We start from the raw sequence: 144179 nt of genomic DNA, 5'->3' as shown, positions 1-144179 counted from the left end.
AGCATGCAGCGCGGTTCAGACTGTGCCCTATTTGAATCAGTGGAGCCCAGTGCGCAGGCGCAGTAGTGACTCATTATCGGGCAGTGTGTCCTGAGCATGCGCGGCCAGTCGAGGCTGCGGGAGGAGCGCGTTCGGTGCAGGTCAGAGGATCGGAGCAAGAGGCTCAATAAACCCCGGGGCCCGGGTCCGGGCTCAGGCCCAGGCTCAGGCTTTACAAACCCCGAGTGCGGCCCCAGACCCGAATATAAAACAGTGAACATTATCCCCCCCTCACTACCCGCCGGGAAATGAAGGGGAAATGGGGATCGGTCAGGGAGCGTCTGTAAATGAAGGAGAAATGGTGATCGGTCAGGGAGCGTCTGTAAATGAAGGAGAAATGGTGATCGGTCAGGGAGCGTCTGTAAATGAAGGAGAAATGGTGATCGGTCAGGGAGCGTCTGTAAATGAAGGAGAAATGGTGATCGGTCAGGGAGCGTCTGTAAATGAAGGAGAAATGGTGATCAGTCAGGGAGCGTCTGTAAATGAAGGAGAAATGGTGATCGGTCAGGGAGCGTCTGTAAATGAAGGAGAAATGGTGATCGGTCAGGGAGCGTCTGTAAATGAAGGAGAAATGGTGATCTGCCAGAGAGCGTCTGTAAATGAAGGAGAAATGGAGATCGGTCAGGGAGCGTCTGTAAATGAAGGGGAAATGGTGATCGGTTGGGGAGCGACTTATGGTTCAGGGCTACTGAAAAATGATGCAATGGGTTTGGATTTCAGCACAGGGAGGAGGGAGAGTGTGTGGGACGGGGGATTTTCAGGTTTGAGTAATGAGAGAGGAAATAATGTTCCATAGAAAGTAGAGTTATCTGATCTGAATTTCTATCTTGTAATTACAGTGATAACTTTTATAAACTCCATTTACAGGGGAGGATTTGCAGAAGGAAACTCAAACCAAAGATCTCGTCAAGATCTGACAGAGTCACTCGATTCATCAGGACCTGAATATCATCGACCTTTGAATGTGGAAGGAGAAACTTTTGTCTGTTCTATCTGTGGGAGAAGATTTCAAACATCAGTGTGAGTGGAAAAGCACCGAGACACACACACCCGAGTGAGAGTGTTCCAGTGCACTGACTGTGGAAAGAGCTTTCCCCAATTCCACAGCCAGAAAAAATATCGCACCATTCACAGCGGGGAGAAACCATACACGTGTTCTGTGTGTGGACGAGGCTTCAACTGATCGTCCAACCTGGAGACACACAAGGACACCCGGACCATGGAGAAACCGTGGAAATGTGGGGACTGTGGGAAGGGATTCAATTCCCCTTCAGAGCTGGAAACTCATCGACGCAGTCACACTGGGGAGAGGCCGTTCACCTGCTCCGTGTGTCGGAAGGGATTCACTCGGTCATCCCACCTCCTGACACACCTGCGAGCTCACTCTGATGAGAGACCTTTTAAATGTTCTGACTGTGAGAAGAGGTTTAAAAGCAACAGTAATCTGCTGTCACACCAACGCACTCACACTGGGGAGAGGCCGTTCACCTGCTCTGTGTGTGGGAAGGGATTCACTCGGTCATCCACCCTGTTGACACACCAGCGAGTTCACACTGGGGAGAGACCTTTTGAATGTTCTGACTGTGAGAAAAGGTTTAAATGCAAAAGGAATCTGCTGACACACCAATGTACCCACACTGGGGAGAGGCCGTTCACCTGCTCCGTGTGTGGGAAGGGATTCACTCAGTCATCCGCCCTGTTGACACACCAGCGAGTTCACACTGGGGAGAGCCCGTTCACCTGCTCTGTGTGTGGGAAGGGATTCACTCGGTCATCTGAGCTTCTGACACACCAGCGAGTTCACACTGATGAGAGACCTTTGAAATGTTCTGACTGTGAGAAGAGGTTTAAAAGCAAAATTGAACTGCTGAAACACCAACGCACTCACACTGGGAATAGGCCGTTCATCTGCTCTGTGTGTGAGAAAGGATTCACTCGGTCATCTCACCTCCTGACACACCAGCGAGTTCACACTGATGTGAGACCTTTTAAATGTTCTGACTGTGAGAAGAGGTTTAAAAGCAAAATTGAACTGCTGAAACACCAACGCACTCACACTGGGAATAGGCCGTTCATCTGCTCTGTGTGTGGGAAAGGATTCACTCGGTCATCTCACCTCCTGACACACCAGCGAGTTCACACTGATGTGAGACCTTTTAAATGTTCTGACTGTGAGAAGAGGTTTAAAAGCAAAATTGAACTGCTAAAACACCAACGCACTCACACTGGGGAGAGGCCATTCACCTGCTCCGTGTGTGGGAAGGGATTCACTCGGTCATCTCACCTCCTGACACACCAGCAAGTTCACTCCGATGAGAGACCTTTTAAATGTTCTGACTGTGGGAAGAGGTATAAAAGCAAAATTAATCTGCTGACACACCAATGCACCCACACTGGGGAGAGGCCGTTCTCCTGCTCCGTGTGTAAGAAGAGATTCACTCGGTCATCCACCCTGCTGAAACACCAGCAAGTTCACACTGAGAGACCTTTAAATGTTCTGACTGTGGGAAGAGATTTAAAATCACAAACAAACTGCTGAGACATCGACGCACTCACACAGGGGAGAGACTTTTCACCTGCTCCGTGTGTGGGAAGGGATTCACTCAGTCATCACACGTGCTGAGACACCAGCGAGTTCACGAAATGAGCAGGTCCAACGAGCCGGTCTGTAACACAGGCCAATGACTCAGTGCAGCTCGTTACCCAGTCACTGGGCTCCGTTATAGCCTCTCCTGCCAGTAACACACAAAGAGAAATTGTAAATCTGAAACAGAAAGAGATAATGTATAACACTTCATATCAACCACCAGTTTTTCCCTCTTTCCGGCTTTTAAAACAATCTGTTTCACAGTTTGTCAAACCCGAAACAGCCTCTGGGATTTGCAGATTGAGAATTTCAGTGGAAATTGGGACCGTCATTAAGTATCGGAACAAATATCCCCGCTGAGGTTTCGGGATTGTTACTGGTTTATTTATATCAGTGAGTGGCCAATTTTAAACTAGGTGAGGGTCTAAACCGAAGGTAAGAGCCTGGGATAGACAAGAGATTCTTCAATGTCTCAAGTTAAATTACACTGATTCCACCAACACTGGACATCACATCCCTCAAACATTGTTACCTGTTACTGTATAAAACTGGTGAGGGTGGAAATGGGAAATAACTGAAAAAAACTTCATTGTATCAAAGTTAATTCTGATCATTATTATTATACAAACATTCTACAGCCGGTCCCTTAAAAAGGACCCAATATCAAACCAGTCCCCAGTCCTTGGGCCTGTGCCTATGTTGTGATTTGCACCCGCTTCTGACTGACTTGGTATCAGACGCACTCCCGTCAACAGTAAACGGATGGAGCCGGATCCATAAGAGAAAAATGAGGACCGAGCTCCGCGGTTCTCCCAGAGTGCGGGAGGCGGAGTAACAGCAGCAGACAGAGAGATCTCTCTAAACCAGCCGCTGCCGCCGGAGAGAAGCGAGTCCCGTTCCGAGCCGTGTCTGTCAGGCGCCCGCTGACCCTCTCTTCACTGAAGGGGACCGATTCAGCACCAACTCACACACCCACCATTGGATCATTGAATCACCTTCAACACCTGAATTACATCACCACTTAATCCTCTATACACGAGGAAATACAAACCTTGTCCATGCAACCTGTCCTCATAATGTAACCATTTTAGCCCCGGTATCATTCTGGTCTTTCTGCGCTGCACCTCCTGCAAGGCCAATATATCCTTCCTGAGGTCTGGTGCCCAGGACTGAATGCCGTACTCTAAATGTGGCCTTTGCAGAGTTTATAGAATTCTAACATAACTTCCACCCTTTTGAATTCCAGTTCCCTTGAGATAAAGGCCGATATTCCATTAGCCATTTTAATTATTTTTTGCACCTGTCTGCCAACTCTTCCTGATTTCCCGAAGGATCTCTGCTCACCCACTGTTCCTGGCTTCTCACCATTTTGAAAATACTCTGATTTATCTTGCTGAGGGCCAAAGTGGATGGCCTCACACTTCCCCAGATTGAAACTTTGAACAGTCTGGGGCTCTTTTGTCGAGAAAAGAGAAGGCTCAGGGTGACCTGATACAGGGCTTTAAGATTATGCAAGGGTTTGATCGGTCAGATGTAGATAAGGTGTTTGTACTTTTGGGAGTGGGGACGTCAGAACTTAGGGCCATGAATATAATAGTCATCAATAAATCCAATCTGGCATTCAAGAGAAACATATTTATCCAGAGAGTCGTTAGAATGTGCAGCTCACTCCCACAAGGAGTAGTTAAGGCGAATATCATGGATGCATTTACAGTGAAGTGAGATAAACACATGGAGGAGAAAGGAATATTCGGGTTTGCTCATAGGGTTAGATGAAGAGGGGTTGGAGGAGGCTCGTCTGCAGCATAAACACCGGTATAGTCTAGTTGGGCCGAATTGCCTGTTTCTGTGATGTACATTCTATGTAATTCTATGTAAGCTCCATCTGACACAGTTTTACCAACTCACTGAATCTATCAATTTCCTTTTACAACTTTATGCTCCCATCCACACTGCTCACTGTGCACCCAAACTTGGTGTCGTCAACAAACCTGGATATACCGCTCTCTATTCCTTTATCTGCCTCATTTATACAGATCCCTGGGGGACACCACTAATCAAATCCTGTCAATTTGAGTACATACCCATTAACCCTACTCTCTGTCTCCTACCTCCAAACCAACTCCCTCCCCATGTCAATGGGTTGCTTTGAATTCCACATGTTCTCATTTCTGTTAACAGTCTCTGATGTTAAACCTTATCGAATCCCTCTGGAAGTCAATATACACATAACCCCCATAGACACTCCATTATTTACCACGTTAGTTACATCTTCAAAAAGTTCAACTATTTTCGTTAGACTTGACTTACACTTTACAAATCCATGCTGACTCTCTCTGATCAATTCATGTTTATCCAAGTGCTCAGTCATTCTTTCCCCAATAACAGATTCTGGTAACTTCCCCACAACAGACGTCAGACTAATAGGTCTATAATTTCCTGTTTTATCTCTCCTACCCTTCCTATATAATGGAATGATATTTGAATTTTTTCAATCCATGGAACAATTCCTGAATCAAGAGAGTTTTGAACGATCATGACTAAAGCATGTACAATTTCCTCACCTATTCCCCTTCGTCCCCTGGGATGGTCACCATCAGGTCCTGGAGATTTGTCTATCTTTAGTCTGATTATTTTCTCCATTACCATTATTTTACTTACACTGAATCCCCTTGATTTATTTTCAGTTTTCCTCGTGTCTCTGGTTTATTATCCTCATGCTTTTCTGTGAGTATTTAGCAAGTCTGCCATTTCCTGATTTTCAATTACAATATCACCTCCATCTGTCTTTAAGGGGCCCACGTTACTCTTAGTCACCCTTCTTTCTCTTAATATACGTGTAAAAACCTTAAAAGTTGTCCTTAATTTCATTCACAAGTTTTTCTCGTTTTCCCTCTTTGCACCTTTTACGATTTTTTTTAGTTTCAGCACCACAACAAACAACACTTCACTGTGAAATTTGTTCAATTAGTTCTTCAGTGTCAGAGCGAGAATTGTCCATCCCTAATTTATTTAAAGTAACAAACAAACACAAGCACACATATTCATTCGTCTATCAAAGCACTGATGGACACAGAAAGATAAACACAGCCTGAAACGCAGTCAGTATCGGGATTCACAGGGAAACGGGCAAGCGAAATGGACAAAGATCAAACAGTCTGAACCCACAACAGAATGTGACGTGTAGCTGATAGATATTAATGAGAGGAGGTGGGAAACAGTACCATGAATTGGCACCGTGGCTTAGTTGGTTAAAGCACCTGTCTAGTAAACAGGAGATCCTGGGTTCAACTCCCAGCGGTGCCTTTGTGTAATTCGTGGTGTTTAGTGAATTTGAGAAGCACACAGTGCTGTGTTTTGTTCAGGATCCAACACGGAACTGATCAGGAGGTCTTTTCAAAAATGCCTTTTCATCATACAGACAGCCCTCTCATAGAATGTGTCCGTGACACGTTCTTGTTTCTGGGCTCGTTGAGGTCGGGGTATAATTCTTGATTCGATGTTTCATACCCTGGAGAAACCCTAATTTAGCCCTGGACTTTTGATCTTGATCTGCGGTTCAAAGTTTTGCGAAGAGTGAAAAGGAGTCCCCAAATCACTCCACCTGAATCTCAAGCGCTTTTGAAAGAAATTCAGTTCAAACAATCAGGACTTTAAAGGCACCTCAATGACCTGCACTTTCATTGAACGAGCTTTGCTTCCAATTACATTCAACCTTGAAACCGCTCTGGGTTTTCCCCTCACTGAAGCAGAGTGTGGCCGCTCTGTATCTGTGATCATGTCGGTGACGAGGTTCGCTTTGATATTGGTCGCTTTCAATTTTTAAGATCTCGCCAAGCTCAGGGAAAAGAAACCGCGAATCGAATTGTCCCTGTAAGTGATGAATTGAAGGGATTGGTGCTCCAAGCAGATCTGGAAAATGCGCAGTGCGGTCACTCAGGAATTCCAAATCCACCCTCTCGCCACTCCCCCCGTCTCAGTCTTTCCATCTTTACCCTTCACTGCCGGTGTTCCAGGTTCGATCATCCGTGGCCGTTCAACGAAGCCTGAGAAGTCCATGAGGGAAAAACACAGAGAGTCAAGAGACAGAGACAAGGTGGGATCAAAGTATAGGAAGAAATAGGATCAATGTCAAGTTCTGCGAACGGGCAGAATTAAAGATGGAGCTTGGGAGAGATTCCTTCACGTGTCTTGCAATTTTGCAAGAGACCATTGGGCTCCGAATTAAAAGCATGAGCCGCGCTGGAGAGTCTCTCTGAGAGAGGGAATGCGGTTCGTCAACTCCAGTTCATCGTTATTTGAGCAGTAAACATAACTTTAAGAAGTCGCGCTGCGAGGAGGATTCGAACGTACGCAGGAAATCCCCAGGGGATTCCGAGTCCAACGCCTTAACCACTCGGCCATCGCAGCTACAAACATCTGTTATGCACGGCTGTAAATCAGAATGTGTCGGTTTATCACAAGCGATCTGTGATACAATGTTCTCTCCGACAGGTGAAAGGCCCTGATCCCTGGTCTGTGCTGATTCTCTGATCGTTTACTGGGTAAAGGCCCTGATCCCTGGTCTGTGCTGATTCTCTGATGGTTTACTGGGTAAAGGCCCTGATCCCTGGTCTGTGCTTATTCCCTGATAGTTTAGTGGGATTCATTCTGTATCTCTCAGTCTCTGGTACTGTGTGTGAGTGTGGGATTCATTCTGTATCTGTCAGTCTCTGGTACTGTGTGTGAGTGTGGGATTCATTCTGTGTCTGTCACTCACTGATACTGTGTGTGAGTGTGAGATTCATTCTCTGTCTTGTCAGCAGTGTGTGTGAGAGTTTGTGATTCATTCTTTATCGGCAGTCTCTCATACTGTGTGTTAGTGTGGGATTCTTTCGGTATCTGTCAGTCTCTGTTTCTCCATGTGAGTGTGGGACTCATTCTTTATATACAGTCCCCAGTACTGTATGTGGGAGTTGAATTCATCCTAAATATGCAGTTACTCATACTGCATGTTAGTGTGGGATTCATACTGTACCTATCAGTCCCTGGTACTTGATGAGAGTGTTGGATTCATTCTGTGTCTGTGTGTCTTTGGTACTGTATCTGAATGTGAGTTTCATTCTGTATCTGTACATAATTATTCTCTCAGATTACATTATTGCGTTCAATACTTCAGCTTTAATATCTTAATGTTTGAAGAGTTTTACTCCTTATTTAATTTGTAAATATGGACGAACTTTAGGATTTAATGTTGGAGGTTTTAATCAGATAATTTGTGTGCTTTTTGGACCACTATTAAATCTGTATCTCTGTGAGTACGATTGTGGATGATAATGAATCTTTCAAACTGATAAGGTGACATTTTTGAATTGGTTTGTAATGTGTAGATCAGTCTGTAGAAATGGAATTGATACTGTATCTTTCAGTCTAATATTGTATGAGATTTTTGGACTGGTATATAATGTGTATCTCAGTCTGCACTAATAGAATTGATACTCTCTTTAAATTTCATTCTACGAGTGCATTCTGAACAGGTATCTAATTTGTTTCTCAGGTTTACTATATTTCAGTATTTCTCAATCGATACTGTATGTGAGGTTTGGATTTGTTTGCAATTTGTAGCAAATGGTTCACTTTTCGAATGGATATTTCATGTATTAAAGTCATGTGTGTGAGAGTTCTGGGATAGTATTCAATTGGAATCTCAGGTACATTATTGGGATTCATTCTGTCCCTTTCAATCGGATACCATGTGTGATTTCTCTCTGGTATTTAATTCGTAGCTATGTTGCCCTGTTGTGAGATTGACACAGTGCCTTTCAATCTGAGAGTGTGATTTTGGACTGGGATTTTTGTATCTGCCTGTCAGCGGGACAGAGTTCGGGGCAAATGGAACAGTGTCTGCCTCACCCGCTCTGTTTGAATGTTGGATTGAAAGTGTGTCTCTGGAACTTGGGATCAGTGTGGGACTGACTACTTCTGCTGTCTGAGACTGTGGAACTGATGACCTGTCTGTGTCTCTGTGCTCTGTGGGTGATAATGTACCTCCTGTGTGTGAGAAGGAGCTGGCTGCACTCCTCCTTGTGCCTCGGGTGGAGGAAACATCACATTCATTCTGGATCATTCAAGGATTCGCCTGTGGAAAGAAAAATGATCTGTTGTAACCCAAGAAACGGTGAGGTTGAAAATAGAATAGAGATCAGTTTAATATCTCTGCTAATGATCATTTTGAATATCCACAAATGAAAACCAGCGATACAAACAGTGTCAGTGTCTGACTCCACTGCAGCACTCAGCTTCTGCACACCAGGTGTGTTGGGCTATTTTACAACAATTTAGTGACATCCAGACACAACCCAACCCCTGCACTGATCCATGAATGGGACTACCCGATGGGGCAGGGACCTTTGTGCAGGTCAGGTTTCTAATCCCCTCTCCCATGGGACTAACCGTTCAACCGAAACCAAACAGCCGCTGTTTAAATTGTGTCCTTCACACTTCTCACCTGATGCCTGCAATAGATGCTCTTTGTATAACTCCCCACATCCTTACTGTCCGGCTCTGTTTCCACTCTTCACTGTCCAATAACAATAAACAGGGTGAGACTGGAACTAAACCAGGACCATTCACTCCTGGTTTGGGGAGAGAAAGCAGCAATGGTTTTAATAGCAGGTTCTTCCCATTCTCTCTCCCTTCCCCTGGACACACCCTGTCCACACACAGCCCGAGAATGACCTCTCCCTTCCCCCCCCTCTCACTCCATGTTCCGGGACCAGTTCCTGATCCACTCCGCCTCTTACAAACAGCCCCCGGACTCCCCCTGCCCTTCCCCCGGACTCAATGCCGATCTCTGAGCCCATCTGCGGACACGGTCCCGGAGCGATGAGCTGCTGTAACGAGGCTGCTCTTTGCTCCCTTCCCCCGGGGGCCGTGATCTCTCCATTCCCGCCTGTCTGAGCAAAGGAAGTGGGTCTGGGGGAAAGGTCAGAGGGAATGGGCTCCACAGGCAGTGCAGGAACAGGCACCAGAATGGGAAACAGATGGGATTCCACCAGTGCCTAACGCTGGAATCCAGACTGACTTTACAATCTCCAACTATTAAACTCGAGGTTTCCATCCCTGCTGTTTCTCTCGGGGAATTTTGATGGGAAAGAGTCTTTCAGAGATAAAGTGAGCGGCTGTGGAATGAGCCAATGGGTTCTGTTCATTCTTGGCTCCCTTACTGATAAAGTAACGTTTGACTCCGAAACTGGAGGGAGGATTCCTCAAACCAATCCTGGAGAAACGGGGGAGGAAAGTGGGAGTCGGTGTATTTGCTGGGACCGTGTAGGATTAATATCAGGCAGCAACAGTCCCAGTTTATTTCAATCGGAGTGAAACTCTCGGTCACTGAGAGTAATACAGAACGGCCCTGAGCTGCAAGATTGCAGAGGGGACAACATGCAAGAGAGGGTTAAATGTGTGACACTGTCCCTGAGAGTGGGATTAATAATGTGTCTGTCTCTGAAATAATATCAGTGAGAGATGAGACTGCATCTTCTGTCACTCCACCTTGGAATAGCATTTGGAATGGAATATTTTCCAATTTGTTACTCTGTGAAAACGGGACATTACAGGTCAGTTTCTCTCTCTCTCTTTTGTACAGCATATGAAGGTGGGATACTGTTACTGAGAGTGATACAGAGACACTGATAGGAAGTGTAATTCTGATACTGTGCCTGTCTGTTTTTATCTCTCTCTAGCGCTGTACATGAAGGTGGAATATTGTTACTGAGTGTGAAACGGACACACTGATGGGAAGTGTGAGACTGATACTGTGTCTGTCTGTGTGTCTCTCTCTGTCTGTCTGTCTTTCTCTCTCCCTAGTGCTGTACAAGGAGGCGGGATACTGTTACTGAGCGTAATATAGACACACTGATAGAAAGGGAAAGACTGATTCTGTGTCTGTGAACAGACCTCCGGTGCTATTGGTGAGACGGTCACTGTCCCTTTTACTGTATATCAACCGGTCTGACGGGGCATTCATCCTTCGCCAGTCCTGTAAGGAAAGGTGGAGAGAAACCGTCTGTAACTGTCTGACACTGGACTGTCTGTGAGTGTTGAATTTATTCAGTAAGTCGTCGTGTCTGGGTGTTGAGAACGGGATGGAGAGGACACCAGTTACTATTATCTGACAGTCAGGTTAGGAGGAGAGAGAAACACAGAGAGACTGGAGGAGCCCAGAGCGGATAATTTGTATTTTCATCTTAACCAAACATATCACCGTGTGCGGACAATATAATAATGTAAAAGGAGGAGGACAAGGTGAGGCCCAGACAGCATTGAATCTCATTTCACGACAGACGGACGCAGGACTTGTCCCAGGTGAGGGTTTTGTGTTTAAAGATCACTTCACTAAAAACACCTTAACGATCTGGGGTTACAGACGGACATGACGGGCAGGAAAAGACCAGCTGGTTCATCAATCCTGCCCCACATGCCTGGAGCATCGTGACTGGACACTTCCTACACACACCACCAGCCCCACCCACCGGGAACATGGAATCTCCTGGGAGCGGTCACAAACCAGAAAAAAATCCAGAAAAAAACCACTCACCTTCTATATGATGCGATCTCTGCCCCAGTCAAGAACCGGTCCAGATCCCTCGAGAAGGCGGAGAGAGAGTCAGCGCCCACCGCACCAGAGAGAGTCAGAGTCAGCACCCACCGCACCAGAGAGAGTCAGAGTCAGCACCCACCGCACCAGAGAGAGTCAGAGTCAGCACCCACCGCACCAGAGAGAGTCAGCACCCACCGCACCAGAGAGAGTCAGCACCCACCGCACCAGAGTCAGAGTCAGCACTCACCGCACCGGAGAGAGTCAGCACCCACCGCACAGGAGAGAGTCAGCACCCACCGCACCAGAGAGAGTCAGCACTCACCGCACCGGAGAGAGTCAGCACCCACCGCACCAGAGAGGGTCGGCGCCCACCGCACCAGAGAGGGTCGGCGCCCACCGCACCAGAGAGAGTCAGCACCCACCACACCAGAGAGGGTCAGCACCCCCCGCACCAGAGAGAGTCAGCACCCACCACACCAGAGAGGGTCAGCACCCCCCGCACCAGCCGGGAATGCATTCCAGATGCTCACTCCTCTCTGGGAAAAGAAGAAGCTCCCAACATCCAGACTATTCTTCCCTCTTTGTGGTCGGACGCCGGTCCGCTGCTTCCCCCCAATCTGTGAAACTGGAAATAATCGATCACTGGGCAAGCTGTTCAACCATGAGATGGGAGCCATTGAAACACCGTGGGCGCTCTCCCATTGAATTATATTCTGTGCGGAGCGTTCGGTTTTTCGCGAGGTGAAGAAACTCTTGTCTCTCCTTGTGTGTGAATGTGAGGCGAGTCTCAGATGATATTCTCACAGTTGAATCCAAAATGTAACTTGTTTGGAGATGCCGGGGATTGAACCCAGGACCTCATACATGCAAAGCATGTGCTCTTCCACTGAGCTACATCCCCACGGGGCAAAAGATACCTGAGAAATAAACAAGCAGACACTTTAGAAGTGAAGCCGTGAGCTTTCTGCTCCGTCTCTCCAGGACATCGAGATGCCCAGCGGTCCCGCGTGTTCACAATGTTCAACCTCTGCTTCAGTTCACGGGGTTTCTGCTCCTCTTTACTTTGAACTTTCCAAAAAAAATCTGCGGAAATAAAAAAACCCAATCGCTAATGGTCAGTGACAAGGCTGAAATCCAACCTCTGAATCATAAAGTGAGATGGAAGAATGACAGAGCGTCAAACAGGAACAAGAGCTGGGACTGCTCGCTCGATATTGCACCGTCACACATTCCCCTCAGTCGGCGGCTGCTTTGAGTTGAGCTGTTGAGGGGACCGAGAGATGAAGTCCCGCTCCGGGACAATTTAATGCTTGTGGAGCCTCAGAAGTTGGAACTCGCTGAGCTCAAAAAACGTCATTCAACTTTCCGTGGGTAATTCAGGTGAAAAATTATTTTGGAAGATGCTGAGAGTTGAACCCAGGATCTCAACACATGTAAAACATGCGCTCTATCACTGAACTAAATCCCCAGATTGAAGAAACCTCTCACCAAGGAAAGAAGAACTGATTGTCCTCATTTTATGAGGCCACCCGTGGTGGGTGTGCACTGCACTCACTGCATTTTAATGGGGAAATAATCAATTTATATTATGTAATTATCCCCCACTCACTGCATTTTACTGGAGAAATAATCAATTTATATTATGTAACTATCCTCCACTCACTGCATTTTACTGGAGAAATAATCAATTTATATTATGTAACTATCCCCCACTCATTGCATTTTACTGGAGAAATAATCAATTTATATTCTGTAACTATCCCCCACTCACTGCATTTTGCTGGAGAAATAATTAATTTATATTCTGTAACTATCCTCCACTCACTGCATTTTACTGGAAAAATAATCAATTTATTTTATGTAACTATCCCCCACCAGGTTTTAGCTGTTGTCAGAAATAGTCCCTTCGTGGTCGCCAATTGTAGGATTTAAACCACTATTTTCAGGATTATAATCTGATCCAATCTAAGGACTGGTTCCTGACAACAACAAGATCACCACTGGTACTGGTATTACGGTTAAAGGCAAAACCGATTTATTAATCACATCACAATTAGTGCAAAAAGGTGATACTTAACAAAGAGAAATAATGAGTGTTCCTTGAAACCTCGGGAGTGTCCCTCCAAGTGACTACGGTGCGGTCTCTCTCTCTCTCTCTATCCCTCCAAGTGACTACGGTGCGGTCTCTCTCTCTCTGTCCCTCCAAGTGACTACGGTGCGGTCTCTCTCTCTCTCTTTCCCTCCAAGTGACTACGGTGCGGTCTCTCTCTCTCTCTCTCTCTCTACCCTCCAAGTGACTACGGTGCTGTCTCTCTCTCTCTCTCTCTCTATCCCTCCAAGTGACTACGGTGCGGTCTCTCTCTCTCTCTATCCCTCCAAGTGATTACGGTGCGGTCTCTCTCTCTCTCTCTCTCTGTCCCTCCAAGTGACTACAGTGTGGTCTCTCTCTCTCTCTCTATCCCTCCAAGTGACTACGGTGCAGTCTCTCTCTCTCTCTCTCTGTCCCTCCAAGTGACTACGGTGCGGTCTCTCTCTCTCTCTCTCTCTGTCCCTCCAAGTGACTACAGTGCGGTCTCTCTCTCTCTCTCTCTCTATCCCTCCAAGTGACTACAGTGCGGTCTCTCTCTCTCTGTCCCTCCAAGTGACTACGGTGCGGTCTCTCTCTCTCTCTCTCTGTCCCTCCAAGTGACTACAGTGCGGTCTCTCTCTCTCTCTCTCTATCCCTCCAAGTGACTACGGTGCGGTCTCTCTCTCTCTCTCTCTCTATCCCTCCAAGTGACTACGGTGCGGTCTCTCTCTCTCTCTCTCTATCCCTCCAAGTGACTACAGTGCAGTCTCTCTCTCTCTCTCTCTTGCTGTGATCTGTTGACTGAAAAGTTCTCTTCTTCCTTGCCAGAATCTTGTTCGCCTTCCTCAGCTTTTGAGGTCTCTTCTTATTCCCTTTTTCAGTTTATGAGCAGTTCACTCTCACATCCACATCTCTCAGCCTGACCATTATTCATGTCTCTCAACCTTCAGAAGTTACATTCCAAGCATAACTCCTGGTAACATCCGTGCCTTGTTGTTACAGACTTAACAGAACCTTATTTAGAGTTTGCATTGCCAGCCTTCACAGAACCGTTTGTATAAACAGACTTCTACTGACTGGCTTGTGGAGGCTCGAGATAGAGAGGCCTGAGCCTGAGTGACTCCTTGATTTAATGAACCTTCAGTCCCTTTATCTACATGTATTTTAGATATTATGCTATCACAGCACATTCCTCCCTTAGGTCTGTTCATTCCCACTTTACTGTTGTCAGCATCCTTTTAGTTTTAACTGCAAACTTGACTGTAATAACCATCATGCATCCTTCTCGGCCCACCAGCACTTTCTTATTGAACACACGTTACATGGTTCATTCTATATTAATACACAGTACAGTTTACATTTATAGATACATAGATTCACAGTACATTTTGTTCTACTTCTACTATTGATTATAATTATACTAAATTCTATCTGTTAATGGGTTAATCCTTACACGTTGTTCTTCCTGACTCTAAACACCATAGTTCAGTCCTGGATGTGATTAACTGCAGAATCCAAACCCTGCAGTCACTTGTGAACTCGCTGGTGTCTCAGCACGTGTGATGACTGAGTGAATCCCTTCCCACACACGGAGCAGGTGAACAGTCTCTCCACAATGTGCGTGAGTTGATGTGTCAGCAGTTCATTTCTGCTTTTAAAGCTCTTCTCAAAGTTACTGCATTAAAAGGTCACTCAATAGTGTGAACAAGTTGATGTCTCAGAAGGTCAGATGAATTTGTGAATCCCTTCCCACACATGGAGCAGGTGAACAGTCTCTCCCCAGTGTCAGTGTGTTGGTGTTTCAGATCATTTGTTTTAAATCCCTTCTCACAGTCAGAACATTTCAGAGGTCTCTTATCAGAGTGAACTCGCTGGTGTCTCAGCAGGTGTGATGACCGAGTAAATCTCTTCTTACACAGGGAGCAGGTGAACGGCCTCTCTCTGACGTGAGTGTGTCGATGTCTTCACAATTTGTATCTGTATTTAGAGCTCTTCGTGCAGTCAGAACATTAAAAAGGTCTCTCCCCAGTCTGAACAATTTGGTGTGTCAGCAGTTTGGATGAAATAGTGAATCCCTTCCCTCACACGGAGCAGGTGAGCGGCCTCTCCCCAGTGTGGGTGCGTTGGTGTGTCAGCAGATTCTTTTTGCTTTTAAACCTCGTCTCACAGTCAGAACATTTTAAAGGTCTCTCATCGGAGTGAACTCGCTGGTGTGTTAGCAGGGTGGAAGAATGAGTGAATTTCTTCCCACACACGGAGCAGGAGAACGGCCTCTCCCCAGTGTGAACTCGCTGGTGTATCAGCAGGTGGCATGATCGAGTAAATCTCTTCTTACACACAGAGCAGGAGAACGGTCTCTCCCCAGTGTGAGTGCGTTGGTGTGTCAGCAGTTCAATTTTGCTTTTAAAGCTCCTCTCACAGTCAGAACATTTAAAAGGTCTCTCATCAGAGTGAACTCGCTGGTGTGTCAGCAGGGTGGATGATTGAGTGAATCTCTTCTTACACACGGAGCAGGTGAATGGCCTCTCCCCAGTGTGAACACGCTGGTGTCACAAAAGTTGTGATGACAGTGTGAATCTCTTCCCGCACACGGAGCAGGTGAACGGCCTCTCCCCGGTGTCACTGCGTTGATGTCTCAGCAGTTCGTTTCTGCTTTTAAAGCTCTTCCCACAGTCAGAGCATTTAAAAGGTCTCTCATCAGAGTGAACTCGCTGGTGTGACAGCAGGTGGCATGATCGAGTGAATCCCTTCCCACACACAGTGTGAGTGCGTCGATGAGTTTCCAGCTCTGAAGGGTAATTGAATCCCTTCCCACAGTCCCCACATTTCCACGATTTCTCCGTGGTCCGTGTGTCCTTGTGTCTCTCCAGGTTGGACGATCAGTTGAAGCCTCGTCCACACACAGAACACGTGGACGGTTTCTCCCCGCTGTGAATGGTGCGATGTTTTTTCAGGCTGTGTAACTGGTTAAAGCTCTTTCCACAGTCAGTGCACTGGAACACTCTCACTCGGGTGTGTGTGTCTCGGTGCTTTTCCACTCACACTGATGTTTGAAATCTTCTCCCACGGATAGAACAGACAAACATTTCTCCTTCCACATTCAAAGGCCGATGATATTCAGGTCCTGATGAATCGAGTGACTCTGTCAGATCTTGACGTGCTGTTTGGTTTGAGTTTTCCTCTGCAAATCCTCCCCATCTAATACCCTATAAAGGAGTTTATAAAAGTCATCACTGTAAGTACAGGGTAGAAATTCAGAAAAGACAATTCTAGTGTCTACAAAACCTTCTTTCCTCTCTTGTGCCTCAAAGCTGTAAATCCCCGTCCCACACACTCTCCCTCCTCCCTGTGCTGAAATCCAAACCCATCGCATCATCTTTCAGTGGCCCTAAAAAAATGAGTGAAAGGGTGAGAGAGTGAAAGGGTGAGAGAGTGAAAGGGTGAGAGAGTGAATGTGAGAGAGTGAATGTGAGTGTGAGAGAGTGAGTGTGAGAGAGTGAGTGTGAGAGAGTGAGTGTGAGAGAGAATGTGGGAGAGTGAATGTGAGAGAGTGAATGTGAGAGAGTGAATGTGAGAGAGTGAATGTGGGAGATTGAATGTGAGAGAGTGAATGTGAGTGTGAGAGAGTGAGTATGAGAGAGTGAGTGTGAGAGAGTGAGTGTGAGAGAGTGAGTGTGAGAGAGTGTGAATGTGAGAGAGTGAGAGTGAGAGAGAGTGAATGTGAGTGAGAGAGTGTGAGAGTGAATGTGAGAAAGTGAATGTGAGAAAGTGAATGAGAGAGTGAGTGTGAGAGTGAGTGTGAGAGAGTGAGTGTGAGAGAGTGAATGTGAGTGAGAGTGAGAGAGAGTGAATGTGAGTGAGAGAGTGTGAGAGAGTGAGTGTGAGAGAGTGAATGTGAGTACAGCAGTGGGCTCGATGTGGAGAATGAAGTGGGGCAGGTGGAGCATGTTTCAATGGGGCAGCAGTGATCATAATCTCATTAGGTTTAGAACAGTTATGGAAAAGGACAGGGGACAGTCAAATGTGAAAATTCTGAACTGGAGGAGGGCTAATTCCAGTGAGTTAAAAAGGGATCTTGTCCAGGTGAATTGGAATCAAAAATTGGCAGCCAGAACAGTAATTGAACAGTGGGAGGCCTTCAAGGAGGAGTGGGAATGGGTACAGAGGAGACAGATTCCCACGAGGAGGAAAGGAACAGCATCCAAAGCTCGAGCTCGGATGAATAAAGATATAGAGATCACCATTGCTCCTTCATTTACAGACGATCACTGACCTATCATCATTTCTCCTTCATTTACAGAAGTTTCCTGACTGATCACTATTTCTGCTTCATTTGTAGATGCTCCCTGACCAATTACATATCTCCTTCATTTACAGACGCTCCCTGACCAATCACATTTCTCCTTCATTTACAGACGCTCCCTGACCGATCACCAGTTCTTCAATTGCAGAAGCTCCCTGACTGATCAACAATTCTCCTTCAATTACAGACGCTCCCTGATCGATCCCCATTTCTTCTTCAATTGCAGACGCTCCCTGTCCGATCACCCTTTCTCCTTCATTTACAGACGCTCCCTGACCGATCACCATTTCTCCTTCATTTACAGACGCTCCCTGACCGATCCCCATTTCCCCTTCATTTACAGACGCTCCCTGACCGATCACCATTTCTCCTTTATTCACAGACGCTCCCTGTCCGATCACCCTTTCCCCTTCAATTGCAGACGCTCCCTGTCCGATCACCCTTTCTCCTTCATTTACAGACGCTCCCTGTCCGATCATCCTTTCTCCTTCATTTACAGACGCTCCCTGTCCGATCACCATTTCTCCTTCATTTACAGACGCTCCCTGACCGATCCCCATTTCTCCTTCATTTACAGACGCTCCCTGACCGATCCCCATTTCCCCTTCATTTACAGACGCTCCCTGACCGATCACCATTTCTCCTTCATTTACAGACGCTCCCTGACCGATCACCATTTCTCCTTCATTTACAGACGCTCCCTGACCGATCACCATTTCTCCTTCATTTACAGACGCTCCCTGACCGATCCCCATTTCTCCTTCATTTACAGACGCTCCCTGACCGATCACCATTTCTCCATCATTTACAGACGCTCCCTGACCGATCCCCATTTCCCCTTCATTTACAGACGCTCCCTGACCGATCCCCATTTCCCCTTCATTTCCCGGCGGGTAGTGAGGGGGGGATAATGTTCACTGTTTTATATTCGGGTCTGGGGCCGCACTCGGGGTTTGTAAAGCCTGAGCCTGGGCCTGAGCCCGGACCCGGGCCCCGGGGTTTATTGAGCCTCTTGCTCCGATCCTCTGACCTGCACCGAACGCGCTCCTCCCGCAGCCTCGACTGGCCGCGCATGCTCAGGACACACTGACCGGTAATGAGTCAATACCGCGCCTGCGCACTGGGCTCCACTGATTCAGATAGGGCACAATCTGTACCGCGCTGCATGCTGGGTGATGCAGCCGCCATTGATGATCTTAATATCAGGCCGAAAAACAAAGACATTGGAAGCAGAGAGATCGCGTTTGGACCAAGGATAATAAAATGAACTGAAACCCCAGCGCTTCGAGCCATTTTAACCGGCACAAACACACAGCATAGAAGCCCTCCCCCGCTCCACCCCGAATTTGGTGAACTCCAGAAAAAAAATTTCAGTGACTTTTATTAATTTCGTTTTATTAACTGTTGCAACTGAAGGGTTCAATTAATGTTTATTTTCCAAATGCACCTCGGGACCGCCAGTCTCACCATTAATCCCGCCTGGCGATTAAGGAGAGTTCCGGACCAATAGGAGGAGCGGAAATTTGTAGGCATTTCATCGAACTCGTGGGGTGTTGCAGGGATCAGTACTGTGGCCTCAATTATTTACAATATATATCAATGACTTGGATGAAGGAACAGAGTGTCTTGTGGCCAGATTTGCTGATGATACAAAGATAGGTGGAAAAGCAAGTTGCAATGAGGACACAACGTGTCTGTGAAGGGATCTTGCCTGGTTAAGCGAATGGGCAAAAAATTGGCAGATGGAATATAATGTGGGAAAATGTGAAGTCATCCACTTTGGGAGGAAAAAATATTTTGCTTTTTTATTTGAATGGAGAAATACTACAAAATGCTGCACTACAGAGGGATCTGGGTTTCCTCGTGCAAGAAAGACAAAATTCAACATACAGGTGTAGCAGGTAATCCGGAAGGCAAACGGAATATTGGCTTTTATGTCCATGGGGATGGAGCATAAAATCAGTGAAGTCATGCTACAAATGTACAGGGTGCTGGTGAGACCACAACTGGAGTACTGCACACAGTTCTGAGGAAGGACATACTTGCATTTGAGGCAGTTCAGAGACGGTTCACTAGGTTGATTCCGGGTATGGAAGGGTTGTCTTATGATGAAAGATTGAACAGGTTGGGTCTACACTCAATGGAGTTTTGATTGAAACAGACAAGATTCTGTGGAGACTCAATAGCGTAGATGCTGAGAGGATGTTACCCCTCATGGGGGAATCTAAAACTAGGGGGCATAGTATCAGAATAAGGGGTCGCCCGTTTAAGACGGAAATGAGGAGGAATTTCTTCTCCCAGAGCGTCGTGAGTCTTTGGAATTCTTTACCCCAAAAAGCTGTGGAGGCTGAGTCATTGAATACGTTCAAGGCTGAGTTAGACAAATTTTTGATCAGCAAGGGAGTCAAAGGATATGGGGAAAGGGCGGGAAAGTGGAGCTGAGGTATAAATCAAATCAGCCATGATCTCATTAAATGGCGGACCAGGCTCGAGGGGCCGAATGGCCTACTCCTGCTCCTATCTCTTATGGTCTTATGGTAAATTGACTGGACGGCTGTGCTGACAGTTGGTCCTCCAGCCAATCGGAGTGTGTGGGGGCGGGAGTTGCGCCACTGAATGGGCGGTTCGAAGTCCAGATATCCGTCATTGTCTGAAGCATCATTTTTAAAAATTAATTTACATTGAGCTCCAGGAGAAAACTCGACCTTTCTGTTGTGGCTTGAAAAAGATGAAACCAGATGAGGTGGAGCAAACATTTCAACATTTGTTCGAAAAACACATTAATCAAGAATAGCCAACATGGATTATTTGAGATAACTCGAGTATACTGATAAAGGGAATGTAGTGGATGTTGTGTTGATGGATTGTGAACAGGTGTTTGATAAGGTGCCGGACAGGAGGCTTGTTGATAAAATTAATACGCACGGTATTAAAATAAATGAGGCAGTGTGGGTAGGAAGTTGTGTAAAGGGCAGAAAACAGAGAGTAGTGGTTAATGGATGTTCTTCAGATTGGAGGGATGTAAACAGTGGTGTCCCCCAGGGTCAGTGTTGGGACCATTGCTCTTCTCAATATAGAGAATGATCTGAGCTTGGGTATGTGGGACACAAGGTGAAAATCTATAGGTGACGCCAACATTGGCAGCGTGGGGAACTGGGAAGAGGAGTCAGTGACTTCATTGTGACGTCCACAGGTTCGTAAACAGGCGGGTGAAATTTAATGCAGAGAAATGTGACGTGATACATTTTGAGAGGAAGTAAAATGAGATGAAATATGCACTAAATGGTCAAAGTTTAAAATTAGAGGAGCAGAGAGACTAAGGGATGGCAGGTTCTAACTAATGCATTGTCTTATTAATTAACAAGTCTGAGAGTCAGCAACTTTAATACCTCATTCAGAAATATATGAGCAAATTCTCTTTCCTGTACTGTACCAGAGTAAACATGCCAGTCCCCCGTGTACACGAGATGATCCCGCTGGATGGAACCTCAGGCACCCTGAGCTTGATCTCAGGTGTCTCCAGTCCTGACTGTCCCTTACATCAGTATCCCGTCACTTTTATACCCTGTTGTGATCCATCTCTGTCACTGGAGCTGGAACTTCCCCAGTCTGTGGTTTACAAGGACGCATTGCTTGGTTCCCAGCAGTTATTTATCTTCAGTAGCGTTCTCATGATCACTGAACTACCCTGCTTACTGTTAATTAGACTCATAGAATCAAATAAATTTACGGCACAGAAAGAGGCCATTCGGCCCATTGCGTCTGTGCCGGCCGAAAAAGAGCTATCCAGTTTAATCCCACTTTCCAGCTCTTGGCCCATAGCCTTGTAGCTACCGGCAGTTCAAGTATTCTTAAAATGCGATGAGGATGTCCGCCTCTCCCACCCTTTCAGGCAGTCAGTTCCAGACCCCACAAACCTTGGGTGAAATAATTTCTCCTCAGTTCCCCATTAAACCTTCTACCAATCACTTTAAATCTATACCCCTGGTTCTTAACCTCTCTGCTAAGAGAAGTGGGTCCTTCCAAACCACGCTATCTGGGACCTTCATAATTGTGTTCACCTCAATTAAATCTGCCTTCAGTCTCCTCTGTTCCAAAGAAAACAACCCCAGCCTATCCAATCTTTCCTCATAGCTAAAATTCTACAGTCCAGGTAACATCCTTGTAAATCTTTCTTGCCTTGTGTATAAAATGTCTGCTATTTGAAAGTCGTGACATTGATCAAAGTCCGCGTTACATTTTCTTGCCATTTGTGTCAAGATTTGGAAAAGATCTGCTGCCTGACACTTTTAATGTTGCCGACCTTTAACTGTAGCTCACAGTGTCTGAACAGTCACTTTTATCATCAACCTTTTATGTATTTCCTGGTGCTCCATCTCCTTAACAACACAAGCTGATCACAGCATCGTTTCCTTTAAATTGAATTCCACTGTGAAAAAATGCACAATTTCAAAGTTAAGCAACGTGTGCAAGATTGGAAGGAGAGTGCGAGAGGAGATAATTGGTTTGGATCAGTGATCTCTTGAGCATTAAGACATTCATTATCTGAAAGAAGCACGGAGATGAGATTTCTGTCTATATTTATCAGTATAGAAAAGAAGCAGGGAGTTGAGATCCTTTTTTTATTCATCCTGCTATCTACAAAATCCTTCGCCTCTCAATGCCCAGCATCTTTCTTCCCAACTCCTTGCTCTGCAGGGAAGTCTTGGTTTCATTAATTCTCCATGTTAGCAGCAAACATCGAATTCACCTGGCAGATCTGACCATGGCTTCCAGTCATAAGTCATCCCATCGTGTTGACACCATGTTTGCAACTCAAGATAAGCTGTTTTATGTTCATGGAATTCATTCGAGTCAGTTTTCTAGATCAATATGTCGAGGAATCAACAAGGGAACAGGCTATTTCAGATCTAGTATTGTGTAATGAAACAGGGTTAATTAGTAATCTTATAGTAGATGATCCTCTGGGGAAGAATGATCATAATATGATAGAATTTCATATTGAGTTTGAGAGTGATGTCGTTAAGTCCGAAACTGGGGTCTCAAATTTAAACAAAACCATTTACGGAGTTATGAGGGGTGAGTTGGCTAAGGTAGTTTGGGAAAAGAGATTAAAAATATGATAATAGATAAGCAATGGTGAACATTTAAAGAAATAATTTAGAATTCCTCAACAAAATTACATTCCCTTGTGGATTAAAAGCTCCACCGTAAAAGTGGTCCAACCTTGGTTAACTGGAGAAATTAATGATAGTGTTAGGTTAAAAGAGGCTTACAATGTTGCCAAAAAGAATAGTAAGCCTGAGGATTAGGAGAGTTTGAGAAATCAGCAAAGGATGACCACGAAATTGCTAAAATGGGAGAAAATAGAACCAGCAAGAAATATAAGAATGGATTGTAAGAGCTTCTGCAAGTGTATATAAAGGAAGAGATTAGCGAAAGTAAACATGGGTCCATTGGAGACAGAGACAGGAGAATTTATAATGGAGAACAAGGAAATGGCAGAGACGTTTAACAAGTATTCTGTATCTGTCTTCACAGTAGAAGACACAAAAATCATACCAGAAGTATTGGGGAACCAAGGTGAGGAATCAGAGTGAGGAACCTAAAGCAATTAAGATTAGTAAAGAAAAAGTACTGGAGGAATTAATGGGACTAAAAGCTGACAAATTCATTGGCCCTGATGGCCTACATCCTAGGGTTTAAAAAGAGGTGGCTGCAGAGACAGTGGATGCACTGGTTTTATCTTCCAGAGTTCCCATGATTCGAGAAAGGTCCCCTTGGATTGGAAGGTACCAAATGTAACCCGGCTATTCAAGAAAGAGGGAGAGAGAAAATAGGGAACTACAGGCCATTTAGCCTGACAATAGTAGGAGGGAAATTGCGAGAATCTATTACTAGGGAGGTAGTAACAGGGCACTTAGAAAATCATGTTATAATTAGACACATGCAACTCGCTTTTATGAAAGGGAAATCGTGTTTGACAAATCTATAAGAGGTTTTGAGGGTGTAGATAGCAGGGTAGATAAGGGAGCACCAGTGCATGTCGTACATTTGGATTTTCAAAAGGCATTCGATAAGGTGCCACACAAAAGTTTGTTAAACAACATTAGGGCTCATGGGATTGTGGGTAATATATTAACATGGTTTGGGGATTTGTTGACGTACAGAAAACAGGAAGTCAGAATAAACAGGTCATTTTGGGGTTGGCAGGTTGTAACCAGTGGGGTGCCATGAAGATCAGTGCTTGGGCCTCAGATATTTACAATCTATATTAATGACTTAGATGAGGGGACCGAGTGTAATGTATCCAGGTTTGCTGATGAGACAAAATTGGTGGGAAAGTAAGCTGTGAGGAGGACGCAAAGAGGATGCAAAGTGATACAGACAGGTGAAGTGAGTGGGCGAGAAGTTGGTAAATGAAGTATAAAGTGGGGAAATGTGAGATTATTCACTTTGGTAGGAAGAATAGAAAAGCAGAATATTTGTAAAAGATGAGAGACCACGAAATGTTGGTATTCAGTGGGATTTGTGTGTCCTTGTACATGGATCAGAGAAAGTTAACATGCAGGTGCAGCAAGCAATTAGGAAAGCAAATGGTGTGTTGGCCTTTATTGCGAGGTGGTTGGAGAACAAGGATAAGGAAGTCTTGCTGTAATAAAATAGGGCTTTGGTGAGACCGCATCTGGAGTACTGTGTACAGATTTGATCTCCTTACCTGCGGAACGATACACTTGCCTTAGAGTGGGTGCAACAAAGGTTCACTAGATTGATTCCTGGGATGAGAGGTTTGTCCTGTGAGGAGAGATTGAGCAGAATGGGCCTATATTCTCTGCAGTTTACAATAATGAGGTGATCTCATTGAAACATGTAAAATTCTTGGAGGGCTTGACAGTGTAAATGCTGGGATGCTGTTTCCCCTCGCTGGAGAGTCCAGAATTAATGGTTATAATCCCAAGATAAGGGGCCGGCCATTTGGTACACAGATGAGGAATAATTTCTTCACTGAGAGGGTTGTGAACCATTGGAATTCTCTCCCCCAGAGGGCTGTGGATGCTGAGCCATTGAATCGATTCAAAACTGAGATAGATCGATTTTTGGACACGATGGAACTCAAGGGGTCTGGGGATTGGTCGGGAAAGTGGAGTTGAGGTCGAAGATCAGCGATGACGTTATCAAATGGCGGAGCAGGCTCGAGGGACTGAATGGCCAACTCTTGCTCCTTTCGCTGATATTGGTCCGCCTGAAAAGCAGAACTTGCCAGCTGTTTTAAAACTTTTAGCCTGAACAGGGACTTGAACCCTGGACCCTCAGATCACTACCTATTTTAAAAGTTTGATGCTCTATCGACTGAGCTATCCAGACTCGCTATAAGATTGGTTTCCATGATACAGATTCAGGGTGGGACTCAGAATTATCTCTGTCGATGTCGAATTCGGGGGAGTATCTCTTTTTTTCCAATTTTCAGCAACGTGTTGAGGAGAATCCTTGTTTCTGTTGAACATGATGTAAGAAACATGGACAGCGAACTCGTGAGTTTACAATTCTTCTTGTTTGTACAAAATGTCTTGTCATTCGTTCGCAGCAATAAAAAAAACACTTTACCCAATGGTTCAAAAGCTGAACTTGTTCCACACGGGAGCTGGGAAAGGCCTCTCGACATTTCAGCCGATCAACAATTGAAAGCTGAATAATTTCACCCGTTACACCGTGACACCAGGCAGCAGATTTGCCTCCCGAATTTTCCCTACACGACACTTCAAACCGATGAATACCTGCTTCACGGAAAGAAGAATTGTGTTTTTGGTTCTTCAGATTTAAAGATGTCGTGCCGGCCGCTTTACCATTTCAGCTCTCGCCAATCGCCCCCTCTCCCTCCTATAAATAAATAAACTCTCACCTGCTATTGCAAGACGGGAGGCCCGAGGAGCCTCAGTGCCCACATGGGGACATGAAGAAGTCGATGTGTTATGGAACCGGTTGTACCTTGAACTCCAGTCAAAATGTTTCGAAGGTTCAACTACTTTAGATGGCGCTGGAGCTCACAACCGCAGCATTTCTCGAGTGTATAATTATTGTAGAAATAACGCGCGCTGACCGATTGCTCCACTGGAGCCGCGCACGGTCTGTGTCCCCAGTGCTCCCATCAAACAGCTTCATCCTCGGTCTCTCAATTATCACTTCCTGATCTTTCCCACACAGAAACCTCCAACCAAGAGGCGATTCGTTAAACATCCGCAGTGATCTTTAAAAGCCGTGGAATCTGAAACAATGCCCCTGAAGAGAAGAACATTTAATTATATTATTATTGACTAAAGGCCAATTTTTTCATGGTACTTTAAGGAGGATTTGGGCAAAGTGGGAGCTGAAATTATGAAACTCTCTCCGGGCTGTCGGTGATTGGAGAGATGGGCGTTATTTCATTTGAAAACCGAGGCTCGGAACTTCCTGATGGAGAAGTGTGAGAGAAGATTGTGGTTAGTGGCAGTTGCCGGGGAGATCGAGAGGAGAGGGAGAAAAGTCAAAGTCACAGCTGTGACAGCTCAAGTGCTCTGCTTATCTGTAATATTTAGACAGTAATGTACAGGACAGGACAAACCAGTTTAGAATGTGACCGTGACACGTGAATGTGACGACACGTTCTTGTTTCTGGGCTCATTGAGGTGGGAGTATAATTCTCGATGCGAGGTTCATATCCCGGAGAATCCCTAATTTAGCCCGGGACTTTTGATCTTGAGCTGCGGTTCAAACTTTTGCGATGAGGGAAAGGAAGTCCCCAAATCACTCCACCTGAATCTCAAGCGCTTTCGGAAGAAATTCAGTTCAAACAATCAGGACTTTAAAGGCACCTCAATGACCTGCACTTTCATTGATCAAGCTTTCTTTGCAATTGCATTCGACCTTGAAACTGCTCTGGTCTTTCATCTCACTGAAGCAGAGTGTGGCCGCTCTGTATCTGTGAGCATGTCGGTGACGAGGTTCGCTCTGATATTGGTCGCTTTCAATTTTTAAAATTTCACCAAACTCAGGGAAAAGAAACCGAGAATCGAATTGTCCCTGTAAGTGATGAATTGAAGGGATTGGTGCTCCAAGCAGATCTGGAAAATGCGCAGTGCGGTCGCTCAGGAATTCCAAATCCACCCTCTCACCACTCGGCGATCATATTAACTGAGCTTTACTCTGGCCCAGTGTCACCGCGCTGAAATCGAGTATTTCTCCGGCACGTTTCTCTTAACTTCACAGTTGCTGGTTTAAGAGTGAAGACCGGCTCGTTGGATTTTCACTCCTGCAAGTTTCAACCATTCATTTTGGAAAAGTAAACTGACAGTAGACAGCTGTTATATTGGTCACTGCAATCAAAAAGTTCAGCTCAGTGAGTTACTGGTTCAGTGGGTGACTTCTTCACCTGTCTCGGTGGTGCTATCGGTTGGTGCGAAAGTTTGATGGTTCGAGCCCTAATTTTATTTTCCCTCAGGATTCATCGCCTCAAAGTTCCAGGGTTTCAATGTGTGTTTTGTCTGCAAGAAAATGTACCGTGATCATTGCCGGCTGAGCAGGGCTGATATTCCACCATTTACCCTGTTGTCGGAGAGCAGGCACATGAATCATATAAAGAAATGGAACATTGGCTTCACGGAAATCACAATTCATAACCCATTTATTTTAAACGGGTTTATTTTAAATGAGTTAACACCTGCCTTAAATGGTAGACTCAGGACAGTCACACAAACAGGTTAAATCTTCATAGAATAATTACCACAGTCATTTTTACACTGGACGCCGCACGGTGACTTTTCTGTCAGTGAAGAGAGACGAGAAAGACCAAAGTGCCGTTTGCCCCTCTCAGTGTGGCCCTGAAGGACTGTGTCCAGGCTGAAGTTATGTTCCCACCGGACGATCCTCCCCCCAGATTGTCCTTTCTGAGCTCCAGTCAGGTGATGCTAAACACTCAGGAGGAAAAGACCAAAATCTACAACAAGGTGATGAAAACAAAACTGATTTATTTAACAGATATCCAGAATATTAAATTCCAGCCCAGTTATAGGGGTTATTAACATCAGGAGAAACAAACCCCAACTGTCAGAATGAACATGGTTCAGTCCTGGATGGGATTTACAGCAGAATCCAACCCCTGTAGTCACTTTTGAACTCCCTGGTGTCTCAGCACGTGTGATGACTGAGTGAATCCCTTCCCACACACGGAATCATAGAATCAGAGAAAGCTACAGCACAGAAGGAAGCCATTCGGCCCATCGTGTCTGTGACGGCCGAAAAAGAGCTATCCAGCTTAATCCCACTTTCCAGGGCTTGGTCCGTAGCCCTGTAGGTTACGGCACTTCAAATGCACATCCATGCACTTTTGAAATGAGTTGAGGTTTTCTGCCTCGACCACCCTTTCAGACAGTGAGTTCCAGACCCCGACCACCCTGTCCACTTCTGTGTATCCTCTAACTTTATCACTGCTATCCGGAGGTCGAGGAGACAACCATTCGCTCCTCTATGACATAAATCGTGAATTATACCCTGACCCCGACGAGCCCAGAAACAAGAACGTGTCCTTAAATTAAAGTGTTCCAGACACATTCTATGAGAGGTCTGTCTGTGCGATGAAATGGTGTTTTTGAACAGTCATTCTGATATCGGTTTCCTCCTCAAACCTCAACAAATACCAATTCCAAAGTGTGACTTTGTCGCTGAATTCCACAAATTAGGTAAAAATAATAAGCGACACAAAGCACTGCTGGGAGTTGAACCCAGGATCGCCTGTTTACAAGACAGATGTTTTAACCAACTGAACCACAGCACCAATTCACAGCACCTGTTCCCCACCTCGTCTCACTAATATCGATCAGTGACACGTTACTGTCTGTTCGAGGCACAGACCGTTTTATCTTTGTCTGTTTCCCTTGTCCGTTTACCTGTGCATCCTGATACTGCCTGCATTTCTCGCTGTGTTTATCTTTGTGCATCCATCAGTGTGTTGATACACGGATGATTAAGTGTGCTTGTGTTTGTTACATTAAATAAATTAGGGGTTCAGACAATTCGGGGTTCAGACAATTCTCGCTCTGACATTGGAGAACTATTGAGTCATAGAGTTATACAGCACGGATAGAGGCCCTTCGGCCCATCATTGAGCCGAACTTTACAGCAAAGTGTTGTTTATTGTGGTGCTGAAACGAAAAAACCGAAGAGGTCCAAAAAGGGAAAAGGAGCAAAAACTTGTGAGGGAAAATAACGACAACAATCAAGGTATTTACAGGTATATTAAGAGAAAGAAGGGTGACTAAGAGTAATGTGGGCCCCTTAAAGACAGATGGAGGTGATATTGTAATTGAAAATCAGGAAATGGCAGAGTTGCTAAATATTTAATTTAGATCGGTCTTCATGGAAAAGGATGAGGCGAACATAGCAGAGACACGAGGAAAACCGTAAATAAATCAAGGGGATTCAGTGTAAATCAGATAATGGCGATGGAGAAAATAATGAGATTGAAGATTGTCAAATCTCCAGGACCTGATTTTACCATCCCAGGGGAATAAGAGGAATAGGTAAGGAACTTGTACATGCTTACTCATGATCGATCAAAACTCTCTTGATTCAGGAATTGTTGCTTTAATTGAAACATTGTCAATGTCACTCCATTATTTCGGATGGGTCGGAGAGATAAAGTTGGAAATTCTAGGCCTATCAGTCTGACGCCTGTTGTGGGGAAGTTACCAGTATCCGTTATTGGGGAAAGAATGACTGAGCACTTGGATAAATATGGAGTAATCAGAGAGAGCCAGCATGGATTTGTAAAGGGGAAGTCAAGTCTAACAAAGCTCGTTGAACTTTTTGAAGATGTAACTAACGTGCTCGATAATGGAGTGTCTCTGGGTGTTAGATGGACATTGACTTCCAAAGGCATCCAATAAGGGACCACATAAGAGACTGTCAACAAAAATGAGAGTGCGTGGAATTTAAGGCAACCTATTGAAATGGGTCGGGAGTTGGTTAGAAGGTGGGAGGCAGAGGCCCGGGATAATAAGGGATGTACTCAAATTGGCCGGATGTGATTAGTTCTGGGGCATCAGCTTTTTCCGATATGTATAAATGACGGAGATGAAGGAATAGAGAGCCGAACACTCACGTTTGTCGCTGACATCGAGTTAGGAGGCGCAGTGAGTAGTGTAGATGGGAGCATAAAGTTACAAAGGGAAATTGATAGATTCAGTGAGTTGGTAAAACTGTGTCAGATGGAGCTTACATAGAATTACATCGAATGTACATCACAGAAACAGGCAATTCGGCCCAACGAGACTATACCGGTGTTTATGCTGCAGACGAGCCTCCTCCAACCCCTCTTCATCTAACCCTATGAGCAAACTCTAATATTCCCTTCTCCTCTATGTGCTTATCCAGCTTCCCCGTAAATGCATCCATTCTATTCGCCTTAACTACTCCTTGTGGTGGCGAGTTGAACATTCTAACGCCTCTCTGGGTAAGTCTGTTTCTCTTGAATGCCAGATTGGATACATTAGTGACTGTATTAATGTTTCAGAAGATGGGATGATCGAGTGAATCTCTTCCCACACACGGAGCAGGTGAAAAGTCTCTCTCCAGTGTGAGTGCTTCGATGTCTCAGCAGTTCGTTTCTGATTTTAAATCTCTTCCCACAGTCAGAACATTTAAAGGTCTCTCAGTGTGAACTCGCTGGTGTGACAGAAGGAGGGATGACCGAGTGAATCTCTCCTTACACACGGAGCAGGAGAACGGCCTCTCCCCAATGTGAACTCGCTGGTGTCTCAGCAGGTTGGATGACTGAATGAATCTCTTCCCACACACAGAGCAGGAGAATGGCCTCTCCCCAGTGTGGGAGCATTGGTGCATCAGCAGGGTGGATGACCGAGTGAATCCCTTCCCACACGCAGAGCAGGTGAACGGCCTCTCCCCAGTGTGGGTGCGTTGGTGCATCAGCAGGGTGGATGACCGAGTGAATCCCTTCCCACACGCAGAGCAGGTGAACGGTCTCTCCCCAGTGTGAGTGCGTTGGTGTGTCAGCAGATGAATTTTGCTTTTAAATCTCTTCTCACAGTCAGAACATTAAAAAGGTCTCTCATCGGAGTGCACTCGCTGGTGTGACAGAAGGTGTGATGACCGAGTGAATCTCTTCCCACACACGGAGCAGGTGAACGGCCTCTCCCCAGTGTGAACTCGCTGGTGTCTCAGCAGGTTGGATGCCCAAGTGAATCCCTTCCCGCAAGCAGAGCAGGTGAACGGCCTCTCCCCAGTGTGAGTGCGTTGGTGTGTCAGCAGAATACTTTTGCTTTTAAACCTCTTCTCACAGTCAGAACATTTAAAAGGTCTCTCATCGGAGTGAACTCGCTGGTGTGACAGAAGGTGTGATGACCGATTGAATCCCTTCCCACACACGGAGCAGGTGAATGGCCTCTCCCCAGTGTGAGTGCGTTGGTGTTTCAGCAGAATACTTTTGCATTCAAACATCTTCTCACAGTCAGAACATTTAAAAGGTCTCTCCCCAGTGTGAACTCGCTGGTGTGTCAGGAGGCCGGATGACTGACTGAATCCCTTCCCACACACGGAGCAGGTGAACGGCCTCTCCCCAGTGTGACGGCGTCGATGAGTTTCCAGCTGTGACGGGTAATTGAATCCCTTCCCACAGTCCCCGCATTTCCACGGTTTCTCCATGGTCTGGGTGTCCTTGTGTCTCTCCAGGTTGGACGATCAGTTGAAACCTCGTCCACACACAGAACACGTGTACGGTTTCTCCCCACTGTGAATGGTGTGATGTTTTTTCAGGCTGTGTAACTGGTTAAAGCTCTTTCCACAGTCAGTGCACTGGAACACTCTCACTCGGGTGTGTGTGTCTCGGTGCTTTTCCACTCACACTGATGTTTGAAATCTTCTCCCATGGATAGAACAGACAAACATTTCTCCTTCCACATTCAAAGGCCGATGATATTCAGGTCCTGATGAATCGAGTGACTCTGTCAGATCTTGATGTGATCTTTGGTTTGAGTTTCCCTCTGTAAATCCTCCCCTGTAAAAGGAGTTTATAAAAGTTATCACTGTAAGTACAGGATAGAAATTCAGATCAGATAACTTTACTTTCTATGGAACATTATTTCCTCTCTCATTCCTCAAAGCTGTAAATCCCCGTCCCACACACTCTCCCTCCTCCTTGTGCTGAAATCCAAACCCATCGCATCATCTTTCAGTGGCCCTAAACCATGAGTGAAAGGGTGAGAGAGGAATGTGAGAGTGTGAGTGTGAGAGAGTGTGAGTGTGAGAGAGCGAGTGTGAGAGAGTGTGAGTCCAGCAGTGGGCTCGGTGTGGAGAATGAAGTGGGGCAGGTGGAGCATCTTTCATTGGGGCAGCAGTGATCATAATCTCATTCGGTTTAGAATAGTTATGGAAAAGGACAGGGGACAGTCAAATGTGAAAATTCTTAACTGGAGGAGGGCTAATTCCAGTGAGTTAAAAAGGGATCTTGTCCAGTTGGATTGGAATCAATAATTGTCAGGCAGAACAGTAATTGAACAGTGGGAGGCCTTCAAGGAGGAGTGGGTTTGGGTACAGAGTAGACAGATTCCCACGAGGTGGAAAGGAACAGCATCCAAAGCTCGAGCTCCCTGGATGACTGAAGATATAGAGATCACCATTTCTCCTTCATTTACAGACTCTCCCTGACCGATCACCATTTCTCCTTCATTTACAGACTCACCCTGACCGATCACCATTTCTCCTTCATTTACAGACTCTCCCTGACCGATCACCATTTCTCCTTCATTTACAGACACTCCCTGACCGATCACCATTTCTCCTTCATTGACAGACTCTCCCTGACCGATCACCATTTCTCCTTCATTTACAGACGCTCCCTGACCGATCCCCATTTCTCCTTCATTTACAGACGCTCCCTGACCGATCCCCATTTCTCCTTCATTTACAGACGCTCCCTGACCGATCCCCATTTCTCCTTCATTTACAGACGCTCCCTGACCGATCCCCATTTCCCCTTCATTTCCCGGCGGGGAGTGAGGGGGGGATAATGTTCACTGTTTTATATTCGGGTCTGGGGCCCGCACTCGGGGTTTGTAAAGCCTGAGCCTGGGCCTGAGCCCGGACCCGGGCCCCGGGGTTTATTGAGCCTCTTGCTCCGATCCTCTGACCTGCACCGAACGCGCTCCTCCCGCAGCCTCGACTGGCCGCGCATGCTCAGGACACACTGACAGATAATGAGTCACTACTGCGCCTGCGCACTGGGCTCCACTGATTCAGATAGGGCACAATCTGCACCGCGCTGCATGCTGGGTGATGCAGCCGCCATTGATGATCATAATATCAGGCCGGAAAACAAAGACATTGGAAGCAGGAAGAGCGCGTTTGGAACAAAAGATAATAAAATAAACTGAAAGCCCAGCTCTTCGTGTCATTTAAATCGGCACAAACACACAGCGCAGACGCTCCACCACTTTGGTGAACTCCAGAAAATATTTTTTCGGTAACTTTTATTAATTTCGTTTTATTAAATGTTCCAACTGGCGGGTTCAATTAATATTTATTTTCGAACTGCACCTCAGGATGTCAGTCTCAACACTAATCCCGCCCTGGTGATTAAGGAGAGTTCCGGACCAATAGGAGGAGCGGAAATTGACTTGAGGGGTGGGCGGCTGAGGGGTGAGTTGGTCCTCCAACCAATCGGAGTGTGTGAGGGGTGGGAGTTGTGGCACCGAATGGGCGGGTCGAAGCCCAGATGTCCCTCATTGTCTGAAACATAATTTTTAAAACCTAATTTATCTTAAACTCCTGGAGACAACTCGACCTTTCTGTTGCGTCTTGAAACAGATCAAACCAGATGAGGTGGAGCAAACATTTCAACATTTGTAAGAAAAACACATTAACTAAGAACAGCCAACATGGATCATTTGAGATAACTCAAGTCTACTGATAAATTGAATGTCGTGGTTGTTGTGTACATTGATTGTGAAAGGGTGTTTGGTAAGATGCCGGACAGGAGGCTTGTTGATAAAATTAGTACTTACCGTATTAAAAGGAATGAGGCAGTGTGTATAGGAAGTTGTGTGAAGGGCAGAAAACAGAAAGTAGTGGTTAATGGATGTTCTCCAGACTGGAGGGATGTGAACAGTGGTGTCCCACAGGGTCAGTGTTGGGACCATTGCTAACCACAATACAGAGAATGATCTGAGCTTGGGTATGTGGGACACAAGGTGAAAATTTCGAGATGACGCCAAAATTGGCACCGGGGCAACTGTGAAGAGGAGTGTCAGTGACTTCATTGTGACATCCACGGGTTAGTAAATGGACCAGGTGAAATTTAATGCAGAGAAATGTGACGTGATGCATTTTGAGAGGAAGAAAAATGAGATGAAATGTAAAATAAATGGTCAAAGTTTAAAAGTAGAGAAGCAGAGAGACTTAGGGATGGAAGGTTCTAAATAATACATTGTCTTATTAATTAACAAGTCTGAGAGTCAGCAACTTTAATACCTCATGAAGAAATATATGAGTAAATTCTCTTTCCTCTACCATACCAGACTAAACATGCAAATCCCCCGTGTAGACGAGATCAGCCCTCTGGATGGAACCACGGACTCCCTGAGCTTGATCTCTGGTGTCTCCAGTCGCAACTGCCCCTTACATCAGTATCCCCTCACTTTTATACCCTGTTGTGATCCATCTCTGTCACTGGAGCTGGAACTTCCCTAATCTGTGGTATACAAGGACACATTGCTTGGTTCCCAGCAGTTACTTTTCTTCAGTAGCGTTCTCATGATCCCTGAACTACCCTGCTTACTGTTAATCAGAATCAGAGAATCAGAGAAAATTTACAACAAAGAAGGAGGCCATTCATCCCATCTTGTCCGCGCCAGCCGAAAATGAGCCACCCAGCCTAATCCCACTTTCCAGCACTTGGTCCATAGCCTTGTCGGTCACGGCACTTCAGGTGCATATCCGGCTACCTTTTAAATGAGTTGAGGGTTTCTGCCTCTTCCATCCTTTCAGGCAGTGAATTCCAGACAACGACCACCCTCTGGGTGAAAAATGTCTTCCTCAGCTCCTCAATAATCCTTCTACCAATCACTTTAAATCTATGCCCTGCCCCTTGTTTATTGACCTCTCTGCTAAGGGAAATCGGTTCTTCCTATCCAGCCTATCTAGGCCACACATAAATTTGTACACCTCAATTAAATCAATCCTCAGCCTTGTTAGACTCGAATTTTTGGATCAAAACCAGACGGAGACGGAACTGCTGACCAAGTTCAAGTTTATTAGAAAACCTTGTGCACAAAGGGAGAGTGGCAGCTTCCTCAAGCTCGTGACTAACTCTCAAAGGAACGTCAGCACTACAAGCATGTTCACACCTTTCAATAAGCAACACCCACCTGCTGTAGAATGTGGTACAGGTCTATGTAACTACAGTGGGTTTCATTGGGTGGTACAGTCTGCCACTCATTTGTCAGGTGCTACCTTGGGTCGTCCCATGACATTAAACATCTCACATTCCTGAGGAGGACCCTTATCAATAAACACAAGTCCCAGACATTGCTGCTACACAAAGGGTCTTCACAAAGTCCTGAGCAGCTGCTTCCTATCTGACTCCCTTTTGAGCTGGGGTAACCTTGGAGATATCCACCGCTCCTCCCTTAATCATCCGAAGTGAGCTGGTTAGGATAAACAATGTCGGCTTCGGCCTTGGATAAACATTCCCTAGTGTGTTCTGGAGATAAGCGAGGTGGTGGACACAAATCCAACAAACCTGCCTTTTGTCAGCTTTTACAGTGTGGGTCACAAGCTGCTCCCATAATGGTCAAGTATCCCATCATGCTTTGCTGCTACCTAAATGCTACATGTGCGATTTAACTACTTGTGTGTGTGAGGATAGGAGTGGCTAATCATTCTTTAATATATATATATATATATATATATATCAGGTTAGGTGAGGAGGGGCTGGAGGTTTTGGATTTCTGTTCACAAGCCTATTTTCCAGTCCAACGGTCCCCCCTCCAAACCTGGACATTGGATTATTCAGGGAAAAGCAAGAGCACAAGTGACTGAGGTTTTGTCTAATAATCAACCTAATTTACTCCCCCTCTCCCCTCCCCAGCCCACTGGCTATTCCAGGGGGATCCTCTATTGGTCACATATGATCCGACATGAGTGCTGTCGAGGCGGCCGCCTGTCGAGTCACCGGGTCTGCATCAAAAGAGGGTAATTAGTCATTTACATTAAAACCATTCCCGATTCAATCTCCTGCTGCTCTCCTCACCCACACACTTGATTTTTCCCACAAGCGGCTGAAATCGTCTGAAGCACGGGTGGGGGAGGGGTGCATGCACCAGCTGTTTTAACCTCCTGTCCAGCCAGATGTTTTGCCACAGCCCGTTTACATTTCTTACATGCCATACATAGCAGAATAAAGACCAGTATTAACTGCACCATGACCAAAACATGGGAAATTAGTCGGATCCATGGGTGAATCTGTCCATTTAGTCCCCAGTCCCATAAGACATCCCACCACATGATGTCTTTCCTCAACTCCTTGCTCCCCTGTTCCATGGTATAATACACCTGCTGGGAATGTTCAACCTTCTCTCGTAACTGTCTCAGGTGTTCGGGCAATGGAGGTATTGGATATCCAATCGTGTTGATGTAGTTCCATACGTCGTTCCTAATGTCTTCAGACACTTGAAGAAAGGTCGTGTTGTCCTGGTGTATGTCCACCAGCTCCTCATGTCCAATTCGTACAGGACTTTCCGGGGTGAAGCTAAACTCCGGACTGGGGATGGCACACATTAAGTAGCGTAACTAACACATACCCACCTCGGCTATCATCCAGATAGCACGTGTGTGTACCAAACTTGTCCCGGCACCATTCTAACTCCGAGTCAGTAGCTGCCCGCCCATAAACCAGCAGTCCCAACAATCCTATCATCCCTGATACAGACCAATTCATAGTGTCAAATTCGCCACTGTCCCAGATTCAGGGACCAGTGCTGGGCCGGGGTAGGCGAAGAGGGGTCCGATGGACCTGGGAAAAGAGGAAAGAAACAGAGGGGAGGATGAAGAGGAGGGAAATATTCCAGCCTGGGTAACCAATAGTTGGAGAGTCAATATGTCCGGTAGCGGTGACAGTACTTGGGCCGGCCCGTGTACCTGTAAGGCAGAGAGAGAGATACAGAACATCCTAAACAATTGACTCGATCTTCTGACCTTGGTCCTGGAAAAAAAAACAAGAGAGCTGATTCGCATTATTCTTAACGATTTATTACGCATCTGTTAACCCCTCCACACGTCCTGTTCCAATCCAGTCCGATCCGTTCATGCTGCAGCAATCAGCTTGAGGAGGGAGACGCTGACATCTAGAGAGATAGTGTGCCTCCTGTAAATGCTGGACCCGGAAATGGTTAGCCTGGTTGGTCTCACTGAGCAGACGCAGGTATGTCAGGAGGGTGTTTTGGAACTGGGAGGTGTCCCCTGTGCCCAGTGGGGGTGCGTCTTGGGGTAACACCATGGCCCGTCCAGTCATTAGTTCGAATGGTGTAAAGCCGGTGCTTTTGGCTGGCGTGGCCCGTAATCGCCAAAGATTAGCGGGGAGGACGGTGTTCCACCCTTTACCGGTCTGCAGGATGATTTTACTGATTGATTGTTTTAGCGTGCGGTTCATTCCCTCTCCCATTCCAGACGATTGAGGATGGCAGGGGATGTGGAACCGCTGTCGGACCCCCAAAAGAGCCAAAGCCTGTTTCATTGTCTTGCCGGTGAAATGAGTCCCCTGATCCGAATCTATCTGTTCGGGCACTCCCCAGCGAGGAATGACCTCCATGGCTAGGATTTTTGCTGCTGCTTCGGCCGTATTCCCCCTGGTCGGGAAATCCTCCACCCAGCGAGTGAAAAGGTCAATGATGACAAAAACATGGCTGTACCCGCCACTGGGAGGGAGGGAGGGGGCAATTCCCGTTTGGAGACAGGGCAAACAGAAGCGTCCGGACTCGTGGATTTCCCTGGCCATGCCGGGCCACCACCTGGTGTCAGCTATGAGGTAGTATAATTTGTACCCTCCCAGGTGTGTGGGTTCATGGTCGGATTGCATCAGGGCTCGTCTAAAGGCTCTAGGGACCGCATACCGGGTCTCATGAGGCCAAAACCCCTGGGCGTCTTGATGTGCTCCCTCTTGCACCCAGAGGTGGATATTCTCGGGGGACTCAGAGAGGTACGCGGTTAGGAGGGACTCCCTTGTTACCTCGCTGGCTTGGGAACCTTTCCCTTGTGCTTCCCCTCTGCAGAATTAAGAGCCGTCACAGGGAGGGTGAAGGCCGCCTGCTTAGCGGCCAAGTCCGCAGCCCGGATCCCTCTGATTTCCGGGGTCTCCCCCGTCTGATGGGCCCGAATCTTAATGACAGCCCCCAAGGTGGGACCATCCGCTGCCCGAATAAGCTCGGCGATCGCAGGGCCGTGCTTAATTGAGTGGCCTAAGGTAGTCAAACAGGCTCGTCGCTGCCAGAGACGCGAGTAGTCATGGACGACAGAGTAAGCATCCTGGCTGTCAGTGTATATGTTCGCCGTTGCCCCGTCCGCCAATTGGAGGGCTTTGGTGAGCGCGGTGATCTCTGCCAGTTGCCCCCCTCCTCCGTTCCCAAGGCCCCTTGAGCAAGAGTCTGTCCTGACGGACCCACCACGGCCCATCCGTTGACCCGTCGGCCCTCGTGGTAAAAGCTGGACCCGTCTACAGACATTTCTAAACAGGCCCGGACTATGGGTTCCGTAAGGAGAGGTCCCTGACTCTCGTAGCGTAAAATAGTCGTGAATCATGAGGAGTCCCTTCATCAATCAGGAAAGACGCCGGGTTCGTTCGAGGGTCAGTTATCACCTCGATCCGGATCCCCTTACCGAACAAACACGCCTCCCATCTCGCACGCCCCTGATTGGAAGTTGTTTTTACGCTGCCTGTGAGGAGTTTAACGAGGCTGTGACGGGTGTGTCGGATAACTTTACCGGGACCTACCATGGGCTCTATTGCTTCTACAGCCGGTGCCGCACAGTCGGTGGCGGCCAGATATGGAGGCTGTTCTGTCATAGAGGATGGTATTGGGCAGGAATAGTACCCCACCGGCCGGATGTGATCGTCCCGGAATTGTCCCACCACCGCACGATACGCCCGATTGCCCACCCAATTCCACAAATGGGAGGGTTTTGCAGGGTCCGGGAGACCCAGGGCAGGTGCATCAGCCAAAGTGATTTTGACCATTTCAAAAGCTTCGACTGCCTCAGGTGTCCAATCCAGTCTCGCCTCTCCCGGGGGCCCTCCCTTTAGGAGGTTGTTTAAGGGACTTGCCAATTCGGTGAAGTCAGTTCCGTACGTGAGGCAGTAATTGAACAAACCCATTACACTCCGCAGGACGGAGACAGGCATTTGTAAAAGTGCTCGGACCCCCTCGGGGGTTAACGGTCTCCCTTCTGGGGAGATGATCTGACCCAGATAGATAACCCATCTGAGCCCCACCTGGGCCTTAGTCGGATTCAGTTTAAAACCTCCAACGATTAGCGTCTCCAAGACACATGTTAGGGCGTCTAAATGATCTGAGGGTGAAGGGCTTCTGATGAGAAAGTCGTCGACATACTGGAGACAGGCGGGGGTTTGCATGCGGGCATCCACCATTGCCGGTTGGAGAGCCTTTTCCAGACTCGTGGAAAATAATGGGGGAATGGTGGAATCCGTGGGGCAGCCGGGTCCAGGTATATTGAGTGGACCGCACAGTGAAGGCAAAACATTCCCCGGACCCAGCGTCCAGAGGACAGGTCCAGAACCCGTTTTGGATGTCCAGTGCCGTAAATATGGACAGGCCTGGGTGGAGGCCGTTTAAAATGGGAGCGGGGTTTGCTACTGGAGCGTGGAGTTTATCTGTGACTTTGTTCAGGGCCGTATAGTATATGGTCAGCCTCTAAGATGCATCTGGCTTTTGTACAGGCCATACGGGGGAGTTGGTCCGGGAACGGGTCTCAATCACTATCCCGGTTTCTAACAAATCTCCCACTATTGACTCAACGGCACGTTGGGCCTCCGGCCGAAGGGGATACTGCCGGTGAGCCTCGTGGTCGGGTCCGTGAACCCTGACAGGGTCCATCTGTGCCCTACCGCAATCTAGCTTGTGGGTAGCCCATGCGAGAGGGTAAACTGCGCAAACTTTCCCCCATATCCCTTCCTCCGCCCAAGCACGCCCAATCGGTCGGAGGACCTGTACCCCACACTGTTGGGTATAATCTGCTGAAAAGGGAAACCTCCCCCTCCCGGCCCCCCTATTTGCAGTGAGTGGTCACTCAAGGCAGGTTCGCCTCTATCTGGTGCAAGATGTCCATTCCCAAAATCAGACCCTGGTTATTGGGATCTTCCCAGAGCCTGGCCCGGGGGATAGCTGTAGGGGGATTGGAATGCTCTGGCGAAGGATCACGCTCTCCCCACTAACCCCGCTGATATGTATTTTTTTGTTCACGGTAGGAAAATCTGAGTCGGTTATCGACACCGAGGCTCCCGTGTATAAAAGAGCACAATACTGCCGGCCTCCTAACAGTACGTTTAGACACGGGCGGGTGGCCCCCGGTCCTCCGACGGAGGAGGCCGTGGTGTCCAATCCTTGATGAGGGGAAGATGGGAGGAGGAGAGCTCGCAGTCCCTCCAATTCACGGTCGGATAACCCCCCCTTTGTTGGTCTCTGCGACCCCTGAGTGGTTCCCCGGGGCCCCTGTCCTTCCCTCCCCCCCCTTTCCGTAACACGTGGCTTGGCTATGCCCCGGGCGCCCACGATTGGTGCATGGTTTCCTTTACACGGGGCAATCTCGATATAAATGGCCTGTTTCCTGGCAATTATAGCAGGCACGATCCTCTCGGGCTCCTGCTACCGGTTCTGTTTTAATTTTTGGGCTAGTGTGGTGCGGGATCCACGGCAGGACGGGTAGGGTGTGGCCCTGGCGGTGAGTGTGGGTGTCTGTCAGATAGAACCCGAAAAGCCGACTAGTCCATTCCCGAAGCCCTGCCTCAGTGGCCTGTGGACTGGCCCCCATCCTAAGCGCTGTTTGTATAGTTTATCCAGTCCCCGAATTAAGCTATCTATAAATCTTGGATCGTTGTGTTTGGCGGGGATGCCGTTGGTCTGTCCCCAATGTTCATACCGTTCAATTACCCGGTCAATATACGCACTGGGGTCTTCCCCAGGGTTTTGTCGTGGGGCCGTGAGTTCTGTCCAGGTGGCAGTGCCGTTACCCAATCCATCTTGAACCCAGGTCTTTAGAGCTTCAAATTGGGTGTCACACTCGACCATAGTGGCTGGGACTTGCAAATCCCAAGGGGGCAACGCCCCAAAGACAGCAGAGAGGCACTTAACCTCAATGATATCTTTTATGTCCTTTATGGACAGATTAAAATGTCGGGCGGCGCTTTGTATCTTTGCCCATACGTCGACATTGGGATTATATCACTTCAGGTCGGGAATGAGAAGGATCAGGCTGGATCTCTCCTGTGGTGTTAAAGGCTGAGATTCCCCCCAATGTGCCCCTGCCTCCCATTTCCTCATTTGCTGCCCCTCCGGCTGGGTTTGGATTTACTCGGACAGGGGCCAGGGGTTTCGGCTCCCCATTTCCAGGTTGTACCGGTGCCGAAGGGCAGATACGGTTGTATTCGGGAGGCACTCAGGCTGCGGCGTTTTGTGCTGCAGAGCCTCCATTGCCTTAACCATTCCCCCCACATTCCTGTAAATCGTCTAACTCCTCCGTTGCTGGCACTTCCAGATCCAAAAGGCTGCAAACTCGAACTTTAGCCTCTTGTACAGGTCTCAAAAAGTCCTGTAGAGGAGACGGTCTCCCCCATTTGTCCACGATTAAATATCCTGTCTGATCTGCCCAACTAGCGAGCAGAACGGTACCATAATTAATTTGTTTAGCAGCCTTGTGTCCCGCCCACCACTTTATTTGATCGACTACTGGACTCGTCTCCTTCCATCCGTTCCTGATCATTTCACTTTGATATTTTAAATTAGCCTCTTGGACTCGTTTTACAACAGAGACACTGGTGGGCAGAGCCGGGACGTCCGGAGGAAGGGGTTTCCCCTCGTTACTCATGTCAATCATTACGTATATCCTTATGCTCTATCTTATACTTTAATTTATTTTACTCTAATCTTATACTTTAATCGGCACAAACGTATCATCTTATACTCTAATTTATACACACTCACTGGTCCCCGGATCACAATCCTGTGGTGGTTGTCGTTCCCTTCGCCTACTTGATCCTGGCCGTCACGTGGGACTTGGTCCTCTTAATTCAGGCTCAGGCTCGGTGTTTGAGATAAACCACCACCCTTGTCCGTGTCGATCACCACGTGACTCTCAAAATCCAACCTTATACTGTATCGGAATAACGGCATAAACTTATACTCTAAGCAAACAAACACTTACACTATATCTTATATACCTACAGGTCGAGTCAATTCCGTCAATCCGTGGTCTCCGTGAGGAATTTTACTACGTGGATAATTTTAATACTGCGGCAAGTGCCACTGCCAATCCTGTCTCCAATGATGAGCCGAGCCCCTACCATAGGCTACCGGCCTCACCCTCGAGGGCTTTATGCAGGGGCACCCCCCATCTGGAGTACAGGGCTATCCTGTTTCACTATACCACGTACCCTCCAATACAGGATCCGTTAGCCGACCAGCAGCGCAGTATCCCACTTCTGACACCAACTGTTAGACTCGAATTTTTGGAGCAAAACCAGACGGAGACGGAACTGCTGACAAAGTTAAAGTTTATTAGAAAACTTTGTGCACAAAGGGAGAGTGGTCAGCTTCCTCAAGCTCGTGACTAACTCTCAAAGGAACATCAGCACTACAAGCATGTTTATACCTTTCAATAAGCAACACCCACCTGCTGTTAAAGGTGAGGGTACATGTTTACGTAACTACAGTGGGTTTCATTGGGTGGTATAGTCTGCCACTCATTTGTCAGGGGCTACCTTGGGTCGTCCCATGACATTAAACATCTCACATTCCTGAGGAGGGCCCTTATCAGTAAACACATAAGTCCCAGATATTGAGACTGGGCGGGGGTCTTCACAAGTCCTGACCAGCTCATCCCTCACTCCCTTTTGTGCTGGGGTGACCTTGGAGATATCCACCGCTTCTCCCTTAATCATCCCAAGTGAGTTAGTTCGGATAAACAATGTCCTTGAGTAAACATTCCTTAGTGTGTTCTGGAGATAATCGAGGGGGTGGCCATAAATCCAACAAACCTGCTTTTGTCAGCTCTTACAGTGTGGGTTACGAACTGCTCCCATAATGGTCAAGTATCCCATCATGCTTTGCTGCTACCTAAATGCTACACATGCGATTTAACGATCGAATTTTTGTGAGGATAGGAGTGGCTAATCATTCTTTATTATATATATATCAGGTTAGGTGAGGGGAGGCTGGAGGGTTTGGATCTGTGTTCACAAGCGTATTTTTCCAGTCCAACAACAGTGAGGAGGAGAGTGACAGGACAAAGACAGGTTGGTGGAATGGGCAGAAACATGGCAGATGAAATTTAACGCAAAGAAGTGCGAAGCGATACATTTTGGTGGAAGAACGAGGAGAGGAGAAATAAACTGAAGGGCACAATTCGAAAGGAGCTGCAGGAACCGAGAAATCTGGGGGTTCATGTGAACAAATCTTTAAAGATGGCCGGGCAGATTGAGAAAGCGGTTAAAGAAGCATACAGGATCGCGGGCTTTACAAATAGAGGCATAGAGTACATAAGGAAGGAAGTTATGATGAACCTTTATAAAACACTGGTTCGGCCACAACTGCAGTATTGTATCCAGTTCTTGGCACCGCACTTTAGGAAGGATGTGAAGGCCTTTGAGAAGGTGCAGAACAGATTTATTAGAAAGGTTCCAGGAATGAAGGACTTCAGTAACGTGGATAGACTGGAGAAGCTGGGGTTGTTCTCCTTAGAGCAGAGAATGTTGAGAGGATATTTCGTCGATGTTTTTAAAAACATGAAGATTCTAGACAGAGTGGATCGAGAGAAACTGCTCCCATGGACGGAAGGGTCAAGAACCAGAGGACAAAGATTTATGGAGATTGCAAAAGAATTAAAGTCAACATGAGGAAAAACGCTTTTGCACAGCAAGTGGTTAAGATCTGGAATTCACTGCCTAAGTGAGTGCTGTAGGCAGATTCAATCGTGGCTTTCAAAAGAGAATTGGATAAGTACTTGAAGGGAAAAAAATGCAGGGCTACGGGTAAACTGGGGGAGTGGGGGGGGCGGTGTGACAAGCTGGATTGCTCTTGCAGAGGGCCGGCACGGACTCGACGTGCCGAATGGCCTCCTTCCGTGCTGTCACCATTCTATGATTCTGGGATTCAAAGAGGCAGAAACTAAATAACTCAAACTTGTGAAACCCGAGATCTTTAGATCTTTAGTCCAACGCCCTCCCAACTGAGCGATTACCGCCCCACTGCAAATTGAACTTTGTGTCCTTATGTTGGAAGAAAATATAACCCCAGGAGGAATTGCCCCTCCCGGTCAATCCGCACTTCATATATAAACATCACACTCATATATACACACCCACAGTTCATATATAAACATCGCACTCATATATACACACCCACAGTTCATATATAAACATCGCACTCATATATACACACCCACAGTTCATATATAAACATCGCACTCATATATACACACCCACAGTTCATATATAAACATCACACTCATATATACACACCCACAGTTCATATATAAACATCACACTCATATATACACACCCACAGTTCATATATAAACATCGCACTCATATATACACACCCACAGTTCATATATAAACATCACACTCATATATACACACCCACAGTTCATATATAAACATCACACTCATATATACACACCCACAGTTTATAACAGAACAGCGCACTCCTAATCCACACCCAATTTATATTTACCCAAAGTCCTGTTCACAGCTCTCCCCAAAGTCTGAACACTGAAAGTTTAACTGTTTTCCAGATACTGTCCGTCGTACTTTGTAATTTTAGCATCGGATTTGATGCAGACCGACAAAGGGAGCGGAATAGCGGTCCTGCCGGTGAATGCTGCTTCGAACGGAAGTCTCGGTGTCCAGGAGCTGGCGGGGATTGGAAAGCTCTTGTGTCACACGAAGTGTCTGAAAGGCCCGGATACACCTGAAGGTTATCAGTGCGGTGCCCACACCTCGTGCTGTAATGTTAGCGAGCCGGACATCAACTTAAAAGTCGGCGTGTTCGAAACACGTTGTGGTCACAGTTTCATTCTATACATAACTGAACCTCAATCATTGAAAATGGAATGTTTTCTTCGCTGATTCACCATAAACAATATTTTATTATGAAATTTGATTCTCAGTTCCCCAGTGTCAGAGGGAAAATTGCATAAATGCGAGCCAGGTAGGAGTCGAACCTACAATCTTCTGATCCGTAGTCAGACGCGTTATCCATTGCGCCACTGGCCCAACTGATGACTAATGTGTTTTATTTCATTTTTCATTCAGAATCAACCCACAGATTGACACAGAGAGATAAACACAGCGAGAGATACAGACAGTGTCGGCAAACACAGCGAAATAGACAAGAGATATAGAAATGTACCAAACGGCCTCAAACTCCACCAGACAGTGGCGGGTATCTGACAGGTATCAGTGAGAGGAGGTGGTGAATTTGCAGTTTGATTTGGCTCCGTGGCTGAGCTGCTCAAAGTGCCCGTTTGGTCGGGGCATTTTTTGTCTTCAGCCTCCTCTGTGATATTTACCCAATTTGTGAATTAAGCAACAAAATAACACAGAGCGGTATTTGTATTAGTTGCGGAGCCAACAAGGAAAGGATTCCAGATCTGCAGTATGTAAGTGTTCCTGCACTGTGCAGGCGGACCTCTCATACAATGTGTCCGAAACACCTTTTGAGGATATTGCTCCAGAGGGCTGATTGTACAAACTTCTTTACTTACAACCAGCAACCGAATCTCCATGAAGAGTTGCGAAGCAGTTTTCGCTGTTCAGCTTTTGTAAAATTGGTTGAAACTCATTTTGAACACATCTTAGTATCAATGAGAAGGTCAGGCACAGGATTGTTGGGATGGAACCGTCTCTAACAATAAGTACAAAGTATAATAGATTATAAAGTGAAACAGCCAATCCAATCTCTCAGTCTCTCTCTCACTTTCTCGGTGAGTGAACGTAAACCAGCAGAAGAAGCTAAAACAAAGAACTGAGCAGTTTTGTTTCTTTCCTTCTCCTTCGGGCGAGTGCAGTTGAAGAGAATGATTTCTGTTTCCTGCTGGACCAATAACTGGAATGAGCGGTGTATCTGGTTCCCATGGTACCCAGTGAAATATCCACGTTTATATCTCCCATTTACACTGATACCTTCCTTCCTCACTAATTATAGGAAACTTTTGGTCAGGTTCAATCACACTTCAGAAGTCCAGAAGCGCAAAGCAAGGTCGAAACCTCATGGTGACGTAACCTACAGGTGAGGGAGGTTTGCAGGTTTACCTGGAGCTGTAAATATATAAACTCCTTCCAATGTACAAACTCCCCTCACCAACAGCAATTCAATTCTAACTGATCTGAGACTTTGGTCATTTATGGTGATTATACTTTGTGGAGTTAAAGCAGCATTAAAATCCGTTGTGTGTTGTGTACATAGCCGTTCAGTCAATGTAAAACATTGTCATCCGACCCACCATGAGCAATGCCACAGCGGGTATGTCAGGTTACGGACAGTTCCGCCTCCAGCAGTTGTTCTCTCGGTCACACATCCGGCATCACCTCTCGGTCTCACACTTCAAAGTCACGCCTGAATATAAACACATTTCTGTTTCAGACTTTAACCTGGAGGTCAACAAATCACAAGTCAAGAGGAAAGGAACAAACAAATCAAATATTTAAGAATGTTAACGGATAGAAAATTCACCATAAATGACTGAGAAAAAAATGAAGCAAACGGATCAAGATGAACAATTAACAAAAGGTAACAATTAAAGAAAGGAGATGGGGAACTGATCATATCGCCCCAAATAGTTTTTGAAAAATCCTTTTGGTTTACATCTTAGTTTCTCCGTTAAGTTGGGGATGTACAACTAGAAATATTTTTCTTAACATCATAAAGACAATTAGAATACAACTTTCACAAAGTAGGGATTAATCTTACTTATACGATAGCGTGTTATGTGTTTGTAAAATCTGCAATTGTTTTACCATTCTTTAAGTTTAGAGGGATGCTCTGAATATATGTTCTACATTGAAACGTAAGTGAATTAATACAATAAAATGTGGAAATTTTTTTATGAACATGAAGAGCTGCTTTTCCATGTTGGATATCGCGATATATTTATTTATGCAACTGTCATTTGTGAAATGATGGAATGTATTTATTTCTATATCTGTACCGGTAAGGAAATCCCCACTGGATCATTTCCAGGAACCAGTCAAGAACTTAAATTAGTTTGTCAAACCCAAAACACCCGTTGGGAATTGCTGATTGAAAATTTGAATGGAAATCGAGACCATCACAAGGTATTGGAACAAATATACCCACTGAGGTTTCAGGGTTGTTACTGATTTATTTCTATCACTGAGTAACCTATTTTAAACAGGGTGAAACTACAAATCTAATGATAAGGGTCTGGGTTGGAAAAGGAACAGATGAAAATATCAAATTTAATTACACTGATTCCACAAACACTGCACACCACATCCCTTAAACATTGTTAACTGTTTCTACATAAAACTGGAGAGGGTGTAAATAGAAAGTAACAGAACAAAAAGCTTATTAATGTGTCAAAATTAATTTTGATGTTGTTGCACAAACACTGAACATCCCATCGCTAAAACACTGTCCCGATCTAAAATCAGTCGGCAGGACCCTGAGCCACAGTGAAAATGCTGTGATTTCAACCTGGTTCAAAACACGCAGCCTTCTGATGTGGAGTCAGACGCGACTGTTCTTGCACCAGGCCCACAACAAGCGGCTGGAGCCGGATCCATTGGAGGGCGATCGGTGCAGACTGCCGCCCCGGCTCTCGGAATGTGAGAGGCGGAAACAGGAGCGGCCTGACCGCCTCAACCACAGCACAGGATCCCGCTCGCCCTCACGTTGCATAACTGACTCTGTAGCGCAATGGACAGCGTGTTGGACTTCTACTTCGTGGTTGGCAGAGACATTCAAAGGTTGTGGGTTCGAGTCCCACCAGAGTTGGGTTTTAGTTCACGGATCGGGAGCTGGGAAGTGAAATTTTGCAGCAGGATCATTAATGTCCGTCACGGATGTGAAACTGCCCCCGACACTTCATCTTACACAAGTGGCTCCAGTCACACCCGGATTTATGATTCTAAATCCACTCTGAGCTGGATTGGCGAAACTCTCTCAAGGAGGAGACTCATCATCTGCTCAGACCGAAAGTCAATCTGCTGGACTTCCGGCTCTGTCAGACTGAATGTTCCTTCAGACAGGTTTCTAACTGGACACATGCATCCTGCTGCCGTGTGAGCATTGGTGCTGGAGGGGTAGAATTCTTGCTTGTAGTAATTCTATTCCTGTAAAACTAGCTCCTGAAGTGTAGGTTGGAAAGTATCCTGGCTGAGCGGTCTAAGGCGCTGGTTTAAAGCTCCAGTCAAATCCCACGATTTGTGGATGGATCAAAATCATAGTTTGTGTCTCCAAAACCGCAGCCTCCCTCCTGTAAACAAGGAATACTGAACATCTCATCTGCTATTGCAACAGCGTTATCCGGAGGAACCACATGGCAATTCAGATAAGTAGATGCATTTTGGAACAAACCAATTGTACCTTCAACTCCGGTCAAAATGTTCACAAGCAAAAGGATTGTTTGATCTCGGTGAGACTCGAATTAACAACCTCGGTATTTCCTGACCCTGTCCTGTCAGATAAGGACCGCGCACTGACCGATTGCGCCGCTGGAGCCCGGTCACTCTGATCACCTGTCCCACTCTGCTGGAAAGAATCTTAAGGTGAGAGGCCCGAACCTGTGGAAACGTGTCCAGTCACTGTGATGAAACTAATATCTGCACTTCCACTTTCAGCTTCTTTCACATCCTCTGCTCCATCGCACGACAATCGGGTTTTCTGCGAACAGGTCAAAATGAACATTGCCAGAAATTCTATCAGTGGTGAGATTTGAACCCAGCGCCCACGCAGTGATTGGATTTATTGTCTTAAATCAGTGAGCTCCGTTCACACAACACCTTGCCAGTCTTTCACATTTTGTTTAATGCCCAAATAAATAAATTGAAGCTAATTGACCGCATTTACCCCGTGCTGGGGTTGTTCTCCTTCGAGCAGAGAAGGTTCAGAGGAGATTTGATAGAAGTGTTCAAAGTCATGAAGGGTTCAGAGAAAGTTAATAAAGAGAAGCTGTTCCCATTGGCGGAAGTGTCGAGAACCAGAGGACACAGATTTGAGGTGATTGCAAAAGAACCAAAGGCGACATGAGGAAAATCTTTTTTACGCAGCGAATGGTTATGATCTGGAATGCGCTGCCTGAAAGGGCGGTGGAAGCAGATTCAATCGTGGCTTTTAAAAAGGAATTTGATAAATACTTGAAGGGGAAAATGCAGGGCCACGGGGAAAGGGACGGGGAATGGGACCAATGGGATTGGTCTTACAAAAGGCAGGTAAGGGATTGATGGGTTGAATGGCCTCCTTCTGTGGTGTGTTCATTCTGTGATAAATATTATTTGACACACAGTGAACAGACCATCCCTGAAAGACTGCCCCGCGATAAAACAGAGTGACACTGAAACGTTGTGAAAATGCAATGACCCCGACGTGATTCGAACACGCATCCTTCTGATCTGGAGTCAGACGCGCTACCGTTGCGCCACGAGGTCCACAGCGCCCACCTGGAGCCGGATCCATAGGAGGGAGATCGGTACCGACCGCCACAGGGACTCGAAGAGGCGGAAGCAGCAGCAGCAACACCGCAGGAGCCCCGCTCTCCAATCCAGCCGTTCCCAGCGGAGAGCTGCCAGTCCCGGCCTGAGCCCTGTCTGGGAGCCGCCTGCCATTCAGTCTTTACAGAACGGGACCGATCCAGTTTCAGCTCACACACAAGCTCAGGAATCCCACTCCTGACAGATTCATTTATTGAAACCTTGTTTAGATTCAGTGAATTGGGATTTAATTCAATCCTCATCTGCCCTCCGCTTTGTCAGTTCAGGACTTTATTTAAACCGACACTTGGAGCTCTGTTTTACCGGGTGCCGGATGTTTCAGCATTTCTCAGTCCCACCACGAACACTTTTTGCTGCTAACTTCTGCTTAACAAAAAGTTCCCAGGAAGGAGGGAATTTCTCCTGGGTACTGAGTTCGAGTTAAGGAACAATCGAGGTGCGATTACATTACTTGGTGTATTCTTTTGGCCACCAGCCAGTGGGACGGATATAGAGGAGCAAATTTTCAGGGAAATTATAGAGAGGTGCATAAGCCATAGAGTAGTGATAACAGGGGATTTCAACTATCCTAATATAGACTGAGATAACAATAATATAAGGCGCAAAGAAGGGGAAGAATTTTTGAAATGTGTTCAGGATAACTTTCTCGACCAGTACGTTTCTGGCCCACTGAGGAAGGAGGCATTGCTGGACTTGGTTCAAGGGAATGAGGCGGGCCAAGTGGAGCAAGTGTCAGTGGGGGAGCATTTAGGGAGCAGCGATCAGTATCATAAGGATTAGAATAGCTATGGAAATGGACACTGTCCACTCTAAAGTAAATGTACTCAATTGGAGGAAGGTCAATTTCAGTGGGATGAGAACAGATCTGGCCCCGGTAAATTGGAATCAAAGATTGTCAGGCAAAATTATAATTGGACAGTGGGCGGCTTTTAAAAAGATGATTCGGGTATAGAGAAGGTACATTCCAACGAGGTAGAAAGGTAGGGCAAATAAAGTCAGAGCTCCCTGGATAATAAGAGAGATAGAGAGTAAGATGAAGCGGGAAACATAAAAGTGAATCAAAAAGTCTTCTACAGACATGTTAACAGGAAACGGGTAGTAAGAGGGGGGGCGGGGACGAATAGGGACCATAAAGGAGATCTACTCATGGAGGCAGTGGGCATGGCAGAGGTACTAAATGAGTTCGACGCACCACACCTCAGGGAGGATATATTGGCCTTGGAGGGGGTGCAGCGCAGATTCACCAGAATTATACCGGGGCTAAAATGGTTAAATTATGCGGACAAGTTGCAGAGAAAAGGTTTGTATTTCCTTGTGTATAGAAGATGAAGTGTTGATGTATTCGAGTTGTTGAAGGTGATTAAATGAGCCAATGGTGTGTGTGTGAGCTGTGAGACAGCTTGAAATCCCAATCCTCTCCACCACTGGGGACTGAGTCTTCCAACATACAGGGATTTTCACTCGTGCAAGTTTCACCCACATTTTCTGCTCTTCATTTCTCCGACCTGCTTGTTGCGCCTTTCCCTTCAATTCAGGACTTACAGGAAAAACTCGATTCTGCCGTCAATCTTCGGGTCACATGGTGAGATTTCAAATAATTGAAATCGACCCTGATCAACCCCAATATCGTCACCGACACGTTTGACGAGTGCAAAGCGGCTTCTATCGCGGTTTGTCTACACAACTCGTTCAAAGATACTGTCGGTAATTGGAGGGTCTTTCAAGTCATGACACGAACAGAACAGTTCGCACTGCCGTTTTCCGAAAGACGCTTCAGATTCATGTGGAATGATTTCGGTCTGGCGGTTAAAACCGTTCCCGCTTCACAAATCCGCCTTTGAACCCAGGACTTTTAGTATTTTTGATAACCGATACCAAACTGGTTTCTCCTGTATTTTACATTACTGTCTAAATATTACAGATAAGCAGAGCACTTGAGCTGTCACAGCTGTGACTTTGACATTTCTCCCTCTCCTCTCGATCTCCCTGGCAACTGCCACTAACCACAATCTTCTCTCACACTTCTCCATCAGGAAGTTCCGAGCCTCGGTTTTCAAATGAAATAACGCCCATCTCTCCAATCACCGACAGCCCAGAGAGAGTTTCATAATTTCAGCTCCCACTTTCCCCAAATCCTCAAAGTAGCATGAAAATAATTGTCCTTAAGTTAATAATAATAATATAATTAAAAGTTCTTATCGTCTGGGGTTTTGTTTCAGATTCCACGGCTTTTAAAGGTCACTGCGGATGTTGAGCGAATCGCCTCTTGGTTGGAGGCTTCTGTGTGGGAAAGATCAGGAAGTGATAATTGAGAGACCGAGGATGAAGCTGTTTGATGGGAGCACTGGGGACACAGACCGTGCGCGGCTCCAGTGGAGCAATCGGTCAGCGCGCGTTATTTCTACAATAATTATACACTCGAGAAATGCTGGGGTTGTGAGTTTCAGCGCCATCTAAAGTCGTTGAAACTTCGAAACATTTTGACTGGAGTTCAAGGTACAACCGGTTCCATAACACATCGACTTCTTCATGTCCCCATGTGGGCACTGAGGCTCCTCTGGCCTCCCGTCTTGCAATAGCAGGTGAGAGTTTATTTGTTTATAGGAGGGAGAGGGGGCGATTGGCGAGAGCTGAAATGGTAAAGCGGCCGGCACGACATCTTTAAATCTGAAGAACCAAACACACAATTCTTCTTTCCGTGAAGCAGGGATTCATCGGTTTGAAGTGTCGTGTAGGGAAAATTCGGGAGGCAAATCTGCTGCCTGGTGTCACGGTGTAACGGGTGAAATTATTCAGCTTTCAATTGTTGATCGGCTGAAATGTCGAGAGGCCTTTCCCAGCTCCCGTGTGGAACAAGTTTAACTTTTGAGCCATTGAGAAAAGTGTTATTTTAATTGCTGCGAACGAATGACAAGACATTTTGTACAAACAAGAAGAATTGTAAACTCAAGAGTTCACTGTCCATGTTTCTTACATCATGTTCAACAGAAACAAGGATTCTCCTCAACACGTTGCTGAAAATTGCATAAAAGAGATACTCCCCCGAATTCGACATCGACAGGGATAATTCAGAGTCCCACCATGAATCTGTATAATGGAAATCAATTTAGCAGTGAGCCTGGAAAGCTCAGACTTTTAAAACAGGTGGTGATCTGAGGGTCCAGGGTTCAAGTCCCTGTTCAGGCTAAAAATTTTAAAACAGCTGGCAAGTTCTGCTTTTCCAGTGGACCAACATCAGCGAAAGGAGCAAGAGTTGGCCATTCAGTCCCTCGAGCCTGCTCCGCCATTTGATAACGTCATCCCTGATCTTCGACCTCAACTCCACTTTCCCGACCTATCCCCATATCCATTGAGTTCCTTCGTGTCCAAAAATCTATCTTTCTCAGTTTTGAATCTATTCAATGGCTCAGCATCCACAGCCCTCTGGGGTGGAGAATTCCAATGGTTCACAACCCTCTCAGTGAAGAAATTATTCCTCTTCTCTGTACCAAATGGCCGGCCCCTTATCTTGGGATTATAACCATTAGTTCTGGACTCTCCAGCGAGGGGAAACAGTATCCCAGCATTTACCCTGTCAAGCCCTCGAAGAATTTTACATGTTTCAATGAGACCACCTCATTATTGTAAACTGCAGAGAATATAGGCCCATTCTACTCAATCTCTCCTCACAGGACAACCCTCTTATCCCAGGAATCAATCTAGTGAACTTTTGTTGCACCCACTCTCAGGCAAGTGTATCGTTCCGCAGGTAAGGAGATCAAAACTGTACACAGTACTCCAGATGCGGTCTCACCAAAGCCCTATATAATTACAGCAAGACTTCCTTATCCTTGTTCTCCAACCACCTTGCAATAAAGGCCAACACACCATTTGCTTTCCTAATTGCTTGCTGCACCTGCATGTTAACTTTCTGTGATCCGTGTACAAGGACACACAAATCCCTCTGAATACCAACACTTTGTACTCTCTCACCGTTTAAAAGATATTCTGTTTTCTATTCTTCCTACCAAAGTGAATAACCTCACATTTCCACACTTTATACTTGATTTGCCAAATTCTCGCCCACTCACTTAACCTGTCTGTATCACTTTGCATCCTCTTTGCGTCCTCCTCACAGCTTACTTTCCCACCTAGTTTTGTCTCATCAGCAAACTTGGATACATTACACTCGGTCCCCTCATCTAAGTCATTAATATAGATTGTAAATATCTGAGACCCAAGCACTGATCTTCACGCACCCCACTAGTTACAACCTGCCAACCCCAAAATGACCTCTTTATTCCGACTTCCATGTCTCACGAATTTGATTGAGTTTTTTGAAGGGGTAACCAAGAAGATAGATGAGGGCTGTGCAGTAGACGTGGTCTACATGGACTTCAGCAAAGCATTTGACAAGGTACCGCATGGTAGGTTGTTACATAAGGTTAAATCTCATGGGATCTAAGGTGAGGTAGCCAATTGGATACAAAATTGGCTTGACGACAGAAGACAGAGGGTGGTTGTAGAGGGTTGTTTTTCAAACTGGATGCCTGTGTCCAGCGGTGTGCCTCAGGGATCGGTGCTGGGTCCGCTGTTATTTGTTATTTATATTAATGATTTGAATGAGAATTTAGGAGGCATGGTTAGTAAGTTTGCAGATGACACCAAGATTGGTGGCATTGTGGACAGTGAAGAAGGTTATCTAGGATTGCAACGGGATCTTGATCAATTGGGCCAGTGGGCCGATGAATGGCAGATGGAGTTTAATTTAGATAAATGTGAGGTGATGCATTTTGGTAGATCGAATCGGGCCAGGACCTACTCCGTTAATGGTAGGGCGTTGGGGAGAGTTATAGAACAAAGAGATCTGGGAGTACAGATTCATAGCTCCTTGAAAGTGGAGTCACAGGTGGATAGGGTGGTGAAGAAGGCATTCAGCATGCTTGGTTTCATTGGTCAGAACATTGAATGCAGGAGTTGGGATGTCTTGTTGAAGTTGTACAGGGCATTGGTGAGGCCACACTTGGAGTACTGTGTACAGTTCTGGTCACCCTATTATAGAAAGGATATTATTAAACTAGAAAGAGTGCAGAAAAAATTTACTAGGATGCTACTGGGACTTGATGGTTTGACTTACAGGGAGAGGTTAGACAGACTGGGACTTTTTTCCCTGGAGAGTAGGAGGTTAAGGGGTGATCTTATAGAAGTCTATAAAATAATGAGGGGCATAGATAAGGTCGATCGTCAAAATCTTTTCCCAAAGGTAGGGGAGTCTATAACGAGGGGGCACAGATTTAAGGTGAGAGGGGAGAGATACAAAAGGGTCCAGAGGGGCAATTTTTTCACTCAAAGGGTGGTGAGTGTCTGGAACGAGCTGCCAGAGGCAGTAGTAGAGGCGGGTACAATTTTGTCTTTTAAAAAGCATTTGGACAGTTACATGGGTAAGATGGGTATCGAGGGATATGGGCCAAGTGCAGGCAATTGGGACTAGCTTAGTGGTATAAACTGGGCGACATGGACATGTTGGGCCGAAGGGCCTGTTTCCATGTTGTAACTTCTATGATTCTATGATTCTATGATTCCTGTTTTCTCTACGTCAACCAATCCCCAATCCATGCTAATAAATTACCCACAATCCCATGAACCCTAATCTTGTTCAACAAACTTTTGTGTGGCACCTTATCGAATGCCTTTTGAAAATCCAAATATTCTATATCCACTGGTTCTCCCTTATCTACCCTGCTATCAACACCCTCAAAACCTCTAATAGAGTTGTCAAACACGATTTCCCTTTCATAAAAGCGAGTTGCATGTGCCTGACCATATTATGATTTACTAAGTGCCCTGTTACCACGTCCCGAGTAATGGATTCTAGCATTTTCCCTGCTACTATTGTCAGGCTAAATGGCCTGTAGTTCCCTGTTTTCTCTCTCCCTCTTTCTTGAATAAAGGGGTTACATTTGGTACCTTCCAATCCATGGGGACCTTTCTAGAATCATGGGAACTCTGGAAGATAAAACCAATGCATCCACTGTCTCTGCAGCCACCTCTTTTAAAACATTAGGATGTCGGCCATCAGGGCCAAAGAATTTGTCAGCTTTTAGTCCCATTAATTTCTCCAGTACTGTTTCTTTACTAATCTTAATTGCTTTAGGTTCCTCACTCATTAGAACCTTGGTTCCCCAATACTTCTGGTATGATTTTTGTGTCTTCTACTGTGAAGACAGATACAAAATACTTGTTTAACGTCTCTTTCATTTCCTTATTCTCCATTATAAATTCTCCTGTCTCTGTCTCCAAGGGACCCATGTTTACTTTCGCTAATCCCTTCCTTCACACATACTTGTAGAAACTCTTACAATCCATTCTTATATTTCTTTCTGTTTTACCATCATTCTATTTTCTCCCATGTTATCAATTTCTTGGTCATCCTTTGCTGATTTCTCAAACTCTCCTAATCCTCAGGCTTACTATTCTTTTTGGCAACATTGTAAGCCTCTTTTATCCGAAAGTGACGGGATACTGATGTAAGGGACAGTCAGGACTGGAGACACCTGAGATCAAGCTCAGGGTGCCTGAGGTTCCATCCAGCGGGATCATCTCGTGTACACGGGGGACTGGCATGTTTACTCTGGTACAGTACAGGAAAGAGAATTTGCTCATATATTTCTTAATGAGATATTAAAGTTGCTGACTCTCAGACTTGTTAATTAATAAGACAATGCATTATTTAGAACCTTCCATCCCTAAGTCTCTCTGCTCCTCTACTTTTAAACTTTGACCATTTAGTTTACATTTCATCTCATTTTACTTCCTCTCAAAATGTATCACGTCACATTTCTCTGCATTAAATTTCACCTGCCTGTTTACGAACCTGTGGACGTCACAATGAAGTCACTGACTCCTCTTCCCAGTTCCCCACGCTGCCAATGTTGGTGTCACCTATAGATTTTCACCTTGTGTCCCACATACCCAAGCTCAGATCATTCTCTATATTGAGAAGAGCAATGGTCCCAACACTGACCCTGGGGGACACCACTGTTTACATCCCTCCAGTCTGAAGAACATCCATTAACCACTACTCTCTGTTTTCTGCCCTTTACACAACTTCCTATCCACACTGCCCCATTCATTTTAATACCGTGGGTATTAATTTTATCAATAAGCCTCCTGTCCGTCATCTTATCAAACACCTTTTCACAATCCATCAACACAACATCCACTACATTCCCTTCATCAGTGGACTTGTGATATCTCAATTAATCCATGTTGGCTGTTCTTAATTAATGTGTTTTTCTAACAAGTGTTGAAATGTTTGCTCCACCTCATCTGGTTTCACCTGTTTCAAGCCACAACAGAATTGTCGAGTTTTCTCCTGGAGCTTAAGATAAATTAATTTTTTAAAATGATGCTTCAGACAATGACGGATATCTGGACTTAGAACTGCCCATCCAGTGGCGCAACTCCCGCCCCTCACACACTCCGATTGGTTGGAGGACCAACTGTCCGCACAGCCGTCCAGTCAATTTACCATAAGACCATAAGAGATAGGAGCAGGAGTAGGCTATTCGGCCCCTCGAGCCTGCTCCGCCATTAAATGAGATCATGGCTGATTTGATTTTTACCTCAACTCCACTTTCCCGCCCTTTCCCCATATCCTTTGACTCCCTTGCTGATCAAAAATTTGTCTAACTCAGACTTGAATGTATTCAATGACTCAGCCTCCACAGCTTTTTGGGGTAAAGAATTCCAAAGACTCACGATGCTCTTGGAGAAGAAATTCCTCCTCATTTCCGTCTTAAACGGGTGACCCCTTATTCTGAGACTATGCCCCCTAGTTTTAGATTCCCCCATGAGGGGTAACATCCTCTCAGCATCTACGCTATCGAGTCTCCTCAGAATCTTGTCTGTTTCAATTGGATCTCCTCTCATTCATCTAAACTCCATTGAGTATAGACGCAGCCTGTTCAATCTTTCATCATAAGACAACCCTTCCATACCCGGAATCAACCTCGTGAACCTTCTCTGAACTGCCTCAAATGCAAGTATGTCCTTCCTTAGAACTGTACGCAGTACTCCAGTTGTGGTCTCACCAGCACCCTGTACATTTGTAGCATGACTTCACTGCTTTTATACTCCATCCCCCGAGACATAAAAGCCAATATTCCGTTTGCCTTCCGGATTACCTGCTGCACCTGTATGTTGAATTGTGTCTTTCTTGCACGAGGAAACCCAGATCCCTCTGTACTGCAGCACTTTGTAGTATTTCTCCATTCAAATAAAAAAGCAAAATATTTTTTTCCTCCCAAAGTGGATGACTTCACATTTTCCCACATTATATTCCATCTGCCAATTTTTGCCCATTCGCTTAACCAGGCAACATCCCTTCGCAGACACGTTGTGTCCTCATTGCAACTTGCTTTTCCACCTATCTTTGCATCATCAGCAAATCTGGCCACAAGACACTCTGTTCCTCCATCCAAGTCATTGATATACATTGTAAATAATTGAGCTACAGTACTGATCCCTGCAACACCCCACGAGTTATATGAAATGCCTACAAATTTCCGCTCCTCCTATTGGTCCGGATCTCTCCTTAATCGCCAGGCGGGATGAATGGTGAGACTGGCGGTCCCGAGGTGCATTTGGAAAATAAACATAAATTGAACCCTTCAGTTAATAAAACGAAATTAATAAAAGTCACTGAAATGTTTTTTTCTGGAGTTCACCAAATTCGGGGTGGAGGGGGGAGGGCTTCTATGCTGTGTGTTTGTGCCGGTTTAAATGGCTCGAAGCGCTGGGGTTTCAGTTTATTTTATTATCCTTGGTCCAAACGCGCTCTCCCTGCTTCCAATGTCTTTGTTTTTCGGCCTGATATAAAGATCATCAATGGCGGCTGTACCACCCAGCATGCAGCGCGGTTCAGATTGTGCCCTATCTGAGTCAGTGGAGCCCAGCGCGCAGGCGCTGTAGTGACTCATTATCGGTCAGTGTGTCCTGAGCATGCGCGGCCAGTCGAGGCTGCGGGAGGAGCGCGTTCGGTGCAGGTCAGAGGATCGGAGCAAGAGGCTCAATAAACCCCGGGGCCCGGGTCCGGGCTCAGGCCCAGGCTCAGGCTTTACAAACCCCGAGTGCGGCCCCAGACCCGAATATAAAACAGTGAACATTATCCCCCCCTCACTACCCGCCGGGAAATGAAGGGGAAATGGGGATCGGTCAGGGAGCGTCTGTAAATGAAGGGGAAATGGGGATCGGTCAGGGAGCGTCTGTAAATGAAGGAGAAATGGTGATCAGTCAGGGAGCGTCTGTAATTGAAGGAGAAATTGAGATCGGTCAGGGGGTGTCTGTAAATGAAGGAGAAATGGTAATCGGTCAGGGAGCGTCTGGAAATGAAGGAAAATGGTGATCGATCAGGGAGCGTCTGCAATTGAAGAAGAAATGGTGATCGGTCAGGGAGCTTCTGCCAATGAAGGAGAAGTGGTGATTGGTCAGGGAGCATCTGTAATTGAAGAACTGGTGATCGGTCAGGGAGCGTCTGTAATTGAAGAACTGGTGATCAGTCAGGGAGCGTCTGTAAATGAAGGAGATATGTGATTGGTCAGGGAGCATCTGTAAATGAAGGAGATATGTGATTTGTCAGGGAGCGTCTACAAATGAAGCAGAAATGGTGATCGGTCAGTGATCGTCTGTAAATGAAGGAGCAATGGTGATCTCTATATCTTTATTCATCCGAGCTCGAGCTTTGGATGCTGTTCCTTTCCTCCTCGTGGGAATCTGTCTACTCTGTACCCAAACCAACTCCTCCTTGAAGGCCTCCCACTGTTCAATTACTCTTCTGCCTGCCAATTTTTGATTCCAATCCACACGGACAAGATCCCTTTTTAACTCACTGGAATTTGCCCTCCTCCAGTTAAGAATTTTCACATTTGACTGTCCCCTGTCCTTTTCCATAACTGTTCCAAACCGAATGAGATTATGATCACTGCTGCCCCACTGAAACATGCTCCACCTGCCCCACTTCATTCTCCACACCGAGCCCACTGCTGTGCTCACACTCACTCTCTCACATTCACTCTTTCACACTCACTCTCTCACACTCACTCTCACATTCTCACATACACTCTCACGCTCACTCTCTCACACTCACTCCCTCACACTCACTCTCTCTCACATTCACACTCTCACATTCACTCTCACTCACATTCACTCTCTCACACTCACTCTCTCACACTCACATTCACTCTCACATTCACTCTCTCACATTCAATGTCTCGCATTCACTCTCTCACACTCACATTCACTCTCTCACACTCACTCTCTCACACTCACTCTCTCTCACACTCACTCACATTCACTCTCTCACACTCACTCACATTCACTCTCTCACACTCACATTCACTCTCTCACACTCTCTCTCACTCACTCTCTCTCACACTCACTCACATTCACTCTCACACTCACTCTCTCTCACACTCACTCTCTCACACTCACTCTCTCACACACTCTCACACTCACTCTCTCACATTCACTCTCTCACATTCACTCTCTCACACTTTCACTCTCTCACCCTTTCACTCTCTCACATTCACTCTCTCAACCTTTCACTCATGGTTGAGGGCCACTGAAAGATGATGCGATGGGTTTGGATTGCAGCAGAGGGAGGAGGGAGAGTGTGTGGGACGGGGATTTACAGCTTTGAGGCACAATAGAGGAAAGAATGTTTTGTAGACACGAGAAGTGTCTGTTCTGAATTTCTATCCTGTACTTACAGTGATGACTTTTATAAACTCCTTTTGCAGGGTATTAGAAGGGGAGGATTTGCAGAGGGAAACTCAAACCAAACAGCACGCCAAGATCTGACAGAGTCACTCGATTCATCAGAACCTGAATATCATCGGCCTTTGAATGTGGAAGGAGAAATGTTTGTCTGTTCTATCTGTGGGAGAAGATTTCAAACATCAGTGTGAGTGGAAAAGCACCGAGACACACACACTCAAGTGAGAGTGTTCCAGTGCACTGACTGTGGAAAGAGCTTTAACCAGTTACACAGCCTGAAAAAACATCACACCGTTCACAGCGGGGAGAAACCGTACACGTGTTCTGTGTGTGGACGAGGCTTCAACTGATCGTCCAACCTGGAGAGACACAAGGACACCCGGACCATGGAGAAACCGTGGAAATGTGGGGACTGTGGGAAGGGATTCAATTACCCTTCAGAGCTGGAAACTCATAGACGCAATCACACTGGGGAGAGGCCGTTCACCTGCTCCGTGTGTGGGAAGGGATTCACTCGATCATCCGACCTGCTGAAACACCAGCGAGTTCACACTGGGGAGAGGCCGTTCTCCTGCTACGTGTGTGGGAAGAGATTCACTCGGTCATCCACCCTGCTGACACACCAGCGAGTTCACTCTGATGAGAGACCTTTTAAATGCTCTGACTGTGGGAAGAACTTTAAAAGCAGAAACGAACTGCTGAGATATCAACGCAGTGACACCGGGGAGAGGCCGTTCACCTGCTCCGTGTGCGGGAAGAGATTCACACTGTCATCACAACTTTTGTCACACCAGCGAGTTCACACTGGGGAGAGGCCGTTCACCTGCTCCGTGTGTAAGAAGAGATTCACTCATTCATCCTCCCTGCTGAAACATCAACTTGTTCAGACTGGGGAGAGACCTTTTGAATGTTCTGACTGCACGAAGAGCTCTAAATGCAGATACAAATTGTGAAGACATCGACACACTCACGTTAGGGAGAGGCCGTTCACCTGCTCCCTGTGTAAGAAGAGATTTACTCGGTCATCACACCTGCTGAGACACCAGCGAGTTCACTCTGATAAGAGACCTCTGAAATGTTCTGACTGTGAGAAGGGCTTTAAAACAAATGATCTGAACCACCAACACACTGACACTGGGGAGAGACTGTTCACCTGCTCCATGTGTGGGAAGGGATTCACAAATTCATCTGACCTTCTGAGACATCAACTTGTTCACACTATTGAGTGATCTTTTAATGCAGTAACTTTGAGAAGAGCTTTAAAAGCAGAAATGAACTGCTGACACATCAACTCACGCACATTGTGGAGAGACTGTTCACCTGCTCCGTGTGTGGGAAGGGATTCACTCAGTCATCACATGTGCTGAGACACCAGCGAGTTCACAAGTGACTGCAGGGGTTGGATTCTGCAGTTAATCACATCCAGGATTGAACTACGGTGTTTCGAGTCAGGAAGAACAACGTGTCAGGATTAACCCATTAACAGATAGAATTTAGTATAATTATAATCAATAGTAGAAGTAGAACAAAATGTACTGTGAATCTATGTATCTATAAATGTAAACTGCACTGTGTATGAATATAGAATGAACCATGTAACGTGTGTTCAATAAGAAAGTGCTGGTGGGCCGAGAAGGATGCATGATGGTTATTATAGTCAAGTTTGCAGTTAAAACTAAAAGGATGCTGACAACAGTAAAGTGGGAATGAACAGACCTAAGGGAGGAATGTGCTGTGATAGCATAATGTCTAAAAGACATGTAGATAAAGGGACTGAAGGTTCATTAAATCAAGGTGTCTCTCAGGCATAAAATGCAGTGAGTGGGGGATAGTTACATAATATAAATTGATTATTTCTCCAGTAAAATGCAGTGAGTGGGGCATAGTTACATAATATAAATTGATTATTTCTCCAGTAAAATGCAGTGAGTGGGGGATAGTTACATAATATAAATTGATTATTTCTCCAGTAAAATGCAGTGAGTGGGGGATAGTTACATAATATCAATTGATTATTTCTCCAGTAAAATGCAGAGTGGAGTGCACACCCACCACGGGTGGCCTCATAAAATGAGGACAATCAGTTCTTCTTTCCTTGGTTAGAGGGTTTTGTGATCTGGGGATTTAGTTCAGTGATAGAGCGCATGTTTTGCATGTGTTGAGGTCCTGGGTTCAACTCTTAGCATCTTCCTAAATAATTTTTCACCAGAATTACCCACGGAAAGTTGAATGACGCTTTTTGAGCTCAGCGAGTTCCAACTTCTGAGGCTCCACAAGCATTAAATTGTCCCGGAGCGGGACTTCATCTCACGGTCCCCTCAACAGCTCAACTCAAAGCAGCCGCCGACTGAGGGGAATGTGTGACGGTGCAATATCGAGCGAGCAGTCCCAGCTCTTGTTCCTGTTTGACGCTCTGTCATTCTTCCATCTCACTTTATGATTCAGAGGTTGGATTTCAGCCTTGTCACTGACCATTAGCGATTGGGTTTTTTTATTTCCGCAGATTTTTTTTGGAAAGTTCAAAGTAAAGAGGAGCAGAAACCCTGTGAACTGAAGCAGAGGTTGAACATTGTGAACACGCGGGACCGCTGGGCATCTCGATGTCCTGGAGAGACGGAGCAGAAAGCTCACGGCTTCACTTCTAAAGTGTCTGCTTGTTTATTTCTCAGGTACCTTTTGCCCCGTGGGGATGTAGCTCAGTGGAAGAGCGCATGCTTTGCATGTATGAGGTCCCGGGTTCAATCCCCGGCATCTCCAAACAAGTTACATTTCAAATTTTAGATTCAACTGTGAGAATATCATCTGAGATTCGCCTCACATTTGCACACAAGGAGAGACAAGAGTTTCTTCACCTCGCGAAAAACCGAACGCTCCGCACAGAATATAATTCAATGGGAGAGCGCCCACGGTGTTTGAATGGCTCCCATCTCATGGTTGAACAGCTTGCCCAGTGATAGATTATTTCCAGTTTCACAGATTGGGGGGAAGCAGCGGACCGGCGTTCCGACCACAAAGAGGGAAGAATAGTCTGGATGTTGGGAGCTTCTTCTTTTCCCAGAGAGGAGTGAGCATCTGGAATGTATTCCCGGCTGGTGCGGTGGGTGCTGACTCTGTCTGGTGCGGTGGGTGCTGACCCTCTCTGGTGCGGTGGGTGCTGACCCTCTCTGGTGCGGGGGGTGCTGACCCTCTCTGGTGCGGGGGGTGCTGACTCTCTCTGGTGCGGTGGGTGCTGACTCTGACTCTCTCTGGAGCGGTGGGTGCTGACTCTGACTCTCTCTGGTGCGGTGGGCGCTGACTCTGACTCTCTCTGGTGCGGTAAGTGCTGACTCTCTCCCTGCCTTCTCGAGGGATCTGGACCGGTTCTTGACTGGGGCAGAGATCGCATCATATGGAAGGTGAGTGGTTTTACAGTTAACCTACGCATGGTCAGTGTGATCCACTGGACTCGATTCGATAGCCTGAGGGAGTCGGGGAGGAATTTCCCAGAATTTCCCCTCCTGATTGGCCCTGGATTTTTTTCTGGTTTGTAACCGCTCCCAGGAGATTCCATGTTCCCGGTGGGTGGGGCTGGTGGTGTGTGTAGGAAGTGTCCAGTCACGATGCTCCAGGCATGTGGGGCAGGATTGATGAACGAGCTGGTCTTTTCCTGCCCGTCATGTCCGTCTGTAACCCCAGATCGTCAAGGTGTTTTTCGTGAAGTGATCTTGAAACACAAAACCCTCACCTGGGACAAGACCTGTGTCCGTCTATAGTGAAATGAGACTCAATGCTGTCTGTGCCTCACCTTGTCCTCCTCCTTTTACATTATTGTATTGTCCGTTTGGTTAAGATGAAAATAAAAATTATCCGCTCTGGGCTCCTCCAGTCTCTCTGTGTTTCTCTCTCCTGCTAAACTGACTGACTGTCAGATAATAGTAACTGGTGTCCTCTCCATCCCGTTCTCAACACCCAGACACGACTACTTACTGAATAAATTCAACACTCACAGACAGTCCAGTGTCAGACAGTTACAGACGGTTTCTCTCCACCTTTCCTTACAGGACTGGCGAATGATGAATGCCCCGTCAGACCGGCTGATATACAGTAAAAGGGACAGTGACCGTCTCACCAATAGCACCGGAGGTTTGTTCACAGACACAGAATCAGTCTTTCCCTTTCTATCAGTGTGTCTATATTATGCTCAGTAACAGTATCCCGCCTCCTTGTACAGCACTAGGGAGAGAGAAAGACAGACAGAGAGAGACACAGACAAACAAACACAGTATCAGAATTACACTTCCCATCAGTATGTCCGTTTCACACTCAGTAACAATATTCCACCTTCATGTACAGCGCTAGAGAGAGATAAAAACAGACAGGCACAGTATCAGAATTACACTTCCTATCAGTGTCTCTGTATCACTCTCAGGAACAGTATCCCACCTTCATAATCTGTACAAAAGAGAGAGAAACTGACCTGTAATGTCCCGTTTTCACCCAGTAACAAATTGGAAAATATTTCATTCCAATTGCTATTCCAAGGTGGAGTGACAGAAGATGCAGTCTCATCTCTCACTGATATTATTTCAGAGACAGACACATTATTAATCCCACTCTCAGGGACAGTGTCACACATTTAACCCTCTCTTGCCTGTTGTCCCCTCTGCAATCTTGCAGCTCAGGGCCGCTCTGTATTACTCTCAGTGACCGAGAGTTTCACTCCGATTGAAATAAACTGGGACTGTTGCTGCCTGATATTAATCCTACACGGTCCCAGCAAATACACCGACTCCCACTTTCCTCCCCCGTTTCTCCAGGATTGGTTTGAGGAATCCTCCCTCCAGTTTCGGAGTCAAACGTTACTTTATCAGTAAGGGAGCCAAGAATGAACAGAACCCATTGGCTCATTCCACAGCCGCTCACTTTATCTCTGAAAGACTCTTTCCCATCAAAAGAGCCCGAGAGAAACAGCAGGGATGGAAACCTCGAGTTTAATAGTTGGAGATTGTAAAGTCAGTCTGGATTCCAGCGTTAGGCACTGGTGGAATCCCATCTGTTTCCCATTCTGGTGCCTGTTCCTGCACTGCCTGTGGAGCCCATTCCCTCTGACCTTTCCCCCAGACCCACTTCCTTTGCTCAGACAGGCGGGAATGGAGAGATCACGGCCCCCGGGGGAAGGGAGCAAAGAGCAGCCTCGTTACAGCAGCTCATCGCTCCGGGACCGTGTCCGCAGATGGGCTCAGAGATCGGCATTGAGTCCGGGGGAAGGGCAGGGGGAGTCCGGGGGCTGTTTGTAAGAGGCGGAGTGGATCAGGAACTGGTCCCGGAACATGGAGTGAGAGGGGGGGAAGGGAGAGGTCATTCTCGGGCTGGGTGTGGACAGGGTGTGTCCAGGGGAAGGGAGAGAGAATGGGAAGAACCTGCTATTAAAACCATTGCTGCTTTCACTCCCCAAACCAGGAGTGAATGGTCCTGGTTTAGTTCCAGTCTCACCCTGTTTATTGTTATTGGACAGTGAAGAGTGGGAACAGAGCCGGACAGTAAGGATGTGGGGAGTTATACAAAGAGCATCTATTGCAGGCAGCAGGTGAGAAGTGTGAAGGACACAATTTAAACAGCGGCTGTTTATTTTCGGTTGAACGGTTAGTCCCATGGGAGAGGGGATGAGAAACCTGACCTGGACAAAGGTCCCTGCCCCATCGGGTAGTCCCATTCATGGATCAGTGCAGGGGTTGGGTTGTGTCTGGATGTCAATAAATTGTTGTAAAACAGCCCAACACACCTGGTGTGCAGAAGCTGAGTGCTGCAGTGGAGTCAGACACTGACACTGTTTGTATCACTGGTTTTCATTTGTGGATATTCAAAATGATCATTAGCAGAGATATTAAACTGATCTCTATTCTATTTTCAACCTCACCGTTTCTTGGGTTACAAGAGATCATTTTTCTTCCTACAGGCGAATCCTTGAATGATCCAGAATGAATGTGATGTTTCCTCCACCCGAGGCACAAGGAGGAGTGCAGCCAGCTCCTTCTCACACACAGGAGGTACATTATCACCCACCGAGCACAGAGACACAGACAGGTCATCAGTTCCACAGTCTCAGACAGTAGAAGTCGTCAGTCCCACACTGATCCCAAGTTCCAGAGACACACTTTCAATCCAACATTCAAACAGAGCGGGTGAGGCAGACACTGTTCCATTTGCCCCGAACTCAGTCCCGCTGACAGGTCGATACAAAAATCCCAGTCCAAAATCACACTCTCAGATTGAAAGGCACTGTGTCAATCTCACAATAGGGCAACACAGCTACGAATTAAATACCAGAGAGAAATCACACATGGTACCCGATTGAAAGGGACAGAATGAATCCCAATAATGTACCTGAGATTCCAATTGAATACTAGCCCAGAACTCTCTCACACATGACTTTAATACATGAAATATCCATTCGAAAAGTGAACCATTTGCTACAAATTGCAAACAAATCCAAACGTCACGTACAGTATCGATTGAGAAATACTGAAAGATAGTAAACCTGAGAAACAAATTAGATACCTGTTCAGAATGCACTCGTTGAATGAAATTTAAAGATACAGTATCAATTCTATTAGTGCAGACTGAGATACACATTATATACCAGTCCAAAAATCTCATACAATATTAGACTGAAAGATACAGTATCAATTCCATTTCTACAGACTGATCTACACATTACAAACCAATTCAAAAATGTCACCTTATCAGTTTGAAAGATTCATTATCATCCACAATCGTACTCACAGAGATGCAGATTTAATAGTGGTCCAAAAAGCACACAAATTATCTGATTAAAACCTCCAACATTAAATCCTAAAGTTCGTCCATATTTACAAATTAAATAAGGAGTAAAACTCTTCAAACATTAAGATATTAAAGCTGAAGTATTGAACGCAATAATGTAATCTGAGAGAATAATTATGTACAGATACAGAATGAAACTCACATTCAGATACAGTACCAGAGACACACAAACACAGAATGAATCCAACACTCACAGATACAGAAGGAATCCCAAACTCACATACAGTACTAGAGACTGACAGACACAGAGTTAATCCCACACTCTCATCAAGTACCAGGGACTGATAGGTACAGTATGAATCCCACACTAACATGCAGTATGAGTAACTGCATATTTAGGATGAATTCAACTCCCACATACAGTACTGGGGACTGTATATACAGAATGAGTCCCACACTCACATGGAGAAACAGAGACTGACAGATACCGAAAGAATCCCACACTAACACACAGTATGAGAGACTGCCGAAAAGAATGAATCACAAACTCTCACACACACTGCTGACAAGACAGAGAATGAATCCCAAACTCACACACAGTATCAGTGAGTGACAGATGCAGAATGAATCCCACACTAACATACAGTACCAGAGACTGACAGATACAGAATGAATCCCACACTCACACACAGTACCAGAGACTGAGAGATACAGAATGAATCCCACTAAACTATCAGGGAATAAGCACAGACCAGGGATCAGGGCCTTTACCCAGTCAACCATCAGAGAATCAGCACAGACCAGGGCCTTGACCCAGTAAACTATCAGAGAATCAGCACAGACCAGGGATCAGGGCCTTGACCCAGTAAACTATCAGAGAGTCAGCACAGACCAGGGATCAGGGCCTTTACCCAGTAAACTATCAGGGAATCAGCACAGACCAGGGATCAGGGCCTTGACCCAGTAAACTATCAGGGAATCAGCACAGACCAGGGATCAGGGCCTTTACCCAGTAAACTATCAGGGAATCAGCACAGACCGGGGATCAGGGCCTTGACCCAGTAAACTATCAGGGAATCAGCACAGACCGGGGATCAGGGCCTTTACCCAGTAAACTATCAGAGAATCAGCACAGACCAGGGATCAGGGCCTTTACCCAGTAAACTATCAGAGAATCAGCACAGACCAGGGATCAGGGCCTTTCACCTGTCGGAGAGAACATTGTATCACAGATCGCTTGTGATAAACCTACACATTCTGATTTACAGCCGTGCATAACAGATGTTTGTAGCTGCGATCGCCGAGTGGTTAAGGCGTTGGACTCGGAATCCCCTGGGGATTTCCTGCGTCCGTTCGAATCCTCCTCGCAGCGCTACTTCTTAAAGTTATGTTTACTGCTCAAATAACGATGAACTGGAGTTGACGAACCGCATTCCCTCTCTCAGAGAGACTCACCAGCGCGGCTCATGCTTTTAATTCGGAGCCCAATGGTCTCTTGCAAAATTGCAAGACACGTGAAGGAATCTCTCCCAAGCTCCATCTTAAATTCTGCCCGTTCGCAGAACTTGACATTGATACTATTTCTTCCTATACTTTGATCCCACCTTGTCTCTGTCTCTTGACTCTCTGTGTTTTTCCCTCATGGACTTCTCAGGCTTCGTTGAATGGCCACGGATGATCGAACCTGGAACACTGGCAGTGAAGGGTAAAGATGGAAAGACTGAGACGGGGGGAGTGGCGAGAGGGTGGATTTGGAATTCCTGAGCGACCGCACTGCGCATTTTCCAGATCTGCTTGGAGCACCAATCCCTTCAATTCATCACTTACAGACAATTCGATTCGCGGTTTCTTTTCCCTGAGCTTGGCGAGATCTTAAAAATTGAAAGCGACCAATATCAGAGCGAACCTCGTCACCGACATGATCACAGATACAGAGCGGCCACACTCTGCTTCAGTGAGGGGAAAACCCAGAGCGGTTTCAAGGTTGAATGTAATTGGAAGCAAAGCTCGTTCAATGAAAGTGCAGGTCATTGAGGTGCCTTTAAAGTCCTGATTGTTTGAACTGAATTTCTTTCAAAAGCGCTTGAGATTCAGGTGGAGTGATTTGGGGACTCCTTTTCCCTCTTCGCAAAACTTTGAACCGCAGATCAAGATCAAAAGTCCAGGGCTAAATTAGGGTTTCTCCAGGGTATGAAACATCGAATCAAGAATTATACCCCGACCTCAACGAGCCCAGAAACAAGAACGTGTCACGGACACATTCTCTGAGAGGGCTGTCTGTATGATGAAAAGGCATTTTTGAAAAGACCTCCTGATCAGTTCCGTGTTGGATCCTGAACAAAACACAGCACTGTGTGCTTCTCAAATTCACGAAACACCACAAATTACACAAAGGCACCGCTGGGAGTTGAACCCAGGATCTCCTGTTTACTGGACAGGTGTTTCAACCAACTAAGCCACGGTGCCAATTCATGGTACTGTTTCCCACCTCCTCTCATTAATATCTATCAGCTACACGTCACATTCTGTTGTGGGTTCAGACTGTTTGATCTTTGTTTATTTCACTTGCCCGTTTCCCTGTGAATCCCGATACTGACTGCGTTTCAAGCTGTGTTTATCTTTCTGTGTCCATCAGTGCTTTGATACACGAATGAATATGTGTGCTTGTGTTTGTTTGTTACTTTAAATAAATTAGGGATGGACAATTCTCGCTCTGACACTGAAGAACTAATTGAACAAATTTCACAGTGAAGTGTTGTTTATTGTGGTGCTGAAACTAAAAAAAATCGTAAAAGGTGCAAAGAGGGAAAACGAGAAAAACTTGTGAGTGAAATTAAGGACAACTTTCAAGGTTTTTACACGTATATTAAGAGAAAGAAGGGTGACTAAGAGTAATGTGGGCCCCTTAAAGACAGATGGAGGTGATATTGTAATTGAAAATCAGGAAATGGCAGACTTGCTAAATACTCACAGAAAAGCATGAGGATAATAAACCAGAGACACGAGGAAAACTGAAAATAAATCAAGGGGATTCAGTGTAAGTAAAATAATGGTAATGGAGAAAATAATTAGACTAAAGATAGACAAATCTCCAGGACCTGATGTTTACCATCCCAGGGGACGAAGGGGAATAGGTGAGGAAATTGGACATGCTTCAGTCATGATCGTTCAAAACTCTCTTGATTCAGGAATTGTTCCATGGATTGAAAAAATTCAAATGTCATTCCATTAATTCGGAAGGGTAGGAGAGATAAAACAGGAAATTATAGACCCATTAGTCTGACGTCTGTTGTGGGGAAGTTACCAGAATCTGTTATGAGGGAAAGAATGACTGAGCACTTGGATAAACATGAATTGATCAGAGAGAGCCAGCATGGATTTGTAAAGGGTAAGTCAAGTCTAACGAAAATAGTTGAACTTTTTGAAGATGTAACTAACGTGGTAAATAATGGAGTGTCTATGGGTGTTATGTGTATATTGACTTCCAGAGGCATTCGTTAAGGTTTAACATCAGAGACTGTTCTCATTTCTGTTGACATGTGGAATTCAAAGCAACCCATTGACATGGGGAGGGAGTTGGTTTGGAGGTAGGAGACAGAGAGTCGGGTTAATGGGTATGTACTCAAATTGACAGGATGTGATTAGTGGTGTCCCCCAGGGATCTGTATAAATGAGGCAGATAAAGGAATAGAGAGCGGTATATCCAGGTTTGTTGATGACACCAAGTTAGGAGGCACAGTGAGTAGTGTAGATGGGAGCATAAAGTTGTAAAAGGAAATTGATAGATTCAGTGAGTTGGTACAACTGTGTCAGATGGAGCTTACATAGAATTACATAGAATGTACATCACAGAAACAGGCAATTCGGCCCAACTAGACTATACCGGTGTTTATGCTGCAGACGAGCCTCCTCCAACCCCTCTTCATCTAACTCGATGAGCAAACCCGAATATTCCTTTCTCCTCCATGTGTTTATCTCACTTCCCTGTAAATGCATCCATGATATTCGCCTTAACTACTCCTTGTGGGAGCGAGCTGCACATTCTAACGCCTCTCTGGATAAATATGTTTCTCTTGAATGCCAGATTGGATTTATTGATGACTATTATATTCATGGCCCTAAGTTCTGACGTCCCCACTCCCAAAAGTACAAACACCATATCTACATCTGACCAATCAAACCCTTGCATAATCTTAAAGTCCTGGATCAGGTCACCCTCAGCCTTCTCTTTTCTATACAAAAGAGCCCCAGACTGTTCAAAGTTTCAATCTGGGGAAATGTGAGGCCATCCACTTTGGCCCGAAGCAAGATAAATCAGAGTATTTTCAAAATGGTGAGAAGCCAGGAACTGTGGGTGAGCAGAGATACTTCGGGAAATCAGGAAGAGTTGGCAGACAGGTGCAAAAAATAATTAAAATGGCTAATGGAATATCGGCCTTTATCTCAAGGGAACTGGAATTCAAAAGGGTGGAAGTTATGTTAGAATTCTATAAACTCTGCTAAGGCCACATTTAGAGTACGGCATTCAGTCCTGGGCACCAGACCTCAGGAAGGATATATTGGCCTTGCAGGAGGTGCAGCGCAGAAAGACCAGAATGATACCGGGGCTAAAATGGTTACATTATGAGGGCAAGTTGCGTGGACAAGGTTTGTATTTCCTCGTGTATAGATGATTAAGTGGTGATGTAATTCAGGTGTTGAAGGTGATTCAATGATCCAATGGTGGGTGTGTGAGTTGGTGCTGAATCGGTCCCCTTCAGTGAAGAGAGGGTCAGCGGGCGCCTGACAGACACGGCTCCGAACGGGACTCGCTTCTCTCCGGCGGCAGCGGCTGGTTTAGAGAGATCTCTCTGTCTGCTGCTGTTACTCCGCCTCCCGCACTCTGGGAGAACCGCGGAGGTCGGTCCTCATTTTTCTCTTATGGATCCGGCTCCATCCGTTTACTGTTGACGGGAGTGCGTCTGATACCAAGTCAGTCAGAAGCGGGTGCAAATCACAACATAGGCACAGGCCCAAGGATTAGGGACTGGTTTGATATTGGGTCCTTTTTAAGGGACCGGCTGTAGAATGTTTGTATAATAATAATGATCAGAATTAACTTTGATACAATGAAGTTTTTTGCAGTTATTTCCCATTTCCACCCTCACCAGTTTTATACAGCAACAGGTAACAATGTTTGAGGGATGTGATGTCCAGTGTTGGTGGAATCAGTGTAATTTCACTTGATACATTGAAGAATCTCTTGTCTATCCCAGGCTCTTACCTTAGGTTTAGACCCTCACCTCGTTTAAAACTGGTCACTCACTGATATAAACAAACCAGTAACAATCCCGAAACCTCAGCGGGGATATTTGTTCCGATACTTAATGACGGTCCCAATTTCCACTGAAATTCTCAATCAGCAAATCCCAGAGGCTGTTTCGGGTTTGACAAACTGTGAAACAGATTGTTTTAAAAGCCGGAAAGAGGGAAAAACTGGTGGTTGATATGAAGTGTTCTACATTATCTCTTTCTGTTTCAGATTTACAATTTCTCTTTGTGTGTTACTGACAGGAGAGGCTATAACGGAGCCCAGTGACTGGGTAACGAGCTGCACTGAGTCATTGGCCTGTGTTACAGACCGGCTCGTTGGACCTGCTCATTTCGTGAACTCGCTGGTGTCTCAGCACGTGTGATGACTGAGTGAATCCCTTCCCACACACGGAGCAGGTGAACAGTCTCTCAACCAATGGGCATGCGATGATGTGGCAGCAGTTCATTTCTGCTTTTAAAGCTCTTCTCACAGTCACTGCATTAAAAGGTCACTCAATAGTGTCAACAAGTTAATGCTTCAGAAGGTGGGATGATCGAGTGAATCTCTTCCCACACACGGAGCAGGTGAAAAGTCTCTCCCCAGTGTGAGTGCGTCGATGTCTCAGCAGTTCGTTTCTGATTTTAAATCTCTTCCCACAGTCAGAACATTTAAAGGTCTCTCAGTGTGAACTCGCTGGTGTTTCAGCAGGGTGGATGACCAAGTGAATCCCTTCCCACACACGGAGCAGGTGAACGGCCTCTCCCCAGTGTGAGTGCGTTGGTGTTTCAGCAGTTCAATTTTGCTTTTAAAGCTCTTCTCACAGTCAGAACATTTAAAAGGTCTCTCATCAGTGTGAACTCGCTGGTGTGTCAGCAGGTTGGATGACTGAGTAAATCCCTTCCCACACATGGAGCAGGAGAACGGCCTCTCCCCATTGTGAACTCGCTGGTGTGTCAGCAAGGTGGATGAATGAGCGAATCCCTTCCCACACACTGAGCAAGTGAACGGCCTCTTCCCAGTGTGAACTCGCTGGTGTGACAGAAAGTGTGATGACTGAGTGAATCCCTTCCCACACACGGAGCAGGTGAACGGCCTCTCCCCAGTGTGAATGCGTTGGTGTTTTAGCAGTTCAATTTTGCTTTTAAACCTCTTCTCACAGTCAGAACATTTAAAAGGTCTCTCATCAGTGTGAACTCGCTGGTGTGTCAGCAGGTTGGATGACTGAGTAAATCCCTTCCCACACATGGAGCAGGAGAACGGCCTCTCCCCATTGTGAACTCGCTGGTGTGTCAGCAAGGTGGATGAATGAGCGAATCCCTTCCCACACACTGAGCAAGTGAACGGCCTCTTCCCAGTGTGAACTCGCTGGTGTGACAGAAAGTGTGATGACCGAGTGAATCCCTTCCCACACACGGAGCAGGTGAACGGCCTCTCCCCAGTGTGAGTGCGTTGGTGTTTCAGCAGTTCAATTTTGCTTTTAAAGCTCTTCTCACAGTCAGAACATTTAAAAGGTCTCTCATCAGTGTGAACTCGCTGGTGTGTCAGCAGGTTGGATGACTGAGCGAATCCCTTCCCACACACGGAGCAGGTGAATGGCCTCTCCCCAGTGTGGGTACGTTGGTGTTCCAGCAGATTCCTTTTGCAGTTAAACCTCTTCTCACAGTCAGAACATTTAAAAGGTCTCTCCCCAGTGTGAACTCGCTGGTGTGTCAGGAGGCCGGATGACTGAGCGAATCCCTTCCCACACACGGAGCAGGTGAACGGCCTCTCCCCAGTGTGACGGCGTCGATGAGTTCCCAGCTCTGAAGGGTAATTGAATCCCTTCCCACAGTCCCCACATTTCCACGGTTTCTCCATGGTCCGGGTGTCCTTGTGTCTCTCCAGGTTGGACGATCAGTTGAAGCCTCGTCCACACACAGAACACGTGTACGGTTTCTCCCCGCTGTGAATGGTGCGATGTTTTTTCTGGCTGTGTAACTGGTTAAAGCTCTTTCCACAGTCAGTGCACTGGAACACTCTCACTCGGGTGTGTGTGTCTCGGTGCTTTCCCACTCACACTGATGTTTGAAATCTTCTCCCACAGATAGAACAGACAAACATTTCTCCTTCCACATTCAAAGGCCGATGATATTCAGGTCCTGATGAATCGAGAGACTCTGTCAGATCTTGACGTGATCTTTGGTTTGAGTTTCCCTCTGTAAATCCTCCCCTGTCAAAGGAGTTTATAAAAGTTATCACTGTAAGTACAGGATAGAAATTCAGATCAGATAGCTCTACTTTCTATGGAACATTATTTCCTCTCTCATTACTCAAAGCTGAAAATCCCCGTCCCACACACTCTCCCTCCTCCCTGTGCTGAAATCCAAACCCATCGCATCATCTTTCAGTGGCCCGAAACCATGAGTGAAAGGGTGAGAGAGGGAGTGTGAGAGTGAGTGTGAGAGAGTGAATGTGAGTACAGCAGTGGGCTCGGTGTGGAGAATGAAGTGGGGCAGGTGGAGCATGTTTCAGTGGGGCAGCAGTGATCATAATCTCATTCCGTTTAGAACAGTTATGGAAAAGGACAGGGGACAGTCAAATGTGAAAATTCTTAACTGGAGGAGGGCGAATTTCATGAGTTAAAAAGGGATCTTGTCCGTGTGGATTGGAATCAAAAATTGGCAGGCAGAACAGTAATTGAACAGTGGGAGGCCTTCAAGGAGGAGTTGGTTTGGGTGAAGAGGAGACAGATTCCCACGAGGAGGAAAGGAACGGCAACCAAAGGTCGAGCTCCCTGGATGACTGAAGATATGGAGATCACCATTTCTCCTTCATTTACAGACGCTCCCTGACCGATCACCATTTCTCCTGCATTTACAGACGCTCCCTGACCGATCACCATTTCTCCTTCATTTACAGACGCTCCCTGACCGATCACCATTTCTGCTTCATTTACAGACGCTCCCTGATTCGATGAGTCACGAGGTTTGACGCTGACACTGCGCATGCTCGGAGGCCGCGGGCCGTGTGTTGAGTTTCGGGTCTGATCTAAACCGGAGCCCCCGGAGTGTAGAGAGAGAGAGGAGAATGTTCACTGTTTGATATTCGGGCCCGGGGCCGCACTCGGGGTTTGTGAAGCCCCCGCCCCCTCCCCCGGGGTTTATTAACCCGCTCCCCCCGCCCATCTCTCACCTGTTGCCGACACGATCTCGGCCTCACTCCCCGCCCGCCGCGCATGCTCAGCTCACACTGCCCGGGTAATTGACGGGAGCTCCGGACCAATAGGAAGAGCGGAGAGGGGCTGGAGGACCGAGCGGGCGGTTGGTCCTCCAACCAATGGGAGTGGGTGAGGGGCGGGACTTGCGGCACCGAGTGGGCGGGGCTGAGCCCGGATCTCCCTCATTGGCTGAAACTCTGCATCAATTTTAAACCTGATTGATGTCAAACTCGAGGGAAAAAACTGGACTTTAATAAAGGACAAAGAGGAGGGAATATTGGAGGGAATAACACAGTGTAGGGATAAAATGGATTAATTCAGGACAGACAGCAGGGATTATTGGAGGGAATAACACAGTGTATGGATAAAATGGATTAATTCAGGACAGACAGCAGGGATTATTGGAGGGAATAACACAGTGTAGGGATAAAATGGATTAATTCAGGACAGACAGCAGGGATTATTGGAGGGAATAACACAGTGTGGGGATAAAATGGATTAATTCAGGACAGACAGCAGGGATTATTGGAGGAAATAACACAGTGTAGGGATAAAATGGATTAATTCAGGACAGACAGCAGGGAATATTGGAGGGAATAACACAGTGTAGGGATAAAATGGATTAATTCAGGACAGACAGCAGGGATTATTGGAGGGAATAACACAGTGTAGGGATAAAATGGATTAATTCAGGACAGACAGCAGGGATTATTGGAGGGAATAACACAGTGTAGGGATAAAATGGATTAATTCAGGACAGACAGCAGGGATTATTGGAGGGAATAACACAGTGTAGGGATAAAATGGATTAATTCAGGACAGACAGCAGGGAATATTGGAGGAAATAACACAGTGTAGGGATAAAATGGATTAATTCAGGACAGACAGCAGGGATTATTGGAGGAAATAACACAGTGTAGGGATAAAATGGATTAATTCAGGACAGACAGCAGGGATTATTGGAGGAAATAACACAGTGTAGGGATAAAATGGATTAATTCAGGACAGACAGCAGGGAATATTGGAGGGAATAACACAGTGTGGGGATAAAATGGATTAATTCAGGACAGACAGCAGGGAATATTGGAGGGAATAACACAGTGTGGGGATAAAATGGATTAATTCAGGACAGACAGCAGGGATTATTGGAGGAAATAACACAGTGTAGGGATAAAATGGATTAATTCAGGACAGACAGCAGGGATTATTGGAGGGAATAACACAGTGTAGGGATAAAATGGATCAATTCAGGACAGACAGCAGGGATTATTGGAGGGAATAACACAGTGTAGGGATAAAATGGATTAATTCAGGACAGACAGCAGGGATTATTGGAGGGAATAACACAGTGTAGGGATAAAATGGATTAATTCAGGACAGACAGCAGGGATTATTGGAGGGAATAACACAGTGTAGGGATAAAATGGATTAATTCAGGACAGACAGCAGGGATTATTGGAGGGAATAACACAGTGTAGGGATAAAATGGATTAATTCAGGACAGACAGCAGGGAATATTGGAGGAAATAACACAGTGTAGGGATAAAATGGATTAATTCAGGACAGACAGCAGGGAATATTGGAGGGAATAACACAGTGTAGGGATAAAATGGATTAATTCAGGACAGACAGCAGGGAATATTGGAGGGAATAACACAGTGTAGGGATAAAATGGATTAATTCAGGACAGACAGCAGGGATTATTGGAGGGAATAACACAGTGTAGGGATAAAATGGATTAATTCAGGACAGACAGCAGGGAATATGGGAGGAAATAACACAGTGTAGGGATAAAATGGATTAATTCAGGACAGACAGCAGGGAATATTGGAGGGAATAACACAGTGTAGGGATAAAATGGATTAATTCAGGACAGACAGCAGGGAATATTGGAGGAAATAACACAGTGTAGGGATAAAATGGATTAATTCAGGACAGACAGCAGGGATTATTGGAGGAAATAACACAGTGTAGGGATAAAATGGATTAATTCAGGACAGACAGCAGGGAATATTGGAGGAAATAACACAGTGTAGGCATAAAATGGATTAATTCAGGACAGACAGCAGGGATTATTGGAGGAAATAACACAGTGTAGGGATAAAATGGATTAATTCAGGACAGACAGGGATTATTGGAGGGAATAACACAGTGTAGGGATAAAATGGATTAATTCAGGACAGACAGGGATTATTGGAGGGAATAACACGGTGTAGGGATAAAATGGATTAATTCAGGACAGACAGCAGGGAATATTGGAGGGAATAACACAGTGTAGGGATAAAATGGATTAATTCAGGACAGACAGCAGGGAATATTGGAGGGAATAACACAGTGTAGGGATAAAATGGATTAATTCAGGACAGACAGCAGGGAATATTGGAGGGAATAACACAGTGTAGGGATAAAATGGATTAATTCAGGACAGACAGCAGGGAATATTGGAGGAAATAACACAGTGTAGGGATAAAATGGATTAATTCAGGACAGACAGCAGGGAATATTGGAGGAAATAACACAGTGTAGGGATAAAATGGATTAATTCAGGACAGACAGCAGGGAATATTGGAGGAAATAACACAGTGTAGGGATAAAATGGATTAATTCAGGACAGACAGCAGGGATTATTGGAGGAAATAACACAGTGTAGGGATAAAATGGATTAATTCAGGACAGACAGGGATTATTGGAGGGAATAACACAGTGTAGGGATAAAATGGATTAATTCAGGACAGACAGGGATTATTGGAGGGAATAACACAGTGTAGGGATAAAATGGATTAATTCAGGACAGACAGCAGGGATTATTGGAGGAAATAACACAGTGTAGGGATAAAATGGATTAATTCAGGACAGACAGCAGGGATTATTGGAGGAAATAACACAGTGTAGGGATAAAATGGATTAATTCAGGACAGACAGCAGGGATTATTGGAGGAAATAACACAGTGTAGGGATAAAATGGATTAATTCAGGACAGACAGCAGGGATTATTGGAGGAAATAACACAGTGTAGGGATAAAATGGATTAATTCAGGACAGACAGCAGGGAATATTGGAGGGAATAACACAGTGTAGGGATAAAATGGATTAATTCAGGGCAGACAGCAGGGATTATTGGAGGGAATAACACAGTGTAGGGATAAAATGGATTAATTCAGGACAGACAGCAGGGAATATTGGAGGAAATAACACAGTGTAGGGATAAAATGGATTAATTCAGGACAGACAGCAGGGATTATTGGAAGGAATAACACAGTGTGGGGATAAAATGGATTAATTCAGGACAGACAGCAGGGATTATTGGAGGAAATAACACAGTGTAGGGATAAAATGGATTAATTCAGGACAGACAGCAGGGATTATTGGAGGAAATAACACAGTGTAGGGATAAAATGGATTAATTCAGGACAGACAGCAGGGAATATTGGAGGGAATAACACAGTGTAGGGATAAAATGGATTAATTCAGGACAGACAGCAGGGAATATTGGAGGGAATAACACAGTGTAGGGATAAAATGGATTAATTCAGGACAGACAGCAGGGATTATTGGAGGAAATAACACAGTGTAGGGATAAAATGGATTAATTCAGGACAGACAGCAGGGATTATTGGAGGAAATAACACAGTGTAGGGATAAAATGGATTAATTCAGGACAGACAGCAGGGAATATTGGAGGGAATAACACAGTGTAGGGATAAAATGGATTAATTCAGGACAGACAGCAGGGAATATTGGAGGGAATAACACAGTGTAGGGATAAAATGGATTAATTCAGGACAGACAGCAGGGAATATTGGAGGGAATAACACAGTGTAGGGATAAAATGGATTAATTCAGGACAGACAGCAGGGATTATTGGAGGAAATAACACCGTGTAGGGATAAAATGGATTAATTCAGGACAGACAGCAGGGATTATTGGAGGAAATAACACAGTGTAGGGATAAAATGGATTAATTCAGGACAGACAGCAGGGATTATTGGAGGAAATAACACAGTGTAGGGATAAAATGGATTAATTCAGGACAGACAGCAGGGAATATTGGAGGAAATAACACAGTGTAGGGATAAAATGGATTAATTCAGGACAGACAGCAGGGATTATTGGAGGAAATAACACCGTGTAGGGATAAAATGGATTAATTCAGGACAGACAGCAGGGATTATTGGAGGAAATAACACCGTGTAGGGATAAAATGGATTAATTCAGGACAGACAGCAGGGATTATTGGAGGGAATAACACATTGTAGGGATAAAATGGATTAATTCAGGACAGACAGCAGGGATTATTGGAGGGAATAACACAGTGTAGGGATAAAATGGATTAATTCAGGACAGACAGCAGGGATTATTGGAGGGAATAACACAGTGTAGGGATAAAATGGATTAATTCAGGACAGACAGCAGGGAATATTGGAGGGAATAACACAGTGTAGGGATAAAATGGATTAATTCAGGACAGACAGCAGGGATTATTGGAGGGAATAACACAGTGTGGGGATAAAATGGATTAATTCAGGACAGACAGCAGGGAATATTGGAGGGAATAACACAGTGTAGGGATAAAATGGATTAATTCAGGACAGACAGCAGGGATTATTGGAGGGAATAACACAGTGTAGGGATAAAATGGATTAATTCAGGACAGACAGCAGGGAATATTGGAGGGAATAACACAGTGTAGGGATAAAATGGATTAATTCAGGACAGACAGCAGGGATTATTGGAGGAAATAACACAGTGTCGGGATAAAATGGATTAATTCAGGACAGACAGCAGGGAATATTGGAGGGAATAACACAGTGTAGGGATAAAATGGATTAATTCAGGACAGACAGCAGGGAATATTGGAGGGAATAACACAGTGTAGGGATAAAATGGATTAATTCAGGACAGACAGCAGGGAATATTGGAGGGAATAACACAGTGTAGGGATAAAATGGATTAATTCAGGACAGACAGCAGGGATTATTGGAGGAAATAACACAGCGTAGGGATAAAATGGATTAATTCAGGACAGACAGCAGGGATTATTGGAGGAAATAACACAGTGTAGGGATAAAATGGATTAATTCAGGACAGACAGCAGGGAATATTGGAGGGAATAACACAGTGTAGGGATAAAATGGATTAATTCAGGACAGACAGCAGGGATTATTGGAGGGAATAACACAGTGTAGGGATAAAATGGATTAATTCAGGACAGACAGCAGGGAATATTGGAGGGAATAACACAGTGTAGGGATAAAATGGATTAATTCAGGACAGACAGCAGGGATTATTGGAGGAAATAACACAGTGTAGGGATAAAATGGATTAATTCAGGACAGACAGCAGGGATTATTGGAGGGAATAACACAGTGCAGGGATAAAATGGATTAATTCAGGACAGACAGCAGGGAATATTGGAGGGAATAACACAGTGTAGGGATAATATGGATTAATTCAGGACAGACAGCAGGGATTATTGGAGGGAATAACACAGTGTTGGGATAAAATGGATTAATTCAGGACAGACAGCAGGGAATATTGGAGGGAATAACACAGTGTAGGGATAAAATGGATTAATTCAGGACAGACAGCAGGGAATATTGGAGGAAATAACACAGTGTAGGGATAAAATGGATTAATTCAGGACAGACAGCAGGGATTATTGGAGGAAATAACACAGTGTAGGGATAAAATGGATTAATTCAGGACAGACAGCAGGGATTATTGGAGGAAATAACACAGTGTAGGGATAAAATGGATTAATTCAGGACAGACAGCAGGGAATATTGGAGGGAATAACACAGTGTAGGGATAAAATGGATTAATTCAGGACAGACAGCAGGGATTATTGGAGGAAATAACACAGTGTAGGGATAAAATGGATTAATTCAGGACAGACAGCAGGGAATATTGGAGGGAATAACACAGTGTAGGGATAAAATGGATTAATTCAGGACAGACAGCAGGGATTATTGGAGGAAATAACACAGTGTAGGGATAAAATGGATTAATTCAGGACAGACAGCAGGGATTATTGGAGGAAATAACACAGTGTAGGGATAAAATGGATTAATTCAGGACAGACAGCAGGGATTATTGGAGGAAATAACACAGTGTAGGGATAAAATGGATTAATTCAGGACAGACAGCAGGGATTATTGGAGGGAATAACACAGTGTAGGGATAAAATGGATTAATTCAGGACAGACAGCAGGGATTATTGGAGGGAATAACACAGTGTAGGGATAAAATGGATTAATTCAGGACAGACAGCAGGGATTATTGGAGGGAATAACACAGTGTCGGGATAAAATGGATTAATTCAGGACAGACAGCAGGGATTATTGGAGGGAATAACACAGTGTAGGGATAAAATGGATAATTCAGGACAGACAGCAGGGAATATTGGAGGGAATAACACAGTGTAGGGATAAAATGGATTAATTCAGGACAGACAGCAGGGATTATTGGAGGGAATAACACAGTGTAGGGATAAAATGGATAATTCAGGACAGACAGCAGGGATTATTGGAGGGAATAACACAGTGTAGGGATAAAATGGATTAATTCAGGACAGACAGCAGGCATTATTGGAGGGAATAACACAGTGTAGGGATAAAATGGATAATTCAGGACAGACAGCAGGGATTATTGGAGGGAATAACACAGTGTAGGGATAAAATGGATAATTCAGGACAGACAGCAGGGATTATTGGAGGGAATAACACAGTGTAGGGATAAAATGGATTAATTCAGGACAGACAGCAGGGATTATTGGAGGGAATAACACAGTGTAGGGATAGAATGGATAATTCAGGACAGACAGCAGGGATTATTGGAGGAAATAACACAGTGTAGGGTTCAAATGGATTAATTCAGGACAGACAGCAGGGATTATTGGAGGGAATAACACAGTGTAGGGATAAAATGGATTAATTCAGGACAGACAGCAGGGATTATTGGAGGAAATAACACAGTGTAGGGATCAAATGGATTAATTCAGGACAGACAGCAGGGATTATTGGAGGAAATAACACAGTGTAGGGATCAAATGGATTAATTCAGGACAGACAGCAGGGATTATTGGAGCAAATAACACGGTGTAGGGATAAAATGGATTAATTCAGGACAGACAGCAGGGATTATTGGAGGAAATAACACAGTGTAGGGATAAAATGGATTAATTCAGGACAGACAGCAGGGATTATTGGAGGAAATAACACAGTGTAGGGATAAAATGGATTAATTCAGGACAGACAGCAGGGAATATTGGAGGGAATAACACAGTGTAGGGATAAAATGGATTAATTCAGGACAGACAGCAGGGAATATTGGAGGAAATAACACAGTGTCGGGATAAAATGGATTAATTCAGGACAGAGAGCAGGGATTATTGGAGGAAATAACACAGTGTAGGGATAAAATGGATTAATTCAGGACAGACAGCAGGGATTATTGGAGGAAATAACACAGTGTAGGGATAAAATGGATTAATTCAGGACAGACAGCAGGGAATATTGGAGGGAATAACACAGTGTAGGGATAAAATGGATTAATTCAGGACAGACAGCAGGGATTATTGGAGGAAATAACACAGTGTAGGGATAAAATGGATTAATTCAGGACAGACAGCAGGGATTATTGGAGGAAATAACACAGTGTAGGGATAAAATGGATTAATTCAGGACAGACAGCAGGGATTATTGGAGGAAATAACACAGTGTAGGGATAAAATGCAATGGATGTTGTGAAGATGGATTGTTAAAAAGTGTTGGATAAGATGCCGTACAGGAGGCTTGTTGATAAGATTAAAGTTCACGGTATTACAGGGAGTGGGTCAGTGTGGATGGGAAGATTGATAAAGGGCAGAGTATTGTTTAATGGATGTTTTTCAGACTGTGGGGATGTAAACAGTGGTGTCCCCCAGGGGCAGTGTTGGGACCATTGCTCTTCTCAATACAATTGTAAACAATTTTACAACCCCAAGTTATAGTCCAGCAATTTTATTTTAAATTCACAAGCTTTCGGAGGCTTCCTCCTTCCTCAGGTGAACGTTGTTGGAAATAAGGAAGGAGTAAGCCTCCGAAAGCTTGTGAATTTAAAATAAAATTGCTGGACTATAACTTGGTGTTGTAAAATTCTTTACAATTGTCAACCCCAGTCCATCACCGGCATCTCCACATCATGGCTTCTCAATACAGAGCAATGACCTGGGCTTGGGTACAAGGGCATAAGATCAACATTTCCTGACAACACCAAGATCGGGAGCATTAAGAACTGTGAAGAGGAATGTTAGCAACTTCAGTGTGACATCGGAACATTGGGAACAGGAGTAGGCCATTCAGCCCCTCGATCCTGTTCCACCATTCAGTGAGATTGGTGTCAGTGACTGTGGGGTTGTTTTATATCAGAGTGGAGGAGATTGGTGTCAGTGACTGTGGTGTTTGGTTTATATCAGTGTGGAGGTGATTGGTGTCAGTGACTGTGGGATTGGTTTATATCAGAGTGGAGGAGATTGGTGTCAGTGACTGTGGGGTTGGTTTATATCAGAGTGGAGGAGATTGGTGTCAGTGACTGTGGTGTTTTTTTTTATCAGACTGGAGGTGATTGGTGTCAGTGACTGAGTTCAGGAACTGGAATTAACCATTTAGACCCTGAAGTCCACTCCGCTGTTCAATTGGATCAAGACTAATCTGTGCCACAACTCCATTTACTCTTCTTTGCTCCATGTCCCTTTCAACCCTCACACAACACAAATCTATCAATCTCAATATTGAACATTTCAATCGAGCCCCAGCATCCACAGCCTTTCGGGGAAGTGAGTTTGTAATTTCCACTAACCTTTGTGTGAAAAATTGCACCTTATTTTGCTCGTAAATGAGCGAGCTCTAATTTTAACATTACCAAGAAGGTGGCAGATGGAGTATAATGTGGGGAAATGAGGAAATTATTCACTTTGGTAGGAAGAATAGAAAAGCAGAATATTTTTTTGAAAAGTGAGAGTCGAAGAAATGTTGGTGTTCAGAGGGATTTGGGTGTCCTTGTACATGGACCACAGAAAGTTAATATGCAGGTGCAGCAAACAATTTGGAAAGCAAATATTATGTTGGCCTTGATTGCAAGGGGGTTGGAGAATAAGAGTAAGGGAGCCTTGCTGCAATTATATAGGGCCTTGGTGAGACCACACCTGGAGCACTGTGTACAGTTTTGGTCTCCTTACCTGAGGAAGGAAATACTTGCCTTAGAAGGGGTGCAACAAAGGTTCACTGGATTGATTCCTGGGATGAGAGGGTTCTTGTATGAGGAGAGATTGAGCAGAATGGCCCGATATTCTCTGGAGTTTAGAAGAATGAGAGGTGATCTCATTGAAACGTCTAAAATTCTTAAAGGGCTTGACAGGGTGGATGCTGAGAGGATGTTTCCCCTTGCTGGAGAGTCTAGAACTCGGGGGCATAGTCTCAGGATAAGGGATCGGCCATTTAAGACTGAGATGAGGAAAAATGTCTTCACTCAGAGGGTTGCGATTGTTTGGAATTCTCTACCCAAGAGGGCTGTGGATGCTCAGTCATTGAGTATATTCAAGAATGAGATGACGAGATTTTTGGACACCAAGAGAATCAAGGAATCGGGCTGGAAAGTGGAGTTAAGGTAGAAGATCAGCCATGTTCTTACTGAATGGCAGAGCAGCCTCGAGGGGCCGTATGGCCCACTCCTGCTCCTATTTCTTATTCCCTCTTGTTCTGGATTCCCCTCCAGAAGAAATCATTTCTCTGTACCTACCTTATTGAATCATTTTATTATTTTAAACATCTCGATGAGATCACATCTCAATGTTCTAAACTCATGGGAATAAAAACCAAGTTTATGCCACCTCTCCTCATAATTTAACCCTTTTAACCCCGGCATCATTCTGGTGAATCTGCACTGTACCTTTTCTAAGGCCGATTTATCTCTCCCTCGGTTCGGTGCCCAGTTCTCCAGGTGGGGTCTGACCAAGGTTCATTACAACTGAAGCATCACTTCTGTATTCCAACCCCACTCAAGATAAAGGTCAACATTCAATTAGACTTGTTGATTATTGTCAAGATTTGTAAGGAATTTGCAAAGTATTCGAGGGGATCTTAGAGTTGGGATTTTTCTTTATTCTGTCCACTCAAGGAGTTTGATAACAGACTTACTCCTTTGAATTTAGTGCTGGATTATTGGGCCGTGATGTGTTTACTTGTTTGCATTTTGTTAAATACATTTGCTGAGTGTATTTAAATTTAAGACGAGATTCCCAGGCCTGATGCTCTATTCACACATCGAAGGTGAGAGAGATGCTGTGGGACACACGATAAGTCCAGTAGCTGAAAGTGATTCACAGACTGGGTTTTGTGTTTCGTGATCCCGGGTACATTACTGATACCTTCCCTGGATCCCAAGGCTGGGAGAGGCACTCGGGAAGGACCGGGGAGCTGGGACTTGGCCATGAGAGTAATTGAAGGTATGAGAACTGAAATAATCTCCAGTGAGAAAGGAGAAAAGGCAGAATAATCGGTAATGAGGACATCAATTAGTCTCTTATCTTGAATTCATCAAGTAATTGACCCATTCTGTTTGAAACAAAGTTGATTTATTTGACTTCGATCCAGAATATTGAATTTCAGCCCAGTTATAGCGGTTATTAACATCAGCAGAAACAAATCCCAACTCCCAGAATGATGTTCTGCTGCTGAAATCCTCATCTGTGCCTTTGTTTATCTCCAGACCCGACTATTCCAATGCTCTCCAGGCCCGGCCTTCCACTTTACACCCTCCGTAAACTTAAACCCACAATCTCCAGATCAATAATCAGTCCCATTATTCATTGTGTCACTGGCCCAGGCTGTGGAGAACACGGAGCAGCTCCCACTCCCACAGCACTGCGGTATGAGCAGGTACCGAGTCAGCCTCAGTCATGAGCACTGGAATCCACGAGTCCGGGTGTGTCAAAGGTGCACGGTGAACAATCACCAAAGTGAAACATTTTTGCCGCTTCCCTTCGATACCTCAGCTGGTCGAGCGACAAGACTGTCGTGGAAAATAAGACAAAGTCATCCTTCCGTCATTTGTTCAATTCCTGCTCGAAGGAGAACGCGTGATTTTGCAATAAGCAGCAATTAGTTCAAGGTCGCTCTCTGAACTTTACAGGCACCTCACAGATTAACATGTTGCCATGAAGGCACAGGACGTCTCTTTTCCTTTCTCAAACCTGAAAACTTTCTGTGTCTGCCCAAACAAGGCTGCTCTGCCTCTGCTCACCAGCAGGGAGCGCTTTTGAGCAGCAATACTTCAAAACACTCAGCTCTCGCTTTCAGGCAAAAGAAGTCTTCGATCAGCACCGGACTCCACGAGTCTGAACGTGTCAACAGGCGCACGGTGAACAATCACCAAAGACAGCACTGTTTATCACTTCCCTTCGATAGCTCAGCTGGTAGAGCGGAGGACTGTAGTGAATAAAACAAAATAAAGTCATCCTTAGGTCGCTGGTTCAATTCCGGCTCGAAGGAGCGAGTGTGATTTTGGAATAAGCAGCAATTACCTCAAGGTCACTCTCTGAACTTTGCAGGCAGCTCACAGATGAACATGTTGCCACTCAGGCACAAGACACCTCTTCTCCTTTCCAAAACCTGAAAGCTTTCTGTGTCTGCCCGAGCACGGCTGTTTCACTCGAGCATTTCCCTCTGCTCACCAGCAGGGAGTGCCTTTGAGCAGCAACACTTGAAATCGCCCTCAATTTCAGGCAAAATGGTCTTCGATCAGTCAGTCAGGGCTCTCGCTGCTCCTCGAGCTCGGGCGGCTGTTGCTTTCCGGTGACCTCGTCTTCCTTCCGAAGGCTCGGGCTCTTCTCAGCATCACTCATGATAACTGCGGCTTCCCGTTCTGCTGTTCCTCACTTGCTGATGCTCGATACCGCCGATTGGAGCAAAGTATTTAATATATTCAGGGAGCGGCAACCCAAGGCAAGATTTCTCTGCTGGTCTTGGAGCAGCTTGAAGGCGAGTGTGAGGCAGGAACTGTGAGGGGCGATTTACAAACAGCAAACGAGGAATTAGCTCAACTGGTGGAGCGCTCACTTGGCATGTGAGAAGTAGCGGGATCGTTGATTATATTCTCCACTCACCGTTTGTCTTGGTGCAATTATACAGAAACAAGAGTGTTGTCAGTGAGTCCATCGCCCATGGACTTCCTAAACTTCACTGTGTGTTTGGGTGCAGAGAGATCAAGGGGCAGTGAATCTTTTGATGTGCTGCAGTAAGCAAAAGTTCTTGATTTTGCAATGCAGCAAAGATGGAAAGATGAGGTGAGAGATGGGAAAAAAGCTTCGTAATCCTTGATGCCTTCTCTGAAGATTGAATTCAGGACCTTCAGATTATGACACTGATGCACTGCTTGCTGCACTGAGAAGGCACTTACCAGGTATGGAGCCAGGCAGCACCACCAAGTAGGACAGCTTGCAAGGTATTGAAGGCCATAAAATTTTGCATTAAAAAATCCAAGCCAGGTAGGAATCGAACCTAATGCGTTATCCATTGCACCACTGGCCCAGATTATAACGAATTAGGAGCAGTGGGAGGCAGTGGGCATGGCGGAGGTACTAAATAAATACATTGCATCTGTCTTTCCCAAGGAAGAAGACGCTGCCAGAGTGTCAGTAAAGGAAGATGTTGTAGAGATACTGGATTGGCTAAAAATTTATGAAGAGGAGGTACTGGAAAGGCTAGCTGTACTTAAAGTAGATCCGTCATCTGGTCCGGATGGGATGCACCCTCGGTTGCTGAGGGAAGTAACGGTGGAAATTGCAGAGGTACTGGCAAAAAACCTCCAAACATCCTTAGATATGGGGGTGATGCCAGAGGACTGGAGAATTGCAAATGTTACACCCCTGTTCAAGAAAGGGTGAAAGAAAAAATCCAGCAACTACTGACCAGTCAGTTTAACCTCGGTAGTGGAGAAAGTTCGAGCAACGATAATCCGGGACAGAATTAGCAGTCAATTGGACAAGGATTAGGGAAAGCCAGCACGGATTTGTTAAAGGCAAATCGTGTTTAATTAAATTGATACAGTTTTTTGATGAGGCAACAGAGAGTAGATGAGGGCAATGCAGTTAATGTGGTGTGTATGGACTTGGAAAAGGCGTCAGATAAAGTGCCGCATAATGGGTTTGTCATCAAGATTGAAGCCCATGGAATAAAAGGGGCAGCAGCAGCATGGATACAGAATTGGCTAAATAACAGGAAACAGAGTGTAGTGGTGAACGGTTGTTTTTCGGAATGGAGGGAGGTGTACAGTGGTGTTCCCCAGGGGTCGGTGCTGGGACCACTGCTTTCCTTGATATACATTAATGACTTGGACTTGGGGATACAGGGCACAATTTCCAAATTCTTGCTACCAAAATGCTCCACTTCACTGTCATCTGCATTAAAATTCATCGGCCAATTATACACCCATTTTGCAAGTTTATTAATGTATTTTGTATTTGGTCGCAATCTTCATCAATATTATCCAAACTCCACCCCACCCCGCCAATCTGGTGTCATCTGTAAATTTTGAAATTGTACTTCCGATTCCCGAGTCCAATTCATTGATGTGAATTGTGAACAGTGGTCCCAGAACCAATCCTTGTGGAGCCCCACTTTCCACCTTATACAGTGTGAGTCGCTACAATTAACCCCACTCTCTGTTTTAGAGCAGTAGTCAAGAGAAACTTCTTTACATAGGGAGTAGGCCGTCTGTGGAATTCACTTCCACGGTTAGTGTTTGGGGCACACAGTTCTGTAATGACAAGTGGTCCTCATGTTTTTATCCAAGACAGGCCTCAGCCCAGTCATTTACTCTAAATGTTGGTGCAATAGTTCAAGCTCAGAGGTGCCAGGTATCGGGAGCAGCAGTAGCTGTAAATAAAATCTAAATGTAAGTAAATACCAATACAGTTCATCTTCATCTATTTCTAGTTTAATAACGTTTGCCGAATGTGGCCCAGGCCAAGTGCCAGGATATCGGGTCAGGTTCACCATCGGAAATGAGTTTGACATCCCTGAGATAGACAATGTGAACCGGATTACCCTCATCCACTAACCCAGCAACTTCTTCAAAAAACTCAAGCAAGTTTGTAAGACACCATTTTCTTTCCCAGAAGCCGTGTTGAGTATCTCCAATGGCTCCTTCTCTTTCCCCGTGATCATAAACAGCATCTCTTAGGATCCCTTCAAGCATCTTCCCTCTGATCGAGGTCACACTGATGGGCCTGTCATTCCCCGGCTCTGATTTGTCCCCTTTAATGAAAATGGGAACTACGTGAGCTCCCTTCCAATCTCAGGGGACAATCCCTGACTCTATTGAGCTGTTGAAGATACAGGCAAGGGGCTCACAGAGCACCCGTCCCATCTCTTTAAACACCCGGGGGTGGATATCATCTGGACCTGGAGCACAATGCATTTTGAGAGTTCATATTTTATCCAAAGTGACATCCCATTCTATTTTAATATTTATGATGTTATTGTTGACAGCACATCCCACAGCTGGAATCTGAGCCTCATCCACAGGAGTGTAGACTGATGAGAAATAGTCATTCAACAGCTCTGCCATAGCCCGGGAATCTGTCCTGAACTGTCTTTCAGTGGCCCTAAAGCATCTTTAATGGTCTTCTGACTCCTGACGTAGCTGGAGAGACATTTGCTATTATTCTCAGAATTGGGAACCATCTTCTTTTCCAAAGATCTCTGAGCTTCTCTAATGGCTGCTTTTGTCTCCCTCGATTGTGGGTGATATTTGACCCAATTCTCCTGTAAACTGAATTCATCCTGATCCGATCTGGGTTAAATGTAAGACAGTTCGGGGAGTCAGGAATCATTCACCGCTAGACCCACACTGAGAGGTAAAACCCCAGACGGTTCCTTAGTAAGGATTCCTCTGGTACCTCAGCATATCTTTGTCAGCTATCTTACAGTCCACTCCTGGAGGCCCCACTCCCTGAGCCTGCAACCTTCAGCAGGGTCAGTGGTGGAGTTCCGCAGTGGGAGTGATCCCAGAGTAACTGTCGGGATCGCCCCCACTCTGTGGATGGTCCGGATCGTGTATTTTTAGTGATCCTGGTGTCTAACACGCACACATCAATAAAACCGGGAATTCTGGAAACACACTGCAGGTCCTTCTTTATCTGGAGATCAAATGACTGTTGTATAATTGTACCAGCAGTTAACAGGCTCCTGTGAACTCCTCCCTCTGCTATTTTAATTCAGACTTTAAATCATTTATTTTAAATGGGTTTATTTTAAATGAGTCAACGCCTGCCTTAAATGGTAGACTCAGGACTGTCACACAAACAGGTTAAATCTTCATAGAATAATTACCACAGTCATTTTTAGACTGGACGCCGCACAGTGACTTTGCTGTCAGTGAAGAGAGACGAGAAAGACCAAAGTGCCGTTTGCCCCTCTCAGTGTGGCCCTGAAGGACTGTGTCCAGGCTGAAGTTCTGTTCCCACCGGACGATCCTCCCCCCAGATTGTCCTTTCTGAGCTCCAGTCAGGTGATGCTAAACACTCAGGTGGGAAAGACCAAAATCTACAACAAGGGTTTAAAACAAAGCTGATTTATTTAACAGATATCCTGAATATTAAACTCCAGCCCAGTTATCGGGGTTATTAACATCAGGAGAAACAAACCCCAACTGTCAAAATGAACATGGTTCAGTCCTGGATGGGATTAACAGCAGAATCCAACCCCTGCAGTCATATGTGAACTCGCTGGTGTCTCAGCACATGTGATGACTGAGTGAATCCCTTCCCACACACGGAGCAGGTGAACAGTCTCTCCCCAGTGTGAGTGCGTCGATGTCTCAGCAGATCATTTCTGATTTTAAATCTTTTCTCACAGTCAGAACATTTAAAGGTCTCTCTTCAGTGTGAACTCGCTGGTGTGTCAGAAGGAGGGATGACCGAGTGAATCTCTTCTTTCACACAGAGCAGGAGAACGGCCTCTCCCTAGTGTGAACTCGCTGGTGAGTGCGTTGGTGTTTCAGCAGATTAAATTTGCTTTTAAACCTCTTCTTACAGTCAGAACATTTAAAAGGTCTCTCATCAGTGTGAACTCGCTGGTGTGACAGCAGGTTGGATGACTGAGTGAATCCTTTCCCACACACGGAGCAGGTGAACGGTCTCTCCCCAGTGTGGGTGCGTTGGTGTGTCAGCAGTTCAATTTTGCTTTTAAACCTCTTCTTACAGTCAGAACATTTAAAAGGTCTCTCATCAGTGTGAACTCGCTGGTGTGACAGCAGGTTGGATGACTGAGTGAATCCTTTCCCACACACGGAGCAGGTGAACGGCCTCTCCCCAGTGTGATTGCGTCGATGAGTTTCCAGCTCTGAAGGGTAATTGAATCCCTTCCCACAGTCCCCACATTTCCACGGTTTCTCCATGGTCCGGGTGTCCTTGTGTCTCTCCAGGTTGGACGATCAGTTGAAGCCTCGTCCACACACAGAACACGTGTACGGTTTCTCCCCGCTGTGAATGGTGCGATGTTTTTTCAGGCTGTGTAACTGGTTAAAGCTCTTTCCACAGTCAGTGCACTGGAACACTCTCACTCGGGTGTGTGTGTGTCTCGGTGCTTTTCCACTCACACTGATGTTTGAAATCTTCTCCCACGGATAGAACAGACAAACATTTCTCCTTCCACATTCAAAGGCCGATGATATTCAGGTCCTGATGAATCGAGTGACTCTGTCAGATCTTGACGTGATCTTTGATTTGAGTTTCCCTCTGCAAATCCTCCCCTGTAAAAGGAGTTTATAAAAGTTATCAATGTAAGTACAGGATAGAAATTCAGATCAGATAACTCGACTTTCTATGGAACATTATTTCCTCTCTCATTCCTCAAAGCTGTAAATCCCCGTCCCACACACTCTCCCTCCTCCCTGTGCTGAAATCCAAACCCATCGCATCATCTTTCAGTGGCCCTAAACCGTGAGTGAAAGGGTGAGAGAGGAATGTGAGAGTGAGTGTGAGAGAGTGTGAGAGTGAGTGTGAGAGAGTGAGTGTGAGAGAAAGTGTGAGAGAGTGTGAGTGATTGTGAGAGAGTGAGTGTGAGAAAGTGTGAGTACAGCAGTGGGCTCGGTGTGGAGAATGAAGTGGGGCAGGTGGAGCATCTTTCAGTGGGGCAGCAGTGATCATAATCTCATGAGGTTTAGAATAGTTACGGAAAAGGACAAGGAACAGTCAAATGTGAAAATTCTTAACTGGAGGAGGGCAAATTCCAGTGAGTTAAAAAGGGATCTTGTCCGTGTGGATTGGAATCAAAAATTGGCAGGCAGAACAGTAATTGAATGATTGGAGGCCTTCAAGGAAGAGTTGGTTTGGGTGCAGAGTAGACAGATGTCTACGGGAGAGAAAGGAAGGGCATCCAAAGCTGGAGCTCCCTGTATGACGAAAGAGATAGAGATTAAAATGAAACAGGAGGCTTATGAGGAATGTAAGGTTCATAATACAGTTGTGAACCAGGCTGAACAAAGAAAGTACAGAGATCTAAAAAAGGGAATAAGAGGTGCAAAGAGGGAGTATGAGAATATATTGGTGGTAAACATAAAAGGGAATCCAAAAGTCTTTTATAAACATACAAATGGTAAAAGGGGAGTCAGAGGAAGGGCGGGGTCGATTCGGGACAAAAAAGGAGATCTTCTTGTGGAGGCAGAGGGCATGGCTGAGGCACTAAATGATTACTTTACATCCGTCTTCACAAGAGAAGAGGATTCTGCCATTTTAGCAGTGAAGGAGGAGGTAGTTCTGATATTGGAGACGATAAAAATCGATAAAGAGGAGGTACTTAAAAGATTGGCAGTGCTCAAAGTAAAAAGTCTTTCGGTCCAGATGGGATGCCTCCTCGATTACTGAGGGAAGGAAGGGTGTCGATAGCAGAGGCTCTGACCACAATCTTCCAATCCTCCTTGGATATGGGAGTGGTGTCTGAGGACTGGAGGATTGCAAGTGTCACACCCCTGTTCATAAATGTGGGAGAGGGATAAACCCGGCAATTACAGCCCAGTCAGCCTAACGTCGGTGGTGGGAAACTTCGAGAGACCCGAATCTGGGACAAAATTAATTCTCACTTGGAAGAACGTGGGTTAATAAATGAGAGCCAATATAGATTTGATAAAAGTAAAATCATGTCTGACTAATTTGATTGAGTTCTTCAATGAAATAACGAGAGGGTTGATGAGGGTAGTGACTCGATGTTGTGCACATGGACATTTAAAAGGCGTTTGGTAAAGTACCACCAAATGGACCTGTTGGTAAAATTGAAGCCCATGGCAGCATGGATACAAAATTGGCTGAGAGACAGAACGTGGAGATCAGTGATGAACCGTTGTTTTACAGACTGGAAGGAAGTATACAGTGATGTTCCACAGGGGTTGGTATTCGGACCATGACTCTTTTTTGAGATATATTAATGACCTAGAAGTGTAACCAGTGGGTGCCGCAAGGATCAGTGCTTGGGCCTCAGCTGTTTACAATATATATCAATGACTTAGATGATGGGACCGAATGTAATGTATCCAAGTTTGCTGACAATACAAAGCTAAGTGGGAAAGTAAGTTGTGAGGGGGACACAAAGAGTCTGCAAAGGGATATGGACAGGTGAAGTGAGTGGGCGAGAAGGTGGCAGATAGAGTATTATGTGGGGAAATGTGAGGTTATTCACTTTGGTAGGAAGAATAGAAAAACAGAATACTTTTTAAATGGTGAGAAACTATTAAATATTGGTGTTCAGAGGGATTTGGGTGTCCTCGTACAAGAAACACAGAAAGTTAACTTGCAGGTACAGCGAGCAATCAGGAAAGCAAATGGAATGATGGAATTTATTGGAAGGCAGTTGGAGTAGCTCCCAAACCGATCACCATTTGTCCTTTATCAACGGATGCTCCCCGACTCATCACCATTTCTCCTTCATTTACAGATACTCCACAACTGATCACGATTTCTCCTTAATTTACAGACGCTCCCTGGCCGATTACCACTTCCCCTTAATTTACTGATGCTCTCTGGCTTATTACCATTTCTCCTTCTTTTACAGACGCTCCATGACCGATCACCATTTCTCCTTCATTCACAGACGCTCCCAGACCGAACACCATTTCTACTTCATTTACAGACGCTCCCTGACTGATCACCATTTCTCCTTCATTTACAGACGCTCCCTGACTGATCACCATTTCTGCTTCATTTACAGACGCTCCCTGACCGATCACCATTTCTTCTTCATTTACAGACGCTCCCTGATTCGATGAGTCACGAGGTTTGACGCTGACACTGCGCATGCTCGGAGGCCGCGGGCCGTGTGTTGAGTTTCGGGTCTGATCTAAACCGGAGCCCCCGGAGTGTAGAGAGAGAGAGGAGAATGTTCACTGTTTGATATTCGGGCCCGGGGCCGCACTCGGGGTTTGTGAAGCCCCCGCCCCCTCCCCCGGGGTTTATTAACCCGCTCCCCCCGCCCATCTCTCACCTGTTGCCGACACGATCTCGGCCTCACTCCCCGCCCGCCGCGCATGCTCAGCTCACACTGCCCGGGTGATTGACGGGAGCTCCGGACCAATAGGAAGAGCGGAGAGGGGCTGGAGGACCGAGCGGGCGGTTGGTCCTCCAACCAATGGGAGTGGGTGAGGGGCGGGACTTGCGGCACCGAGTGGGCGGGGCTGAGCCCGGATCTCCCTCATTGGCTGAAACTCTGCATCAATTTTAAACCTGATTGATGTCAAACTCGAGGGAAAAAACTGGACTTTAATAAAGGACAAAGAGGAGGGAATATTGGAGGGAATAACACAGTGTAGGGATAAAATGGATTAATTCAGGACAGACAGCAGGGAATATTGGAGGAAATAACACAGTGTAGGGATAAAATGGATTAATTCAGGACAGACAGCAGGGAATATTGGAGGGAATAACACAGTGCAGGGATAAAATGGATTAATTCAGGACAGACAGCAGGGAATATTGGAGGAAATAACACAGTGTAGGGATAAAATGGATTAATTCAGGACAGACAGCAGGGAATATTGGAGGGAATAACACAGTGTAGGGATAAAATGGATTAATTCAGGACAGACAGCAGGGAATATTGGAGGGAATAACACAGTGTAGGGATAAAATGGATTAATTCAGGACAGACAGCAGGGATTATTGGAGGGAATAACACAGTGTAGGGATAAAATGGATTAATTCAGGACAGACAGCAGGGAATATTGGAGGGAATAACACAGTGTCGGGATAAAATGGATTAATTCAGGACAGACAGCAGGGAATATTGGAGGGAATAACACAGTGTAGGGATAAAATGGATTAATTCAGGACAGACAGCAGGGAATATTGGAGGGAATAACACAGTGTAGGGATAAAATGGATTAATTCAGGACAGACAGCAGGGAATATTGGAGGGAATAACACAGTGTAGGGATAAAATGGATTAATTCAGGACAGACAGCAGGGAATATTGGAGGGAATAACACAGTGTAGGGATAAAATGGATTAATTCAGGACAGACAGCAGGGATTATTGGAGGGAATAACACAGTGTAGGGATAAAATGGATTAATTCAGGACAGACAGCAGGGAATATTGGAGGGAATAACACAGTGTAGGGATAAAATGGATTAATTCAGGACAGACAGCAGGGATTATTGGAGGGAATAACACAGTGTAGGGATAAAATGGATTAATTCAGGACAGACAGCAGGGATTATTGGAGGAAATAACACAGTGTAGGGATAAAATGGATTAATTCAGGACAGACAGCAGGGATTATTGGAGGAAATAACACAGTGTAGGGATAAAATGGATTAATTCAGGACAGACAGCAGGGATTATTGGAGGAAATAACACAGTGTAGGGATAAAATGGATTAATTCAGGACAGACAGCAGGGATTATTGGAGGAAATAACACAGTGTAGGGATAAAATGCAATGGATGTTGTGAAGATGGATTGTTAAAAAGTGTTTGATAAGATGCCGGACAGGAGTCTTGTTGATCAGATTAAAGCTCACAGTATTACAGGGAGTGGGTCAGTGTGGATGGGAAGTTGGATAAAGGGCAGAGTTGTGGTTAATGATTGTTTTTCAGACTATAGGGATGTAAATGGTCATCTCCTCCATTAGCAGTGTTGGGACCATTGCTCTTGTCAATATCGAGCAATGACCTGGGCTTGGGTACAAGGGCATAAGATCAACATTTCCTGACAACACCAAGATAGGGAGCATTAAGAACTGTGAAGAGGAATGTTAGCAACTTCAGTGTGACATTGGAACACCAGGAACAGGAGTCGGATATTCAGCCCCTCGAGCCTGTTCCACCATTCAGTGAGATTGGTGTCAGTGACTGTGGGGTTGGTTTATATCAGGCAGAATGAGATTGGTGTCAGTGATTGTGGTGTTTTTTTATCAGAGTGGAGGTGATTGGTGTCAGTGACTGGGTTCAGGATTTGGAATCAGCCATTCAGCCCCACAATCCTGCTCCGCCATTCAATTGGATCAGGACTAATCTGTACCACAACTCCATTTACTCGCCTTTGCTCCATATCATCTTCAGCTGCTTTATCAATGACCTTCCCTCCATCATAAGGTCAGAAATGGGGATGTTCACTGATGATTGCACAGTGTTCAGTTCCATTCGCAACCCTTCAGATAATGAAGCAGTCCGTGCCCGCATGCAGCAAGACCTGGAGAACATCCAGCCTTGGACTGATAAGTGGCAAGTAACATTCGCGCCAGACAAGTGCCTGGCAATGACTATCTCCAACAAGAGAGAGTCTAACCACCTCCCCTTGACATTCAAAGGCATTACCATCGCCGAATCCCCCACCATCAACATCCTGGTGGTCCTCATTGACCAGAAACTTAACTGGACCAACCATATAAATACTGTGGCTCCAAGAGCAGGTCAGAGGCTGGGTATTCTGTGGCGAGTGACTCACCTCCTGACTCCCCAAAGCCTTTCCACATCGACAAGGCACAAGTCAGGAGTGTGATGGAATACTCTCCACTTGCCTGGATGAGTGCAGCTCCAACAACACTCAAGAAGCTCGACACCATCCAGGACAAAGCAGCCCGATTGATTGGCACCCCATCCACCACTTTAACATTCACTCCATTCACCACTGGCGCACTGTGGCTGCAGTGTGGACCATCCACAGGATGCACTGCAGCAACTCGCCAAGGCTTCTTCGACAACACCTCCCAAACCCGCGACCTCTACCACCTAGAAGGACAAGAGCAGCAGGCGCATGGGAACAACACCACCTGCACGTTCCTCTCCAAGTCACACACCATCCCGACTTGGAAATATATCGCCGTTCCTTCATCATTGCTGGGTCAAAATCCTGGAACTCCCTTCCTAACAGCACTGTGGGAGAACCTTCACCACACGGACTGCACGAGTTTAAGAAGGTGGCTCACCACCACCTTCTCAGAGGAAATTACGGATGGGCAATAAGTTCTGGTCTCGCCAGCGATGCCCACATCCGATGAAGGAATAAAAAAAAATCCCTTGCAACCCTCACACAACAAAAACCTTTCAATCTCAATAATGAAAATTTCATTCGAGCCCCAGCATCCACAGCCTTCCAGGGAAGTGAGTTTGTAATTTCCACAACCCTTTGTGTGAAAAATTGCAACCTTATTTTGCTCATAAATGACCCAGCTCTAATTTTAATATTATCAAGAAGGTGGCAGATGGAGTATAATGTGGGGAAATGTGAAATTATTCACTTTGGTAGGAAGAATAGAAAAGCAGAATATTATTGAAAAGATGAGAGATTAAGAATTATTGGTGTTCAGAGGGATTTGTGTGTCCTTGCACACGGATCACAGAAAGTTAACATGCAGATCCAGCAAGCAATTAGGAAAGCAAATAGTATGTTGGCCTTTATTGCAAGGGGTTTGGAGAACAAGAGTAAGGAAGTCTTGCTGCAATTATATCAGGCTTTGGTGAGGCCACACCTGGAGTACTGTGTACAGTTTTGGTCTCCTTACCTGAGGAAGGATATACTTGATTAGAGGGGGTGCAATGAAGGTTCACTAGATTGATTCCTGGGATGAGAGGATTGTTGCATGTGGAGAGAGTGAGCAGAATGGCCCGATATTGTCTGAAGTTTAGAAGAATGAGAGGTGATCTCATTGAAACGTCAAAAATTCTTGGAGGGCTTGACAGGGTAGATGCTGAGAGGCTGTTTCCCCTGGCTGAAGAGTCTAGAACTCGGAGGCATAGTCTCAGGATAAGGGGTCGGCCATTTAGGACAGAAATGAGGAAATATTTCTTCACTCAGAGGGTTGTCAATCTTTGGAATTCTCTGCCCCAGAGGGCTGTGGATGCTCAGTTGTTAAGTATTTTCAAGAATGAGATCGAGAGATTTTTGGACACCGAGGGAATCAAGGAATCAGGCAGGAAAGTGGAGTTGAGGTAGAAGATCAGCCAAGTTCTTACTGAATGGCAGAGCAGGCTCGAGGGGCCGTATGGCCCACTCCTGCTCCTATTTCTTATGCCCTCTTGTTCTGAATTCCCCCTCCAGAAGAAATAATTTCTCTGTATTTACCTTATTGAATCCCTTTATAATTTTAAACACCTTCATCAGATCACATCTCAATGCTCTAAACTCATGGGAATAAAAACCAAGTTTATGCCACCCGTCCTCATAATTTAACCCTTTTAACCCCGGCATCATTCTGGTGAATCTGCACTGTACCTTTTCTAAGGCCGATTTATCTCTCCCTCGGTTCGGTGCCCAGTTCTCCAGGTGGGGTCTGACCAAGGTTCATTACAACTGAAGCATCACTTCTGTATTCCAACCCCACTCGAGATAAAGGTCAACATTCAATTAGACTTGTTGATTACTGTCAAGATTTGTAAGGAATTTGCAAAGGATTCGAGGGGATCTCAGAGTTGGGATTTTTCTTTATTCTGTCCACTCAAGGAGTTTGATAACAGACTTACTCCTTTGAATTTAGTGCTGGATTATTGGGCCGTGATGTGTTTACTTGTTTGTATTTTGTTAAATACATTTGCTGAGTGTATTTAAATTGAAGACGAGATTCCCAGGCCTGATGCTCTATTCACACATCGAAGGTGAGAGAGATGCTGTGGGACACACGATAAGTCCAGTCGCTGAAAGTGATTCACAGACTGGGTTTTGTGTTCAGTGATCCCGGGTACATTACTGATACCTTCCCTGGATCCCAAGGCTGGGAGAGGCACTCGGGAAGGACCGGGGAGCTGGGACTTGGCCATGAGAGTAATTGAAGGTATGAGAACTGAAATAATCTACAGTGAGAAAGGAGAAAAGGCAAAATAATCGGTAATGAGGACATCAATTAGTCTCTTATCTTGAATTCATCAAGTAATTGACCCATTCTGTTTGAAACAAAGTTGATTTATTTGACATCGATCCAGAATATTGAATTTCAGCCCAGTTATTGCGGTTATTAACATCAGCAGAAACAAATCCCAACTTCCAGAATGAAGTTCTGCTGCTGAAACCCTCATCCGTGCCTTTGTTTACCTCCAGACTCGACTATTCCAATGCTCTCCAGGCCCGGCCTTCCACTTTACACCCTCCGTAAACTTAAACCCACAATCTCCAGATCAATAATCAGTCCCATTATTCATTGTGTCACTGGCCCAGGCTGTGGAGAACACGGAGCAGCTCCCACTCCCACAGCACTGCGGTATGAGCAGGTACCGAGTCAGCCTCAGTCATGAGCACTGGAATCCACGAGTCCGGGTGTGTCAAAAGGTGCACGGTGAACAATCACCAAAGTGAAACATTTTTGCCGCTTCCCTTCGATACCTCAGCTGGTCGAGCGACAAGACTGTCGTGGAAAATAAGACAAAGTCATCCTTCCGTCATTTGTTCAATTCCTGATCGAAGGAGAACACGTGATTTTGCAATAAGCAGCAATTAGTTCAAGGTCGCTCTCTGAACTTTACAGGCACCTCACAGATTAACATGTTGCCATGAAGGCACAGGATGCCTCTTTTCCTTTCTCAAACCTGAAAACTTTCTGTGTCTGCCCAAACAAGGCTGCTCTGCCTCTGCTCACCAGCAGGGAGCGCTTTTGAGCAGCAAGACTTCAAAACACTCAGCTCTCGCTTTCAGGCAAAAGAAGTCTTCGATCAGCACCGGACTCCACGAGTCTGAACGTGTCAACAGGCGCACGGTGAACAATCACCAAAGACAGCACTGTTTATCACTTCCCTTCGATAGCTCAGCTGGTAGAGCGGAGGACTGTAGTGAATAAAACAAAATAAAGTCATCCTTAGGTCGCTGGTTCAATTCCGGCTCGAAGGAGTGAGTGTGATTTTGGAATAAGCAGCAATTACCTCAAGGTCACTCTCTGAACTTCACAGGCAGCTCACAGATTAACATGTTGCCACTCAGGCACAGGACACCTCTTCTCCTTTCCAAAACCAAAAGACTTTCTGTGTCTGCCCGAGCACGGCTGTTTCACTCGAGCATTTCCCTCTGCTCACCAGCAGGGAGTGCCTTTGAGCAGCAACACTTCAAATCGCCCTCAATTTCAGGCAAAATGGTCTTCGATCAGTCAGTCAGTCAGGGCTCTCGCTGCTCCTCGAGCTCGGGCGGCTGTTGCTTTCCGGTGACCTCGTCTTCCTTCCGCAGGCTCGGGCTCTTCTCAGCATCACTCATGATTACTGTGGCTTCCCGTTCTGCTGTTCCTCACTTGCTGATGCTCGATACCGCCGATTGGAGCAAAGTATTTAATATATTCAGGGAGCGGAAACCCAAGGCAAGATTTCTCTGCTGGTCTCGGAGCAGCTTGAAGGCGAGTGTGAGGCAGGAACTGTGAGGGGCGATTTACAAACAGCAAACGAGGAATTAGCTCAACTGGTGGAGCGCTCACTTGGCCTGTGAGAAGTAGCGGGATCATTGATTATATTCTCCACTCACCGTTTGTCTTGGTGCAATTATACAGAAACAAGAGTGTTGTCAGTGAGTCCATCGCCCATGGACTTCCTAAACTTCACTGTGTGTTTGGGTACAGAGAGATCAAGGGGCAGCAAATCTTTTGATGTGCTGCAGTAAGCAAAAGTTCTTGATTTTGCGATGCAGCAAAGATGGAAAGATGAGGTGAGAGATGGAAAAAAAGCTTCGTAATCCTTGATGCCTTCTCTGAAGATTGAATTCAAGCCCTTCAGATTATGACACTGATGCACTGCTTGCTGCACTGAGAAGGCACTTACCAGGTATGGAGCCAGGCAGCACCACCAAGTAGGACAGCTTGCAAGGTATTGAAGGCCATAAAATTTTGCATTAAAAAATCCAAGCCAGGTAGGAATCGAACCTAATGCGTTATCCATTGCACCACTGGCCCAGATTATAACGAATTAGTAGCAGTGGGAGGCAGTGGGCGTGGCGGAGGTACTAAATAAATACATTGCATCTGTCTTTCCCAAGGAAGAAGACGCTGCCAGAGTGTCAGTGAAGGAAGATGTTGTAGAGATACTGGATTGGCTAAAAATTTATAAAGAGGAGGTACTGGAAAGGCTGGCTGCACTTAAAGTAGATACGTCATCTGGTCCGGATGGGATGCATCCTCGGTTGCTGAGGGAAGTAACGGTGGAAATTGGAGAGGTCCTGGCAAAAAACCTCCAAACATCCATAGATATGGGGGTGATGCCAGAGGACTGGAGAATTGCAAATGTTACACCCCTGTTCAAGAAAGGGTGAAAGAAAAAATCCAGCAACTACTGACCAGTCAGTTTAACCTCGGAAGTGGAGAAAGTTCCAGCAACGATAATCCGGGACAGAATTAGCAGTCAATTGGACAAGGATTAGGGAAAGCCAGCACGGATTTGTTAAAGGCAAATCGTGTTTAATTAAATTGATACAGTTTTTTGATGAGGTAACAGAGAGGAGATGAGGGCAATGCAGTTAATGTGGTGTGTATGGACTTCGAAAAGGCGTCAGATAAAGTGCCGCATAATGGGTTTGTCATCAAGATTGAAGCCCATGGAATAAAAGGGGAAGTAGCAGCATGGATACAGAATTGGCTAAATAACAGGAAACAGAGTGTAGTGGTGAACGGTTGTTTTTCGGAATGGAGGGAGGTGTACAGTGGTGTTCCCCAGGGGTCGGTGCTGGGACCACTGCTTTCCTTGATATACATTAATGACTTGGACTTGGGGATACAGGGCACAATTTCCAAATTCTTGCTACCAAAATGCTCCACTTCACTGTCATCTGCATTAAAATTCATCGGCCAATTATACACCCATTTTGCAAGTTTATGAATGTATTTTGTATTTGGTCGCAATCTTCATCAATATTATCCAAACTCCACCCCACCCCGCCAATCTGGTGTCATCTCTAAATTTTGAAATTGTACTTCCGATTCCCGAGTCCAATTCATTGATGTGAATTGTGAACAGTGGCCCCAGAACCAATCCTTGTGGAGCCCCACTTTCCACCTTATACAGTGTGAGTCGCTACAATTAACCCCACTCTCTGTTTTAGAGCAGTAGTCAAGAGAAACTTCTTTACATAGGGAGTAGGCAGTCTGTGGAATTCACTTCCACGGTTAGTGTTTGGGGCACACAGTTCTGTAATGACAAGTGGTCCTCATGTTTTTATCCAAGACAGGCCTCAGCCCAGTCATTTACTCTAAATGTTGGTGCAATAGTTCAAGCTCAGAGGTGCCAGGTATCGGGAGCAGCAGTAGCTGTAAATAAAATCTAAATGTAAGTAAATTCCAATACAGTTCATCTTCATCTATTTCTAGTTTAATAACTTTTGCTGAATGTGGCCCAGGCCAAGTGCCAGGATATCGGGTCAGGTTCACCACAGGAAATGAGTTTGACATCCCTGAGATAGACAATGTGAACCGGATTACCCTCATCCACTAACCCAGCAACTTCTTCAAAAAACTCAAGCAAGTTTGTAAGACACCATTTTCTTTCCCAGAAGCCGTGTTGAGTATCTCTAATGGCTCCCTCTCTTTCCCCGTGATCATAAACAGCATCTCTTCGGATCCCTTCAAGCATCTTCCCTCTGATCGAGGTCACACTGATGGGCCTGTCATTCCCCGGCTCTGATTTGTCCCCTTTAATGAAAATGGGAACTACATGAGCTCCCTTCCAATCTCAGGGGACAATCCCTGACTCTATTGAGCTGTTGAAGATACAGGCAAGGGGCTCACAGAGCACCCGTCCCATCTCTTTAAACACCCGGGGGTGGATATCATCTGGACCTGGAGCACAATGCATTTTGAGAGTTCATATTTTATCCAAAGTGACATCCCTTTCTATTTTAATATTTATGATGTTATTGTTGACAGCACATCCCACAGCTGGAATCTGAACATCATCCATAGGAGTGTAGACTGATGAGAAATAGTCATTCAACAGCTCTGCCATAGCCCGGGAATCTGTCCTGAACTGTCTTTCAGTGGCCCGAAAGCATCTTTAATGGTCTTCTGACTCCTGACGTAGCTGGAAAGACATTTGCTATTATTCTCAGAATTGGGCACCATCTTCTTTTCCAAAGATCTCTGAGCTTCTCTAATGGCTGCTTTTGTCTCCCTCGATTGTGGGTGATATTTGACCCAATTCTCCTGTAAACTGAATTCATCCTGATCCAATCTGGGTTAAATGTAAGACAGTTCGGGGAGTCAGGAATCATTCACCGCTGGACCCACACTGACAGGTAAAACCCCAGATGATTCCTTGGTAAGGATTCCTCTGGTACCTCAGCATATCTTTGTCAGCTATCTTACAGTCCACTCCTGGAGGCCCCACTCCCTGAGCCTGCAACCTTCAGCAGGGTCAGAGGTGGAGTTCCGCAGTGGGAGTGATCCCAGAGTAACTGTCGGGATCGCTCCCACCCTGTGGATGGTCCGGATCGTGTATTTTTAGTGATCCTGGTGTCTAACACGCACACATCAATAAAACCGGGAATTCTGGAAACACACTGCAGGTCCTTCTTTATCTGGAGATCAAATGACTGTTGTATAATTGTACCAGCAGTTAACAGGCTCCTGTGAACTCCTCCCTCTGCTATTTTGATGCAGACTTTAACCCATTTATTTTAAATGGGTTTATTTTAAATGAGTTAACGCCTGCCTAAAATGGTAGACTCAGGACTGTCACACAAACAGGTTAAATCTTCATAGAATAATTACCACGGTCATTTTTAAACTGGACGCCGCACAGTGACTTTGCTGTCAGTGAAGAGAGACGAGAAAGACCAAAGTGCCGTTTGCCCCTCTCAGTGTGGCCCTGAAGGACTGTGCCCAGGCTGAAGTTCTGTTCCCACCGGACGATCCTCCCCCCAGATTGTCCTTTCTGAGCTCCAGTCAGGTGATGCTAAACACTCAGGTGGGAAAGGCCAAAATCTACAACAAGGGTTTAAAACAAAGCTGATTTATTTAACAGATATCCAGAATATTAAACTCCAGCCCAGTTATAGGGGTTATTAACATCAGGAGAAACAAACCTCAACTGTCAGAATGAACATGGTTCAGTCCTGGATGGGATTAACAGCAGAATCCAACCCCTGCAGTCATATGTGAACTCGCTGGTGTCTCAGCACGTGTGATGACTGAGTGAATCCCTTCCCACACACGGAGCAGGTGAACAGTCTCTCCCCAATGGGCATGCGTTGATGTGTCAGCAGTTCATTTCTGCTTCGAAAGCTCTTCTCACAGTCACTGAGTTAAAAGGTCACTCAATAGTGTGAACAAGTTGATGTTTCAGAAGGTGGGGTGAATTAGTGAATCCCTTCCCACACACGGAGCAGGTGAACAGTCTCTCCCCAGTGTGAACTCGCTGGTGTTTCAGCAGGGCGGATGACTGAGTGAATCCTTTACCACACACAGAGCAGATGAATGGCCTCTCCCCAGTGTGAACTCGCTGGTGTGTCAGCAGGGCGGATGACTGAGTGAATCCCTTCCCACACACGGAGCAGGTGAACGGCCTCTCCCCAGTGTGGGTGCGTTGGTGTGTCAGCAGAATACCTTTGCTTTTAAACCTCTTCTCACAGTCAGAACATTTAAAAGGTCTCTCCCCAGTGTGAACTCGCTGGTGTGTCAGCAGGTCGGATGACTGAGTGAATCCCTTCCCACACAAGGAGCAGGTGAACGGCCTCTCCCCAGTGTGAGTGCGTTGGTGTTTCAGCAGAATAGTTTTGCTTTTAAACCTCTTCTCACAGTCAGAACATTTAAAAGGTCTCTCATCAGAGTGAACTCGCTGGTGTTTCAGCAGGTTGGATGACTGAGTGAATCCCTTCCCACACACAGAGCAGGTGAATGGCCTCTCCCCAGTGTGACTGTGTCGATGAATTTCCAGGCTGGAGGGGGAATTGAATCCCTTCCCACAGTCCCCACATTTCCACGGTTTCTCCGTGGTCCGGGTGTCCTTGTGTCTCTCCAGGTTGGACGATCAGTTGAAGCCTCGTCCACACACAGAACACGTGTACGGTTTCTCCCCACTGTGAATGGTGCGATGTTTTTTCGGGCTGTGTAACTGGTTAAAGCTCTTTCCACAGTCAGTGCACTGGAACACTCTCACTCGGGTGTGTGTGTCTCGGTGCTTTCCCACTCACACTGATGTTTGAAATCTTCTCCCACAGATAGAACAGACAAACATTTCTCCTTCCACATTCAAAGGCCGTTGATATTCAGGTCCTGATGAATCGAGTGACTCTGTCAGATCTTGACATGATCTTTGGTTTGAGTTTCCTGTCTGCAAATCCTCCCCTTCTAGTACCCTGTAAAAGGAGTTTATAAAAGTTATCACTGTAAGTACAGGATAGAAATTTATATCAGATAACTCTACTTTCTATGGAACTTTCTTTCCTCTCTTATTCCTCAAAGCTGTAAATCCCCATCCCATACAGTCTCCCTCCTCCGTGTGCTGAAATCCAAACCCATCGCATCATCTTTCAGTGGTCCTAAACCATGAGTGAAAGGGCGAGAGAGCGAATGTGAGAGAGCGCGAGAGAGCGAATGCGAGAGAGCGCGTGAGAGCGAATGCGAGAGAGCGAATGTGAGAGAGTGAACGTGAGAGAGTGAATGTGGGAGAGCGCGAGAGAGTGAATGTGAGAGAGCGCGAGAGAGGGAATGTGGGAGAGCGCGAGAGAGTGAATGTGAGAGAGCGCGAGAGAGTGATTGTGAGAGAGCGCGAGAGAGCGATTGTGAGAGAGCGCGAGAGAGCGAATGTGAGAGCGCGAGAGAGCGAATGTGAGAGAGCGCGAGAGAGCGAATGTGAGAGAGCGCGAGAGAGCGAATGTGAGAGAGCGCGAGAGAGCGAATGTGAGAGAGCGCGAGGGAGCGAATGTGAGAGAGCGCGAGAGAGCGAATGTGAGAGCGCGAGAGAGCGAATGTGAGAGCGCGAGAGAGCGAATGTGAGAGAGCGCGAGAGAGCGAATGTGAGAGAGCGCGAGAGAGCGAATGTGAGAGAGTGCGAGAGAGTGAATGTGAGTACAGCAGTGGGCTCGGTGTGGAGAATGAAGTGGGGCAGGTGGAGCATCTTTCAGTGGGGCAGCAGTGATCATAATCTCATTCGGTTTCGAATAGTTATGGAAAAGGACAGGGGACAGTCAAATGTGAAAATTCTTAACTGGAGGAGGGATAATTCCAGTGAGTCAAAAAGGGATCTTGTCCAGGTGGATTGGAATCAAAAATTGGCAGGCAGAACAGTAATTGAACAGTGGGAGGCCTTCAAGGAGGAGTGGGTTTGGGTACAGAGTAGACAGATTTCCACGAGGAGGAAAGGAACAGCATCCAAAGCTGGAGCTCCCTGGATGACTCTCCCTGACTGATCACCATTTCTCCTTCATTTACAGACTCTCCCTGACCGATCACCATTTCTCCTTCATTTCAAGACGCTCCCTGACCGATCACCATTTCTCCTCCATTTCCAGGCTCTCCCTGACCTATCACCATTTCTCCTTCATTTACAGACGCTCCCTGACCGATCACCATTTCTCCTTCATTCACAGGCTCTCCCTGACCGATCACCATTTCTCCTCCATTTACAGACTCTCCCTGACCTATCACCATTTCTCCTTCATTTACAGACGCTCCCTGACCGATCACCATTTCTCCTTCATTTGCAGACTCTTCCTGACCGATAACCATTTCTCCTTCATTTGCAGACTCTCCCTGACCGATCACCATTTCTCATTCATTTACAAACGATCCCTGACCGATCACCATTTCTCCTTCATTCACAGACTCTCCCTGACCGATCACCATTTCTCATTCATTTACAAACGATCCCTGACCGATCACCATTTCTCATTCATTTACAAACGATCCCTGACCGATCACCATTTCTCCTTCATTTGCAGACTCTCCCTGACCGATCACCATTTCTCCTTCATTTGCAGACTCTCCCTGACCGATCACCATTTCTCATTCATTTACAAACGATCCCTGACCGATCACCATTTCTCCTTCATTCACAGACTCTCCCTGACCGATCACCATTTCTCATTCATTTACAAACGATCCCTGACCGATCACCATTTCTCATTCATTTACAAACGATCCCTGACCGATCACCATTTCTCCTTCATTTCCAGACTCTCCCTGACCGATCACCATTTCTCCTTCATTTACAGACTCTCCCTGACCGATCACCATTTCTCCTTCATTTGCAGACTCTCCCTGACCGATCACCATTTCTCATTCATTTACAAACGATCCCTGACCGATCACCATTTCTCCTTCATTCACAGACTCTCCCTGACCGATCACCATTTCTCATTCATTTACAAACGATCCCTGACCGATCACCATTTCTCATTCATTTACAAACGATCCCTGACCGATCACCATTTCTCATTCATTTACAGACTCTCCCTGACCGATCACCATTTCTCCTTCATTCACAGACTCTCCCTGACCGATCACCATTTCTCATTCATTGACAGACTCTCCCTGACCGATCACCATTTCTCATTCATTTACAAACGATCCCTGACCGATCACCATTTCTCATTCATTTACAAACGATCCCTGACCGATCACCATTTCTCCATCATTTACAGACTCTCCCTGACCGATCACCATTTCTCATTCATTTACAGACTCTCCCTGACCGATCACCATTTCTCATTCATTTACAGACGATCCCTGACCGATCACCATTTCTCCTTCATTTACAGACTCTCACTGACCGATCACCATTTCTCATTCATTTACAGACGATCCCTGACCGATCACCATTTCTCCTTCATTCACAGACTCTCCCTGACCGATCACCATTTCTCCTTCATTCACAGACGATCCCTGACCGATCACCATTTCTCCTTCATTTACAGACTCTCCCTGACCGATCACCATTTCTCATTCATTTACAGACGATCCCTGACCGATCACCATTTCTCCTTCATTTACAGACTCTCCCTGACCGATCACCATTTCTCCTTCATTTACAGACTCTCACTGACCGATCACCATTTCTCCTTCATTTACAGACGATCCCTGACCGATCACCATTTCTCATTCATTCACAGACTCTCCCTGACCGATCACCATTTCTCATTCATTTATCGATGCAGAATGATACCAGGACTTCAAGGCTGAAGTTACGAGGAGAGATTACACAAATTCGGGTTGTATTCTCTCGAGTTTCGAAGGTTAAGGGGTGATCTGATCGAAGTTTATAAGATATTAAGGGGAACAGATAGGGTGGATAGAGAGAAACTATTTCCGCTGGTTGGGGATTCTAGGAGCAGGGGGCACAGTCTAAATATTAGAGCCAGACCTTTCAGCAGTGAGATTAGAAAACATTTCTGCACACAAAGGGTGGTGGAAGTTTGGAACTCTCTTCCGCAAACAGCAATTGATACGAGCTCAATTGCTAAATTTAAATCTGAGACAGATAGCTTTTTAGCAAACAAAGGTATGAAGGGATATGGGCCAAAGGCGGGTATATGGAGATAGATCACAGATCGGCCATGATCTTATCAAATGGCGGAGCAGGCACGAGGGGCTGAATGGTCGACTCCTGTCCCGATGCTCCGATGTTCCCTGACCGATCAACATTCCGCCTTCATTTACAGACGCTCCCTGACCGATCACCATTTCTCCTTCATTTACAGACGCTCCCTGACCGATCACAATTTCTCCTTCATTTACAGACGCTCCCTCACCGATCACCATTTCTCCTTCATTTACAGACGCTCCCTGACCGATCACCATTTCTCCTTCATTGACAGACGCTCCCTGATTCGATGAGTCACGAGGTTTGACGCTGACACTGCGCATGCCCGGAGGCCGCGGGCCGTGTGTTGAGTTTCGGGTCTGATCTAAACCGGAGCCCCCGGAGTGTAGAGAGAGAGAGGAGAATGTTCACTGTTTGATATTCGGGCCCGGGGCCGCACTCGGGGTTTGTGAAGCCCCCGCCCCCTCCCCCGGGGTTTATTAACCCGCTCCCCCCGCCCATCTCTCACCTGTTGCCGACACAATCTCGGCCTCACTCCCCGCCCGCCGCGCATGCTCAGCTCACACTGCCCGGGTGATTGACGGGAGCTCCGGACCAATAGGAAGAGCGGAGAGGGGCTGGAGGACCGAGCGGGCGGTTGGTCCTCCAACCAATGGGAGTGGGTGAGGGGCGGGACTTGCGGCACCGAGTGGGCGGGGCTGAGCCCGGATCTCCCTCATTGGCTGAAACTCTGCATCAATTTTAAACCTGATTGATGTCAAACTCGAGGGAAAAACTGGACTTTAATAAAGGACAAAGAGGAGGGAATATTGGAGGGAATAACACAGTGTAGGGATAAAATGGATTAATTCAGGACAGACAGCAGGGATTATTGGAGGAAATAACACAGTGTCGGGATAAAATGGATTAATTCAGGACAGACAGCAGGGATTATTGGAGGGAATAACACAGTGTAGGGATAAAATGGATTAATTCAGGACAGACAGCAGGGAATATTGGAGGGAATAACACAGTGTAGGGATAAAATGGATTAATTCAGGACAGACAGCAGGGAATATTGGAGGAAATAACACAGTGTAGGGATAAAATGGATTAATTCAGGACAGACAGCAGGGAATATTGGAGGGAATAACACAGTGTAGGGATAAAATGGATTAATTCAGGTCAGACAGCAGGGAATATTGGAGGGAATAACACAGTGTAGGGATAAAATGGATTAATTCAGGACAGACAGCAGGGAATATTGGAGGGAATAACACAGTGTAGGGATAAAATGGATTAATTCAGGACAGACAGCAGGGAATATTGGAGGGAATAACACAGTGTAGGGATAAAATGGATGAATTCAGGACAGACAGCAGGGAATATTGGAGGGAATAACACAGTGTAGGGATAAAATGGATTAATTCAGGACAGAGAGGAGGGATTATTGGAGGGAATAACACAGTGTGGGTATAAAATGGATTAATTCAGGACAGACAGCAGGGAATATTGGAGGGAATAACACAGTGTAGGGATAAAATGGATTAATTCAGGACAGACAGCAGGGATTATTGGAGGGAATAACACAGTGTAGGGATAAAATGGATTAATTCAGGACAGACAGCAGGGATTATTGGTGGGAATAACACAGTGTCGGGATAAAATGGATTAATTCAGGACAGACAGCAGGGAATATTGGAGGGAATAACACAGTGTAGGGATAAAATGGATTAATTCAGGACAGACAGCAGGGAATATTGGAGGAAATAACACAGTGTAGGGATAAAATGGATTAATTCAGGACAGACAGCAGGGAATATTGGAGGGAATAACACAGTGTAGGGATAAAATGGATTAATTCAGGTCAGACAGCAGGGAATATTGGAGGGAATAACACAGTGTAGGGATAAAATGGATTAATTCAGGACAGACAGCAGGGAATATTGGATGGAATAACACAGTGTAGGGATAAAATGGATTAATTCAGGACAGACAGCAGGGAATATTGGAGGGAATAACACAGTGTAGGGATCAAATGGATTAATTCAGGACAGACAGCAGGGAATATTGGAGGGAATAACACAGTGTAGGGATAAAATGGATTAATTCAGGACAGAGAGGAGGGATTATTGGAGGGAATAACACAGTGTGGGTATAAAATGGATTAATTCAGGACAGACAGCAGGGATTATTGGAGGGAATAACACAGTGTAGGGATAAAATGGATTAATTCAGGACAGACAGCAGGGATTATTGGAGGAAATAACACAGTGTAGGGATAAAATGGATTAATTCAGGACAGACAGCAGCGAATATTGGAGGGAATAACACAGTGCAGGGATAAAATGGATTAATTCAGGACAGACAGCAGGGATTATTGGAGGAAATAACACAGTGTAGGGATAAAATGGATTAATTCAGGACAGACAGCAGGGATTATTGGGGGAAATAACACAGTGTAGGGATAAAATGGATTAATTCAGGACAGACAGCAGGGAATATTGGAGGGAATAACACAGTGTAGGGATAAAATGGATTAATTCAGGACAGACAGCAGGGATTATTGGAGGAAATAACACAGTGTAGGGATAAAATGGATTAATTCAGGACAGACAGCAGGGATTATTGGAGGAAATAACACAGTGTCGGGATAAAATGGATTAATTCAGGACAGACAGCAGGGATTATTGGAGGAAATAACACAGTGTAGGGATAAAATGGATTAATTCAGGACAGACAGCAGGGAATATTGGAGGAAATAACACAGTGTAGGGATAAAATGGATTAATTCAGGACAGACAGCAGGGATTATTGGAGGAAATAACACAGTGTCGGGATAAAATGGATTAATTCAGGACAGACAGCAGGGATTATTGGAGGAAATAACACAGTGTCGGGATAAAATGGATTAATTCAGGACAGACAGCAGGGATTATTGGAGGAAATAAGCCAGTGTAGGGATAAAATGGATTAATTCAGGACAGACAGCAGGGAATATTGGAGGAAATAACACAGTGTAGGGATAAAATGGATTAATTCAGGACAGAGAACGGGGATTATTGGAGGGAATAACACAGTGTAGGGATAAAATGGATTAATTCAGGACAGACAGCAGGGATTATTGGAGGGAATAACACAGTGTAGGGATAAAATGGATTAATTCAGGACAGAGAACAGGGATTATTGGAGGGAATAACACAGTGTAGGGATAAAATGGATTAATTCAGGACAGACAGCAGGGATTATTGGAGGGAATAACACAGTGTAGGGATAAAATGGATTAATTCAGGACAGACAGCAGGGAATATTGGAGGAAATAACACAGTGTAGGGATAAAATGGATTAATTCAGGACAGACAGCAGGGATTATTGGAGGAAATAACACAGTGTAGGGATAAAATGGATTAATTCAGGACAGACAGCAGGGATTATTGGAGGAAATAACACAGTGTAGGGATAAAATGGATTAATTCAGGACAGACAGCAGGGATTATTGGAGGAAATAACACAGTGTAGGGATAAAATGGATTAATTCAGGACAGACAGCAGGGATTATTGGAGGAAATAACACAGTGTAGGGATAGAATGGATTAATTCAGGACAGACAGCAGGGAATATTGGAGGAAATAACACAGTGTAGGGATAAAATGGATTAATTCAGGACAGACAGCAGGGATTATTGGAGGGAATAACACAGTGTAGGGATAAAATGGATTAATTCAGGACAGACAGCAGGGATTATTGGAGGGAATAACACAGTGTAGGGATAAAATGGATTAATTCAGGACAGACAGCAGGGATTATTGGAGGGAATAACACAGTGTAGGGATAAAATGGATTAATTCAGGACAGACAGCAGGGATTATTGGAGGGAATAACACAGTGTAGGGATAAAATGGATTAATTCAGGACAGACAGCAGGGAATATTGGAGGAAATAACACAGTGTGGGGATAAAATTGATTAATTCAGGACAGACAGCAGGGATTATTGGAGGGAATAACACAGTGTAGGGATAAAATGGATTAATTCAGGACAGACAGCAGGGATTATTGGAGGAAATAACACAGTGTAGGGATAAAATGGATTAATTCAGGACAGACAGCAGGGATTATTGGAGGGAATAACACAGTGTAGGGATAAAATGGATTAATTCAGGACAGACAGCAGGGATTATTGGAGGAAATAACACAGTGTGGGGATAAAATGGATTAATTCAGGACAGACAGCAGGGAATATTGGAGGAAATAACACAATGTAGGGATCAAATGGATTAATTCAGGACAGACAGCAGGGATTATTGGAGGGAATAACACAGTGTAGGGATAAAATGGATGAATTCAGGACAGACAGCAGGGATTATTGGAGGAAATAACACAGTGTAGGGATAAAATGGATTAATTCAGGACAGACAGCAGGGAATATTGGAGGAAATAACACAGTGTGAGGATAAAATGGATTAATTCAGGACAGACAGCAGGGATTATTGGAGGAAATAACACAGTGTCGGGATAAAATGGATTAATTCAGGACAGACAGCAGGGATTATTGGAGGAAATAACACAGTGCAGGGATAAAATGGATTAATTCAGGACAGACAGCAGGGAATATTGGAGGAAATAACACAGTGTAGGGATAAAATGGATTAATTCAGGACAGACAGCAGGGATTATTGGAGGAAATAACACAGTGTCGGGATAAAATGGATTAATTCAGGACAGACAGCAGGGATTATTGGAGGAAATAACACAGTGTCGGGATAAAATGGATTAATTCAGGACAGACAGCAGGGATTATTGGAGGAAATAACCCAGTGTAGGGATAAAATGGATTAATTCAGGACAGACAGCAGGGATTATTGGAGGAAATAACACAGTGTAGGGATAAAATGGATTAATTCAGGACAGACAGCAGGGAATATTGGAGGAAATAACACAGTGTAGGGATAAAATGGATTAATTCAGGACAGAGAACGGGGATTATTGGAGGGAATAACACAGTGTAGGGATAAAATGGATTAATTCAGGACAGACAGCAGGGATTATTGGAGGGAATAACACAGTGTAGGGATAAAATGGATTAATTCAGGACAGAGAACAGGGATTATTGGAGGGAATAACACAGTGTAGGGATAAAATGGATTAATTCAGGACAGACAGCAGGGATTATTGGAGGGAATAACACAGTGTAGGGATAAAATGGATTAATTCAGGACAGACAGCAGGGAATATTGGAGGAAATAACACAGTGTAGGGATAAAATGGATTAATTCAGGACAGACAGCAGGGATTATTGGAGGGAATAACACAGTGTAGGGATAGAATGGATTAATTCAGGACAGACAGCAGGGAATATTGGAGGAAATAACACAGTGTAGGGATAAAATGGATTAATTCAGGACAGACAGCAGGGATTATTGGAGGGAATAACACAGTGTAGGGATAAAATGGATTAATTCAGGACAGACAGCAGGGATTATTGGAGGGAATAACACAGTGTAGGGATAAAATGGATTAATTCAGGACAGACAGCAGGGATTATTGGAGGGAATAACACAGTGTAGGGATAAAATGGATTAATTCAGGACAGACAGCAGGGATTATTGGAGGGAATAACACAGTGTAGGGATAAAATGGATCAATTCAGGACAGACAGCAGGGATTATTGGAGGAAATAACACAGTGTAGGGATAAAATGGATTCATTCAGGACAGACAGCAGGGATTATTGGAGGAAATAACACAGTGTGGGGATAAAATGGATTCATTCAGGACAGACAGCAGGGATTATTGGAGGGAATAACACAGTGTAGGGATAAAATGGATTAATTCAGGACAGACAGCAGGGATTATTGGAGGAAATAACACAGTGTGGGGATAAAATGGATTCATTCAGGACAGACAGCATGGATTATTGGAGGGAATAACACAGTGTAGGGATAAAATGGATTAATTCAGGACAGACAGCAGGGATTATTGGAGGAAATAACACAGTGTAGGGATAAAATGGATTAATTCAGGACAGACAGCAGGGATTATTGGAGGAAATAACACAGTGTAGGGAGAAAATGGATTAATTCAGGACAGACAGCAGGGATTATTGGAGGAAATAACACAGTGTAGGGATAGAATGGATTAATTCAGGACAGACAGCAGGGAATATTGGAGGAAATAACACAGTGTAGGGATAAAATGGATTAATTCAGGACAGACAGCAGGGATTATTGGAGGGAATAACACAGTGTAGGGATAAAATGGATTAATTCAGGACAGACAGCAGGGATTATTGGAGGGAATAACACAGTGTAGGGATAAAATGGATTAATTCAGGACAGACAGCAGGGATTATTGGAGGGAATAACACAGTGTAGGGATAAAATGGATTAATTCAGGACAGACAGCAGGGATTATTGGAGGGAATAACACAGTGTAGGGATAAAATGGATTAATTCAGGACAGACAGCAGGGATTATTGGAGGAAATAACACAGTGTAGGGATAAAATGGATTAATTCAGGACAGAGAGCAGGGAATATTGGAGGAAATAACACAGTGTAGGGATAAAATGGATTAATTCAGGACAGAGAGCAGGGAATATTGGAGGAAATAACACAGTGTAGGGATAAAATGGATCAATTCAGGACAGACAGCAGGGATTATTGGAGGAAATAACACAGTGTAGGGATAAAATGGATTAATTCAGGACAGACAGCAGGGAATATTGGAGGAAATAACACAGTGTGGGGATAAAATGGATTAATTCAGGACAGACAGCATGATTTATTGGAGGGAATAACACAGTGTAGGGATAAAATGGATTAATTCAGGACAGACAGCAGGGATTATTGGAGGAAATAACACAGTGTAGGGATCAAATGGATTAATTCAGGACAGACAGCAGGGATTATTGGAGGGAATAACACAGTGTAGGGATAAAATGGATTAATTCAGGACAGACAGCAGGGATTATTGGAGGGAATAACACAGTGTGGGGATAAAATGGATTAATTCAGGACAGACAGCAGGGAATATTGGAGGAAATAACACAGTGTAGGGATCAAATGGATTAATTCAGGACAGACAGCAGGGATTATTGGAGGGAATAACACAGTGTAGGGATAAAATTGATGAATTCAGGACAGACAGCAGGGATTATTGGAGGAAATAACACAGTGTAGGGATAAAATGGATTAATTCAGGACAGACAGCAGGGAATATTGGAGGAAATAACACAGTGTGGGGATAAAATGGATTAATTCAGGACAGACAGCAGGGAATATTGGAGGAAATAACACAGTGTAGGGATAAAATGGATTAATTCAGGACAGACAGCAGGGATTATTGGAGGAAATAACACAGTGTAGGGATAAAATGGATTAATTCAGGACAGACAGCAGGGATTATTGGAGGAAATAACACAGTGTAGGCATAAAATGGATTAATTCAGGACAGACAGCAGGGATTATTGGAGGAAATAACACAGTATGGGGATAGAATGGATTAATTCAGGACAGACAGCAGGGATTATTGGAGGAAATAACACAGTGTAGGGATAAAATGGATTAATTCAGGACAGACAGCAGGGATTATTGGAGGAAATAACACAGTGTAGGGATAAAATGGATTAATTCAGGACAGACAGCAGGGAATATTGGAGGAAATAACACAGTGTAGGGATAAAATGGATTAATTCAGGACAGACAGCAGGGAATATTGGAGGAAATAAAACAGTGTAGGGATAAAATGGATTAATTCAGGACAGTCAGCAGGGAATATTGGAGGAAATAACACAGTGTAGGGATAAAATGGATTAATTCCGGACAGACAGCAGGGATTATTGGTGGAAATAACAGTGTAGGGATAAAATGGATTAATTCAGGACAGACAGCAGGGAATATTGGAGGAAATAACACAGTGTAGGGATAAAATGGATTAATTCAGGACAGACAGCAGGGAATATTGGAGGGAATAACACAGTGTAGGGATGAAATGGATTAATTCAGGACAGACAGCAGGGATTATTGGAGGAAATAACACAGTGTAGGGATAAAATGGATTAATTCAGGACAGACAGCAGGGATTATTGGAGGAAATAACACAGTGCAGGGATAAAATGGATTAATTCAGGACAGACTGCAGGGATTATTGGAGGAAATAACACAGTGTAGGGATAAAATGGATTAATTCAGGACAGACAGCAGGGATTATTGGAGGAAATAACACAGTGTAGGGATAAAATGGATTAATTCAGGACAGACAGCAGGGATTATTGGAGGAAATAACACAGTGTGGGGATCAAATGGATTAATTCAGGATAGACAGCAGGGATTATTGGAGGAAATAACACAGTGCAGGGATAAAATGGATTAATTCAGGACAGACAGCAGGGATTAATGGAGGAAATAACAAAGTGCAGGGATAAAATGGATTAATTCAGGACAGACAGCAGGGAATATTGGAGGAAATAACAAAGTGCAGGGATAAAATGGATTAATTCAGGACAGACAGCAGGGATTATTGGAGGAAATAACAAAGTGCAGGGATAAAATGGATTAATTCAGGACAGACAGCAGGGATTATTGGAGGAAATAACACAGTGTGGGGATCAAATGGATTAATTCAGGACAGACAGCAGGGATTATTGGAGGAAATAACACAGTGTAGGGATAAAAAGGATTAATTCAGGACAGACAGCAGGGATTATTGGAGGAAATAACACAGTGTAGGGATAAAATGGATTAATTCAGGACAGACAGCAGGGATTATTGGAGGAAATAACACAGTGTAGGGATAAAATGGATTAATTCAGGACAGACAGCAGGGAATATTGGAGGAAATAACACAGTGTAGGGATAAAACGGATTAATTCAGGACAGACAGCAGGGATTATTGGAGGAAATAACACAGTGTAGGGATAAAATGGATTAATTCAGGACAGACAGCAGGGAATATTGGAGGAAATAACACAGTGTAGGGATAAAATGGATTAATTCAGGACAGACAGCAGGGATTATTGGAGGGAATAACACAGTGTAGGGATAAAATGGATTAATTCAGGACAGACAGCAGGGATTATTGGAGGAAATAACACAGTGTAGGGATAAAATGGATTAATTCAGGACAGACAGCAGGGATTATTGTAGGAAATAACACAGTGTAGGGATAAAATGGATTAATTCAGGACAGACAGCAGGGAATATTAGAGGGAATAACACAGTGTAGGGATGAAATGGATTAATTCAGGACAGACAGCAGGGAATATTGGAGGGAATAACACAGTGTAGGGATAAAATGGATTAATTCAGGACAGACAGCAGGGATTATTGGAGGAAATAACACAGTGTAGGGATACAATGGATTAATTCAGGACAGACAGCAGCGATTATTGGAGGAAATAACACAGTGTAGGTATAAAATGGATTAATTCAGGACAGACAGCAGGGAATATTAGAGGGAATAACACAGTGTAGGGATGAAATGGATTAATTCAGGACAGACAGCAGGGAATATTGGAGGAAATAACACAGTGTAGGGATAAAATGGATTAATTCAGGACAGACAGCAGGGAATATTGGAGGGAATAACACAGTGTAGGGATAAAATGGATTAATTCAGGACAGACAGCAGGGAATATTGGAGGAAATAACACAGTGTAGGGATAAAATGGATTAATTCAGGACAGACAGCAGAGATTATTGGAGGAAATAACACAGTGTAGGTATAAAATGGATTAATTCAGGACAGACACAGGGATTATTGGAGGAAATAACACAGTGTGGGGATAAAATGGATTAATTCAGGACAGACAGCAGGGATTATTGGAGGAAATAACACAGTGTGGGGATAAAATGGATTAACTCAGGACAGACAGCAGGGAATATTGGAGGGAATAACACAGTGTAGGGATAAAATGGATTAATTCAGGACAGACAGCCGGGATTATTGGAGGAAATAACACAGTGTAGGGATAAAATGGATTAATTCAGGACAGACAGCAGGGATTATTGGGGGAAATAACACAGTGTAGGGATAAAATGGATTAATTGAGGACAGACAGCAGGGATTATTGGAGGAAATAACACAATGTAGGGATAAAATGGATTAATTCAGGACAGACAGCAGGGATAATTTGAGGAAATGACACAATGTAGGGATAAAATGGATTAATTCAGGGCAGACAGCAGGGAATATTGGAGGAAATAACACAGTGTAGGGATAAAATGGATTAATTCAGGACAGACAGCAGGGAATATTGGAGGGAATAACACAGTGTAGGGATAAAATGGATTAATTCAGGACAGACAGCAGGGATTATTGGAGGAAATAACACAGTGTAGGGATAAAATGGATAATTCAGGACAGACAGCAGGTAATATTGGAGGAAATAACACAGTGTAGGGATAAAATGGATTAATTCAGGACAGACAGCAGGGATTATTGGGGGAAATAACACAGTGTAGGGATAAAATGGATTAATTGAGGACAGACAGCAGGGATTATTGGAGGAAATAACACAATGTAGGGATTAAATGGATTAATTCAGGACAGACAGCAGGGATAATTTGAGGAAATGACACAATGTAGGGATAAAATGGATTAATTCAGGACAGACAGCAGGGATTATTGGAGGAAATAACATGGTGTAGGGATAAAATGGATTAATTCAGGACAGACAGCAGGGATTATTGGAGGAAATAACACAGTGTAGGGATAAAATGGATTAATTCAGGACAGACAGCAGGGATTATTGGAGGAAATAACACAGTGTAGGGATAAAACGGATTAATTCAGGACAGACAGCAGGCATTATTGGAGGAAATAACACAGTGTAGGGATAAAATGCAATGGATGTTGTGAAGATGGATTGTTAAAAAGTGTTTGATAAGATGCCGGACCGGAGGCTTGTTGATCAGATTAAAACTCATGGTATTGCAGGGAGTGGGTCAGTGTGGATGGGAAGATTGATAAAGTGCAGAGTATTGGTTAATGGATGTTTTTCAGACTGTGGGGATGTAAACAGTGGTGTCCCCCAGGGGCAGTGTTGGGACCATTGCTCTTGTCAACATTGAGCAATGACCTGGGCTTGGGTACAAGGGCATAAGATCAACATTTCCTGACAACACCAAGATCGGGAGCATTAAGAACTGTGAAGAGGAATGTTAGCAACTTCAGTGTGACAGCGGATCATTAGGAACAGGAGTAGGCCATTCAGCCCCTCGATCCTGTTCCACCATTCAGTGAGATTGGTGTCAGTGAGTATGGGGTTGGTTTATATCAGAGTGGAGGAGATTGGTGTCAGTGACTGTGGGGTTGGTTTATCTCAGACAGGAAGAGATTGGTGTCAGTGACTGTGGGATTGGTTTATATCAGACAGGAGGAGATTGGTGTCAGTGAATGTGGGATTGGTTTATATCAGACAGGAGGAGATTGGTGTCAGTGAATGTGGGATTGGTTTATATCAGACAGGAGGAGATTGGTGTCAGTGAATGTGGGATTGGTTTATATCAGACAGGAGGAGATTGGTGTCAGTGACTGTGGGATTGGTTTATATCAGACAGGAGGAGATTGGTGTCAGTGAGTGTGGGATTGGTTTATATCAGACAGGAGGAGATTGGTGTCAGTGACTGGGTTCAGGATTTGGATTTCGCCATTTAGCCCCTTAATCCTGCTCCGCCATACAATTGGATCAGGACTAATCTGTACCACAACTCCATTTCCTCGCCTTTGCTCCATATCATCTTCAGTAGCTTCATCAATGACCTTCCCTCCATCATAAGGTCAGAAATGGGGATGTTCGCTGATGATTGCACAGTGTTCAGTTCCATTCGCAACCCTTCAGATAATGAAGCAGTCCGTGCCCGCATGCAGCAAGACCTGGACAACATCCAGCCTTGGACTGATAAGTGGCAAGTAACATTCGGGCCAGACAAGTGCCAGGCAATGACCATCTCCAACAAGAGAGAGTCTAACCACCTCCCCTTGACATTCAACGGCATTACCATCGCCGAATCCCCCACCATCAACATCCTGGGGGTCACCATTGACCAGAAACTTAACTGGATCAGCCATATAAATACTGTGGCTCCAAGAGCAGGTCAGAGGCTGGGTATTCTGTGGCTAGTGACTCACCTCCTGACTCCCCAAAGCCTTTCCACATCGACAAGGCACAAGTCAGGAGTGTGATGGAATACTCTCCACTTGCCTGGATGAGTGCAGCTCCAACAACGCTCAAGAAGCTCGACACCATCCAGGACAAAGCAGCCCGATTGATTGGTACCCCATCCACCACCTTAAACATTCACTCCCTTCACCACCGGTGCACCGTGGCTGCAGTGTGTACCATCCACAGGATGCACTGCAGCAACTCACCAAGGCTTCTTCGACAACATATCCCAAACTCGTGATCTCTACCATCTAGAAGGACAAGATGAGCAGGCATATGGGAACAACACCACCTCTCCAATTCACACACCATCCCGACTTGGAAATATATCGCCGTTCCTTCATCGTCGCTGGGTCAAAATCCTGGAACTCCCTTCCTAACAGCACTGTGGGAGAACTGTCACCACACGGACTGCAGCGGTTCAATAAGGCGGCTCACCACCACCTTCTCAAGGGCAATTACAGATGGGCAATAAATGCTGGTCTCGCCAGTGATGCCCACATCCCATGAACGAATAAAAAAAAATCCCTTGCAACCCTCACACAACACAAACCTTTCGATCTCAACAATGAAAATTTCAGTCGAGCCCCAGCATCCACAGCCTTCCAGGGAAGTGAGTTTGTAATTTCCACAACACTTTGTGTCAAAAATTGCTACCTTATTTTGCTCATAAATGACCCAGCTCTAATTTTAATATTATCAAGAAGGTGGCAGATGGAGTATAATGTGGGGAAATGTGAAATTATTCACTTTGGTAGGAAGAATAGAAAAGCAGAATATTATTTAAAAGATGAGAGATTAAGAATTATTGGTGTTCAGAGGGATTTGGATGTCCTTGTACACGGATCACATAAAGTTAACATGCAGATCCAGCAAGCAATTAGGAAAGCAAATAGTACGTTGGCCTTTATTGCAAGGGGTTTGGAGAATAAGAGTAAGGAAGTCTTGCTGCAATTATATCGGGCTTTGGTGAGACCACACCTGGAGTACTATGTACAGTTTTGGTCTCCTCACCTGAGGAAGGATATCCTTGATTAGAGGGGGTGCAATGAAGGTTCACTAGATTGATTCCTGGGATGAGAGGTTTGTTGCATGTGGAGAGATTGGGCTGAATGGCCCTATATTGCCTGAAGTTTAGAAGAATGAGAGGTGATCTCGTTGAAACGTCAAAAAATCTTCGAGGGCTTGATAGGGAAGAGGCTGTTTCCCCTTGCTGGAGAGTCGAGAACCAGGGGGCATAGTCTCAGGATAAGGGATCGGCCATTTAGGACTGAAATTAGGAAACATTTCTTCACTCAGAGGGTGGTGAATCTTTGGAATTCTCTACCCCAGAGGGCTGTGGATGCTCAGTCATTGATTATTTTCAAGAATGAGATTGAGACATTTTTGGACACCAAGAAATCGGGCAGGAAAGTGGAGTTAAGGTCGAAGATCAGCCATGTTCTTACTGAATGGCAGAGCAGCCTCGAGGGGCCATATGGCCCACTCCTGCTCCGATTTCTTATTCCCTCTTGTTCTGAATTCCCCCCCCCCCCACAAGAAGAAATCATTTCTCTGTATCTGCCTTATTGAATCCCTTTATTATTTTAAACACCTCGATGAGGTCACATCCCAATGTTCTGAACTCATGGGAATAAAAACCAAGTTTATGCCACCCGTCCTCATAATTTAACCCTTTTAACCCCGGCATCATTCTGGTGAATCTGCACTGTACCTTTTCTAAGGCCGATTTATCTCTCCCTCGGTTCGGTGCCCAGTTCTCCAGGTGGGGTCTGACCAAGGTTCATTACAACTGATGTGGAGATGCCGGTGATGGACTGGGGTTGACAATTGTAAACAATTTTACAACACCAAGTTATAGTCCAGCAATTTTATTTTAAATTCACAAGCTTTCGGAGATTTTCTCCTTCCTCAGGCAAACATTTGCCTGAGGAAGGAGAAAATCTCCGAAAGCTTGTGAATTTAAAATAAAATTGCGGGACTATAACTTGGTGTTGTAAAATTGTTTACAAATTACAACTGAAGCATCACTTCTGTATTCCAACCCCACTCGAGATAAAGGTCAACATTCAATTAGACTTGTTGATTATTGTCAAGATTTGTAAGGAATTTGCAAAGGATTCGAGGGGATCTTAGAGTTGGGATTTTTCTTTATTCTGTCCACTCAAGGAGTTTGATAACAGACTTACTCCTTTGAATTTAGTGCTGGATTATTGGGCCGTGATGTGTTTACTTGTTTGTATTTTGTTAAATACATTTGCTGAGTGTATTTAAATTGAAGACGAGATTCCCAGGCCTGATGCTCTATTCACACATCGAAGGTGAGAGAGATGCTGTGGGACACACGATAAGTCCAGCAGCTGAAAGTGATTCACAGACTGGGTTTTGTGTTTAGTGATCCCGGGTACATTACTGATACCTTCCCTGGATCCCAAGGCTGGGAGAGGCACTCGGGAAGGACCGGGGAGCTGGGACTTGGCCATGAGAGTAATTGAAGGTATGAGAACTGAAATAATCTACAGTGAGAAAGGAGAAAAGGCATATTAATCGGTAATGAGGACATCAATTAGTCTCTTATCTTGAATTCATCAAGTAATTGACCCATTCTGTTTGAAATAAAGTTGATTTATTTGACATCGATCCAGAATATTGAATTTCAGCCCAGTTATAGCGGTTATTAACATCAGCAGAAACAAATCCCAACTTCCAGAATGAGGTTCTGCTGCTGAAACCCTCATCCGTGCCTTTGTTTACCTCCAGACTCGACTATTCCAATGCTCTCCAGGCCCGGCCTTCCACTTTACACCCTCCGTAAACTTGAACCCACAATCTCCAGATCAATAATCAGTCCCATTATTCATTGTGTCACTGGCCCAGGCTGTGGAGAACACGGAGCAGCTCCCACTCCCACAGCACTGCGGTATGAGCAGGTACCGAGTCAGCCTCAGTCATGAGCACTGGAATCCACGAGTCCGGGTGTGTCAAAGGTGCACGGTGAACAATCTCCAAAGTGAAACATTTTTGCCGCTTCCCTTCGATACCTCAGCTGGTCGAGCGACAAGACTGTCGTGGAAAATAAGACAAAGTCATCCTTCCGTCATTTGTTCAATTCCTGCTCGAAGGAGAACGTGTGATTTTGCAATAAGCAGCAATTAGTTCAAGGTCGCTCTCTGAACTTTACAGGCACCTCACAGATTAACATGTTGCCATGAAGGCACAGGACGTCTCTTTTCCTTTCTCAAACCTGAAAACTTTCTGTGTCTGCCCAAACAAGGCTGCTCTGCCTCTGCTCACCAGCAGGGAGTGCTTTTGAGCAGCAATACTTCAAAACACTCAGCTCTCGCTTTCAGGCAAAAGAAGTCTTCGATCAGCACCGGACTCCACGAGTCTGAACGTGTCAACAGGCGCACGGTGAACAATCACCAAAGACAACACTGTTTATCACTTCCCTTCGATAGCTCAGCTGGTAGAGCGGAGGACTGTAGTGAATAAAACAAAATAAAGTCATCCTTAGGTCGCTGGTTCAATTCCGGCTCGAAGGAGTGAGTGTGATTTTGGAATAAGCAGCAATTACCTCGAGGTCACTCTCTGAACTTCACAGGCAGCTCACAGATTAACATGTTGTCACTCATTCACAGGACGCCTCTTTTCCTTTCCAAAACCTGAAAGCTTTCTGTGTCTGCCCGAGCACGGCTGTTTCACTCGAGCATTTCCCTCTGCTCACCAGCAGGGAGTGCCTTTGAGCAGCAACACTTCAAATCGCCTTCAATTTCAGGCAAAATGGTCTTCGATCAGTCAGTCAGTCAGGGCTCTCGCTGCTCCTCGAGCTCGGGCGGCTGTTGCTTTCCGGTGACCTCGTCTTCCTTCCGCAGGCTCGGGCTCTTCTCAGCATCGCTCATGATTGCTGTGGCTTCCCGTTCTGCTGTTCCTCACTTGCTGATGCTCGACACCGCCGATTGGAGCAAAGTATTTAATATATTCAGGGAGTGGCAACCCAAGGCAAGATTTCTCTGCTGGTCTTGGAGCAGCTTGAAGGCGAGTGTGAGGCAGGAACTGTGAGGGGCGATTTACAAACAGCAAACGAGGAATTAGCTCAACTGGTGGAGCGCTCACTTGGCCTGTGAGAGGTAGCGGGATCGTTGATTATATTCTCCACTCACCGTTTGTCTTGGTGCCATTATACAGAAACAAGAGTGTTGTCAGTGAGTCCATTGCCCATGGACTTCCTAAACTTCACTGTGTGTTTGGGTACAGAGAGATCAAGGGGCAGCAAATCTTTTGATGTGCTGCAGTAAACAAAAGTTCTTGATTTTGCGATGCAGCAAAGATGGAAAGATGAGGTGAGAGATGGAAAAAAAGCTTCGTAATCCTTGATGCCTTCTCTGAAGATTGAATTCAGGACCTTCAGATTATGACACTGATGCACTGCTTGCTGCACTGAGAAGGCACTTACCAGGTATGGAGCCAGGCAGCACCACCAAGTAGGACAGCTTGCAAGGTATTGAAGGCCATAAAATTTTGCATGAAAAAATCCAAGCCAGGTCGGAATCGAACCTAATGCGTTATCCATTGCACCACTGGCCCAGATTATAACGAATTAGTAGCAGTGGGAGGCAGTGGGCATGGCGGAGGTACAAAATAAATACATTGCATCTGTCTTTCCCAAGGAAGAAGATGCTGCCAGAGTGTCAGTAAAGGAAGATGTTGTCGAGATACTGGATTGGCTAAAAAATTATAAAGAGGAGGTACTGGAAAGGCTGGCTGTACTTAAAGTAGATCCGTCATCTGGTCCGGATGGGATGCATCCTCGGTTGCTGAGGGAAGTACCGACCAGGTGACTTATCTATTTTAAGTACATTTAGCCTTTCTAGTACCTCTTCTTTCTCATTTTTTAGCCCATCCAGTATCTTAACTATATCTTCCTTTACCGAGAATCTGGCAGCATCTTCTTCCTTGGTAAAGAACAATGCGAAGTACTCATTTAGGACCTCAGGCCATGCCCACTGCCTCCATGAGTAGATCTCCTTTATGGTCCCTAATCGTCCCCACCCCTCCTCTGACTACCCGTTTACTGTTAACATGTCTGTAGAAGACTTTTTGATTCGCTTTTATGTTTCCCGCTTCATCTTACTCTCTATCTCTCTTATTATCCAGGGAGCTCTGGCTTTAGTGAGAAATGCTTTAACAGCCGGCACCCTGTAAAACAGAGCTCCAAGTATCGGTTTAAATAAAGTCCTGAACTGACAGAGCGGCGGGCAGATGAGGATTGAATTAAATCCCAATTCACTGAATCTAAACAAGGTTTAAATAAATGAACCTGTCAGGAGTGGGATTCCTGAGCTTGTGTTGCCCTACCTTTCTACCTCGTTGGAATGTACCTTCTCTGTACCCGAATCATCTTTTTAAATGCCGCCCACTGCCCAATTATAGTTTTGCCTGACAATCTTTAATTCCAATTTACCGGGGCCAGATCTGTTCTCATCACACTGAAATTGACCCTCCTCCAATTGAGTACTTTTACTTTAGAGTGGACAGAGTCCATTTCCATAGCTATTCTAATCCTAATGATACTGATCGCTGCTCCCGAAATGCTCCCCCACTGACACTTGCTCCACTTGGCCCGCCTCATTCCCTTGAACCAAGTCCAGCAATGCCTCCTTCCTCAGTGGGCCAGAAACGTACTGGTCGAGAAAGTTATCCTGAACACATTTCAAAAATTCTTCCCCTACTTTGCGCCTTATATTATTGTTATTCCAGTCTATATTAGGATAGTTTAAATCACCTGTTATCACAACTCTATGGCTTTTGCAACTCTGTTATTTCCCTGCAAATTTGCTCCTCTATATCCGTCCCACCAGCTGGTGGCCTATAGAATACACCAAGTAGTGTAATCGGACCTCGATTGTTCCTCAACTCGAACTCAGTACCCAGGAGAAATCCCCTCGTTCCTGGGAACTTTGTATTAAACAGATGTTAGCAGCAAAAAGTGTTCGTGGTGGGACTGAGAAATGCTTTAACAGCCGGCACCCTGTGAAACAGAGCTCCAAGTGTCGGTTTAAATAAAGTCCTGAACTGACAGAGCGGCGGGCAGATGAGGATTGAATTAAATCCCAATTCACTGAATCTAAACAAGGTTTAAATAAATGAACCTGTCAGGAGTGGGATTCCTGAGCTTGTGTGTGAGCTGAAACTGGATCGGTCCCGTTCTGTGAAGACTGAATGGCAGGCGGCTCCCAGACAGGGCTCAGGCCGGGACTGGCAGCTCTCCGCTGGTAACGGCTGGATTGGAGAGCGGGGCTCCTGCGCTGTTGCTGCTGCTGCTTCCGCCTCTTCGAGTCCCTGTGGCGGTCGGTACCGATCTCCCTCCTATGGATCCGGCTCCAGGTGGGCGCTGTGGACCTCGTGGCGCAACGGTAGCGTGTCTGACTCCAGATCAGAAGGATGCGTGTTCGAATCACGTCGGGGTCATTGCATTTTCGCAACGTTTCAGTGTCACTCTGTTTTATCGCGGGGCAGTCTTTCAGGGATGGTCTGTTCACTGTGTGTAAAATAATATTTATCACAGAATGAACACACCACAGAAGGAGGCCATTCAACCCATCAATCCCTTACCTGACTTTTGTAAGACCAATCCCATTGGTCCCATTCCCCGTCCCTTTCCCCGTGGCCCTGCATTTCCCCTTCAAGTATTTATCAAATTCCTTTTTAAAAGCCACGATTGAATCTGCTTCCACCGCCCTTTCAGGCAGCGTATTCCAGATCAAAACCATTCGCAGCGTAAAAAAGATTTTCCTCATGTCGCCTTTGGTTCTTTTGCAATCACCTCAAATCTGTGTCCTCTGGTTCTCGACACTTCCGCCAATGGGAACAGCTTCTCTTTATTAACTTTATCGAAACCCTTCATGACTTTGAACACTTCTATCAAATCTCCTCTGAACCTTCTCTGCTCGAAGGAGAACAACCCCAGCACGGGGTAAATGCGCTCAATTAGCTCCAATTTATTTATTTGGGCATTAAACAAAATGTGAAAGACTGGCGAGGCGTTGTGTGAACGGAGCTCACTGCTTTAAGACAATAAATCCAATCACTGCGTGGGCGCTGGGTTCAAATCTCACGACTGATAGAATTTCTGGCAATGTTCATTTTGACCTGTTCGCAGAAAACCCGATTGTCGTGCGATGGAGCAGAGGATGTGAAAGGAGCTGAAAGTGGAAGTGCAGATATTAGTTTCATCACAGTGACTGGACACGTTTCCACAGGTTCGGGCCTCTCACCTTAAGATTCTTTCCAGCAGAGTGGGACAGGTGATCAGAGTGACCGGGCTCCAGCGGCGCAATCGGTCAGTGCGCGGTCCTTATCTGACAGGACAGGGTCGGGAAATACCGAGATTGTTAATTCGAGTCTCACGGAGATCAAACAATCCTTTTGCTTGTGAACATTTCGACCGGAGTTGAAGGTACAATTAGTTTGTTCCAAAATGCATCTTATTTGAATTGCCATGTGGTTCCTCCGGACTGCGCTGTTGCAATCGCAGATGAGATGTTCAGTATTACTTGTTTACAGGAGGGACGCCGCGGTTTTGGAGACACAAACTATGATTTTGATCCATCCACAAATCGTGGGATTTAACTGGAGCTTTAAACCAGCGCCTTCGACCGCTCAGCCAGGACACTTTCCATCCTACACTTCAGGAGCTAGTTTTACAGGAATAGAATTACTACAAGCAAGAATTCTACCCCTCAAGCACCAATGCTCACACGGCAGCAGGATGCATGTGTCCAGTGAGAAACCTGTCTGAAGGAACATTCAGTCTGACAGAGCCGGAAGTCCAGCAGATTGACTTTCGGTCTGAGCAGATGATGAGTCTCCTCCTTGAGAGAGTTTCGCCAATCCAGCTCAGAGTGGATTAAGAATCATAAATCCGGGTGTGACTGGAGCCATTTGTGCAAGATGAAGTGCAGGGGGCAGTTTCACATCCTTGACGGACATCAATGATCCGGTTGCGGATTTGCTGCAAAGTTTCACTTCCCAGCTCCCGATCCGTGAACTAAAATCCAACTCTGGCGGGACTCGAACCCACAACCTTTGAATATCTCCACCAATCATTAAGTAGAAGTCCAACACGCTGTCCATTGCGCCACAGAGTCAGTTATACGATGTGAGGGAGAGCGGGATCCTGTGCTGTGGTTGAGGCGGTCAGGCTGCTCCTGTTCCCGCCTCTCACATTCCGAGAGCCGGGGCGGCAGTCTGCACCGATCGCCCTCCAATGGATCCGGCTCCAGCCGCTTGTTGTGGGCCTGGTGCAAGAACAGTCGCGTCTGACTCCACATCAGAAGGCTGCGTGTTTTGAACCAGGTTGAAATCACAGCATTTTCACTGTGTCTCAGGGCCCTGCCGACTGATTTTAGATCGGGACAGTGTTTTAGCGATGGGATGTTCAGTGTTTGTGCAACAATATCAAAATTAAATTTGACACATTAATGAGCTTTTTTTCTGTTACTTTCTATTTACACCCTCTCCAGTTTTATGTAGAGACAGTTCACAATGTTTAAGGGATGTGGTGTGCAGTGTTTGTGGAATCAGTGTAATTAAATTTGATACTTTCATCTGTTCCTTCTCCAACCCAGACCCTTATCATTAGATTTGTAGTTTCACCCTGTTTAAAATAGGTTACTCAGTGATAGAAATAAATCAGTAACAACCCCGAAACCTCAGCGGGTATATTTGTTCCAATACTTTGTGATGGTCTCGATTTCCATTCAAATTTTCAATCAGCAATTCCCAACGGGTGTTTTGGGTTTGACAAACTAATTTAAGTTCTTGACTGGTTCCTGGAAATGATCCAGTGGGGATTTCCTTACCCGTACAGATATAGAAATAAATACATTCCATCATTTCACAAATGTCAGTTGTGTCAATAAATATATCGCGATATCCAACATGGAAAAGCAACTCTTCATGTTCATAAAAAAACTTCCACATTTTATTGTATTAATCCACTTACGTTTCAATGTAGAACATATATTCAGAGCATCCCTCTAAACTTAAAGAATGGTAAAACAATTGCAGATTTTACAAACGAATAACACGCTATCGTATAAGTAAGATTAATCCCTACTTTGTGAAAGTTGTATTCTAATTGTCTTTATGATGTTACGAAAAATATTTCTAGATGTACGTCCCTAAAAACCAAAGGATTTTTCAAAAACTATTTGGGGCGATATGATCAGTTCCCCTTCTCCTTTCTTTAATTGTTACCTTTTGTTAATTGTTCATCTTGATCCGTTTGCTTCATTTTTTCCTCAGTCATTTATGGTGAATTTTCTATCTGTTAACGTTCTTAAATATTTGATTTGTTTGTTCCCTACATCTTGAATTGTGAATTGTTGATCTCCATGTAAAAGTCTGAAACAGAAATGTGTTTATATTCAGGCGTGACTCTGAAGTGTGAGACCGAGAGGTGATGCCGGATGTGTGACCGAGAGAACAACTGCTGGAGGCGGAACTGTCCGTAACCCAACATACCCCCTGTGGCATTGCTCATAGTCGGTCGGATGACAATGTTTTATATTGACTGAACGGCTATGTATACAACACACAACGGATTTACTGCTGCTTTAACTCCACAAAGTATAATCACCATAAATGCCCAAAGTCTCAGATCAGTTAGAATTGAATTACTGTTGGTGAGGGGAGTTTGTACATTGGAAGGAGTTTATCCATTTTCAGCTCCAGGTAAACCTGCAAACCTCCCTCACCTGTAGGTTACGTCACCATGAGGTGTCGACCTTTCTTTGCGCTTCTGGACTTCTGAAGTGTGATTGAACCTGACCAAAAGTGTCCTATAATTAGTGAGGAAGGAAGGTATCAGTGTAAATGGGAGATATAAACGTGGATGTTTCACTGGGTACCATGGGAACCAGATACACTGCTCATTCCAGTTATTGGTCCAGCAGGAAACAGAAATCATTCTCTTCAACTGTACTCGCCCGATGGAAAAGGAAACAGTTCTTTGTTTTAGCTTCTTCTGTTGGTTTACGTTCACTCACCGAGAAAGTGAGAGAGAGAGAGACTGAGAGATTGGATTGGCTTTTTCACTTTATAATCCATTATACTTTGTACTTATTGTTAGAGACGGTTCCATCCCAACAATCCTGTGCCTGACCTTCTCATTGATACTAAGATGTGTTCAAAATGAGTTTCAACCAATTTTACAAAAGCTGAACAGCGAAAACTGCTCCGAAACGAGCTTCGCTCAGCAACTCTTCATGGTGATTCGGTTGCTGGTTGTAAGTAAAGAAGTTTGTACAATCAGCCCTCTGGAGCAATATCCTCAAAAGGTGTTTCGGACACATTGTGAGAGGTCCGCCTGTACAATGCAGGAACACTTACATACTGCAGATCTGGAATCCTTTCCTTGTTGGCTCCGCAACTAATACAAATACCGCTCTGTGTTATTTTGTTGCTTAATTCACAAATTGGGTAAATATCACAAAAGGCCCCGACCAAACGGGCACTTTGAGCAGCTCAGCCACGGAGCCAAATCAAACTGCAACTTCACCACCTCCTCTCACTGATACCTGTCAGATACCCGCCACTGTCTGGTGGAGTTTGAGGCCGTTTGGTACATTTCTATATCTCTTGTCTATTTCGCTGTGTTCACCGACACTGTCTGCATCTCTCGCTGTGTTTATCTCTCTGTGTCAATCTTTGGGTTGATTCTGAATGAAAAATGAAATAAAACACATTAGTCATCGGCTGGGCCAGTGGCGCAATGGATAACGCGTCTGACCACGGATCAGAAGATTGTAGGTTCGACTCCTACCTGGCTCGAATTTATGCAATTTTCCCTCTGACACTGGGGAACTGAGAATCAAATTTCATAATAAAATATTGTTTGTGGTGAATCAGCGACGAAAACATTCCATTTTCAATTATTTCGGTTCAGTTATGTTTTGAATGAAACTGTGACCACAATGTGTTTCGAACACGCCGCCTTTTAAGTTGATGTCCGGCTCGCTAACATTACAGCACGAGGTGTGGGCACCGCACTGATAACCTTCAGGTGTATCCGGGCCTTTCAGACACTTCGTGTGACACAAGAGCTTTCCAATCCCCGCCAGCTCCTGGACACCGAGACTTCCGTTCGAAGCAGCATTCACCACCAGGACCGCTCTTCCGCTCCCTTTGCCGGTCTGCATAAAATCCGATGCTAAAATTACAAAGTAGGACGGACAGTATCTGGAAAACAGTTCAACTTTCAGTGTTCAGACTTTGGTGAGAGCTGTGAACAGGACTTTGAGTAAATATAAATTGGGTGTGGATTAGGAGTTCGCTGTTCTGTTATAAACTGTGGGTGTGTATATATGAGTGAGATATTTCTCTGAACTGTGGGTGTGTATATATGAGTGTGATGTTTATATATGAACTGTGGGTGTGTATATATGAGTGCGATGTTTATATCTGAACTGTGGGTGTGTATATATGAGTGTGATGTTTATATATGAACTGTGGGTGAGTATATATGAGTGCGATGTTTATTCATGAAGTGCGGATTGACCGGGAGGGGTAATTCCTCCTGGGGTTATATTTTCTTCCAACATAATGACACAAAGTTCAACTTGCAGTGGGACGGTAATCGCTCAGTTGGGAGGGCGTTAGAATAAAGATCTAAAGATCTCGGGTTTCACAAGTTTGAGTTATTTTGTTTCTGCCTCGTTGAATCCCAGAATCATTGAATGGTGACAGCACGGAGGGAGACCGTTCGGCACGTCGAGTCCGTGCTGGCACTCTGCAAGAGCAATCCAGCTTGTCACACCCTGCCTACAGCACTCACTTAGGCAATGAGTTCCAGATCTTAACCACTCGCTGTGCAAAAGCGTTTTTCCTCATGTTGACTTTGATTCTTTTGCAATCTCCATAAATCTTTGTCCTCTGGTTCTTGACCCTTCCGCCCATGGGAGCAGTTTCTCTCGATCCACTCTGTCTAGAATCTTCATGTTTTTAAAAACATCGATGAAATATCCTCTCAACATTCTCTGCTCTAAGGAGAACAACCCCAGCTTCTCCAGTCTATCCACGTTACTGAAGTCCCTCATTCCTGGAACCTTTCTAATAAATCTGTTCTGCATCTTCTCAAAGGCCTTCACATCCTTCCTAAAGTGCGGTGCCAAGAACTGGACACAATACTGCAGTTGTGGCCGAACCAGTGTTTTATAAAGGTTCATCATAACTTCCTTCCTTATGTACTTTATGCCTCTATTTGTAAAGCCCACGATCCTGTATGCTTCTTTAACCGCTTTCTCAATCTGCCCGGCCATCTTTAAAGATTTGTTCACATGAACCCCCAGATTTCTCGGTTCCTGCAGCTCCTTTCGAATTGTGCCCTTCAGTTTATTTCTCCTCTCCTCGTTCTTCCACCAAAATGTATCGCTTCGCACTTCTTTGCGTTAAATTTCATCTGCCATGTTTCTGCCCATTCCACCAACCTGTCTTTGTCCTGTCACTCTCCTCCTCACTGTTGTTGGACTGGAAAAATACGCTTGTGAACACAGATCCAAAACCTCCAGCCTCCCCTCACCTAACCTGATATATATATAATAAAGAATGATTAGCCACTCCTATCCTCACAAAAATTCGATAGTTAAATCGCACATGTCGCATTTAGGCAGCAGCAAAGCATGATGGGATACTTGACCATTATGGGAGCAGTTCGTAACCCACACTGTATAAGCTGACAAAGGCAGGTTTGTTGGATTTATGGCCACCCCCTCGCTTATCTCCAGAACACACTAAGGAATGTTTACTCAAGGACATTGTTTATCCTAACTAACTCACTTGGGATGATTAAGGGAGAAGCGGTGGATATCTCCAAGGTCACCCCAGCACAAAAGGGAGTGAGGGATGAGCTGCTCAGGACTTGTGAAGACCCCCGCCCAGTCTCAATGTTTGGGACTTATGTGTTTACTGATAAGGGTCCTCCTCAGGAATGTGAGATGTTTAAAGTCATGGGACGATCCAAGGTAGCCCCTGACAAGTGAGTGGCAGACTATACCACCCAATGAAACCCACTGTAGTTATGTAAACATGTACCCTCACCTTTCACAGCAGGTGGGTGTTGCTTATTGAAAGGTATAAACATGCTTGTAGTGCTGATGTTCCTTTGAGAGTTAGTCACGAGCTTGAGGAAGCTGACCACTCTCCCTTTGTGCACAAAGCTTTCTAATAAACTTTAACTTTGTCAGCAGTTCAGTCTCCGTCTGGTTTTGCTCCAAAAATTCGAGTCTAACAGTTGGTGTCAGAAGTGGGATACTGCGCTGCAGGTAGGCTAACGGATCCTGTATTGGAGGGTACGTGGTATAGTGAAACAGGATAGCCCTGTACTCCAGATGGGGGGTGCCCCTGCATAAAGCCCTCGAGGGTCAGGCCGGTAGCCTATGGTAGGGGCTCGACTCATTATTGGAGACAGGATTGGCAGTGGCACTTGCCGCAGTATTAAAATTATCCACGTAGTAAAATTCCTCACGGAGACCACGGATTGACGGAATTGACTAGACCTGTAGGTTTATAAGATATAGTGTAAGTGTTTGTTTGCTTAGAGTATAAGTTTATGCCGCTATTCCGATACAGTATAAGGTTGGATTTTGAGAGTCACGTGGTGATGGACACGGACAAGGGTGGTGGTTTATCTCAAACACCGAGCCTGAGCCTGAATTAAGAGGACCGAGTCCCACGTGGCGGCCAGGATTAAGTAGGCGAAGGGAACGACAACCACCACAGGATCGTGATCCGGGGACCAGTGAGTGTGTATAAATTAGAGTATAAGGTGATACGTTTGTGCCGATTAAAGTATAAGATTAGAGTAAAATAAATTAAAGTATAAAATAGAGCATAAGGATATACGTAATGATTGACATGAGTAACGAGGGGAAACCCCTTCCTCCGGACGTCCCGGCTCTGCCCACAAGTGTCTCTGTTGTAAAACGAGTCCAAGAGGCTAATTTAAAATATCAAAGTGCAATGATCAGGAACGGATGGAAGGAAACGAGTCCAGTAGTCGATCAAATAAAGTGGTGGGCGGGTCACAAGGCTGCTAAACAAACTAATTATGGTACCGTTCTGCTCGCTAGTTGGGCAGATCACACAGGATATTTAATCGTGGACAAATGGGGGAGACCGTCTTCTCTCCAGGACTTTTTGAGACCTGTACAAGAGGCTAAAGTTCGAGTTTGCAGCCTTTTGGATCTGGAAGTGTCAGCAACGGAGGAGTTAGACGATTTACAGGAATGTGGGGGGAATGGTTAAGGCAATGGAGGCTCTGCAGCACAAAACGCCGCAGCCTGAGTGCCTCCCGAATACAACCGTATCTGCCCTTCGGCACCGGGACAACCTGGAAATGGGGAGCCGAAACCCCTGGCCCCTGTCCGCGTAAATCCAAACCCAGCCGGAGGGGCAGCAAATGGGGAAATGGGAGGCAGGGGCACATTGGGGGGAATCTCAGCCTTTAACACCACAGGAGAGATCCAGCCTGATCCTTCTCATTCCCGACCTGAAGTGATATAATCCCATTGTCGACGTATGGGCAAAGATACAAAGCGCCGCCCGACATTTTAATCTGTCCATAAAGGACATAAAAGATATCATTGAGGTTAAGTGCCTCTCTGCTGTCTTTGGGGCGTTGCCCCCTTGGGATTTGCAGGTCCCAGCCACTATGGTCGAGTGTGACACCCAATTTGAAGCTCTAAAGACCTGGGTTCAAGATGGATTGGGTAACGGCACTGCCACCTGGACAGAACTCACGACCCTATGACAAAACCCTGGGGAAGACCCCAGTGCGTATATTGACCGGGTAATTGAACGGTATGAACATTGGGGACAGACCAACGGCATCCCCGCCAAACACAACGATCCAAGATTTATAGATAGCTTAATTCGGGGACTGGATAAACTTTACCAAACAGCGCTTAGGATGGGGGCCAGTCCACAGGCCACTGAGGCAGGGCTTCGGGAATGGACGAGTCAGCTTTTCGGGTTCTATCTGACAGACACCCACACTCACCGCCAGGGCCACACCCTCCCCGTCCTGCCGTGGATCCTGCACCACACGAGCCCAAAAATTAAAACAGAACCGGTAGCAGTATCCCGAGAGGATCGTGCCTGCTCTAATTGCCAGAAACAGGCCATTTATATCGAGACTGCCCCGTGTAAAGGAAACCATGAACCAATCGTGGGCGCCCGGGGCATAGCCAAGCCACGTGTTACGGAAAGGGGGGGTGGAAGGACAGGGGCCCCGGGGAACAACTCAGGGGTCACAAAGACCAACAAAGGGGGGGTTATCCGACCGTGAATTGGAGGGACAGCGAGCTCTCCTCCTCCCATCTTCCCCTCATCAAGGATTGGACACCACGGCCTCCTCCGTCGGAGGACCGGGGGCCACCCGCCCGTGTCTAAACGTACTGTTAGGAGGCCGGCAGTGTTGTGCTCTTTTATACACGGGAGCCTCGGTGTCGATAACCGACTCAGATTTTCCGACCGTGAACAAAAAAATACATATCAGCGGGGTTAGTGGGGAGAGCGTGATCCTTCGCCAGAGCATTCCAATCCCCCTACAGCTATCCCCCGGGCCAGGCTCTGGGAAGATCCCAATAACCAGGGTCTGATTTTGGGAATGGACATCTTGCACCAGATAGAGGCGAACCTGCTTCTAAGTGACCACTCACTGCAAATAGGGGGGCCGGGAGGGGGGAGGTTTCCCTTTTCAGCAGATTATACCCAACAGTGTGGGGTACAGGTCCTCCGACCGATTGGGCGTGCTTGGGCGGAGGAAGGGCTATGGGGGAAAGTTTGCGCAGCTTACCCTCTCGCATGGGCTACCCACAAGCTAGATTGCGGTAGGGCACAGATAGACCCTGTCAGGGTTCACGGACCCTACCACGAGGCTCACCGACAGTATCCCCTTCGGCCGGAGGCCCAACGTGCCGTTGAGTCAATAGTGGGAGATTTGTTCGAAACCGGGATAGTGATTGAGACCCGTTCCCGGACCAACTCCCCGTATGGCCTGTACAAAAGCCAGATGGGTCCTGGAGGCTGCCCATAGATTATACGGCCCTGAACAAAGTCACAGACAAACTCCACGCTCCAGTAGCAAACCCCGCTACCATTTTAAACGGCCTCCACCCAGGCCTGTCCATATTTACGGCACTGGACATCCAAAACGGGTTCTGGACCTGTCCTCTGGACGCTGGGTCCCGGGAATGTTTTGCCTTCACTGTGCGGTCCACTCAATATACCTGGACCCGGCTGCCCCACGGATTCCACCATTGCCCCATTATTTTTCACAAGAGTCTGCAAAAGGCTCTCCAACCGGCAATGGTGGATGCCCGCATGCAAACCCCCGCCTGTCTCCAGTATGTAGACGACTTTCTCATCAGAAGCCCTTCACCCTCAGATCATTTAGACGCCCTAACATGTGTCTTGGAGACGCTAATCGTCGGAGGTTTTAAACTGAATCCGACTAAGGCCCAGGTGGGGCTCCCATGGGTTATCTATCTGGGTCAGATCATCTCCCCAGAAGGGACAACGGCGAACATATACACTGACAGCCAGGATGCTTACTCTGTAGTCCATGACTACTCGCGTCTCTGGCAGCGACGAGGCTGTTTGACTACCTTAGGCCACTTAATTAAGCACGGCCCTGCGATCGCCGAGCTTATTCGAGCAGCGGATGGTCCCACCTTGGGGGCTGTCATTAAGATTCGGGCCCATCAGACGGAGGAGACCCCGGAAATCAGAGGGAACCGGGCTGCGGACTTGGCCGCTAAGCAGGCTGCCTCCACCCTCCCTGTGACGGCCCTTAATTCTGCAGAGGGGAAGCACAAGGGAAGGGTTCCCAAGCTAGCGAGGTAACAAGGGAGTCCCTCCTAACCGCGTACCTCTCTGAGTCCCCCGAGAATATCCACCTCTGGGTGCAAGAGGGAGCACATCAAGACGCCCAGGGGTTTTGGCGTCATGAGACCCGGTATGTGGTCCCTTCAGCCTTTAGACGAGCCCTGATACAATCCGACCATGAACCCGCACACCTGGGAGGGTGCAAATTATACTACCTCATAGCTGACACCTGGTGATGGCCCGGCCTGGCCAGGGAAATCCACGAGTCCGGACGCTTCTGTTTGCCCTGTCTCCAAACGGGAATTGCCCCCTCCCTCCCAGTGGCGGGTACAGCCATGTTTTTGTCATCATTGACCTTTTCACTCGCTGGGTGGAGGATTTCCCGACCAGGGGGAATACGGCCGAAGCAGCAGCAAAAATCCTAGCCATGGAGGTCATTCCTCGCTGGGGAGTGCCCGACCAGATGGATTCGGATCAGGGAACCCATTTCACCGGCAAGACAATGAAACAGGCTTTGGCTCTTTTGGGGGTCCGACAGCGGTTCCACATCCCCTGCCATCCTCAATCGTCTGGAATGGGAGAGGGAATGAACCGCACGCTAAAACAATCCATCAGTAAAATCATCCTGCAGACCGGTAAAGGGTGGAACACCGTCCTCCCCGCTAATCTTTGGCGATTACGGGCCACGCCAGCCAAAAGCACCGGCTTTAGACCATTCGAACTAATGACTGGACGGGCCATGGTGTTACCCCAAGACGCACCCCCACTGGGCACAGGGGACACCTCCCAGTTCCAAAACACCCTCCTGACATACCTGCGTCTGCTCAGTGAGACCAACCAGGCTAACCATTTCCGGGTCCAGCATTTACAGGAGGCACACTATCTCTCCAGATGTCAGCGTCTCCCTCCTCAAGCTGATTGCTGCAGCATGAACGGATCGGACTGGATTGGAACAGGACGTGTGGAGGTGTTAACAGATGCGTAATAAATCGTTAAGAATAATGCGAATCAGCTTTCTTGTTTTTTTTTCCAGGACCAAGGTCAGAAGATCGAGTCAATTGTTTAGGATGTTCTGTATCTCTCTCTCTGCCTTACAGGTACACGGGCCGGCCCCAGTACTGCCACCGCTACCGGACATATTGACTCTCCAACTATTGGTTACCCAGGCTGGAATATTTCCCTCCTCTTCATCCTCCTCTCTGTTTCCTTCCTCTTTTCCCAGGTCTATCGGACCCCTCTTCGCCTACCCCGGCCCAGCACTGGTCCCTGAATCTGGGGCACTGGCGACTTTGACACTATGAATTGGTCTGTATCAGGGATGATAGGATTGTTGGGACTGCTGGTTTATGGGCGGGCAGCTACTGACTGGGAGTTAGAATGGTGCCGGGACGAGTTTGGTACACACACGTGCTATCTGGATGATAGCCGAGGTGGGTATGTGTTAGTTACGCGACTTGATGTGTGCCATCCCCAGTCCGGAGTTTAGCTTCACCCCGGAAATTCCTGTACGAATTGGACATGAGGAGCTGGTGGACATACACCAGGACAACACGACCTTTCTTCAAGTGTCTGAAGACATTAGGAACGACGTATGGAACTACATCAACACGTTTGGATATCCAATACCTCCATTGCCCGAACACCTGAGACAGTTACGAGAGAAGGTTGAACATTCCCAGCAGATGTATTATACCATGGAACAGGGGAGCAAGGAGTTGAGGAAAGACATAGACGCGATCAAGGTGACCATGTGGTGGGATGTCTTATGGGACTGGGGACTAAATGGACAGATTCACCCATGGATCCGACTAATTTCCCATGTTTTGGTCATGGTGCAGTTAATACTGGTCTCTATTCTGCTATGTATGGCATGTAAGAAATGTAAACGGGCTGTGGCAAAACATCTGGCTGGACAGGAGGTTAAAACAGCTGGTGTATGCGCCCCTCCCCCACCCGTGCTTCAGACGATTTCAGCCGCTTGTGGGAAAAATCAAGTGTGTGGGTGAGGAGAGCAGCAGGAGATTGAATCGGGAATGGTTTTAATGTAAATGACTAATTACCCTCTTTTGATGCAGACCCGGTGCCTCGACGGGCGGCCGCCTCGACAGGATTCATGTCGGATCATATGTGACCAATAGAGGATCCCCCTGGAATAGCCAGTGGGCTGGAGAGGGGAGAGGGCGAGTAAATTAGGTTGATTATTATACAAAACCTCAGTCACTTGCGCTCTTGCTTTCCCCTGAATAATCCAATGTCCAGGTTTGGAGGGGGGACTGTTGGACTGGAAAATAGGCTTGTGAACAGAAATCCAAAACCTCCAGCCCCTCCTCACCTAACCTGATATGTATATATATATATTAAAGAATGATTAGCCACTCCTATCCTCACACACAAGTAGTTAAATCGCACATGCAGCATTTAGGTAGCAGCAAAGCATGATGGGATACTTGACCATTATGGGAGCAGCTCGTAACCCACACTGGAAAGGCTGACAAAGGCAGGTTTGTTGGATTTGTGTCCACCACCTCGCTTATCTCCAGAACACACCAGGGAATGTTTATCCAAGGCCGAAGCCGACATTGTTTATCCTAACTAGCTCACTTCAGATGATTAAGGGAGGAGCGGTGGATATCTCCAAGGTTACCCCAGCTCAAAAGGGAGTCAGATAGGAAGCAGCTGCTCAGGACTTTGTGAAGACCCTTTGTGTAGTTTCAATGTCTGGGACTTGTGTTTATTGATAAGGGTCCTCCTCAGGAATGTGAGATGTTTAAAGTCATGGGACGACCCAAGGTAGCACCTGACAAATGAGTGGCAGACTATACCACCCAATGAAACCCACTGTAGTTACATAGACCTGTACCACATTCTACAGCAGGTGGGTGTTGCTTATTGAAAGGTATAAACATGCTTGTAGTGCTGACGTTCCTTTGAGAGTTAGTCACGAGCTTGAGGAAGTTGCCACTCTCCCTTTGTGCACAAGGTTTTCTAATAAACTTTAACTTGGTCAGCAGTTCCGTCTCCGTCTGGTTTTGATCCAAAAATTCGAGTCTAACAAGGCTGAGGATTGATTTAATTGAGGTGTACAAATTTATGTGTGGACTAGATAGGCTGGATAGGAAGGACCGATTTCCCTGAGCAGAGAGGTCAATAAACAAAGGGCAGGGCATAGATTTAAAGTGATTGGTAGAAGGATTATTGAGGAGCTGAGGAAGACATTTTTCACCCAGAGGGTGGTCGTTGTCTGGAATTCACTGCCTGAAAGGGTGGTAGAGGCAGAAACCCTCAACTCATTTAAAAGGTACTCGAATTTTTGGATCAAAACCAGACGGAGACGGAACTGCTGACCAAGTTAAAGTTTATTCGAAAACCTTGTGCACAAAGGGAGAGTGGCAGCTTCCTCAAGCTCGTGACTAACTCTCAAAGGAACGTCAGCACTACAAGCATGTTTATACCTTTCAATAAGCAACACCCACCTGCTGTAGAATGTGGTACAGGTCTACGTAACTACAGAGGGTTTCATTGGGTGGTATAGTCTGCCACTCATTTGTCAGGTGCTACCTTGGGTCGTCCCATGACATTAAACATCTCACATTCCTGAGGAGGACACTTATCAATAAACACAAGTCCCAGACATTGAAACAACACAAAGGGTCTTCACAAAGTCCTGAGCAGCTGCTTCCTATCTGACTCCCTTTTGAGCTGGGGTAACCTTGGAGATATCCACCGCTCCTCCCTTAATGCACCTGAAGTGCCGTGACCTACAAGGCTATGGACCAAGTGCTGGAAAGTGGGATTCGGCTGGGTGGCTCATTTTCGGCTGGCGCGGACACGATGGGACGAATGGCCTCCTTCTGTGCCTAAATTTTCTATGATTCTATGATTCTAATTAACAGTAAGCAGGGTAGTTCAGGGATCATGAGAACACTACTGAAGATAAATAACTGCTGGGAACCAAGCAATGTGTCCTTGTAAACCACAGATTAGGGAAGTTCCAGCTCCAGTGACAGAGATGGATCACAACAGGGTATAAAAGTGAGGGGCTACTGATGTAAGGGCAGTTGGGACTGGAGACACCGGAGATCAAGCTCAGGGAGTCCGTGGTTCTATCCAGAGGGCTGATCTCGTCTACACGGGGGATTTGCATGTTTAGTCTGGTACGGGAGAGGAAAGAGAATTTACTCATATATTTCTTCATGAGGTATTAAAGTTGCTGACTCTCAGACTTGTTAATTAATAAGACAATGCATCATTTAGAACCTTCCATCCCTAAGTCTCTCTGCTTCTCTACTTTTAAACTTTGTCCATTTAGTTTACATTTCACCTCATTTTTCTTCCTCTCAAAATGCATCACGTCACATTTCTCTGCATTAAATTTCACCTGGCCCATTTACTAACCCGTGGACGTCACAGTGAAGTCTCTGACACTCCTCTTCACAGTTGCCCCGGTGCCAATTTTGGCGTCATCTAGAAATTTTCACCTTGTGTCCCACATACCCAAGCTCAGATCATTCTCTGTATTGTGGTTAGCAATGGTCCCAACACTGACCCTGTGGGACACCACTGTTCACATCCCTCCAGTCTGGAGAACATCCATTAACCACTACTTTCTGTTTTCTGCCCTTCACACAACTTCCTTTCCACACTGCCTCATTCCTTTTAATACGGTAAGTACTAATTTTATCAACAAGCCTCCTGTCCGGCATCTTACCAAACACCCTTTCACAATCAATGGACTCAACAACCACTACATTCACTTGATCAGTAGACTTGAGTTATCTCAAATGATCCATGTTGGCTGTTCTTAGTTAATGTGTTTTTCTTACAAATGTTGAAATGTTTGCTCCACCTCATCTGATTTGATCTGTTTCAAGACGCAACAGAAAGGTCGAGTTGTCTCCAGGAGTTTAAGATAAATTAGGTTTCAAAAATTATGTTTCAGACAATGAGGGACATCTGGGCTTCGACCCGCCCATTCGGTGCCACAACTCCCACCCCTCACACACTCCGATTGGTTGGAGGACCAACTCACCCCTCAGCCGCCCACCCCTCAAGTCAATTTCCGCTCCTCCTATTGGTCCGGAACTCTCCTTAATCACCAGGGCGGGATTAGTGTTGAGACTGACATCCTGAGGTGCAGTTCGAAAATAAATATTAATTGAACCCGCCAGTTGCAACATTTAATAAAACGAAATTAATAAAAGTTACCGAAAAAATAATTTCTGGAGTTCACCAAAGTGGTGGAGCGTCTGCGCTGTGTGTTTGTGCCGATTTAAATCACACGAAGAGCTGGGCTTTCAGTTTATTTTATTATCTTTGTTACAAACGCGCTCTTCCTGCTTCCAATGTCTTTGTTTTCCAGCCTGATATTATGATCATCAATGGCGGCTGCATCACCCAGCATGCAGCGCGGTACAGATTGTGCCCTATCTGAATCAGTGGAGCCCAGCGCGGAGGCGCAGTCGTGACTCATTATCGGTCAGTGTGTCCTGAGCATGCGCGGCCAGTCGAGGCTGCGGGAGGAGCGCGTTCGGTGCAGGTCAGAGGATCGGAGCAAGAGGCTCAATAAACCCCGGGGCCCGGGTCCGGGCTCAGGCCCAGGCTCAG

At 45.5% G+C, this 144179-nt stretch overlaps 2 protein-coding genes, 16 non-coding genes and 1 pseudogene across 18 annotated transcripts; 8 read left to right on the top strand and 11 right to left on the bottom strand.

Annotated features, from left to right (window-relative positions):
- Positions 1-5858: 5858 nt before the first annotated feature.
- trnat-agu (transfer RNA threonine (anticodon AGU)) lies at positions 5859-5932 on the top strand. Its single transcript has one exon. It is a non-coding gene; the product is annotated as a tRNA-Thr (tRNA).
- A 1022-nt stretch (positions 5933-6954) lies between these two features.
- Positions 6955-7036, bottom strand: trnap-cgg (transfer RNA proline (anticodon CGG)). The gene has a single exon. It is a non-coding gene; the product is annotated as a tRNA-Pro (tRNA).
- Positions 7037-12036: 5000 nt separating this feature from the next.
- Positions 12037-12108, bottom strand: trnaa-ugc (transfer RNA alanine (anticodon UGC)). The gene has a single exon. It is a non-coding gene; the product is annotated as a tRNA-Ala (tRNA).
- A 12750-nt stretch (positions 12109-24858) lies between these two features.
- Positions 24859-24943, bottom strand: trnak-uuu (transfer RNA lysine (anticodon UUU)). Its single transcript is given in 2 exon segments — positions 24859-24894; positions 24907-24943. It is a non-coding gene; the product is annotated as a tRNA-Lys (tRNA).
- Positions 24944-28311: 3368 nt separating this feature from the next.
- On the bottom strand, positions 28312-28385 carry trnat-ugu (transfer RNA threonine (anticodon UGU)). The gene has a single exon. It is a non-coding gene; the product is annotated as a tRNA-Thr (tRNA).
- A 16664-nt stretch (positions 28386-45049) lies between these two features.
- Positions 45050-45122, bottom strand: trnar-acg (transfer RNA arginine (anticodon ACG)). Its single transcript has one exon. It is a non-coding gene; the product is annotated as a tRNA-Arg (tRNA).
- Positions 45123-47773: 2651 nt separating this feature from the next.
- Positions 47774-47865, top strand: trnar-ucu (transfer RNA arginine (anticodon UCU)). The gene is given in 2 exon segments: positions 47774-47810; positions 47830-47865. It is a non-coding gene; the product is annotated as a tRNA-Arg (tRNA).
- Positions 47866-49445: 1580 nt separating this feature from the next.
- trnaw-cca (transfer RNA tryptophan (anticodon CCA)) lies at positions 49446-49517 on the bottom strand. Its single transcript has one exon. It is a non-coding gene; the product is annotated as a tRNA-Trp (tRNA).
- A 13503-nt stretch (positions 49518-63020) lies between these two features.
- On the top strand, positions 63021-63092 carry trnaa-ugc (transfer RNA alanine (anticodon UGC)). The gene has a single exon. It is a non-coding gene; the product is annotated as a tRNA-Ala (tRNA).
- A 6397-nt stretch (positions 63093-69489) lies between these two features.
- trnat-agu (transfer RNA threonine (anticodon AGU)) lies at positions 69490-69563 on the bottom strand. Its single transcript has one exon. It is a non-coding gene; the product is annotated as a tRNA-Thr (tRNA).
- A 3431-nt stretch (positions 69564-72994) lies between these two features.
- LOC137310621 (zinc finger protein 229-like) lies at positions 72995-75606 on the bottom strand. The gene is made up of 2 exons (XM_067978359.1): positions 75562-75606; positions 72995-74599 (listed from the first exon to the last, which is right to left on the bottom strand). The coding sequence occupies exon 2, from the start codon at positions 74245-74247 to the stop codon at positions 73012-73014; it is 1236 nt and encodes a 411-aa protein (XP_067834460.1). The 5' UTR covers positions 74248-74599; positions 75562-75606; the 3' UTR covers positions 72995-73011.
- An 11414-nt stretch (positions 75607-87020) lies between these two features.
- Positions 87021-87114, top strand: trnay-gua (transfer RNA tyrosine (anticodon GUA)). The gene is made up of 2 exons: positions 87021-87057; positions 87079-87114. It is a non-coding gene; the product is annotated as a tRNA-Tyr (tRNA).
- Positions 87115-91182: 4068 nt separating this feature from the next.
- Positions 91183-94949, bottom strand: LOC137310617 (zinc finger protein 664-like). The gene is made up of 2 exons (XM_067978354.1): positions 94652-94949; positions 91183-92377 (listed from the first exon to the last, which is right to left on the bottom strand). The coding sequence occupies exon 2, from the start codon at positions 92021-92023 to the stop codon at positions 91562-91564; it is 462 nt and encodes a 153-aa protein (XP_067834455.1). The 5' UTR covers positions 92024-92377; positions 94652-94949; the 3' UTR covers positions 91183-91561.
- Positions 94950-100835: 5886 nt separating this feature from the next.
- On the top strand, positions 100836-100929 carry trnay-gua (transfer RNA tyrosine (anticodon GUA)). Its single transcript has 2 exons — positions 100836-100872; positions 100894-100929. It is a non-coding gene; the product is annotated as a tRNA-Tyr (tRNA).
- A 3966-nt stretch (positions 100930-104895) lies between these two features.
- Positions 104896-106073, bottom strand: LOC137310618 (zinc finger protein 551-like; annotated as a pseudogene).
- Positions 106074-125136: 19063 nt separating this feature from the next.
- On the top strand, positions 125137-125230 carry trnay-gua (transfer RNA tyrosine (anticodon GUA)). The gene is made up of 2 exons: positions 125137-125173; positions 125195-125230. It is a non-coding gene; the product is annotated as a tRNA-Tyr (tRNA).
- Positions 125231-128084: 2854 nt separating this feature from the next.
- On the top strand, positions 128085-128156 carry trnaw-cca (transfer RNA tryptophan (anticodon CCA)). Its single transcript has one exon. It is a non-coding gene; the product is annotated as a tRNA-Trp (tRNA).
- A 1587-nt stretch (positions 128157-129743) lies between these two features.
- Positions 129744-129835, bottom strand: trnar-ucu (transfer RNA arginine (anticodon UCU)). Its single transcript is given in 2 exon segments — positions 129744-129779; positions 129799-129835. It is a non-coding gene; the product is annotated as a tRNA-Arg (tRNA).
- Positions 129836-132448: 2613 nt separating this feature from the next.
- trnar-acg (transfer RNA arginine (anticodon ACG)) lies at positions 132449-132521 on the top strand. The gene has a single exon. It is a non-coding gene; the product is annotated as a tRNA-Arg (tRNA).
- Positions 132522-144179: the final 11658 nt, after the last annotated feature.

Source organism: Heptranchias perlo, unplaced genomic scaffold (genome assembly GCF_035084215.1).
Source record: "Heptranchias perlo isolate sHepPer1 unplaced genomic scaffold, sHepPer1.hap1 HAP1_SCAFFOLD_266, whole genome shotgun sequence".
Classification (NCBI taxonomy): domain Eukaryota; kingdom Metazoa; phylum Chordata; class Chondrichthyes; order Hexanchiformes; family Hexanchidae; genus Heptranchias; species Heptranchias perlo.
Note: the sequence above shows the minus strand (reverse complement) of the source record. Positions and strands in the feature narration are given on the sequence as shown.

Bases quoted from the DNA above. Each gene is read 5' to 3' on its own strand.
- LOC137310621 (XM_067978359.1), bottom strand. From the start codon at position 74,247: ATGGAGAAACCGTGGAAATGTGGGGACTGTGGGAAGGGATTCAATTAC.
- LOC137310617 (XM_067978354.1), bottom strand. From the start codon at position 92,023: ATGGAGAAACCGTGGAAATGTGGGGACTGTGGGAAGGGATTCAATTAC.